At 41.5% G+C, this 144,179-nt stretch overlaps 1 protein-coding gene across 2 annotated transcripts; it reads right to left on the reverse strand.

The window, feature by feature from the left end:
- Positions 1–11,658: 11,658 nt before the first annotated feature.
- Positions 11,659–86,365, reverse strand: PUX2 (plant UBX domain-containing protein 2). 2 transcript variants are annotated; one of them, XM_087672655.1, is made up of 3 exons: positions 85,080–86,360; positions 42,131–42,409; positions 11,659–12,052 (listed from the first exon to the last, which is right to left on the reverse strand). In XM_087672655.1, exons 1-3 carry the CDS (start codon positions 86,274–86,276, stop codon positions 11,822–11,824), a joined length of 1,707 nt encoding a protein of 568 aa, XP_087528781.1. In that variant the 5' UTR covers positions 86,277–86,360; the 3' UTR covers positions 11,659–11,821. The 2 variants fall into 2 exon arrangements, with proteins under 2 accessions (XP_087528781.1, XP_087528782.1); XM_087672656.1 differs by having other exon boundaries at positions 12,014–12,149; positions 85,080–86,365.
- Between the last annotated feature and the right edge of the window lie 57,814 nt (positions 86,366–144,179).

A 144,179-nucleotide genomic window follows, 5' to 3' on the forward strand; every position in this document is an offset into this window, starting at 1 on the left:
TTTCTTTTCGAAAATGGATCAGTTTTGCTATGTCGTATATGTGTGTGTGTGTAGTAGCACAAAGATGGAGAAGAAGAAGACACAAGATGTGGACTCCTTGTCACAATGAGTGACTAGGTTTTTTAGAGAGTCCTTATTTTATTAGTTAGACTACAAAGAATGGTGTCTAGCCACCCACTTACTTAGGGCTGGCACAATGGAATTTGCCACCCCATCAACCTCCCACTTAAAGGCCAATCTACCTTTTAGTAATGGGGTGCCTCTGTGTGTGTGTGTGTGTGTGTGTGTGTGTGTGTGTGTGTGTGCATATACGTACAAAAATGGTAGAATGATTGTCTACCAAATGCCCATCAAAGTCTAACAATGTGTGAATCACTCTGAAGGAAGCCCTTTTGTAAGAAAATCTACAAAGTTTTCACTCGTGTCAACCTTAGCAATCTACATTCGCTTATCCTCTAGTACCTCACAATGAACGAAGTGATACTTCATAGCCACATGCTTTGTCTTCACATGAAGCACTAGATTCTTTGCCAGATGTATAGCACTGGCATCTCAATGCTTACAGCCAATCTCCCACTAGATGAGCAAGCCATGATGGTCAAAGTGAAATTGTTAATTCAACGATACTTGATCTACTAAAAGCCTATGTTATGGATGTAGATCAAAAAGATCAATGGGAAAGGTATCTACCTTTGGTAGAATATGCTTATAATAGCACTATCCATACCTCTACAGGTAAGACACATTTTGAGGTGATAGAAGGAAGACTGAAATGCCCATTGATATTAAAGACACATGATAAGATTTTTGCAACAGATGAATATAGTCATGATTTGAAGGACTTCTTCCAAAAGATCAAACACTCTATATTCATTCCACAACAAAGGCAAAAGGATGCTGCAAATAAGCATAGAAAAGCTTTGACCTTCAAAGAAAATGATTGGGTTTTACTTAAATTCCCAAAGGCTCGTCTAAGGTTTACGTCAGGTAAAAATAGTCAAGGGCAACCTACGGGCCAACAAAAGTATTATAAAAAGTTGGCTAAAAGATATTCTAGCCCTTTCTAAGTTCTTAAGCCCATTAATGAGATGGCTTATCAACCTAAGTTACCCAAAAGTTGGCTTATACACAATGCTTTTCATGTAAGCCTAAAAAAGTGCACTAAGTGCAGCAAAATGGGGCATGCACCTCAATTTTGCAACACTAACACTAAGGAACCCAACATCAACAATACCTCCAACGTCAACCAAAGAGGTAGAAGCATTCCCAACAATCTTCACTATACACATAGTGATGATGCTGATGATGATGACCATGTTGATGAAATCGAGAGCATCCACTTCGTTTCTTCCGCATCCTCCACTCCATCCATCAGCTATGTCAGCACACTGCATTACGTCTAATGATTCTATGAAAGCTATGTTCTTGTTGGTCACATTACCGGAGAGTTGGGACACTTTTTGGATAGCCCTTAATAATTCTACAGCTATTGATGGTCTTACTAGTGCAAATGTTGAAGGCTATTTGCTAATAGAGGAAGTAAATAGAAAGAACATGGAATCAGCCAAGGGTTCCAATGCCCTCATGGTGGTGAGGGGGAGATCCCATGCAAGGGGGAAGTCTACGAAGAGAAATCTGTCTCATAGCAAATCGCTTGGTCGTGGAAAAAATATTGAATCCTATTATTGTCACAAGAAAGGCCACATGAAGAAGGATATTTGAAGGTAGAGGTAGAGCAACAAGTTTTACCTTTTTAGCCATAGTTTTGTATCTGTTCTCCACATGCACCTCATGTCCTTTTTTGATTTTGGTACACATGTTTTCTTTGAAGTCTTCAATCACTTTGTACATATCCATAGAGCATACTTTGACAACTTCATTACCGTCTTCAACATGAGACTCTACTATGGATTCAAGCTCTCCAATGATATCAAAAAAAGAAAGCTCACCAAAACTCCTCAAATACATTCATCATCTTCAATTAAACCACTTTCTTTTAAGCTCTCTTAAACACTAAAAACATGTTGTCATTCCTTTTGATGCATTGTTAATGGCATGATATGCTTGGTCTTTGTGTTGCTACTAATAATGGTGGGACTAGGTCTTCATTGGCTATGTTCATCACCACCAAGGACAACATACACAATATCGAGAGAGGCACGAGAGGCCATAGTGGTTGCAGCAAGAATATGTAAGTGACTATCTTTCATATGAAGCCAATTCTAGACATGCTTGCACAGTTAGACACTATGTGGGATGGTAGCCGCAATATTCCGAATGATAATCGTATGAAACGTGAGGAGGCCTCACTTAGAGAACTAAACATAACACCAATCGTGTTTCGTACGTCACAACAAAATAATGGCAAGCCTTAGTCGTATGGAACACAAAGAGGCATATTCTTGCTATATCATCCAAAGAACAATATGTGGTATCCAATTACTTAGTAGCTTCACCTAGTACCTTCTAAAAACATTTTCCATCTCACTATCAAGTACCAAAACTTATATTTCAAGGAATTTATATTTGAAGTTTTATTGTTTGACTTAGCTTTTAGACTATTTTATGGGCAACATTATTTACCCTAAACATTTCGACTTTGTAATATATGTTATTCCAACAGACACATGCATTTGAAAGATATTGAAAGGTCATAGAGGATATTGAAAGTTCTATAACCTGCATGTGCATATGCATGACGTATGAAATGCGAGGATGGCTTAAATGGACAAGAAAAAGCTTACACCCACGTCACAACAAAAACAGTGCAAATCTTAGTCGTATGAAATGTGAGGAGGCCTCACATGAACAAGAGAAACCTAGCACCCTATCCGTTTCATACGTTCAGCATTTTTGGGGATGATTTGGTAGAAATTGTCAAGGGATTCACAGCTTACTAATATTTTAGCAAAAAACTTACATTCTTGAGGGTTCGATGCGTATGTTGGGCGATGAAGCCTTCTTTAGTAGCCTTGCGCTGAAGAATAATTTTGCACTGCGATCAAATTAGCGTTGTGTTGGTCTGGTTGAACATATAGAGAGAGCTTTGTCGTTGAAAAAACTATTTTTCATTTCAAGCGCACCTCCTCCGAATTATTACAACATACTTTTTTATCAAACGTGCGGTGATCGTTGGCATATATATATATATATATATGAACACTCAGGTTCAGGTCTTGGTTACTATTTCTTTCGCATATCTTGTCTTGTCTTCGACCAGCTATTTATCTTGTAAGCATCACAAGCCAAACCAAGCATATTCTTACAAGATACCATTTATTCTCAGTGGTGGCAAGGCCTGCAAATACCAGGTATCACACTTTTCTTATTATTTTTCTCTGCAATCCCGAATTTCGACACATTGAAGATGTTAGTTTATTTAATAGGAGAAAGATCCATCTTGTTAGTTGGTTTAAGAGGAGAAAGATACACCAAGGACCTAGAAATTATGTAATGGTTTTAGTTTTTTTTTCTATCAACATTCGTATGGTACAGATGTTAAACAATGTTGTTTTGATGTTCTTAACAGATTTTTTTGTTCAAATTTTTTCGATGTAAAAAACATGAATTCGTCAAGTTTTTTAATAAGTGACATGTGAAACGCGATTTTATGAACTGTGAGGCGGTCTGAACCATTGTTTTCGTGTTTCATGAGTTATAAATGGACTTGAAATTTCATGCTTTCTCTCCTACATAAAGTTTTAATTCATTTCATTCATCTTGTATTTCCTATATTTTTTCAACAATCTTTCTTTAGTCTACTGGATATGAGTAAATTTGGATTTATATTATACCCCTTATTTTTATTTTTATTTTCTGGTTTTTCTTTTGTGAGTAATCAGGATGACTAAAAGGAAATTGTCTTTTGAGGGAATGGAGGAGAAGGATCTGGAGGATACCTGTGATGAGAAGGTGTTTGATTTTCTTCATGCAATTGGAAATTCTTCTAGATTTATTTACATCAGAGATATGCTCAATGTTCCCTTTGATTTGCAAGAGCTTTTAAAGGATCTTGAAGATAAACTGAAGAATTTCAAGGAGTTTTATGATAGACATGTGGAAGGCCTAGAGATTGAGGGATTTGTCCATTATAGCGATGTAATGGAAGCTTCCAATGCTGCTAGAACAACTTTGCAAACAAGGTTTAGCCTTATCGATGAAGAATTCAAAAAGTGGAAAGCAGATTGCCCTTTTCATCAAAATAAGCAACAATGTATTCTTGTACAAAAGGATGTTGGATTTCTTGTATATCTTCAATATATTGATAGTTTTTCTTCAAATACAATACAAGAGAAAAAGATGGAGGATATTGCATGCAAAGACAAAGAAGTTGAAGAGAAGGGTGAAATGTTTCAAGAGGATCTTGAGAACCAGTTAGTGCATGGATTTGATGTTGCTTTGTTTAAAAGTGAGAACATTACTAAAGTGGAAGAAAAGGAGATAGAGTTGAGTGCAAAGATTGAAACAGGTCCTCTTGAATGTATACCAAAATTTTCCAGTTATCTCATCAACAAAAAGAGATATGTATTGCTAAATGATATTCAACACCTTTTTTTATCTTAGAGAAGATTAATGCTTAGCAATCCTTGCTGCATGGGGTCAAAATGATAAGAATTTTATAGATTATGAAGAGGAATTGCTAGCAACTCTTGATGTTAAGGGAGAGAATTTTCAAGACAATTCTGTAGCCTTGCATTCTTGTATTAATCAGATCATAGAATATGAAAAGGGGGGAATACCTACAGAGGAAGAGTACTTACAAATTCAACAGTTGGTATTGATAACATGGGGTATGAAGAGAAACTGAAGTCTCCATTAGAGAAGAAATCAAAAAAATCAATAAATCTATATGATAATAGTCTTCTTGAAGAGGATGAAAACCCTAAGGTATGAAAGTTAATTCTAAGATATCCATTGTGATTTATATTAGAGTATGTTATGCATTATAGACAAATATTTTTGGATATTTATCTACTGACATCTTATACTATTGTGGTTTATTGTGCAGATAGAAATTGAATATGCAGACAAGTTTCTTGGAAGAGCCAAGGGCTCAAGGTCTTTAAATCTTGGCAAAAGTCAAGGCCTTTGTCATTATATTGGAAGCTTAAATAATCAAACAGTTGCAATTTATCATAGCAGGTTGTCAAGCTCTCCAAGCTTACCAATAGTGGCTTTGAAAGTTATCTCCAAGGTGATTGGATCCCAAGCTTTCAATAGAGGTTCAAACAAGATAATTTTGGTGGAGAAGGAAGAAGCTGTAAGAGTTTTTGGCTTCATGCCTGGATACAGTGGATCTAGGGCAAGATACTTTGGAGTTCTTGCCTCTTATTTGCTCTCCCATGTAGGAGATGCCAAGAATTTGAAGCTCCTTCTAGGCTATAGAAAACAAGAGTTCCTGAAATGTCAAGGTCTCATAGAGTGGGATGAAACAAAAGATTCCCTTAGAGGACTTAGTGAATTCCCTGGAACTAAAGACTCTTCTGCAACATAGTCAGAATAAAAGATGTTAAGGGTTTCTTGAAACCCATCTTTTTCCATCTCTTTGTCTAGTTTGTAACCATTCAAAATATCTTTGCTTTGCACAAGAGTTTAAATATCCCTCTTTTCTTCTTTGGGTAACAGTGGATATAGTCCTTGCCAAAGATGATGTATTACATGATGCAATTGTTGTCTTTGAGGTTGAATTTATACCAAATTTGCCTATAGAACCATTGAAAGACCTCTAATAAACTGTTTGCTTTGTATCTTCCACCTCCATGTCTTGTGTGTCTAAAGTATTTTGTTATTGCTTGATAAGTTTTCCATACCTTGGGTTGATCAAATAGATAGAGATCCATATTTCTTGATAAAATATGGAGTATGGTTGTATAAAATATGCTGCATAGTTAACAAATAAAGAAATTCAATTACAAAACCCTATATGAGTCAGACAATAAAGAGACATATATATGCAAACTTCTTATCATATAGTGAGTGGTGTTGATTGCCCCAAGCTTCTGTCATTGCCTTTTTAAAAAGGTTCAATTGATTTTTGAAGTATTTGAGATCATCATCATTCCACTCTATTTTATCACAATAAAAAAATACTTTGTCTAGTGTTTCCCAAACATTGGCTTTTCTATTACGAGCTTGTCCATTATCAGCATGATCCTTAACTGCATTGTGTAGGTACTTCCATTGATTGTATCTAATAGTTGAGCCACCATTCCTAGAGTTTATCTTACCAAGTCTCCCATGAAAGTCTAGGAACCTTCTAGCCTTCACTCCACCAATAGATGGCTTTTTGGGGACACAATTGCCATGCTTAGACTTTTGAAGATCTGGTTCAATAACAACATTACCACCATGCAAACCAATTGGAGATAAGACTTTTTCAATCTTTGTTATAGCATTTGTTCTAGCTGATAATGGCTTCAACTTCCGTGTAAATTCTATATAAAGATGAACAAGCTTTTCAATTATTCTACAAAGTGCATAAAGTGTACATATATGGGCATTCACTAAAGGAATATCTAGGATTGGCTTAAACTGTGGATCCTTGTTGTGCCTAGAGGGATCCGATTAAACACTAAATGACATTGAGTGATTGTAATGATCTGATGAAAGTTCTCTATTCATCAAGGTAATAGAGACCCTCTCTAATTTTGTACATTTTAGAATCTTACTTTCATCAAGTTTAACCACAAATCTAGCCACTCCTTGTGCCTCTTCTAGTGACAAGTCATAGAATCTAATCATTAAGCATTGTAGGATGGGCAAGTCAAGGAAAATATTGTTAAATTCATTGAATACAACTTTCTTTTTATTGCCCTTGAAGCTAGCCTTGATATGGAAAGGCTCACCCAGAATCTCCATTACCTTGTTATTCACTCTCTGTCTAATAGTTCTAATCACAGATGGCCTTGGAAGTATGCAATTATGTACTTGTCCTTGCTTCATATTTGACTGTAAAAGCTGGAAAAGTTGTATATAAGCATCTTGACTGATACTAATATTATCTAGTGTCCTCTATACTTACTCAATATCCAAAGAGAGATCCTTTATAAATGACTCCAAGCATTGTTTCTTTGCCTTTTTAAATTTCTTTTTCTCCAAAATATCTTTCGAAACTACTGAAGGAAGAAGATGATAATAAAACTGAGATGCTTTCAAAGAATCTCTTTCACTTGCATTCGGTTGAAGAAGAGACCTAGACAAAATCAACATCACAAATCAATACAATTAATTATAAACAAAGTCATATTTCATATTTTTAAAGTGGAAAAAAATATACCTTGCTGCTTGGATTCTTTTATTACAATCACCTCCTCCTCGTCTAAGACTCTCAATATTTCTAAGACCCTTTTGTCGATTTCAAAGTCCTAAAATAGTTTACTTTCGTTGATAAGATTTGATGGGTTTCTCCAAAAAATGAATCCTCTATTGATAGCCTTCTAGCTTCTGCAATAACTCGTTGTTATGTTTTGATAAAAGATGGTTCTCCAATTTGAGGGCATTCTTTTCTACAACCAAGTTAACTATATAGCCCAGAAACCCATTATAACCATCACCAATGAACCTCAACAATGAAGAGTTATTATAGAAAGGTGGAGTGCTATTTTTGCTAGGATCTTTGGGATATAGCCTACCATCTAACCAAATATCAAGATTCTTCTTTCCTTCAAACCTGAGTATATGTTTCATAGATTTTGTAATAGTAATGGGTTTTGTTCTCTTCCTTATTAGTTCATACTCACTATCCAACTCAATATGAAGATGATAGAGATGCCTTTTACCAGAGCTACAGAGATCATTGGATGACTGATCCATAGCTAAGGATGTGATTAGAAGATTGGATTGAAAAAGTCTGCGAATTAGAAACAGGAAGGAAAATGAAAAAGAAACTAGTAAGGATGGGAAAGAAAGAAGAGAGTGAGAATATAGGGAAGTAATCAAATGTCGAAAAATTTTCAAATTGAATATTAGTTTTCACTTTAATGGGGATGAGTAAGATCTTCATTATGACAATCTTTGTCACCTTTATGGCGGCCTAGATTTCTAGGTTTTATGTGACCACGAGAATATCACAAGTTTATTTCCTAAAATATTTTCTCTCTCTAAGATCGCTTACAGGGCATTTTCGAGACCTCAAAACTCCCCTAATGACCCTCACCACATCTGAGAGTGAAGGATGGAGCTAAATCATCTGTTCCTCTATCCTCTACACCAGTTGTTACCCAGGGCCTATATTCCTTCATATCCATATGTTTGAGGAGCCTTCCTCAGTGAATGCTTCTTCATATTTCAAGAGGCATTGGCTTATTGACAATAGTGCTTCAAGCAACATGACTCCATGAGGAGATTTCTTATAGGATATTTGTCCATCTGAGGGTCTTATCACTCTTGGTGACATTGTGGTGTTGGCACTTTGTCATTATTTCTAGCCCATTTATCAAGCTCCATTTAGGAAGTCCTACATGTTCCAAACTTGATCTTTCCAGCCCTCTCTACTCATGGCCTCACGAGACTTAGTACCGAGGTTGTCTTCACCAAGCAGACCGTTTTTATTGAGGATTATACCTCTATAGCTCTTTTAGCAACCAGTTGATAGGAGAGAGGGCTATATAATCTCCTCTTATGCAAGATCCTCCACAGTAGTTGTCTCTTGTTGCACTAGTTCCTAGTTGTGCACCATCTATTCCACAAGTTCCATCCCACTGACCCACTCCTCTAGTGGCTCCCTTGTACCTTGCTCCCCTTTTAGAAAGGGACAATATCAATAATGCAGCTCTAGACTTCCTAGACCCTAGTGTTTATGAGAGAGATTCCCAGGATTGTGAGGAGCTTCTTCATCAACGATCTACATTGACGGACTTCATTGGCATTGGCACTCTTCCTATTATCCTCAGATCCACAGCTTCCTTGCTTGGACTTCAACCACATCCAAGATCTAAGAGGGGGTGTTAGTAGCCATGTTTGTCACGCACTATTATCTCCTGCCTATGAGCCTCAGTCTGAGTCAATTTGGGAACATTAGGAGCTCTAATATGTATATCATATGCTTTCATAAAGAAGGCATCTCTATTTAGAGAGTGCATTTCTTTTCTCAATCAATTTAGTGTGTATTTAAATCTTGGTTTTGCAAGTGCAACCCCTACACGCTATGATTTTCCCTACCATCTCCTATCGGCATTTATTGTATTTGATGGTAGCATTTATGATTTATATAGGTATTGGTCAATCAAATTGCGAAATTTAGGGGCTTAACATGCTAGTTGTCTAGTTTAAGGGGACTTTCATTATTTATAGCTAGCCTTTGTCTTAGGCAAATCATTCTTTTCTATTTTCTCAGGTGCACACTTAGACTTTAGTATTCTTCTCCATCATTTATAGGGGTGAAGCTACACACTCCGTCTCCATCTCCACATTTTCCAACCTGATCCAATGCCCTAAGAACTAATCATTCCATCAATATATCCAACATTCTTTCTGAATTCAAGTGTAGATTTCTCTTTCATTCCTTCTATCTTCTCTCTTCTCCTTTTCTCTCTATATTCATGTTCCTCTTATGTTATGCTCTCACAAAGGATTTCTCCACTAGTGTAGCTAGGGGCGAGTAGCTCACACATACATTAATCATCCTCCTTAATAAAAGAAAACCCTCTCTCTATTGAGACCAATCATCCATAGTAGAATGTCTCCTCGAAAAGACATATATCCAAGTTTGAGGCACATATGTCCATTCCCCACTCAAAATAAAAGCCACCTATCATTATCTTTATTGTAGCTCTAAATCTTGAAAAGGAAACCACTCCTACTGAGAAGGCAATCTACTTGGAGAATCTGCCCCAACAAAGAAGGATCTTCTATCCAATGGTGTGTTGAAGACAAGAGGTTGTTTCTCATCTCTTCAACTATGATTAGTGTTAGATGATGAAGGTCAATCCTAAATCTAACTTGGACATGGCCAATTAAAATGCTTGACCACACTTGGATGATTTTCCTTTCTTTCATAAGGTAGCAAAGATAAGGAGGTTAGGCAAATTTTACACCAAGAGATGAAACTTATAAAAAACTTGCAAAGGTGAGCATCCTTAGATTTTCCCTTGTGACGTTAGACAATATGCACCTCACTCAAACAAGATTTGTTAAACAAAGTAATGTCTAAACAATATCTCCTTCATCTTCTAAAACTCCATCAAAGTCCAAATCTGTTTGTTATGTTATTATGTATGCTCTTAAAAAGTCATCTAAAGTTTGATTAACTCTCTCAATTTAACCATTGCTCTTTTGGGTGATCTATTGTATTCACACTTAAGGTAAAATTCAAATTCACAAACAAAATATAATAAGCCGAAATCCATTAAAAACATACAATTGCTTTTCCTAATCCATTGGTTGTGTTTTCCTCAAAGAGTCATCCGAAGTTTGCTAATGCTCTCAATCTAACCATTATTATTTTGGGTGATTTGTTATATGCATGTTGAAGGTCATTCAATCTAGCAAACAAAAATGCCTTGAGCAAAAATCCATCTAGTCTATACAATTGCTTATCAAACCCTTGCTAGTTTAGTTAGATGTTTCAATATACACACTAGTCACAATAAAATCTATCTTCATTAATCTACTAGTACCCATGTTCCCCTAACGATTCACAAGGAAACACATTAAAGAGTGATACTCCACAAGCAATCAAGGTTTGCACAATCCACAATTCACTTGAGCTCTAGTTTTGCTAACCATCCATTCACAAAGGGATCTTATGTTTGACAACTCAAATTATTTTGGCCACATGATGTTCTCATTTACTACTACCCTCTCCAACACCTTCGATACATGCAATTATAGCACTCTCTCAAGCTAACACCTTCAATCTACAAGATTCTTGAAAACACGTACAATATCAATTAAATCATTAGTTTTGAGCATACTCAAGCAAGGCCAATAGCTTTTTGTCCTCCATCCTTTTACATTTTAAGCCTTAAATACTCTTTTAGGGCCTTTATGAAAGGAGTATCACATGGGTTTCTATGAACTCAACCCAATGCTCTTTTATATAATGTGGAGTCATCCATTATGAGGCCAAGTTGATGGTCTTTCTTTTTGTTAAGTAACTATATAATCCCAAGTCTACAAGGGTGGAAGACGAGAGGAATCTACTATAGCATGTTTTATAACCCTTGGTGTTAAAGTAACTATATAATCTTGAGTCTACAAGGGTGGAAGACGAGGAATCTACTATAGGCATGATAACGTTTGGCCGGTACTCATTCTATTAAAGAATGCTAATGAGAATGTATGCAATATTCAGTGGTAAATGTATCATTAAACATGAAGATAATGCAAACCTTTGGCAATCTAGAAGAGTCTAGACATAGAAAGTGAGCATAGTTCCATAGAATTGAACTTAGATGCCACTTGCTCCTTGAACTTAAGGTGTGTGCCTTATATAACAAAAGTACAAGTTAGCAAATGCTATATTCCATGCCCTATTGTCACTATGAAGGTAAAGAATAAAGGTTCCTTATTACAACTTTTTTATCCTCTTTAACTATGAAACTTTGCAAGGGTAGCTGATGAGCAGAAACTTTACTAAGTCATGCACCTCTTAGAACTAGTATCACAACTTACACGTATACATAAGATTTTCTGCAACTAGACACCTGCATCGAGGGATTGCTGGCGAACAATAATGCAGAACCTTTTCCTGTATAGTAACATATTTGAAAAAAAATTAGCAATTGTTAAGAATGTGTTGTTGGAGGTAAAAATATATTAACATGAGACTATTTCCTTGTAGTCATTAATTGCAGAAACACCACCATCTTGTTGCTGTTGGTCACAGAGGCTCTATTATTGCCAATAAATCAGGATGTAGTCCAGTGAATGTTGTAGCATCTGCCTCCACACATTGAAACTTGACTAAAGTTGCTGGTACCAAGTTTGCTTCTTCAAGTGTTGGGACCTGTTTTGCCCCATCTACAAAAGCTGGAATTATCTGATTCTTTAGCAGAATAGGGGCAAGCAAGTCAAATCTTATGCTTGGATCTCTCAATGATGTCGATACAAACTGCCAATACAATGGGCATCATAATTAGTCCCGCAAGTTATGAGAGACAATGTTCAAACTTCAGCTGCTCCAAGATATCACTCATCCAAACAGAACCCTAGTAAGGATCAGAAATTAAATCACGACATGTCTTAAATCGCTGGTGCTCAAAAATAATAAGCAACATCAACAAAGCATAAATAAAGGTGCCATACTATACAAATAGAATAAGCATAAATATTGAGCCAGCTCACAAAAACTGCAACTCTGTGTACAAAATTTCACAGGTCCCAAAAGCATGAACACAGACGAAAGCTGTCTTTTTATAGTAGAAATGCAGGCAGTGCAGAAAGCATGTCTTTAAAGTAGTGTAAGCAATGAAGGAGCTGTCAGAGTGCATCGAATGCGGAAGCATATGGACAAGACTGAAAGACAATGAACACGAGAGAAAGGGAGAGAGAAAAGAGAAAAAAGAGCACAGAAATCTTCAGTCAATGAATGCTGAAATGAAGAAAGCAGACACACAAGGGCTGTTGATGTATCTCCTCGAGCCAAATCTCTCCCACCAACACCTGAAAAACAAGTGAGGAGGGCAGGCTGCCACTAGAGGCTAAATAGGAGGAAATTATGCCATAAAATAATGCAGGTGGCCAGCAAAACTGGCCGATCTGATCAAAAACCTGCTGACCGCTCCACAAATGAATAAATAATCAGTGAACAGTCCTCCAGCTGCCATTTGGCATTGTCACCTACCTGATAAACTGCCCATACACTGTGCCTACTGAAAATACCCACTAACTAACAGGAATAATGAATAATGCCCTCCGAGAGTACCTCCAAGAGAATTGATTGCACCAATAGTAACCTATGAAATGCTAGTCCATGGGATGACTAATCTCTAACACCCCCTCTCAAATCCTGGACGTGGCATAAGGCTCAAGGATCTGGAGTGTTGTCGGAGAAAAAGCTAAGGAAGCACCTTCGTAAACAAATCTGTGAGATTATTCTCCGTCTTGCAATAAACCACATCAATGGTCTCATCCAAGATCTTCTCCCAAATGAAATGGTACTAAATCTCAATGTGCTTCGACCTAGCGTGAAACATTGGGTTCCATGCCAAAGCAATGCAACTCTCATTGTCACAATGAAGTGTCGTAGCACATGTCTGAGGATAGCCAAGCTCTCCTAGTAACCTCTGAAGCCATAGCATCTCACATGTGGTAGAAGACACCGCTCGATACTCTGCCTCTGTGGAAGAAAGGGTAATAGTGGATTGCCTCTTGCTACTTCACGAGATAACACCTACACCCAAAGTAAAACAATAACCTATCATTGACCTCCATTGATCACCATCTCTGGCCCAATCTAAATCCATCCAGCCTATAAGAACCAAAGGTGAATCTCCAATACATGTTGGATAATGAATACCAAGATTAGGGTTCCCCCTCAGGAACCTCAAAATCCTCATAGTAGCCTTCCAATGTACTATTTTGGGTTCACTCATGAATCAACACGTGTTAAGAAGCCAAATCAAGGACCCAATCAACTTCCTATAGCAGGTAGCTTCCGTTGTCGAAAAATTTGCATGGGTTGTAGCCTTCCAGTTTGGATCCATAGGAGTAGATGTAACCAGCCTTCCTCCTCGCATAGGGTGATAAATCCTTGATTACAACTTAATTATAGCAGCAAACAATTAATGTAAATCTAAAATTACAAATTTACCTACTGATCTTGGACAATGCACACCCGATTGGCCCCAAAATTGGCGCCCCTTTTGGTATTTCTTTAGCTTTATTGAAGAAGAAGTTGATTTACAATGGGATTCTCCTGATCCCCTTCGCAATCCAAACTCCCCTTGCTATCCAAAGTGACCAACAAGTCTTCAATCTATTTTGCCCCTTAATTCGAAAACTCAATTGGCCTTCTCCCACTTCATAGACAATGAAAATTTCCCAAATTCAATGGCTGCCTAATCCTCTACCTGAATTCATCTGAAATTCAGCTTCAGCCTTGTTGAATCCAAGTCTTGGAGCTTCCAATTTCTGGCATGCTTCTCGAGGCTGCTGCCAAACCCTAATTTCTGCTGTAAATTAGGGTTTACAGCAGATAAATTTGCAATTTCTCAACCTCCAAGGGTACAAATGCTGAGATCTTCGGAGCAAGGCTGTGAAATGGCTGGGAGATGAGAGAGAAAGCTGTAGAGAGAGAAAATTCAGGGTTTTGTCGCGAAGAATGATTGAAAATCAATCAAATGCAGCTGCTGCCCTGCCACAACAACTTGTAAATGCAAAGAACTGAAGAAAATCAGTCATTTACTGCTATTGCATTGTCTCAACAACCAGTAGATGCTGTCACCTGCTGTTGATTGGTCTTCTCTTGCCCTTGGTTGTCTCAGAAGGTCCTCCAATGGCTGCAAATGAGACCAACAACATCTGCTCCCTCTCTCTTATACAAGCTGAATCACTAAAAATACCTCTCTTCAGCCTCTAAAGTTTTTCAGCCTTGCATGGACATTTTTTTTGACAAGTGACAGTCTTTCCAAATGGTTTTCCCAACATTATCCATAATTAAATATTAATTTTCAGTCTTAAAATATTGAAAATCAATCTAATAATTATTTCAGTGCCTTGAAAAATAATCTGACTGACCAATAATTAAATTGGCTAGGCAACTTCCATTCCCCGAGTGTGTTTGCATCATCTTTGACCATCAGATTGGCGTTAGGTACCATTAAACGCCACTTCTCTAGTATCACCAACTGACACTTGTGGCCAAATAAATGACCTAGGCTAACAAATGACACCACATACCACAAAGTAGCTGTGCGGCATAACTTATAGCAACTTTTGTCTTTGATATCCCGTGATTTCTTCGGGTCTCAGGCTCGTGAATTTACTCTAACCCCAGTTACACCTCACATGTGCAACATTTACTTAACTATGTGATTAAAAATTAATCCACATGTTAAGTGAGGTTTCAAAAATACATGTCCTCATGACAACCATTTCCCTTGAAATCCTTACAATCATTCTCGATTGCACTGCCAAATGCATCAAAAGAAAAATACTACACTGGAATTTCCATAGGGCATCATAGTCAATACAACATTACGCATTGTTGTTCAACTATTCCATATGCCCAACTTATGCTGAAAATTACCAGCCAACATAACATAAAACTCACAAAGAATCTCAAAAACATTGCCTGATTATCATGTGACATGTCCATTTCTCATTAGCTCAACTCATCTGGCAAAACCAAACCATAGCATAGCATAACCAAGCATAAACCATGGCTAAAACATCAATGGCATCATAACAGATGCTGTTGTCCATGCAACTAGATGTAAACCATTAAAAACTGTGCATAATCTGATCATAAATTGATCACTTGCTGATCTGAGAATTGATCACAAACTGTTGCAAATGTGACCCCAAACTGATCACAAACTCATTGCAAAAACTAACCAGCAATCAATGCAAAAATTGATGCAAAATTGATCCAAAAATAGACCATAAACGGTTCTCAAGCTGATCAAAAACTGAGCTGAATACCATTGAATATTAATGATCATATGCTGAAAACCAACATTCGATAATCAACCCTTAATGATCATTAACTTTGTCTTTGTTGATATTGATGGTGTATTCGAGAAGACCTCATTCTTCAAAGGATCCATTCTATGTTACTTCCTTGTTTATTGATGAATCCCAATCTACCTCCACTATCATCCTTAGTTTTGTCACCCACATTGGAGGTGCCAATAGTAAACTTTTTAGAGCCACAGTAGTTGATTGCAACCATTTGAGAGCCAAAGCAAGGCGAGTTTGAGTTTCAAGATATAGGTGATGGAAAAGAGTTGGAGGCTAGTGGGCCCACTCAACATTTGTCCTTTTGGGTTCCATGGTGGCTTTGTACTCTTATGTAGGAGTTAGGTATTCATTCATTTTAGAGATTATAGAAGCTACAAGATATAGGATTTAGGATTGTTAAGAGTTGGAGACCATATGTGTGTGATAATATGTTAGGGTTTGCAAAGAAAACACTTAAAATAGGGATTTGTGCCATTCATTCCCGTATGCGGTGCCTATTCAATCATAGCATGAAAAATGGTACCGCCACCAAAGTATCCTTGCTGTCCCATGCTCGCATGTGCATAATTGCCTTCTTGCCCATATTCCCATGGATTAGCCCTACCAAGTTGGCTATGCATTTGCACTTGCTGTTCCACGGATACCATTTGTTTATGCTCATCACGCATTTTGGGCTCTTCTAAAGAAGACTTAGGCATTTCCTTCGGTTCTTGGCTGTCCCGAAGCTGTAGAAGGTGTCTTCTTCTCTTTGCCTTTGTTGTCTTTCTTTGGGCATTCAAGAATCGAGTAAATTCGGGATCCTTTGCCATTCAGCAAAAAGATTTACTATTGTATGCATTCGATCCTTGAAGCTATCATCAAATTCTTCAGCCCCTTGCTGGTCATCAACCTCTTTATGCATTGAAGTGCCAACATTTGGGTCATTTCCCACATTTTCAACATGATGTCCATGCTAAGAACCATGCCCAACATCAATCGTTGCATTTCCCCCTTCACCACGTGATTGACCAAGGAGTGATGCATCCTCTCTACTTGATCCTGTATCACCATGTGAAGACATGCTTGTTGTAATTCTTTGCTGAGAACAATTTCAGCAATAATGCAATAGTCCCAAGTTGCAATTAAGTACCACAAGCCCACCAATTCAAAGGATTTAATGGTATCCCGGCAATGGAACCATGTAACTAGGCTTCCTCCTCGGATAGGGTGGTAAATCCCTGATTACAACTTAATTACAGCAGCAAACAATTAATGCAAATCTGAAAATACAAATTTACCTACAGATCTTGGACAATGCACACACGATTGGCCCCAAAATTGGCACCCCTTTCGGTATTTCTTTAGCTTTATTGAAGAAGAAGTTGATTTACAATGGGATTCTCCCGATCCCCTTCGCAATCCAAACTCCCCTTGCTGTCCAAAGTGACCAATAAGTTTTCAATCTATTTTGCCCCTTGATTCGGGCACTTAATTGGCCTTCATCCACTTCATAGACAATGGAAATGCCTCAAATTCAATGGCTGCCTTCAATCCTGTTGAATCTAAGTCTTGGAGCTTCCAATTTCTAGCATGCTTCTCGAGGCTGCTGCTAAACCCTAATTTCTGCTGTAAATTAAGGTTTACAGCAAAGAAATTTGCAATTTCTTAACCTCCAAGGATCCAAATGCTGAGATCTTCGAAGCAAGGCTGTGAAATGGCTGGGAGAGATGAGAGAGAAGGCTGTAGAGAGAGAAAATTCAGAGTTTTGTCGCGAAGAATGACTGAAAATCAGTCAAATGCAGCTACTGGCCTGCCACAATAGCTTGTAGATGCAAAGAATTGAAGAAAATTAGTCGTTTACTACTGTTGCCTTGTCTCAACAGCCTATAGATGCTGTCATCTGCTGTTGATTGGTCTTCTCCTACCCATGGCTACCTCAAGAGGTCCTCCAATGTCTACAAATCAGACCAGCAGCATCTCCTCCCTCCCTCTTGCAAGCTGAATCACTAAAAATGTCTCTCTTCAACCTCTAAAGAAGTTTTTCAGTCTTGCATGGGCATTTTTGACAAGTGGTAGCCTTCCCAAATGGTTTTTGCAACATTATCCATAATTAAATATAATTTTCAGTCTTAAAATATTGAAAATCAATCTAATAATTATTTCGGTACCTTGAAAAATAATCTAACTGGCCAATAATTAAATTGGCTAGGCAACTTTCATTCCCAAGTGTGTCTGCATCATCTTTGACCATAAGATTGGCATTAGGTACCATTAAACACCACTTCTCTAGTGTCACCAACTGACACTTGTGGCCAAATAAATGACCTAGGCCAACAAATGACACCAGATACCACGAAGTAGCTGTGCGGCATAACTTATAGCAACTTTTGCCTTTCACATCCCGTGATTTCTTCACGTCTCAGGCTCGTGAATTTACTCTAACCCCAGTTACACCTCATATGTGCAACATTTACTTAACCATGTGATTAAAAATTAATCCACCTATTAAGTGAGGTTTCAAAAATACATGTCCTCATGACAATAGAAATGGCCTTATATTTCTCCATCTCAAACATGGCCAAAAGCTCATGTACATACCACTACTAGGAGATGAAAATCCCCCTCAAAGTCTAGTAAATCTCATGGCCTAAAAAGAAATAAAGAATGTCCATATCCGTCACCTCGAGCACCTCATGTAGTACCACCTTAGTCTCCTTGACCTTCGGGGCATGGCCACATGTCAAAATAAGATCATCCACATAAAGCATGAACAATACGTGCCTTCCAGTTGAGGTGTGGACATACAACTAGGGATCGGAAGGGGAACGTCCATACCCCAACTTCTCTTGGAGGAACGAGTTTATCTTCTCATTCCAAGCATGTGGAACCTATTTGAGACCGTAAAGAGTCTTCTTTAACCTATACACCTATCCATCTAATGAGGAAAAGCCAGGAGGCTACTCAACGTAGATCTCCTTCTTCAAATCAACATTTAGAAAGGCAGACTTCACATCAAGTTGATAAACCGGCCATCTCCTATGGCTAGCTAAGGCAAAAATGGCTCTAATGGTAGCCATCCGAGCTGTAGGCGCAAAAGGTGTCATGAAAATCCACCCTTGGCCATTGTGCAAAGCCCTTTGCAACTAGTCGCGCCTTAAGCTTATCCAGAGTACCATCACTGTGATATTTGGACTTGAAGACCCATTTTACACCAATCACCTTTTTATGTATGGCGAGGCACAAGATACCAAGTGCCATTCCACTCAATAGCATCCAACTCTTGCTCCATAGCCTTCTTCCAACGTTGTGATTGCAAAGCCTTCTTCATGAAGGTGGGCTCCCTATCTTGTATATCACGGGTCATCAAACAGTAGTTAGTATAAATAAGCTTGGTAGCATGTGCCCGGTTCCTTCAAGACCGCCACGAACCATCCTGTGGCTGCCACTTCTCAAGAACTCCATCAATCCCTAAATCACGGAGTATGTCTCGCATCCAACGAGAAGGAAGCCAGATCTCTCTCGTCGCACTCCATCTATTGAAGTCTTCGAAACATCCATCAGAGATAGCTGAATCACGGAAGCCGGAAGCAGTATCCTTATCTGAAGATGAAGCACCTCCACAAGGCGTGAGCTCCAAAGGTACAATCGCTGGCGACCAACTATCTCTTGGATCTCCAAGCACGAGGTGCTCTTTACCCCCCTCTGAGGCTCAAACCTCCACGAGCCAAACATCTCGACTCGTTAGACATTCTGCTTAGTGCGATCATACAATCGCTAACCTTGGGACTGCAAGCTATAGCCCACAAACACCCATCTTTGAGAAGCCGCTTCAAATTTATCACGCTATGTCTTCGGGATGTGGACATAGGCATTATACCCAAAAAGCCTGAAATAAGAAACATCAAGCTTAGACCCAAAATATGCCTCACAAGGTGTCATACCAACAACGGCTAAGCATGGTGTGAGCCATCTCAATCATACTTTAGTTCTTCCGCTCTAAAGTGCCATTTTCTTAAGGTTGCAGACTCATCGCGGATACCATGATCTGCACAAAACCTAGCAATCTCATTAGAAACAATTTCTCCTTCCTTATCCAATCGTAATGTCTTTAGTTTCCAACCTCATCGGTTCTCCTCAAAGAGTAACCAATCCTTAAAGTGAGAGAAAGTCTCCGACTTCAGCTGCAAAAAATAAGCCCATGTCATCCTACTAAAATCATCCACAATCAGCATGAAATACAAGCTCCCCTTAAGAGACTCCATCCTCGTAGATCCACAAAGATCTCTAGGAACAAGCTCCAAGGGTGCTAAAGACCGCCTTGAAGCCTTGCTGGAGATGGCATCATGATGTTGTTTACTACGAGTACAACATAGACAACGGCTGCTAGCTCACCACAATGACTGGCATACTTCAAACAAGTTGTCCCCTAGATGCCTTCCAAAGGTAATCGTAATTTAGATGGCCAAACCGAGCACGCCAAAGCTCGGACTATGTCTGAGAAGTAAATACTAAGAAAAAGAGAGGTCAAGGCAAAAAGAGACCTTAGCTTGTAGACTCCATTGTCCTTGTAACCGAAAGTAAGTACCAATCTCAATCCACAATCAAGAATCCGAAAGAAATCCTCATCAAACTCAACTAAGAGGCAGAGGGCACAAATCTTGTGTACCAAAAGTAGATGGTAACCCAAGCCTAGCACATAAAGTACCTCTAAATATGGGCACCACCTTGCCCATTTGGAATAAGTTGCATGTTACCCCTCCCCTGAATGGAAACAGAAGAGCTATCGCCGATGAGAATCTGCCCATGCAAAGGCCGCAAATGAGCAACACCTGTGGCATAAAAAGTCATGCGCCAAGAACATCACTATCAACAATCCACTCACGAGGGTGTAGGGCCACCAACACAACATCAAAAGCCCTAGGAGTCGATGCCTCAATCACCTCCAAGTGGAGAAAGGCAATTGACAACAGAGCAACCACCGCTTCTAAATCCTTTGAAGACTTCTTTGTCAAAAGATAACGTACCAGTGAGACAGTAGGGTTGGCGAGAAGGAATACGAAGTGAACTCGGCAAACATGGAGAAGAGAAGAGAAGGGAAGACAGAAGAAACTCTAATGAATGGAATGATGAAGTTCTGAATCATGGAGTGAATGTGATACAAGGGAACAAGGGTGCCGTAGCACAAGGAAGATGATGAAGACAACCACAAACCATGAACCGCAATGTCCTCCTGAAGGGGTGTGAGGGTAGTGGAGAGGCTGAAGAGAAGAGGTGACGGACTGAATGAATCAGCTATGGTGAATGAATGAGAGAGCGGCCTATAAATAGACACAATCAATCTAAGACGGTGCCCCTTTTTGGGGCTGCAAACCCTAAACGCAAAACGCAAAAACGCAAACTGCAGGCAAAGGGTGAAGGGTTTCTCAACACCCCCTCTCAGGCCCAAAAAGGGAAACAAGAGAAGAGTGAGGTGGAGATGCAATGCTTATGCAGCAAGTGCCACTTGGACAGTGTCCCTCGTGGGGAAATTGTTCACTTGCCTAAGCACCCTAGTACAAAGATTATGAAAACATGCAATGCCTAGGAGGAATGTCAGACTTTGTGTGGTACCAAGAACCATAAGGATATGCCCGTACTCGATCTCGGGAGGTGGCTCCATGCTGACCAAGTGACCAAGGCAAAAAGAGAAGAGGAGGAAGAAGATATAAAGGATCCCTAAGATCCAAGATTTCCACCGGGAAGGGAGCCTGCAGTAAAGAGCAGTAGACAGAGTGAACTAGGGAACTTGAAACACAACCTCGGGAGAGAAGCCACTAGCTCCGTGCATCCATGCTGAAAGGAATACGAAGCCTCGTCACCAAGTCGCGGCTGAACCTCCAAGGTTCTGATCTAGGTGGTACATGAAGATCCTGGGTATCAGTAGAAGAGATGACTGGTTGAAGACAACCACCCCAAGAAAGTAAAGGATGGGTGAAGAACTTTATGTGAGGTAGGTTCCCCCTTTGAGGTGGGAGGTGGAGGAGCCCCCGCTGAAGTCGAAGAAAAAGTAGATGCCCCCTCTAAGGGCAAAGAAATAACATCCCCCTCTGAATCCCCCTCTGAAGTAGATAGGAAATCCAAAAACTCATGAATCACGGACTCCGAATGTCTGATGACGAAAGAAGTGCCGCCAATCGTGCCGAAGAAGGTATCTGGGGTGCCGAAGAGCTCCCAGAGGTAGCCTCTCGAACCTGAGTAGTCAAGGGTAGGGAAGGGTGGTGCTCAGAATGAGCAAGACGTGGGCAACAATCGCTGTCTCTCAGTGGAGCAGAGCGGGTGGCCAAAAAAAGAGGAAAGAGTCAAGCAGCCACTGTCTCTCGAAGGAGCAGACTGACAAGGAGACGGTATCAAACAATCATTGTCTCTCGATGGAGCGGATTGCAGAGCCGTATGTCGTGGAAGCCACTGTACCTGAAAATAAGTGGGAGAAGACTGCCGCTAGCATTGTGACGATCTCCAGGAGGTCGTAGTGCCAATCAATCCTCCATATGCTCGACAGGACTTAGTGCGCATCAATCGCGTCTTATTGCCTTGAGCATAGTACTCTGATAGCCGATGCAAAACAATCTTTGTGGCCCAAAAAGGAGAGGTGGCACAAGGAGTGTCTGGTGGAAGATGCATGTACTCCGGAGGGGTGGGGAGCAAAGGTCGAAGTCGGCAAGCATCGGTGATGTGTCCGATGATGCCACAGTAGGAGCACCCAGTAGTCTGGACATCTGTTGGTAAAGAAGCCATGGATACCAGTGTGCCTTGCTAAAGAAGAGGTCAGCCACCATGAATCACGAACCGCAATGTCCGCCTCAAGGGGTGTGAGGGCAGTGTGAAGCACGAACCGCAATGTCCGCCTCAAGAGGTAGAAGAGTAGTGAAAGAGCTAGAAGTGAGCTGCCAGTGGGAGGAGGATACAACCAGCAGTGAGAGGTTGTAACCAATAGAAAAACGCAGGTAAGGAGAGAGAAAGACTAAAAACGCAGGTAATACAAGTAATAGGAGAGAAAGACTAAAAACGCAAGTAGGACAGCTTGCAGGAGAGAGAAAGACTAAAAACGCAGGCAGGACAGCCTGCAGAAGAGAGAAAGACTGAAAACGCAAGAAAAAACAGCAGTAGCAGTCAATATGCTGAAATCAGCTCCGAACAGTGTGATAGGCTGGAAACAAGCGCCAAACTGTTGTAGACAACAATGGCCAGCTTGTGCTACGATGTCCTCCGCGTTTGGGGTGTGGGCAGCAAGCTGAAATACCTGAAATCTGCAAAAACGAGATTGTTTTCTGAATGGAGAGTGATCAGCAACAGTCGTTCTGCTGTAAACAGCTGCAAACTGCGGGTGGAAGGCTGGAAATAGGCGCCAAACTGTAGATGACAGCAAGGGACAGCTGAGACTGCGATGTCCTCCGCGAAAGAGGTGTGGGCAATAAGCTGAAAACACCTGAAACCTGCAAAAATGAGAATTTGATGCAACAGAAGAAGAAGAGAAGTGGATGCCGAGCCCGCCACCGGTCTTTGCCTTCACTGGAGTGGAGGATCTTTGCCACTGTTTGAGCAGAACCGGCTCTGATACCATGTCAAAAGATGATGTACCAACGAGACAGTAGGGTTGGCGGGGAGGAACACGGAGTGAACTCAGCAAACATGGAGAAGAGAAGAAAAGAGAGAAGAAACTCTAATGAATGGAATGATGAAGTTCTGAATCATGGAGTCCTCTAAGGTAATCGCCTTCCTTGTGTTCTGGACCTACATTTGCAATTGTTGAAGCTTATTAACATGCTTCCGTGTAGAAGAAGACTTGTTATGACTCAAAGTCCTCATCTTAACCTCCAAAAACACCCAATTCATCACAGTCATCCGATTGTACATCTAACCAAGCTCCAGCCATATGTCTCGAGCCACGGCCAAGTGCTCAATGTGAGGAATAATGACTAGAGTGCAAGAGAGAAAGAGGAAAGAACAGATGTGGGCATTCAATTTGTCCCAATGTGCCTGTACCTTCATTAACTCAACTTTCTCATCTAAAGAAAGCTTGGAGGCATCATGAGTTGTAGCTTAGTCTATAGCCTCAATCACAAGCCTCCCTATCAAGCTTTTGTTCTAAAGGATGAGCCAGCAACATGGGGATCTTATGGTCCATAATAGCCTGGACCTTCGCATCAATTTCGGTCGACATTGTAAATGAAATGACCTGCACAAAAATAGGGGCAGCCCCCTCTGACTCCTCGCACAGTGTCAGTGCATGCTAGGGCTTCCTTTGCTCGTCCTCAAAGAGTTTCACCCACCGAAGATGATGAAAACTCAAAATCTACAAAAAAAAGCTAAAAATGCAACCTTTCCTCCTTCATTAACCGTGAGGACCTGCAAAAAACAGCAACTTCATTCCTTCTCTGCTTACAACCTATTCACCGTAGCCTCCAAAGACTAAAAACTCTAAACTTTTGTCGTGGAGAACCAAGTCAATCAGCCCTTCTACGCTGCTCTAATACTATGTCAAAGTGCAACAAATGCGAAAGTATATGGACAAGACTGAAAGACAATGAACACGAGAGAGGAAAGAGAAAAGAGAGAAGAACACAAAAATCTTCAGTCAATGAATGAGATGAAGGCAGCTTGACACAAGTCAAGACTTCCTTTTTAACTTCCAATAAGAATAATAAGCATGGATTTAAAAACAACTACTCCATTATCAAGACATACAAGATTTAATGCTGAAATTTCAACCACATGCTTTGTATCTCCTATCTATCTCTCATTCAAGAAGCACCCTCTACTTAGCTTGATCTAGTCCAAGCAATAAAGAAGAAAATCAGCTTGCTGCCCAAAGAATACAAAAATTAGGGTTTCAAAATCCTAATTTTCAAAATTGCAGCAAATCAACCATTCATATATGGTTCAAGCACTTGGTGCCTATGGTTTATTTCAATAAATTCTTATAAAGGGAAAGGGGCCGGTTCCCTTCTCAATGTGGTGTCAACTCTCTTCTTTCTTTCTCTCGCTCTCTCTCTATCTTCTGATTTTCATGGTAATAATTGCTCGTGTTGGTTAAGTTCAAAGTATTGTCCTTACGCTCTTCCCACACTTCCAACCATAGCTTAGTTCAAATTTCCTGGAATTGTACATGTGCACCCTAGCGTCTTAATGCACCAAGGCTGCAAATCCATATGCTAGTCTAGCATCTATCCTTACTTTCATTGAAAACAGTGGACCTCTAAATGTAACGCCAAGATATACATAAGATCTAACAATCTCAATGGTTTCTCCACCAAAGGTAAACCGATGCTCTAACTAGTCACCCAAGCCTGCATTGTATTAAACACCATCACTACATTTTTCCCAGGTCCACTGAGAAATCCCTATCATGACAAAAAGTCTGCAATTCATCAAGGTGTTGTTGTAGACCCTTCACTGACTGGATGAGTCTAAGATATGAGGACTATATCATCTACATGCAATAAGGTGGAAATCAAGTGTTAGATTTATCTATCCTCGTGTGTGAACACACATTTTTGTGTGTAAAAGTGTGTGTTTGGGTGTGAACAACTTTTACACCACTTAGCATTAAAAAAGGATCAAAGGGTTAGCTACAGAACTTAGCCTATACATTCAAGCCCTATCACTTGTATTATCATCTCACTTATCTTACCAATCATTATCAATCTATTTCTTTCAGTTTGTATACGTGCAAGAGTTCTCTCTCTCTCTCTCTCTCTCTCTCTCTCTCTCTCACACCCCCCCCTCTATGGAGTTCTCTCCACCTCTATGGAGTTCCAGCCACTATAGCCGCTAGTCACACACAAGCCATACCCAACAATGGTATCAACGCGGGTTTTACTTCAGCTTCACCTATGGCTGCTAAATCTTTTGTTGGTTTTCTTCGCATGTCCATCTTGTGTGTTTGCCATGTTCACCCACCGCTGCTGAAAAAGAAGAGTAGCAACAGAAGAAGAAGAAGGAAGTGAAGTGTTGTGCTTCCTGTCTGCCCGCATGCCCTGCACCCTGTCCTACAACCTGTCAGACCTGCACACTGCCCCACAATCTCACCAGAAACACCGCCTTGTACTGCTTGTGCTCAGCGTGCCCAATTCGTCCTCATCTTCTACCACTCCTCCACACACCACTGCATCTCCCTGTTGACATCTGCTATGAGAGACGCCTCCAGTCCACCATGTTTCTTGGCTGGCGCAGTCTACCTGCGACTGGTTGCTTGTGGCACCACATCACAAACGCATTCTTGCTTCCTTCAGCCATGTTGCTAACGCCAAACATCCACATGGACTGTCCCGTCATTATTCACTCAGACATGTCCACACATGAATCTGACCTTTACTCACATCAAACAATCACATCTCAACCATACAAAGGATAAGGTTTAAATTTGAACCTTCATTAAGGTGAATTTTATTCTTTCTAAGTGCCTACTCACATGCAATTGGGGCTTTTCGATTCCCATTGAAATTTCTCAAAACTTCATGACCAATTGAAGTGGGGCCTCCAACAACATGTTGAAGACTGCTCACGTGCTTGCTTTTGACATCAGTCAAAAAAATGACCCGCCAAGCATCCAATGCTTGGCAACACTGTTGCAAATTACAAGTGATCAACATTAACCCCGATATCCCTAAGACCAACATCAAGAGGGGATTTTTATCCCAACAAAAATTTTCAAAAATTTAAAGGATTTAAAAAGCATAAAATGTATAAATTAAAATATAAAAATATGGTTGGAATTAGACACTGGCAATGCTCACGCATGTGCTAAGACCTTTCAATTAGTTATAAAATCATTGTGTGGAGTCCTCTATCCAAATTTTAATCCAAAATGAGTTGTATTTCTTTTTATTTTCTTTCCTTCCAATTCACAAAGGAGCTATATTTCAAGAGGCATTGAAAGCACTTCCCGCATGACCTCTGAGTTTATCCCGAAAATTGTACCCACGTATATAGCCTTTGATTATGTGCCTCGTGCCTCTAAGCCACGATGGCTTTTGATCAACCTCTAAGCCATGCACACACACCTTTAAACCATGTCTTACTTCGAGTCCTTGAGCCTCTCAGTAGACCATGTCATGACCATCTTCACATTGCATCTCTCTCACTTATGTATCCCCTTTTCTAGAATCATTGTATAGGATTAGACACTACCTCTTCAAGGTAAGACCTTCCCTTTTCCTTTTTCGTATGTTTTGTGTCACGGGTTCACTCACCCATGACCCAAAGGGGGGTTTGTTAGATTTATTGATCCTCGCATGTGAACACACATTATTGTGTAAAAGTGCATGTTTAGCGTGAACATCCTTTACACCACTTAGAATCAAATAAGGATCAAAGGTTTAGCTACACAACTTAGCCTATATATTCAAGCCCTATCACTTATATTATCATCCCACTTATCTCACCTATCATTATCAATCTAGCTCTTTCAGTTTGTATACGTGCAAGAGTTCTCTCTCTCTCTCTCTCTCTCTCTCTCTCTCTCTCTCTCTCTCTCATGGAGTTCTATCTGCCATAGCCTCTTGGTCACACACAAGCCATACCCAACATCAAGACCCCAACCAGCCCTACAAAAGGTCCCCAATCCTGCCTACATAATCTGCCATCTTATCTACAATAGAGTCCAAATAGTGTAGGTAAAAATGGGCAACCCTGTTTAACCTGAATGGTATTGGTTACTCTCTTTGAATATGGTTACTCTCTTTGGTAGGCCTTTCAATGCTCACACCCTACCTATCATGATCTCATATAAAGCATATATCCCCACTATAGCTCATCAAGGACTCCAACATCTTGTAACCTTCTCATCAGTGTGACCCATAGTACTGCATCAAAAGCTCTTTTGAAGTCAAAAAAGCAACTCCTCAATTTAGGTCCAAGGATTGGCCCATTGATTTTTGTTAGGCAATGACCAAACATAATAGTTCTGTAATTACTAAGGATTGTAGGGTCTCTACACTTAACATGTGGTACAATAGTGTTGTTAGTGCAACTACTTGGAAAATCTTCACAAACAACTCATTATACATGTGAACCAAGAGTAGAGAATGTATCAAGGGCATGTGAGTAAAGTAGACCATCTTGATCTTGAACCTTCCCTATTTGCAATCTGTCAATGACATCCAAAATCATTGTACATGTAAAAAAAGTATATGTGGCTGTGGTATGGCGGCTATGTGATGTGGTACGAGGGGTGCCCTAAGCATCAAAGAGGTTTTTCACATATTCATGCCAACCCTTGGGAGTTATAATAGGGGTGGGTGGCCCTCTTTCTTGGAGAAGCTTCCATGCCTTTTTGCTATTTTGTTCCAAAAATAGTTGAGATAACTGTGTCTCAAATCTAAGCAATGTTATGACACTTCTTCCTCCATATCTGGCATTGAAAGACCCTTTTTGCCTGTTTGTGGTCTATGTGACCAAGCGCAATCTCTTGTTGTAATCTATTTCGCAAGTTGCAACTATCATCATCATGCCAATTGTATTGGGAAGTGCATCCGAAACCAGCCAACAAGCCAACCCATTAAAAATCGCTAGGATGTCTGCACTAACCAAGGCAAGAAAGTGTTTCCCATACTAAGCCAAATCTCTCTTATCTTGCTGTGCAATACAAACCCACTTAATTTGTTGTAAGTTCTCTATATACAAGATCATTTGTCATGTAGAGAAAGAGAGAGAGAGAGAGTCTCTCACACAGCCATCAGAGGCTTAAAGAAACCAAAACACAAGGTTTTGGTATTGCTTGAGACAACATGCCTCGCCTGATAGCGGCCAAGCTGTTCTATAGACTCCAACAGCAACATTGTGCTCAAGGATGCTAGGTCAGAACTTTGCAGCCCCAAATGCAAGCATATTGGATGATTCTTAGAGACAAGACACAAGTGTCTGGAATGTGAGGCAGTCAATACTCATATAGGACGAGAATGCATTAGTAGGCAAGGAAATAGGATGACCAACATGTGGATAGATGCACTTCAGTGACCGGTCTTCATTCCAATCTTGCCCAAGTAGCATCCAAAATCTAGACTCTAGAGTCTGTCAAAAGATGACGTACCAACGAGACAGTTCGAGTGAACTCGGCAAACATGGAGAAGAGAAGAGAAGAGAGAAGAAACTTTGATGAATGGAATGATGAAGTTCTGAATCATGGAGTGAATGTGATATAAGGGAACAAGGGTGCCGTAGCACAAGGAACTATAATAAAGACAGAGAGTGGTCTATAAATAGGCACAGTCAATCTAGGATGGCGCCCCTTTTTGGAGCTACAAACCCTAAACGCAAAATGCAAAAACGCAAACTGCGGGTGAAGGGTAAAGGGTTTCTCAGCACCCCCTCTCAGGTCCAAAAAGAGGAAGAAGAGAAGAGTGAGGTGTAGATGGAATGCTAGATGCTGAAGAATGCTCAAATAGCAGGTGCCACTTGGACAGTGTCCCTCGTGGGGAAATTGTTCACTTGCCCAAGCACCCTAGTACAGAGATGATGAAAACATGCAATGCATAGGAGAAATGTTGAACTTTGTGTGGTTATAGCAGCCAGAAACGTTTAGAAACGAAATGTCAGAAACATTTAAAAACAAAACGTCAGAAACATGATTCGTAAGTTTCTTTCAAGAGGGGATAAAATAAGAAATGCAAGTTTTTTTATATAGGGATTTTTAATAGTTTTGACATGGAAAAGAGATTCTGGACCTCTACGAAACTCTCTCTTAAACAAAGAATGGCTAATTGAGCTTGAGTGATAAATAGAGTCAATTGAGAAAAATACATTATACATTACATATCCATGATCCATTATTGACTTGTCACTTATGTCAAAGTTAGTCTTTGGACAAGGTATTGTCAGAGTGCAGCGGTGCGGAAGCGTAGGATTGAGAGAGAGAGAACGCAGAGAGAGAAGAGAGAGAAAGAGACAGTGGAAGATGAAGATCTGCTGTATAAAGTGTGCTGTATACAAAGATATGCAGATATATACACGGGCGCAGTGCGCTGGACTGCGTGTCTCCACCTCAACGATGCAACCTGCTGTTCACCTCGAAGTCCGTTGCAGTCTACACTGTCTCCTATCTGAAATTTGCGAACAGAGACGGAATCTGCGCGAGCCACCAGTCTGTAATCTGCGAACAGAAACGTGTGGGAGACTGCTGAAGAACTCGGCTATAAATAGCCAGAATCTGGGCGAAAAAACACGCAGGTCGGCTGCATTAAATGCAGCCGACTGGACTGCAGTCAGTCGGACTGCCACGTGGCAGTCCGACTGCACAGTCCGCAGTCCTGGACAAGCTATGATCTCTAACACCCCCTCTCAGAGCCTGTGTTGGGATGTAGAGGTCCTTTATTCACCCCCGTGTATTTTACACGTGTATTGTTATGTTGTACATGTGAATGCACCCTTACAGGCCCTAAGTATAAATACATTTTATTCTTTGTGTACCAACACATTGTTGGTACACCCAAATCTGTTCGTCACTCTTACTCTCACTCTCACTCACCTGTTCACTTCCTCTGCTGCAAATCTCCACGCTTCCGCTACCCTCGTGCTCCAACAACTGGTATCAGAGTTGAGGTTAAGGTGCTCGCACTCCTCGAAGTCCGCGTGAGACATCACCAGCTCTTCGCTCGCGAGAAATCAGTAAGTCGTCACTCATACAGGTCAGGTCGTCACTCATACAGGTCAGGTCGTCACTCTTTCCAGGCACGTGTATGTGCTGGACAGTAAGGCGACAGTGTTGCAGGTCACGTTTTGTGCAAGCGACAGCCTGATAGACAGGCGACAGGTCAATTTTTGACCAGGCAGGCAGTCACGAACAAGTCACGAGAAGCCAGGCGCAGGTTGCACAGGTCAACGCAGGTCACGAAACTGCAGCGACAGGCTGCGTGGCATCAGGCGCAGGCTGCACAGGTCACATGATGCAGTTTCGTCATGTTTTTGAGCAGGCGACAACTCACGCAAGGCTGCGTGGCATCTGATGGGCAGTGCAGGTCAACGGCTGCAGATTCGACACATTTTTCTTCCATAAATTTTTCAAAATTTTCTAAGGTTTACTGCAAGCAATCCCTTTGCCACTGACGGGAGTTCGCGCGCGCAAGCACAGTTCTTAGATTTGATCAAATTTGAACCTGGAAATTTGGGGCTTTTCCCAGATTTGATGTTGTTTATGCTTGACAGTGACATCTGTGTCAGAAATTGCAGACATTGTGCGCATTGACCTCAATTAATTTGAGGATTTTTCAAATTTGTTGGAATTTTGCTCATCCGAGTAAAATTTCTTGGCATTGGACCAAGAAAAATTGGGGCTTTTCATGTATTGATGTAATTTTGCTCAGCTGAGTCAGGTTGGCTGACATTTGCGCACATTTGGACCTGGAAATTTGGGATTTTGTGCAGAATTTGATAAATTTCTGCATTATTTGCCTGTGCAGTGGCTGGTCTATGTCAAAACAGCAGAGGATTATTGCTGGTTATGCAAGAACAGCAGTGTATTTGCTGATTTAGCTTGTGCTCTTGCAGTTCAGTGCTTTTACACTTGTACTTGTGATAAAATGGCTGCAACTTCTTCCAGTTCTAACATTAAAAGTTTGATGGAAATCAAGCGATTTGATGGTCAGACAGGTAGAAAGTTGAAATGCTTGAGAACTGATAATGGGGGTGAGTTCACGTCTAATGAATTTAAGTCCTTTTGTGACTTGCATGGGATCAAGAGGGAGCTTACAGCCCCTTACAGCCCTTCTTCAAATGGTGTGGCTGAAAGATACAATAGGACTCTATGTGAGAGAGTGCGGTGCATGCTGTCCACTGCTAATCTCCCTCATGAATTTTGGGGAGAGGCACTTAAAACCGCGGTTCACATTTGCAACCGCTCTCCAAACAAGTGCCTAAATAATGGCATTCCTGAGGAGGTTTGGTCTGGCAAACCGGCCTCATATGACCATTTACGAATATTTGGCTGTGATGCTTTTGTGCATGTTAGAAATGAGCTGAAGAATAAACTTGACCCGAAATCCACCAAAGGCATTTTCATGGGCTATGGTGATGAGGGTGAGTTTGGCTATAGAGTGTGGCTACCTCAGTCCAAGAAAATTGTTCGCAGCCGTAATGTTGTGTTTAATGAGGCAAAGTTGCTGAAAAGTACTTTAGCCTCTGACGAAGACATGAAAAAGGTCAAATTTCAGAATTCGCAGCCACCTATTACTTCAGATGATGAGCCTCATGGTGCTGTACCACAGGCTGAAACTGATGATCAGCCGGTTATCTTGAGCCAGATGATGATGGACAGCAAATAGAAGCACAGGGAGGTCATGGACAGCAAGATAGACTTGCTGATTATGAAAATGCAGGTGCTGGAAATGAAAATGAAGGTGCTGTACAGCATGAACAGCATGCTGAAAATGGCTTACAACAGCCAATAAATGCTGAAAATAGCATGCCTCCAGATGTAGACCCGATTCCTGAGAATGTAGATCATTGGGTACGCAGGTCTACACGCCCAAGAAGGCAGCCACATAGGTATGACCCCTCTTTGCATTATGTGATGCTTACTGATGAGGGTGAGCCTCTGACATATAAAGAGGCTAAGTCATGCAAATTCAGCAATAAGTGGGAGCTAGCTATGCAGGAAGAGATTAAATCTCTGTATGCTAATGATACTTGGGATCTTGTGTCGTTGCCCAAAGGAAGAAAGCCTCTTCCAAACAAATGGGTTTACAAAGTAAAGACAGTTGATGGGAAACCCAAGTACAAGGCAAGATTGGTTGCCAAAGGGTATGCACAGAAGGAAGGGATTGACTTCCAGAAGGTCTTCTCACCTGTCGTGAAGATGACCACACTACGTGTGCTTTTTGCTCTCACTGCTGTATTGAATTTAGAGCTGTACCAAATGGATGTGAAAACAGCTTTTCTGCATGGTGACATTGATGAGGAGATCTACATGAAACAGCCCGAGGGTTTTGTAGTTCCTGGAAAAGAGGAGTTGGTGTGTAAACTAAAACGCAGCTTATATGGGCTGAAACAAGCACCACGGCAGTGGTACAAAAAGTTTGACCCTTTTATGCTCTCTCATGGGTTTACGCGCAGCCATGCAGATCATTGTTTGTATATGAAAAAGGATACAGATGGCAGCCCTATCATACTTGTTTTGTATGTGGATGATATGTTGCTAGCTGGGAAGAGAAAGACTAGCTTGGATGCTCTCAAAGATCAGCTGAAATCAGCTTTTTTCATAAAAGATTTGGGGAATACAGAGCATATATTGGGCATGAGGATTCGTAGGGATAGAACGCAGAAATTGCTGTTCTTATCTCAAGAAAAGTACATTGAAAAGGTACTGGACAGATTTAACATGGCTGAAGCTAAGCCTCTCGGAGTACCCTTACCTCCATACCTTAAGCTTAGTAAAGCCAACAGCCCAAAAGATGACATGGAAGCCAATGCTATGAAGGGAGTCCCTTATGCATCAGCTTGTGGCTCTCTTATGTATGCTATGGTGGCTACTCGTCCAGACATTGCTCATGCAGTGGGAGTTGTCAGCAGGTTTATGTCAAATCCTGGCAAACCACATTGGGAGGTTGTCAAGAGTATTCTTAGATATCTGAAGGGTACACAAAGAAAGTGTATTTGCTATGGGCAGGGTGCACTTAATTTGCAGGGTTATTGTGATGCAGACATGGCAGGTGACTTAGACACTCGCAGGTCCACTAGCGGGTATGTCTTTACAGTTGCTGGAGGGGCCGTCTCTTGGTGCTCCAGGTTGCAGAACATTGTCGCACTGAGTACTACTGAAGCTGGATACATATCAACTACTGAAGCTTCTAAGGAAGCTATATGGTTGAGCAGACTCGCAGAGGATCTCGGCATGTCTATGAGTACTCCAGTGTTGGGATGTGATAGCCAGAGTGCTGTGTATCTGGCTAAAAATGCCATGTATCATTCACGCACAAAGCATATTGATGTGCGATATCACTTTATCAGACAGATTCTGGAGGATGGTCTAATCACATTGACCAAGATCAAAACACAGGACAACCCTACAGATGTTCTCACTAAAAGTCTAGGCAAGGCTCAACATGAGCATTGCATACGACTAGTGGGAGTTGGTTAAAGGTTCACTCCGGACCTTTAAGTGGGTGGTTGTTGGGATGTAAAGGTCCTTTATTCACCCCCGTGTATTTTACACGTGTATTGTTATGTTGTACATGTGAATGCACCCTTACGGGCCCTAAGTATAAATACATTTTATTCTTTGTGTACCAACACATTGTTGGTACACCCAAATCTGTTCGTCACTCTTACTCTCACTCTCACTCACCTGTTCACTTCCTCTGCTGCAAATCTTCACGCTTCCACTACCCTCGCGCTCCAACAGCCTGGGCGGGGCAGAAGCCTGAGGGATCTGGAATGTCTCCGAAGTAGAGCCTGGGGAAGTGCCTTCGTAAACAAATCGGCAAGATTGTCCTCCGTCTTGCAGTACTCCACAGTGATGGTCTCATCCAGAAGCTTCTCTCTGATGAAGTGGTACTGGATCTCTATGTGCTTCGTCCGGGCATGAAAAACAGGATTCCGTGCCAAGGCAATGCAACTCTCATTGTCACATTGCAGCAAAGTAGGACGAGTCTGGGGGCAGCCAAGCTCCACCAATAATCTCCGAAGCCACATAGCCTCACATGTGGTGGAAGACGCGGCCCGATACTCCGCCTCAGTAGACGAAAGGGCTACCGTGGGCTGCTTCTTGCTACTCCATGAGATAACACCTGCACCCAAGGTAAAACAGTAACCTGTAGTAGACCGCCTCTGGTCCACATCACCGGCCCAATCCGAGTCGCTCCAACCTGCAAGTACAAGATCTGAACCATCTGTGCCTGCTGGATAATGAATCCCTAAATCAAACGTCCCCCTCAAATACCGAAGTATCCTCTGAGCAGCCTGCCAATGCACCGTCTGAGGTTCACTCGTAAACCCTACCAAGAGACCAACAGCAAAACAAAGATCAACAAGAGTATTGAGGAGCCAAATCAATGATCCAATCAACTGACGATAGCGGGAAGCATCCGCCATAGGAGAATCTGAATGGGAAGTGGCCTTCCAGTTCGGATCCATAGGAGTAGAAAGGGTCCGACAATCCTCCATCGCAAAAGAAACCAAGAGCTCCTGTACATATCTCTGCTGAGAGATGAAGATCCCCCTCTGAGACTGATAAATCTCATGGCCCAAAAAGAAATGGAGTAGACCCACATCCGTCATCTCGAACGTCCGATGTAAAGCTGACTTCGTCTCTTGGACCTGCTGTGCATGATCACCTGTGACAATCAAATCATCAACATACAACACAAAAAGCACACAACCATCCTCGAAAGTGTGAACATAAAGCTGCGGATCGGCCTTAGAACGCCGATATCCCAACTGTGACTGAAGGAACGAATCAATCTTCTCGTTCCGTGCACGCGGAGCCTGCTTGAGGCCATACAGGGTCTTCTTCAACCTGTAGACTTTCCCATCTGAAGATCCAAAGCCAGGAGGCTGCTCGACATAGATCTCCTCCTTCAAATCACCATTGAGAAAGGCCGACTTCACATCCAACTGATAGACAGGCCATCTCCTATGGCCAGCCAAGGCAAGAACAGCTCGAATGGTCGCCATACGAGCAGTAGGGGCAAAAGTATCATGACAATCAATCCCTTGGCGTTGTGCAAAACCTTTAGCAACAAGGCGAGCCTTGTGCTTGTCCAAAGAACCATCGCTAAGGTACCTGGTCTTGAAAACCCATTTGACGCCAATCACCTTCTTATTCGGGGGGCGTGGCACGAGTGACCAAGTGTCATTCCTCTCAATAGCCTCCAACTCGGCTTCCATAGCTTTCTTCCATGGTGCGGACTGTAAAGCCTCCTTCATGGAGGTGGGCTCGTGATCCTGCATAACACGAGTCATCAAACAATAGTTAGAGCAAACAAGCTCCGTAGAATGTGCCTGGTGCCTTTGTGACCGCCGCGGACCATCCTACAGTCCCCACTCCTCAGGAACCCCCTCGATCCCTGAATCACGGAGTGTGTCACGGGCCCATCGAGGAGGAGGCCGGACCTCCCCTCGTCTCTCTCCATCAACTGAAGACTCTGGAATATCCACCAGTGGTAACTCCTAGGGGGTGATCGGTGGAACAGTAGACTCTGTGTCAGAAACAGAATCAGAATCAAAAGGCACGGGCTTCAAAGGAACTGTAGCGAGAGCCCAACTCTCCCCTGGATCTCCAAGAACGGGATGCTTCTCACCCGCTGATATGGCCGGAACCTCCACAAACCGCACATCTTGACTAGTGTACACATCCCGCTTGACGGGATCATACAATCGATAGCCTTGGGACTGGGAGCTGTAGCCAACAAATACCTGTCTTCGAGAAGCTGCTTCAAATTTATCACGGTGAGCCTTGGGAATGTGAACATAGGCATCACACCCAAAGACCCTAAAGTAAGAAACATCGGGCTTAGTCCCAAAGTAAGCCTCAAAAGGTGTCATCCCATCAACGGCCGAAGTGGGGGATCGATTAAGGACGTGGACTACAGTAGCCACAGCCTCGGCCCACAGAAACTGAGGTGTCTGTCAGAGCTCCATCATGGTGCGCGCCATCTCGATCACACTGCGGTTCTTCCGTTCAAGAATGCCATTTTCTTGAGGAGTGTTGGTATTAGCAAACTCCTGGTGAATACCTTTATCTGCACAAAAACGAGCAAACTCATTAGAAACAAATTCACCACCCTTGTCGGATCGCAAGGTCTTCAATCTCCGGCCTGATCAGTTCTCCTCAAAGAGAAGCCAATCCTTGAAGTGGGAGAAAGCTTCTGACTTCAATGCCAAAAAATAGGCCCATGTCATCCTGCTGTAGTCATCTACGATCAGCATGAAGTACGAGCTCCCTCGCAAGGACTCGTTGCTCATAGGGCCACAAAGATCCGTAGATACAAGCTCCATCGTGAAGTAGACCGCCGCGAAGCTTTGTGGGGAAAGGCATCCCTATGCTGCTTCCCACGAATGCAGGAGACACATGGCTGCTGGCTCACCACTATATCGGGCAACCCTCGAACAAGCTGTCCACGTGACACCCTCCGAAGATAATCATAGTTGAGGTGACCAAACCGAGCATGCCATAACTCTGACTGTGTCTGTGAGGTAAGAAGAATAATAGAGAGGGCGGTGGAAGACTTCAATTTATAGATGCCGTTCTCCTCATATCCGGATGAGAGAACCTTCCTTGACCCACGATCAAGGACTCGCACCGAATCACTGTCAAACTCCACCAAAAGTCCAAGGGAGCAAATCTTATGAACTGACAGTAGATGATACCCTAAACCTAGTACATGCAAGACCTCGGAGGTATGGGTACCACCACGTCCATCTGGAATAAGCTGCATCTTACCCCATCCTGCAATAGACACTGAAGAGCTATCTCCAATGAGAATCTGCCCACGCGAGGGTCGCAACTGGGCAACACCATCTGATGAAGGAGTCATGTGCCAGGAGGCACCACTGTCAATGATCCACTCTCAAGCCTGGGGAGCCGTCATCACAACATCAGAAGCATTCGGTGTAGAGTCCTCAATGACAGCTAGATGAAGAAATGCAACTGATGAGGGTGCAGCCACCGCTCCAGAATCCTTCGTGTCCTTCTTGTTGGTGTCCTTCTTGTCTTTATCAAGGCAATCCTTCTTCCAATGGCCAGTCTTTCCACAAATATGGCATGTGGATTCTTTGTCCTTGTCCTTGTCCTTCTTTGACTTGTTATCCCTCTTCTTTTTCTTTTGGTCCTTCCCCTTTTTCTGAGAGGCTTGACATGTCAGTGCCTCCGATTTGGAAGCATTCCGTCCCTTTAGTTGTTCCTCTTGGTCCAAGACCATAGGAACCAACTCTTCCCACACACCCCGAAGCAATAAGGGCGGAGTAGAAAGCACCGAATCATGGCGGCAACTGGGACAAGAGTGTGATCACCATGTCTTCGGAGGAAATCGGCTTCCCCGCATTCTGAACCTGCATCTAAAGCTGTCTTAGCTTGTTGATGTGCTCCCGCAGCGAAGACTTGTTCACGAACAAGGTCCGCATCTGAACCTCCAAAGAAACACGCTTCATTAGGATCATCCGATTATACATCTGATCAAGCTCCAGTCATATCTCCCGAGCCACCGTCAAGTGCTCGATGTGAGCTATCACGGCTGTAGTACAAGACAGAAAAATAAAGGAACGAATCCTGGCATTCAGTTTGTCCCAGTGAGACTGAGCCTTGGCCAACTCCGCACGAGCATCAGAAGAGAGTTTGGACTCATCTCTTACCGAGGGCCGGTCGATCTCCTCCTGTACAAGCTCCGCCAAATCATAGGACTCAAGGAGGGCCAACATCATGACGCGCCAAATGCGGTAGTTGTCGCCATCGAGCTTCTGATCTGCGGGAAGAGCCGGTAAGACAGGCACCTTCCGGTCCATAATCGTCTGGAACTCCATGTCAATCTCTGTAGACATCTTCACCTGTAATGCCTTCACAAACGCAAAAGCAGCCCCCTCTGACTGTGAAAACTCAACCTGCTAGGACTATTCCGCGTCCTGAAGCTTCTTCACCTGCCGGAGGCGTTGAAAAAGCAAAACCTACACTTGAAAGCTGAAAACTCAAACTTCCTCCTCGTCAAACAGCAGTAAACAGCAGCAAATCCACCACCTCGACTCCTTTCCTGCGCACCCACGCTTGCTTCAACCTTGTTCCGAGGCGCAGCCCTCCTGCCTGCCCTCAAACGCTGAAAACGCAGCCTTGTGTCGCGATAGAAACTCCTCTTCAGGTTGGTTCTGCACTCAATCAGCCCTTCAACACTGCTCTGATACCATGTCAGAGTGCAGCGGTGCAGAAGTGTAGGACTGAGAGAGAGAGAACGCAGAGAGAGAAGAGAGAGAAAGAGACAGTGGAAGATGAAGATCTGCTGTATAAAGTGTGTTGTATACAAAGATATGCAGATATATACACGGGCGCAGTGCGCTGGACTGCGTGTCTCCACCTCGACGATGCAACCTGCTGTTCACCTCGAAGTCCGTTGCAGTCTGCACTGTCTCCTGTCTGAAATCTGCGAACAGAGACGGAATCTGCACGAGCCACCAGTTTGTAATCTGTGAGCAGAAAAGTGTGGGAGACTGCTGAAGAACTCGGCTATAAATAGCCAGAATCTGGGCGAAAAAACAGGCAAGTCGGCTGCATTAAATGCAGCCGATTAGACTGCAGTCAGTCGGACTGCCACGTGGCAGTCCGACTATACAGTCCAACTGGACTGTGCAGTCCTCGACAGGCTATGATCTCTAACAGGTATCCTATGGTTTAGAACTCAAATATTATGATTCATACATATCATACAAAGAAAATTGAAATTAACATATAAATAGCCTATCTATAATATGGACTGAGTCAAGTTCCAACATCATGATTCTCATTTCAAAACAAACTGACAAAATGTCAAAATCAAGAATGAATCGTAATATATCATAGATAACTCATAAGTGAGACTAAAGTCGTATAATATTTAAATCTCAAGACAAGAATAGATACTAGATTGACAAGGTCCAATAACTAAATAAAATCACAAAAAAATTAATCTCTCATCCAAAATCTTAGCCCTCATGAGTCATTACACATCATCATCATCAAGTTTAACATTGCTTAATAGTTTTTGTCAAAGAAACCATGTTTTGGGTTCCAACTCACCAAAAAAATAAAAAAAGTTAAAAATTTCCACGTTTTTTACTCTCAGAAACGTTTCGTAAGTTTCAAATTCAAAGAAACACGTTTCTTAGCTACTATGTATATGGTGCCGAGAACCATAAGGATATGCCCATCCTCGATCTCAAGAGTTGGCTCCATGCTAACCAAGTGACCAAGGCAAGAAAAAGAGGAGGAAGAAGATGTAGAGGATCCCTAAGATCCAAGATTTCCACCTGAAAGGTAACCTGCAGTAAAGAACAGTAGACAGAGCAAACTGGAAAACTCGAAACTCGACCTCAGGAGAGAAGCCACTAGCTCCGTGCATCCATGCAAGAAGAAATACGAAGGCCTAATCACCAAGTCGCGACTGAACCTCCAAGGCCCTGATCTAGGTAGATCCTTGAGATCTTGGGTATCAATAGGTGAGATGACCGTTGGAAGGAAGCCACCCCATCTAAGTGGTGGGTAAGGACCCCCTTTGAAACTGGAGGAATAGGATTCCCCTCTGAAGTCATAGTAGATGTAGATGCCCCCTCGAAGGGCAAAGAAAGATCAGCCCCCTCTGAATCCCCCTCTAAGGTAGATAGGGAATCCAAAAACTCATGGATCATGGACTCCGAAATGTCTGAGGATGAAGGAACTGCCACCGGTTGTGCCGAAGAATGTATCTGGGTTGGTGAAGAACTCCCAGAGTAGCCTCTTGAACCTGAGTAGGCAAAGGTGAAGGGTGGGGCTCAGACTGAGCAATGAGTGGGTGACAACAGTCCTGCTTCTCAATGGAGCGGACTGGGAAGCCAAAGAAGAGGAAGGAGTCAAGCAGCCACTGTCTCTCGAAGAAGCAGACTGACGAGGAGACACTATCAAACAATCACTATCTCTCAAAGGAGCGGATCCCAAAACCACGAACCGTGGTAGCCACTGTACCCGAAAATAGGTGGGAGAAGACTATTGCTGGCATTGTGACGATCTCCAAGAGGTCGTAGCGCCAATTGATCCTCCATGTGCTCGAAAGGACTTAGTGCATATCGGATGTATCTTATTGCCTTGAGCATAGTACTCTGATAGCCAATGCAGAACAATCTCTGTGGCCCAAAAAGGAGAGGTGGCACAAGGACTACTTGGTGGAAGACGCATATACTCCGAGGGGGTGGAAAGCAAAGGTCAAAGTCGGCAAGCATCGGTGGTGTATCCAGTGATGCCACAGTAGGAGCACCCAGTAGTTTGGTCATCTCTTGTTAAGAAGCCATGGTTACCAGTGTGCCTTGCTAAAGAAGAAAAAGGTTAGCCACGAACCATGAACTGCAATGTCCGCCTCAAGGGCTAGGAGGGCAGTGAAAAGGCTAGAAGTGAGCTACTAGTGGGAGGAGGATACAACCAGTAGTAAGAGGTTGCAATCAATAGAAAAACGCAAGTGAAAAGAGAGAAAAACTAAAAACGCAGGCTACAGGAGAGAGAACACAGGTAGTGGAGAGAGAAAATCTGCTACGATAGGCTGAGGAGAGAGAAAAACAGCAACGACAGCAGGGAGAGAGAAAATCTGCTGTGACAGGCTGAGGAGAGAAAAAATCTAAAAACGCAGGCTATAGGAGAGAAAACAGCAAACACAAGTTGTAGAAGAGAGAAAGACTAAAAACGCATGCTGCAGGAGAGAGAAAGCCTAAAAAACGCAAGAAAAATGAGCAATAGCAATCAACATGCTAAAATCACCTCCGAACAATGTGTGATAGGCTGAAAACAGGTGTCAGACTATTATAGACAGCTTGGACCATGATGTCCTCCACGTCCGCGGTCTGAGCAGCAAGCTGAAATACCTAAAATCTGCAAAAACAAGATTGTTTTCTGAATGAAGAGTGATCAGCAACAATCGCTCTGCTGCAAACTGCGAGTGGAAGGCTAGAAGCATGCGCCAAACTATAGATGACAACAAGGGACAGTTGAGACTGCGATGTCCTCCACAAAAGGGGTGTGGGCAGCATGCTGAAAACACTTGAAACCTGCAAAAACGAGATTTTGATGTACCAGAAGAAGAAGAGAAATGGATGTTGAACCTACCACCGGTCTTTGCCATCCATGGAGTGGAGGATCTTTGCCGCTGTTTGAGCAGATCCAGCTCTGATACCATGTCAAAAGATGACGTACCAGCGAGGTCAAAAGATGACGTACCAGCGAGGCAGTAGGGTTTGCGGGGAGGAACATGAAGTGAACTCGACAAACATGGAGAAGAGAAGAGAAGAGAGAAGAAACTCTGATGAATGGAACGATGAAGTTCTGAATCATGGAGTGAATGTGATACAAGGGAACAAGGGTGCCGTAGCACAAGGAAGATGATGAAGACAGCCATGAACCACGGACCGCAATGTCCTTTTGAAGGGGTATGAGGTTAGTGGAGAGACTGGAGAGAAAAGGTGACGGACTGAATGAATCAGCCGCCGTGAGGAATGAATGAGAGAGTGGCCTATAAATAGGCACAATCAGTCTAGGATGGCGCCCCTTTTTGGGGCTGCAAACCCTAAACGCAAAACGCAAACTACGGGTGAAGGGTGAAGGGTTTCTCAATAGAGTCTAATACCATGTTAGGAGTGTGGTGGGTTGAGAGAGAGGGAGAGGAAGGGATAGGAAGAGTGTCAAAGAGACCCATCTTTGCTGCATTCCTAAATAGGCTCCATACCACAAGTGGCAGTTCAAGCCACCTCCTCCCCACCCAATAAACATAGGTTTTAATTTAGGAAAAAACTTCAATTCAAACCTGCACATAAAGTTGACCCATTTCCCAACGTCTCTTTAGGTAGATAATTAACTGACCTCATACAGTGCAGTGGTTCGCTCTGTTGGCAAGAACATTCCTTGCAGAATTACCCCATCAGGAAACTGTATGCGGATGATTGCAGCTTTGTACTTCTGTTTTTTCTCTGCTGCCATTTTTTCTTTATATGATTTTGGTACTAATTGTTGAGAATCCTCCAATTTTTTTTTCCTTGCTGCTGCTGCTTGTCTCAACTCAGATGCTGAAAGTTGGAAAAATGCATCAGGCACATCCATCTTAGCAGCAACACTTTCAGCAGCAGCATAGAACACTCTCACCTGAAAATTTTCACAAACATTGTTCTCAGTATTAGAAGGGGAGGAGGGGCGCTTTGGAGCGGGAGGCATATGTACACACAGAAGTGCAACAAATTATCCAGTCATAGTCCATATGCAGAATATAAGGACGATGATGGGGCATTGAATAGAACATATTCACCATAAGTATTTTTGACACGTTCAAGCATCTTTGAAACTATACTCAAACAAACATTTAAATCTATTAAAAAGTCACATTGCCAAACAAAACATTTCATCATGTCAAATATATTTTATTTGAATGCACTACAGAGAACATTTTAAGCACGCACTAAACAGTCATATCACCAAATTTTAGTGTACATAACCAAGTACATTGGCACATCGGGTAGAAAAAGAACCCAGAAAAATGCACAAACACCTAGGAACAACCCACATACAACCCATAAGCAACTGCACCAAATAAAAAAGCCCTTGTAGGGAATGGGCAGCAACTGCCGACGGGCAAACAATGTTAATTTCTAATGTTTTTTGGCAAAGGTAGGACCGTTTTTCACCTAGATTGCCGCCTTCTTTGCAGTCTGATGAAAGAACCTAGGTGGGATGAAGTGAATGCTAAGCACCCCGACATAGTGGAGTGTGCACATAGATAGTCATGCAAGTGCAGTTATGAGGACATGGGAGGAGCTGACAAGGTGCGCACACATTTTTTAGAGGAGCCAAAAAAGAGATGAGGTTTTGCACACATTGACACCTAAGGTGAGGGCTTCAAGTGCGGGCTGCATTTCGCAATGCCTTGGCTCAATCAAGGTGATGTACGGTCGTTGATCCTACCATGCATATTCTATGGTCATCATCAGATGCATCCACATCAAGATCTATGACTACGCACTCATCATTCCATGCCCAAAGCATGTTTGAGATAGGTGCACCATCATCTACTCCCACTGCACATTGTATGTGATGATAGAGTCCTTGAAGCATCATGGGTATGAGAGTGCACAATGGACAAGAACCATGAACATGAAGAGGAGAGAGAGACAGCAAGAGAGGAGAATGAAGTGATAATCTACACTGAATCTGAATGGAAGGCTGAATACTATGGCAGAATGATCAGTCCTACATGCAGCCCAAGGTATCAGTGAGGGCACAAGATCAAGCTGATGGTGATGGCTACACTAGAGGTAAAGAGAGAATCTCCAAGTGTGGGGAGGCTGGCTATATATAGCTGCCCCCAGCCAAATCTGGCCGACCTGATCAACGCACAAAATGATGCAGTTGGCTGGCATAAAACTGGCCAACCAGCTGCACACGAACCAAGAAATGCTTGTGAAAATAATCAAGACAGGTCGCCCCCGCTTTGGCAAGGAAAATCATGTCGACCAGCCATAAGAAATGCATGTGGATGATACCAATGTCAACACACTCTACACACATTGAAAAAGAAATGCACACACCTAGACTGGGCTGAAACAACCAAAGCTACTGTGTCTTTGTCAAACCAAGCTCACAACCACAAGATGACAGACTGACAAAATACAAGCTAACACACCCTCTTAGACTCTGGGAGTGTCTAAGAACCCAAAGGCCTCATGTGATGAAGCATAGAAGCCTAAGACAATGGCTTCATAAACAAGTCCGTTGCATTGTCCTTCATGGGACATTAGGCCATTACTAACTTGGAATCCACAATCCACTCTTGTACAAAATGGTACTAAACCTCTATGTGCTTTGTGCGAGCATGAAACACAAGGTTCTTCTTTAGAGCTAAGGCACTCTAGTTATCCGCATGCACTTGAGTGGCTCCCGTCTATGGAAAGCTAATATCCGCCAACAACTAGCAAAGCCAAACTACCTCTTGAGCAATAGAATAAAGTGCTCAATACTCTTACCTCCGTAGAAGATAATGCATGGTAGGATAGTTCCTACTTCTCCATGAGATAGCTCCCGATCCAAAGGAGAAAGCAAAACCTGCAGTGGATCATCTAGACTCCATGTCACTTGCCCAATCTAAGTCACTCCATCCAATGAGAGTGGCCCTCTCTCCATACATGATCCCATGGGATCGAGTCTCTTGTAAATAGCACAACACGCACAAGGTGGCTCTCCAATGAGCTTGAGTAGGAGCCTTCGTGAAAGAAGACAATAATGCCACCATAAAAGAGATGTCTAGCCTCGTATGGATCAGCAAGATCAAAGATTCAACAAGACACTTGTATCGAGTAGAATCTAGAAGGGGATCTCCGATAGTCACCATATTGGTCTCAAGGTGTCAGAAGTGGAGCAGCGGTGAAAGCATAAACATGTGCTGAAATAAACTGCTGAAACACAAGGCAAAAAGAGAAAAGAAAGAACACGATACAGATGAGAACTCAGATGTATGCACGGGAAATGGAATCCATATATCTGAACACGAGACAGTCGCATACAACAGTGAGTCACTGGCTGCGTGGGCACTGGCACTGGCTCCTCTCTCCACAGAGTCTGCAGATGGTGAAGATGAAGTGAGTGACTGAGGAGGAGCCACTGAGTATAAATAGGCTGAAAAAGTGGGGAGCAATAATGCTGGTCGGACAGCATTTAATGCTGGCCGACTGGTGCATAAAATGTCCCACTGGCATAAAATGCCACATCAGAAAAATACCTAAAATACCTAATAAAAATGCCCAGCCCAGATCAAGCTCAGACTCACGCATGAGCTGACAAATACTCTGCTAACACAAGGTCCATGGGACACAAAATGGGCTTGCACTCAACCATACCAAACTCCAAAAGTAGCTCACAAATATACTTGTGCTGAGAAATAAATATGCCCTGTGTCAACTGATGAATCTCAAGACCAAGGAAGAAGTGTAGGATCCCAAGATATGCTAGGGTTTGCACTGAGAAAACACAAAATGTACAAACACAACTAAAACACAATAGCTGAAACAATGATGCAAAAACACAAACACAAACAAAGAAGAAACAGAACTCTGAAGTGAATGAATCGATGCTATAAATAAAGGAAAGAATGTACAAGATGCTTAAGGATAGAGCTGTCTAACGACCGTGGCTCTCATAGGAGTGAGCTGAGGGAGTATTTAGAGTGTGATGTCCACCGGAGACAGCTCCGGAGTGCTGTAACCACCAGTCGAAGCTAAAAGAGTGTTGAATACGTAAGGGCCAACCAAAATGCAATAGTCTAGAGGCTGAAATCCAATAAACGCAGCAATGTACCACCAAGTGGAGGCTAGTAACTTATCACCAAGTCTGTAAGCAATAGGGCAAACACAAGCTAGCTAATACAAACAATAATGTTGATCAACAAGGCGGCCAACCAAGTCAACAAATGCAACAGTTCTAAGGCAGAAAAGTCAATCACCAGTAGCTAGATACTGACATCAAAAATAGTGGATAAACACTTGATGAAGTTGCAAACAGTGATAGAGAGGTTGTGGATTAGTGTAACTTGCAAAACAACATAGGTTGAATGGTGGCCAAACTAACTATTTATAGATATAGAAGGATCCTCCCAAATTAGGGTTTTACTTATGGGACACAAAAACTCTTGTTATGATGCCACTGATGTTTTAACCATGGTTTATGCTTGGTTATGCTATGCTATGGTTTGGTTTTGCCAGATGAGTCGAGCTCATGAGAAATGGATATGTCACATGATAATCTAGCAATGTTTTTGAGTTTCTTTGTGAGTCTTATGTTATGTTATGTTGGCTGGTAATTTTCAGCATATGTTGGACATATGGAATGGTTGAATAGCAGCGTGCAATGTTGTGTTGACTATGATACCCTATGGAAATTCCAGTGTAGTACTTTGCTTTTGATGCATTTCGCAGTGCAATCGAGGATGATTGCAAGGATTTCAAGGGGAAGGGCTGTCATGAGGACATGTATTTTTGAAACCTCACTTAACATGTGGATTAATTTTTAATCGCATGGTGTCACAACTCTATAGAAACAGAATTTGTATCCTTTTTCATTAATTTGTCTATATAATGATTTATTAAATTTATTTCCTTTGCACTAATTAGATATAAAGAAAAGTGCATTGGAGCTGGCCACTGATGAGTGGTCACAGGTTATGGTGGACCCACGCGGTGGGTTAGAGAAAAGATAGTTAACACTTCCACCTATATGGCCGATTGGGCGCCTGTGACCAGAACTCACGCATATCAGGGTTAGACTCGCACACAGAAAAGATTGATGCCTTGAAGTGTGGGCTAGATCCACCAAAACAGACAGTTACAATCAACAAGATGGCATGATCATGAAATGCTTGTATAATCTGCATGTGTGGGCTGAAAGCTTGAAATGCACATTTCTTTGCATAGGAAAGTCACATGAAGATTCTGATACCGTTTTTGTGATGTACACGGAAAAAGCTTTCATATGACACCCATATTGGGGGGGTCCCTAAATTTTAGGAGATCCCTAAATTTTAGGAGATCCCTAAATTTTAGGAGCCTCGAATTAGCCTAAAAATGCTAGTCCTAAAAAATAGGGATGACATTCTAAAAATAGTAAATTCTGTACCCTGACTGTGCTTACTAAATTTGGTTGTTTCTATTCTTGACAGTATTCAGTCCAAAAAGGAAGGCCATAGAGAAGAGACAAGTGTCAAGACACTTGTCACACAAGTTTTCAAGTGTCCCACCACTTGTCACATCTCATGACATGTGGCTAGACACTTGTCTTGTGCTCCTCCACTTTCCCCTTTTGTACTAGCTCTTCCCTCTCCTATAAATAAGAGCTCGTTTTTCTTCATTCAGAATCATTTTTCTTTGTTGTAAACTCATGTATAGCACCCACAGATAGCCAGAAACTGGCCCCATCCATCCCCATCATCATCCCCCACTTCTCTATTATCAAATTCATTACAGTACCTCCTTCTCAAGCTCTTTCTTCAATTTTAGCAACAAGAAGCAAGCCCTATCCATATACTACTGTTCAACGATGGAGAAAGGCTGATTTCCCCTCTTTACAGCACCTCTTCTATCACTGCTGTTTTACAGGACAGCAAGCCTGTAAATTCATTACAGCACCTCCTTCTCAAGCTCTTTCTTCCATTTTAGCAACAAGAAGCAAGCCCTATCCATGTACTACTGTTCAACGATGGAGAAAGGCCGATTTCCCCTCTTTCTTCTCTCGTACTGTAAAGAAATCAGTTCTTATCATTGCATAATAGATAATGCATGTGTGTTTGTACATCTTTGCATGATCTTGTGAGAGTGAGAATTACTTCTCCTCACTCTCAGGTTGATTGTAACTGAGCTCTTCCCTAAGGGACTTGGGTTGAGCAGAAATACATTCCTTCGGGGGGGGTTGCCCATCTTCAACCCTCAATCTTGTCTCCATTACTTTTACATTTTCATGGCTGTAATTTTGTGAGTAATTTTCATTTTCAGCTTTAAGTGTTCATTCTCTTTTATATTAAATCTCGAAAACAAGCGAATATCATAATTGTTAAGCATACTACGTTGTTCGGGGCATTTACACATGGTTACGTAAATGTTGCACATATGAGGTGTAACTAGGGTTAGAGTAAATTTACGAGCCCGAGACCCGAGGAAATCACGGGATGTCAAACGCAAAAGTTGCTATAAGTTATGCCGCACAAGTACTCGGTGGTATCTGGCACTAGTTGTTGGCCTAGGTCATTCATTTGGCCCATAGTTGTCAAGTACGAAAAGTATGGTACAGTACGGTACGATAAAATATGGTACTAAATGGTACCTTAAGATTTTATAAGGTACGGTACGATATTAGTACGAAAAAAAGAATAACTTCATTATTTTGAACTATAGATGATAGAACAGATGTTTAAAGTCTAAATAGCAATGCTATTGGAGTATATAAGATGAATACTTGAGGATAACACGCCAAAACCTCTATGGCATATGCCGCATGCGCAACATGCGCTACAACTTACAAGTACATACATAGGAGTGGATATATCATACATAAATGATCATACAAATAAGAGACATGTATGCTTAAGAGAGAAGGTTGAGAAAGAGGGAGAGTTGAGAGAGGGAGTGTGACATTAATGTGACATTAAAAGTGATATTTAATGTCACGTTAAGGTCATAAATATGGAATGACATTAAAAGTGACATTTAATGTGACATTAAGGTAAATCTAGGGGAACATGCACGAGAATGACCGTCCGGGCTCTTGGGCCCCCGAACGGGGTTAAGGGGAGCCTAGAGAGTAAGAGAGTCCAGGAATAGTAGGACTCCAAGAAGTTGACAGCTGGCAAAGGAATCCGAGTGAAAGGGCCAGCACTGATCTAGGCGTGGTTGGGAGGAGAAGAATCACTCGTGCTCAGAAGTTTCATGGTTTTTCCCTCTGTCTTTCCGAAGCCATCTTTCATTGGTATCAGAGACTATGGTTCAACGACCAGATCAGTTGTTCGTCGGATCGTCAGTTGTTCGTCAGATCGTCAGTAATCCGCCAGGTCGTCAGCCGCCCGCCAGGTCGTCAACTTTTCGCAAGGTCGCGTGAGTATCAGGCGCCGTGAAAACGCGACGGGCCGTGAAGCAAAAGAAAAGTGAGACGTGCCACGTCACATTAATGTGACACGTTACGGGCAGGGAAAAAATCAGACGTGGGGTCGCGAAAACCAGACCAGAAGTGGCGTCGCGAGGACCAGGCGTGGGGTCACGAGGAAACGTGACACGACTGCAGCAGATGGAGGTGAAATGTCAAACGTGACTTTGTCACGACTGCTGTTGATAGGTGACTGCGACTGCTGTGAGATGGACATGACTGCGACTGCTGTGAGGGGGACAGAAGAATGTCATACACGACTGAAATCAGGAAATTGAATTTCCAGCATGACTGTTTTACTGCTCTAGTCTGGGAAGATAAAATTTGTTCATTACTCTTTGGGCTTCTTTCCAAACCAGCAACCACAGCCTGCCATTAAAAATCAGGGAAGTACTTTACTTTGTATGCAAATTTCTTATTTTTGCTTTCCAATTCCAGTGTATTAATGGCAGAAAAAGGGAAAGAAAGGGTAATGGAAAGCTCTAGTTCTGGGGATCAACCTATGGTAGATCCCCATGAACCAGAAATACAAGAAGAACAATGGGAAGAATTTTTTGCTACGCGAGAGCAATTCGATGATCTTACTGCTCGTGTGCAAACTCAGGGGGTTCAAATGGAATTTTTAACTCAAACACTTACTGAAATAAAATCTTAATTAACTTTATTGTTGGAAAGAGATAAACATAAGATAGAAATCTCAGATGTCCCATCTTCATCGAAAGATTTAGATGTGACTATGCGAGATCCTAAGGAATCCCAAACTTACCATAAATTGAGGGATAATCCAGTTCTAAAGGATATGAAACCACCTCAATTTTACGGGGAGAAAAAAGATAGGAATAAAGACACAATCTTTAATTTCCTCCAAAAATGGGAAGATTTACATAAATTAAAAAATACCCCACCACATCTCCAAGCACTGGAGGCTAGTTTAACTTTGGGGCCCAAAGCATATAAGTGGTAGCGAACTTTAAAGGAGGCGAATAAAATACCTGAAACTTGGGCTCAATTTGAATCCGTCTTTTTGAAAGAATTTCTTCCTGAGAATGAAATGGAAAGAAATTGGGAAGATTGGGATTATGTCAGACAAAAGGGAAGACCCCTGCTGACATATCTGGAGGAATATCGTGAGATAATCCTCAAACTGGAAGGAATAGATGAATTCCAAAAAACAAGAGGATTCATTAGGGGACTAGATAAAGCCTGTAAAAAGGAAGTAAAACGGAGTTTACCTAAGACGCTGGAAGAGGCAATTAAATTTGCATTAATTTATGAAGATAGTATGCGTCCAGGTACACTCACTAGTCTCACTAATACGGAGCCCAAGTCTAAGGAATTGGAAACCTCAAAATTTGTGGGCAAATTTAAAAGGAAAATGCCATTTTTCAAGGGTAAAAAACAACCTTTTGAAAAGAAACCGTATATGAGGCCAAAGTTAAGTCCTGATGACTTTGATAAGGCCAAAAAAGAAAAGTTGTGTTTTAATTGCCTATCCCCTAACCATCCTGCTTGGAATTGCCCTCAAAAGAAAAAGGGGAAAGACAAAGGAAAGGATAAGGACAAGGGCAAGGGAAAAGAAAAACAAATCCATGTAGTGCAGACCTTAGAATTAAAGGGCCATGAAAAGTATAAATCTTTAGAGGTCTTGCACATGGATGTACAACATAAGTGTTGTATGTCAACTTCTATGTGGCAGCCTACTTTTGGGCCACATGATTTACTTAGAGTACATGGATTGATAGCTGGAAAAAGGATTAGAGTCATGATTGATGACTCTGCCACACATAATTTTATAAATTATGCACTTGTCAAAAAATTGAAACTTCCCCAACAAAACAGTGAGCATCAATATGTTGTTCGTATGATGCAAGGCCAAGACAATAAAATATGGGATACAATGGTATCCAATTTGGAAATTGAGATTCAAGGATATAAAGATAAGCTTGATTTCCAAATAATGAACATGGAAAGAGCTGATATTGCTCTAGGGAGGGAGTGGCTATGGGGATTAGAACCATCCTTAAAACGTAGCTATCACCATAATACACTGGAATTTGAAAGGGATGGTAAGACTTTTGTCATTCAAGGTGAACATGAAGTATCTGATAATCCTTTGCTGTGTTCTACTGAAGTTCAGAAGCTGATAAAGAAGGAAGTTTGTGAGGTATATATGCTATGGTCTCTTCCTGTACAGAATACTTTTACTTTCTGTAATATAAAGCAACAATTTTTTTATGTTTGTGAGTTGAATGTTGATAATGAATTGAATAGTTTGTTAGATGATTTTAAAGATGTGTTTCCTTCTGATTTACCAAGTGGCCTTCCACCAGATAGGGGTGATATAAATCACCCAATTGATATAAATAAGGATACACACCCAATTTCAAAACCACCGTATAGGTTAAGTGAAACACAGCATCAAGAAGTTGAAAGACAAATTAAGGATTACCTGAATAAAGGGTTTATTCAACCCAGTAATTCACCTTGGGCTTCACCAATTTTATTGGTCAAGAAAAAAGATGGTTCTATGCGACTTTGTGTTGACTATAGAGCACTTAATAAAATAACGGTGAAAAATAAATTTCCTATGCCCAGAATGGAAGATCTTTTTGATCAATTGCAAGGGGCAAAATTCTTCACAAAGATAGATTTAAGATCAGGCTATCACCAAATAAGAATTAAGGCACAAGATGTTTCCAAGACGGCATTTCGTACTAGATACGGGCATTATGATTTTTTGGTGATGCCTTTTGGCCTCACTAATGCACCAACTTCCTTTATGAAGCTGATGAATAGTGTTTTACGGCCCTATCTAGGACATTTTGTAGTAGTCTTCTTGGATGATATCTTGATCTTTAGTAAATCAAGAGAAGAACATTTGGAACACTTACAATTAGTATTCCAACTGTTAAGAACACATTCCCTTTATGCAAAGAAAACTAAATGTGAATTCTTTGCATAAGAGGTCAAATATCTGGGGCATATTATCTCGAAAGAGGGAATCAACATGGATCCAGAAAAAGTAAGGGCAATTATTGAATGGCCACCTCCAAGGAACCTGGAAGAGCTGCAGATCTTCCTAGGTTTATCTGGATTTTATCGTAGATTCATTCGAGATTATGCCAAAATAGTTGTTCCAATGACAGACCAACTTAAAGGGAAAGGGAAAAGTTTTAATTGGGGAACAGACCAAAATGAAAGTTTTCAAAAACTTAAGGTAGCTATTGCTACAGCTCCAGTACTATTAATAGTGGATCTCAACAAACCATTTGTGGTTGAAGCTGATGCCAGTGATAAGGCAATAGGCGCGGTCTTATTACAAGAAGGTCGACCAGTTGCTTTTGAAAGCAAGAAATTAGATCGTGCAAAACAGAACTATTCTGTTTATGAGAGGGAGCTGTATGCAATAGTACATGCAATGAAGAAATGGAGGCACTATTTGTATGGTGCCAAACTTTTGATTTTATCGGATCATGAAAGCATTAAGTGGCTTAATGATCAACCAGATTTACACGGGCGTAAAGCCAGATGGGCCGAAATTCTCCAAGAGTTCGACTATGAGATAAGATATAGAAAAGGAAAGTATAATATAGTAGCCGATGCACTCAGCAGAATGCCCATCATTAATGAATTGAGTTTTACTCAGTTCACTTCCAACTTGCTTGAATCTTTAAAAGGGAAATGCCAGGTTGATCCGGCATATTCCAACATATGGGAAGCAATAAAAAATGGGGATCCAAATAAAAGTGCTTCTACTGAGGAAGGAATATCTGAGGATGTTCAACAAGGAAATGGAGCATCAGGGGTTGCTCAAACTGGATTCAAGTGGAAGAATTTTACCATTGATAATGGTTATTTACTCTACAAGGGTAGGGTATGTGTCCCGAAAGATACAGAAATAAGGCGCCAGATACTCTGAGTGTCATGATACCCCAGTGCGGGACATCCAGGAGTTAATAAGACTTGTAGTCTTATTAAAAGGCAGTTCTATTGGCCTGGAATGAATAAGGACGTCCTTGACTATGTGGTCAAATGTAATAAATGCCAGGTTAATAAAGCTGAAAGATTAAAAATGGGAGGACTTCTCCATCCATTAGAAATTCCTTCGGGAAAATGGGAGAGTATCTCCATGGACTTTATTGTTGCTTTACCTAGAACACAGAAGGGGCACGACTCTGTGTGGGTGATTGTGGATAGGTTAACCAAAATGGCTAGGTTTATTCCAACTTCAACTGATGTTAAAACACCAGAATTGGCTAGATTGTTCGTAGAAAACATATACCGATTGTATGGCCTTCCGGCAAATATAGTTTCTGATTGGGATAGAAAATTTGATAGCCATTTTTGGCGTGCAGTATTTAGGAAATTGGATACTAAACTTAGCATGAGTACGGCGGATCATCCGCAAACAGATGGGCAAACTGAACGGGTTAACCAAATTCTTGAAGATATGCTTAGGGCATATGTAAGTAAAAGGCAAACTAATTGGGAAGAGTATTTACCGATAGCAGAGTTTGCATATAACAGTGCCAAGCACTCTTCCACTCGATATAGTCCATTTATGTTAATGTATGGGTTTCAGCCCAGAGCTCCTTTTGCAGTAGGACTGCATAAGGAAAAGGTTCAGGCAGCTAAAGACTTTTTGGAGGATATGAATAGTATGTTAAAATTTGCTCAAGAAAATATTAAAAAAGCTCAAAATCGAGCTAGAGCATATGCAGATCCTCACCGAAGAGACATCTCCTTTGAAGAAGGAGAATTGGTCTATCTTAAGGTGCCTGAGCAAACTAAAACTATGAAAAAGGGACAAGGTCCAAAGCTTTCACCAAGGTATTGTGGTCCTTTCATAATACTTAAAAGGGTGGGAGAATTGGCTTACAAGCTCCAACTACCTGTTGGTAGTAAAATACATCCAGTTTTTCATGTAAGTAAATTAAGGAAGAAGCTGGGTGATTTGGATAATTTAATCGAGGACGAAACCGATTCTTAAGGGGAAGGAAATGTGACATTAATGTGACATTAAAAGTGATATTTAATGTCACGTTAAGGTCATAAATATGGAATGACATTAAAAGTGACATTTAATGTGACATTAAGGTAAATCTAGGGGAACATGCACCAGAATGACCGTCCGGGCTCTTGGGCGCCCGAACGGGGTTAAGGGGAGCCTAGAGAGTAAGAGAGTCCAGGAATAGTAGGACTCCAGGAAGTTGACGGCTGGCAAAGGAATCCGAGTGAAAGGGCCAGCACTGATCTAGGCGTGGTTGGGAGGAGAAGAATCACTCGTGCTCAGAAGTTTCATGGTTTTTCCCTCTGTCTTTCCGAAGCCATCTTTCAGGGAGAGGTGAGAGAGAGAGAGAGAGATGAAATGACATGAGATGCTTTATTAACATCTACAAGAGACCAAAATGACCTATGAGACCAACAGTTACCAAACAAACCACCAAAGGTTTTTGTAAAAGATTTATGAATTTTGTTATGGTTTTGTTTGGCATTACTAAGGCTAAAGTAGCTACCGATGGTACATTCACTAATTCGTGTACTCTCAGAAGGTACATTAGGCCAAGCTATCCTCTAGCATAGTTTTATTAGCAATGTATACTAATGCTTTGGGTTGGGTTGTGCAAAGTAAGCTGTGAACAAAGGTAAAATCAATAGGATTAAGCTACTTGATGATTCTCAAATGGTGCTGAATTTATTTATTGATGACACTAACATATTGTGAAAAATGATGGGACATCAATTAGAAACGTTTGAAACTGCTTGAATACCTTATGTATGGCCTTTGGCTCTAGGATAAATCATAACAAAACATGTATGAGGAGTCTAATCAAGCTTCCACCCTCTTTCTTGGTTGATCGATCAAGGCTACAAAATCACCATCACCACCACCACAACAACAATCAACAACCCAAACCACCACCAACAATAACCACACCCAAAAAAAAAACCCAAAAAAAAACAAAAAATACTTTTTTTTTGTACGAATTCGTACGGTACGGTACGAATTGTATAGTACGAACCAGTTCATACTACGTACGAGTGCAACTATGATTTGGCCATAAGTGTCAGTTTTGGTGACACTAGAGAAGCGGTGTTTAATGGTACCTAACACCAATCTGATAGTCAAAGATGGCGTAGAGACACTCGAGAATGGAAGTTGCCTAACCAATTTAATTATTGGCCAGTCATTAATTCTTCAAGGCACCGAAATAATTATTAGATTAATTTTCAGTAATTAAAGATTGAAAATTAATATTTAATTATGGATAATGCTGAAAAAACCATTTGGGAAGGCTGTCACTTGTCAAAAATGCCCATGCAAGACTGAAAAACGTCTTTAGAGGCGGGAGAGAGACATTTTTAGTGTATTCAACCTACAAGAGAAAGGGAGGAGATTTCTGATTTGCAGCCATTGGAGGACCTTTTGAGGCAACCATGGACAGGAGAAGACAAATCAACAACAGGTGACAGCATCTACAGGCTGTTGAGACAGGGTAGCAGCAGTAAATGACTGATCTTCTTCAGTTCTTTGCATCTACAAGCTGTTGTGCCAAGGCAGCAGCTGCATTTGACTAATTTTCAATCATTCTTCGCGACAAAACTCTGAATTTTCTCTCTCTACAGCTTTCTCTCTCATCTCGCAACCATTTCACAGCCTTGTTCCGAAGATCTCAGCATTTGGACACTTGGAGACTGAGAAATTGCAAATTTCTTTGTTGTAAACCCTAATTTACAGCAGAAATTAGGGTTTGGAAGCAGCTTCGAGAAGCGTGCCAAAATTTGGAAGCTCCAAGACTTGGATTCAACAAGGCTGAAGGTGAATTTCAACTGAATTCAAGTGGAGGACTAGCCAACCATTGAATTTGGGACATTTCCATCGTCTATGAAGTGGATGAAGGCCAATTAAGTGCCCAAATCAAGGGGCAAATCACATTGAAGACTTACTGGTCACTTTGGACAGCAAGGGGAGTTTGGATTGCATAAAGCTAAAGAAATACCAAAAGGGGCGCCAATTTTGAAACCAATCAGGTGTGCATTGTCCAAGATCAGTAGGTAAATTTCTATTCTCATATTTGCATTTATTGTTTTGAAACCAGTCTTCCTTCTTGGAATGGGTGGTGATAGCCTGATTTAAGAGTTAATTACATCAATAAATAGATGCACATAAAATGAAATACACACTTTACCATAACATTCTTGGACAGTAGACACCCTATTGGCCCCAAAATTGGAGCCCCTTGCGGTATTTCTTTAGCTTTCATTCAATTGGAAGGAGTACAAGGAAGAAGTACAACTCGAGATTCTTCAATTGAAAGGAGTACAACGACAGATTCTTCAATCTCCTCCTGCTAACCAATTGCTCTTGCTATCATAAATGACCATCAAGCCTTTTGGGTCATTTGCCCCTTGATTCACCCAGGACTTCTTCTCCAATTTGACCCTTGGCTAACAAAATGCTGCCCCAAATCAATTCGGGATGGGCTGGCTCCTAAAACCCCTTGATAATCTCCAATTATCAGCTGCTGATTTCAGTCCCTTGAGCCTTCAATCTCTGGCACAGATCCCAAGGTGGCTGCTAAACCCTAATTTCTGCTGTAAATTAGGATTTACTGCAGAAATTACAGATCAGCCCACCAAAAATGGCTGAAATCTCCTCCAAATGGCTGAGAATTGCTGAGAACGGCTGAGCATAGACTGAAAGAGATGAGTGAATGCTGTAAAGAGAGAAAATTTTGAGATTTGTCACAAAGAACTGATCAAAATCAGCTGCTGCCCTGCTGTACCAGCCCCAAACAGATGCATCAACAACAATAGGAGCATCACAGACTGTGATCTTTAAGAGAAAGTGCATCAGCAGCAATTGTCAACTTCCCAAGGTCAAGAATATGCAATCTCCATCACCAAAATGGTCTCCAATGACTGGGAATTGGCCCCAAAAACTGGCAGCAACAGTCCAACACCTCTTTCCAACAGCTCCAAAATGAAAAAACGAGATTCCCCTCTCCCTTTAGCCCTATTTAGCCTTTCCCCCACTTGCATGGGAAAGTTTTGCCAAGTGGCAGCTTTCTTAATCCATTTTCAGCAATTTCCAGCCATTTAATTAATTTTCAAAATTAATTAATTCTGAAAATTAATTCAACCCTTAATCCATGCCCAAAAAATTAACCTTGCCCATCCAAAATTTAATTGGCTAGGCCATTTGCAACCCAAAGTGGTCCCATGCATTAATTGAACCTTGGACAAGCATTAATCCATTAATTAATGCCTAGTCCCTAGTGTCACCCACTGACACTTAATGGCCAATTAATGGTCATAGAAGCAAACTGACACCAAAATTCATCTAGAATCTAACAAGTGTAACTTGTTACAACTTTTGCCTTTGACACCCATTTTTTTCACAGGGTCCTTCGGCCTTCAGCTGTGAAAAAGTAGCTTGCACCTCACATGTGCAACACATGTGCATCTTTTAATTGCACATTTGATTAATCCTTTAATCAAATGTCAATTAAACATAAGCAAAGCATCAAATTTTCACATCCTCGTGACAGACCACCCCCTTGAAATCCTTGCAATCGTCCTTGATTGCACTGTAATGTGTCAAAGCAAACAACATTGCACTGGAATTTTCACAAGGCATCATAGTCAACACAACATTGGCCACTGCTGGCTAACTATCTCTTCTGTCCACCATTTGCTGAAAATTTCCAGCCAGTATAAACATAGCATAAAGCTCAACAATAGTCCAGAATTGTTGCCAAAAACTCATCGGATGCATCCCAAACTCTTGTTTCTCAACTGGGCTGACTACACAACCATAGTAAAGCATAAACCGAGCCGAAACCATGGCTGAATTGTCAATGGCATTCAATACACATGCTGCTGTCCATAGAACCAGCTGAATACCACTGAAACTAATGATCATACACTGAAAACCAGCACTCGGTAATCAGTCTCTCATGATCATAACTTGATGCAAATGTACAGTTTCAGAGCTGCAGTGAAAACCATACCCATCTGCATACATACTACAGTGACTAGTACACTGAATAGTGACCTCATGGCAGACATACTGTCAACACAGTACCTTGGATGCATGCTGAATACATCCGAGATTCACTATACACGAGAGCAGTCCATTCTTGGAGGAGTGGAAGTGCTACTTCCCCCTTGAGTATCAAATGGTACTCTGGACCCTTGCCCTGCTGAACCTGAAAGAGCCCGATCCAAAGTCGGCTCTAACTGAAAGGCATCAAGGTAAAGCTGCAACAACTGAGGATGGTCTGCCAAGTTATCCTCTTCCATCCATTTAGCATCCATTGGTGAACAGCTGTGAAACTTCACCCAATAGCTTATGGAAGCTTTACCTTTGACATTTTCTCTTTATGTGCCAAAATCTGCTCGGATACCAATATCTCATTCAACTCCTCTACATTGGACTGAATTTCAGCAGATACATCCTTAGGCACATCACCATAAAAAGGCCTCAACAAGCTCACATGAAAGGCATAGTGTATCCGCTAGTGTAGAGGCAATTTCATGATAGCCAGCATTAAACAGAGCATTTGCATGACCACCACTTATTCCTTGAGCCCCAAAAGCACGACGGGGTACCGATGCTTGTCCATATGCGTGATTTTGCACACCAAGCATCATACCGATGCCGCCATACATCGGATTATGCATTCCATGAGCCATACCCAAGTACATTGGGTTATGCAAGCCATGCATTGGTTGCTGAAAATTATGGGAAGGTGTGCCATACATTCCCACATTTGGTCGCTCACCCACCATAGCATGAAAATTTGTGCTACCACCAAAGTAAGCTAGCTGCCCTAAATTCTCATGCAAACCTTACTGTCCAAAAACCATAGGATTAGCATTTACATCATGAACTCGCATTTGCATTTCTTACCCAACTGGCACCAATTGCTTTTTACCATGAGCATCTTTAGGAGCATCTTGAGAAGGCTTTGGCTTGTTCTTCGGTGCATCTTGCTATCCTGAAGTTCTAGAAGAGGATTTTCTCTTCTTGCCCGTGTTGTCCTTCGTAGGAGTGTTCAATAACCGAGTAAACTATGGATCTTTTGTCAATTCAGCAAAGATATTGGCTGCTGCCCTCATTCGATTCTTGAATGCATCATTGAATTCCCATCTCCCCTTGTTGATTATCATCCTCTTTCTGCATTGAGGGTCCAACATCTTGGCCTTCAGCCACATTTTCAGCATGTTGTCCATGATTCGTGCCTTGTCCGAGATCAAGCATTGCATTTCCTTCTTCCCCATGTGAATGTGCATCATGAGAGACATCATTACTGCTTGATTGCATCCCACTGTATGAAGACATCTTGCTGTAATTTCTCAGCTGAGCACAAAAAATCAGCACTAGCACAAAGCTTTGGCTTGCAATCAGGTGCCTCGGGCCCACCAAATCAAGAGATTTTATGTATCCCGGTGATGGAACCATAAAACCAGCTTTCCTTCTTGGAATGCGTGGTGATAACCTAATTTGAGAGTTAATTACATCAATAAATAAATAAATGCACATAAAATGAAATGCACACTTTACCATAACATTCTTGGACAGTAGACACCCTGTTGGCCCCAAAATTGGCGCCCCTTGCGGTATTTCTTTAGCTTTCATTCAATTGGAAGGAGTACAACTTGAGATTCTTCAATCTCCTCCTACTAACCAATTGCTCTTGCTGTCATAAATGACCAGCAAGCCTTTTGGGTCATTTGCCCCTTGATTCACCCGGGACGTCTTCTCCAATTTGACCCTTGGCTGGCCAAATGCTGCCCCAAATCAATTCGAGATGGGCTGGCTCCTAAAATCCCTTGATAATCTTCAATTATCAGCTGCTGATTTCGGTCCCTTGAGCCTTCAATCTCTGGCATGCATCCCAAGGTGGCTGCTGTTTACTGCAGAAATTACAATGAGCCCACCAAAAATGGCTGAAATATCCTCCAAATGGCTGAGAATTGCTGAGAATGGTTGAGCATAGGCTAAAGGAGATGAGAGAATGCTGTAAAGAGAGAAAATTTTGAGATTTGTCGCGAAGAACTGATCAAAATCAGCTGCTGCCCTGCTGTACCAGCCCCAAACAGATGCACCAACAACAATAGGAGCATCAGAGACTGTGATCTTCAAGAGAAAGTGCATCAGCAGCAATTGTCAGCTTCCCAAGGTCAATCTCTGGCACGGATCCCAAAGTGCCTGCTGTTTACTGCAGAAATTACAGATCAGCCCACCAAAAATGGCTGAAATCTCCTCCAAATGGCTGAGAATTGCTAAGAATGGCTGAGCATAGGCTAAAGGAGATGAGAGCATGCTGTAAAGAGAGAAAATTTTGAGATTTGTCGCAAAGAACTGATCAAAATCAGCTGCTGCCCTGCTGTACCAGCCCCAAACGGATGCACCAACAACAATAGGAGCATCACAAACTGTGATCTTCAGGAGAAAGTGCATCAGCAGCAATTGTCAACTTCCCAAGGTCAAGAATATGCAATCTCCATTACCAAAATGGTCTCCAATGGCTGGGAATTGGCCCCAAAAGCTGGTAGCAACAGTCCAACACCTCTTTCCAACAACTCCAAAATGAAAAAACGAGATTTCCCTCTTCCTTTAGCCCTATTTAGCCTTTCCCCCACTTGCATGGGAAAGTTTTGCCAAGTGGCAGCTTTCTTAATCCATTTTCATCAATTTCCAGCCATTTAATTAATTTTCAGAATTATTCAGCCCTTAATCCATGCCAAGAAAATTGACCTTGCCCATCCAAAATTTAATTGGCTAGGCCATTTGCAACCCAAAGTGGTCCCATTCATTAATTGACCCTTGGACAAGCATTAATCCATTAATTAATGCCTAGTCCCTAGTGTCACCCACTGACACTTAATGGCCAATTAATGGTCCTAGGGGCAAACTGACACCAAAATTCACCTAGAATCTAACAAGTGTAACTTGTTACAACTTTTGCCTTTGACACCCATCTTTTTCATAGGGTCCTTCGGCCTTCAACTGTGAAAAAGTAGCTTGTACCTCACATGTGCAACACATGTGCATCTTTTAATTGCACATTTGATTAATCATTTAATCAAATGTCAATTAAACATAAGCGAAGCATCAAATTTTCACGTCCTCGTGACAGTTTGCTGTTGTAATTAAGTTATAATCAGGGATTTACCACCGTATCCGAGGAGGAAGGCTAGTTACATTCGCCTTTTACTTTCTCCTCCTGAACTTGCTATAAAATTCTTAGTGGAGCCGAATCCACTAGCACTAACCTCTTTGAGCCACTCATAATTGTTCCAAGACTAGCAGGGCCAACTCCTCCCAAAGAAGAGTCTCTCAAGTCCTCAATGTTAAGAAGGCTGATGTAGAGCATATAAAACTTTGGAGATGGCAATTGAGTCAAGAGAATAATTGTCATATCCTCTGAAGAGATAGTTCTCCCGAGGGATGCAAGCTCATCCCTCATGTCCTCCAATTTATTGATGTGATCTTTCATGAAAGGGGAGTCAAGACAACACCACAGGATAAAAGCTAAGAATCTCTCTTTAACAAAAGTATTTGAATTGACACCATAGAAAGCAAAATAAGGTTTCCTATATCACTTTCTTTCCATTGGCGCTCAATCCAACCTTTTAATGGTGCAAAATTTCAGTTTACGTATTTCCTTATTTTTAGGAGCTACAAATCCATTGCGGGAACTATCGCCGCAAAGTTGCTGGCACTATTGCAGAGATTGCAGAGTTGCGAGTAGTAAACTATCTCTTTTAATTCTAGACCTATATTTCCACATGAAAAAGTATACATTTCAACATACTCTTCTATGATAAAACACTACAAGGCTTCAAGAATCACTACGGAAACTGTCCCCTATGGAATGGCAAGTACTATAAAGTCGAAGGAAAAGATGACTTCAGATCCTGTGCTTATGTTGCCCGATCTAAGAAAGTCATTCGTAGTTTAGTGTAATGCATGTGGTAACAGCATTGGGCTGTTCTTATGCAAGATAGCCGAGTTATGGCTTATGAGAGCCAAATTCTCCACGATGCGGAAAAGAATTTGCAAGTCTATGAGAAAGAGTTATTAGCTATGATTCATGCACTGATTACGTGGAAACACTATTTGTTGGGGGCTGATTTTACAATGCAAACAGACCATCGCATCGGACTTTGAGGTACTTTCTAACGCTGACAAAGTTGTCAAAGAAACATATGAGATAGCCAAATTTTCTCTCTATGTTTCATTTTCAGATTGTACATATTGATTGTAAAAAGAGTGTTGTGGCTGATGCACTGTCACGTAAGCCACAAATTTCAATTGTCAACATGGTTTATCACACTAAGTTGGATGCCATGAAAGAGAAATATGCTACTGATTCGGACTTTGCTAATGTTTATGATCAGCTTTGCAATGGCCAAAGGCATGAGCACTTTGTGCTAAGAGATGGATTTCTAATGATACATGGACGATTGAGTATCACAAAGCAATTAAGGCCCAGAGTTATCACTGAAAGTCATGCTCCAACGTCCTCCATATGCAGGATACAAAGGTATTGATCCCATGGTCAAAGCAATGGAGCATTTCTTTTATTGGCCAGCTTTGAGACATGATGTAGAATAGTATGTTACGACATGTATCGTATGTTAGAAGGTAAAGCATGATAGGCAAAAGATGTCGGGTTTGTGGTAGCCCTTGCCTATTCCAAATAGGCCTTAGCAGAGCATTGCAATGGATTTTATGACACCTACAGGGAATGATGGATATAAACTATCATTTGCAGGTTTAGCAAATAAGTGCATTTCATTCCGATGAACGAGAAAATAAAGGTTGATCATATGGCACGATTGTTTTTGCAACGCATCTTTAAGTATCATGGTATGCCAGAGTCGATTGTGAGTGATCAAGACCCCTGGATGACCAGTTTATTTTGAAAGGGGTTGTTTGAGAATATGGGTACCACGTTGAAATTCTCATCATCCTTTCATTCGCAAACAGATGGTCAACCTAAGGAAGCAAATTCCACAGTATTAGATCTTTTGAGGTGCTATCTATTTTGCAAACTAAGGATAAGATCTTTTAGGCTGATCATTATGTGGAAAACTTGGATACAGTCTATGCAAAGATAAAATATGCATTTCAAAGATCACGAGAAAAGCAAGAGGGCAACTAATCGCCACAGACATGCTTTGTAGTTTGCAAAGAGTGATTATATATTGCTGCATTTTGAAAAGGCAAGGTTGAAAAAGATGAAAAAAAGAGAAAGATCGTATCCAAAGTTGAGTATGAGATATTATGGGCCCTTCCATGTGTTGGAGAAGATTGGCGATGTGGCATATCGGTTGAAACTACCTCCACATTGGTGGATACACAATGCCTCTCATGTCAGCTCGTTGAGGCCTTTTCATGGTGATGTGCCAAAGAATATATCTGCTGAAATTTAACCTGAGGTTAAGGTGATGCGAATTTGGTACCCGAGCAAATTTTAGCACATAAGAAGAGAAAGGTCAAAGGTAAAGTTTCCAGGAGATACATGGTGAAATTTCAAAATTATTCACCAATGGATGCCAAATGGATGGAAGAGAATGACTTGGTAGACCAACCTTAGTTGTTGCAACTTTATATAGATTCCTTTCAATTAGAGCCAACTTTAGTTCGAGCTCCGTCAAATTCAGCAGAGCAAGATTCAGAGTATTTCCTGATGCTCAAGGGAAAGGTAGCACTTCCACTCCTCCAGTTATGGACAGCTCTCATACGTAGTGGATCTCGGATGTATTCAGCCTGCATCCAAGGTACTATGCTGATAGTATGTTTGCCATGAGGTCACTACTTAGTGTACCAATCACTGTGAGATGTATGCAGATAAGTATAAGTTTCACTCGGACATTGGAACTATACTTATGCATTGTTGGGTGTAAAGGCCCTTTACGCACTCTCCCGTGTATATATTACTTTACATGTGAACTCACCCTAGTGGGTGTAAGTGTACCGTACCCTAAGTATAAATACATTCTTTTATTCTTTGTATGTACCACACTGGTACACACCTATCCTTCAACTCACTCTCACTCTATCTCACTATTCAACACTATTCAGTTCTAGATCATTGAGCACCTCGATTAATACGCCTACTCTCTACACTTTCTCTCAATCTGCTTCCGCTTCAACTCTACAAACAGGTATTAGAGCCAATGGCTCACGCCAACTGACAGTGCAGTCGTCACCATTGTGACCAAGCATAACAGTTTGGTGGACTGTAGAAGAGCGAGCAGCCAGTCGACAGCACACGAGGGAGCAAACAGTCGATGAGGACCAGCGTGACGGGGCCAAGCGACTAACTGCTGCGCGACGGGATTGGAGGCGTGTGTCACACACACATGAGGAACGGGCAACAGGGGGCTGCATGAGTCGACAAGCCGTCATGCGACACGGCTGCACGGACAAATCAACGGTCCCAATACTTTTTTCTTAAAATCAGAAATTTTTCAGTCTAATTTATTCCCCCTCTTCCAGGTGTTCACACGAGCAAGCACAGAACACGAATCTATGCAAATTTGCTATGGAAATTTGGGGCTTTTTCCAGATTTGGTGTCGGACACATATTTCAATGACTTCTGAACCATAAATTGCAGACATTGAGTGCACAGGCCACGGAAATTTTAAGGATTCTCAAATACAAGTGAAATTTTTGCTTCGTTGAGCCAATTTCTTGGAAATTGTGCACTCTTGGACCCCGAAATTTGGGGCTTTTGCAAAATTCGTGAAATTTCTGCAACATTAGCCCGTACTTGATACTCGGGAAGATGTATTGATGCAATTGGAGCAGATTCACCACAGAAATTTTGGGGCTTTTCACATTGGTGATGGATTTTGAGTCGATTTGAGACTAAACAGTGAAATTTGCAGTAGATTCATTGCTGAGTGGGTGTCTTTTGGGTTTTGGATGCTTCAAATGCTGAAAAAGGGCAGCTTCTCTTGGTACATATATTGCTGAATACTCACTATGCAGTGAAACAGTGGTAAATACAGCATTTGGGTCATTGCATTTGGGAATTTTGGTGATGTATTACTGAAGTGAGAGCTGTCTTTAATGAAAATGTATCAATTTTGATCCATGTATATGCTGTAATCAATACTTGAGACTGAAATTGCAGCTAAATATCTGCTTCTTGGACACCTTGGAAGTACAAGAGTGTGTACTTGTTGTTACAATTCAGCAACCTTGCTATTGGCTGAAAGCATTCAGCCCTTTATTGCAGTTGTGTATTGCTGAAGATGGCTGAAAATGCATCTACATTTGACACAAAGAATCTCTTTGAGATTCGTAAATTCGATGGCAATGGTTTTGATCTTTGGAAAGATCGTATGCAGGGTATACTCTTTCTAAAGGACTGTGATGATGCTTTAGCAGAACATAAGCATGTTGCTTTGTCAGATGAGGATTGGGCTAAAATGAATAAAAAGGCCATTACTTACATTAAAATGGCCGTCACAGATGATATCTTGGTTGATATAAAGGGGCTTGATACTGTTGGGGATAAAGGGTCACTGTGCCTTTTATTGTGTTCGGGTGTGAACGCACCCTTACACTTTGTACTTTAAATATATTCAAAATCTAAAATGTGGTACATTCGTCATTGTACCGAACACCCATTGTATCGTGCTCACTCTCTCACTCTCTACTACTCTCAACTCTTCGCATCTGCACTCTCAGTTCAGCTCACGACAGACTCGTTGTCCACAAACTCGTATCAGAGCACACACGTACACGTTTCCCAAAGCTCGTGATAGGCGAGAAAGAACTTCAGCCATCAACTGTCAGTGTTTGATACGTGTAGAAGAGGCAAGCAGACTGGACGGGCATTGCCCGTTCGGCATGTGCAGAAGAGGCGACCAGACAAGACAAGGGCGGCAGTCACAAACGCTGCAGGCGACCAGACTGCAAGCAATCAGGTTATAGGCGACACGCTACACGCTACAGACGACCAGGCCCAGCAACACAGGCGACAAGGCTGCGGACGTGACGGGCAGACTCGCGCGACGACCAGGCGGTGGCTCACGTGGCAGGCAGCGACCTATTGGTGGACACGTCACGCTGGTCACGAACCTGACCTTCATTTTACCGAGCGTTCACATGCCAAGGGACAAAGTCAAATTTTGCCCAAGAAAATTGGGGCTTTTCTCGAATCTGGTGATTTTAATGCAAAAGTGGACCATCTGACTCAAAAATTGTGAAATCAATGCACAATTGCCCGTGAAATTTTGGGGTTCTTTCACATTTCAGTGAAATTTCTTCATTTTCAGTGAAATTTGTGCACATCAGATCCGAAAAAATTGGGGCTTTTGCAGAATTTCATCAATTTGTGCAGAATTGCCTACTATATGCATTTGGATACTTGAATTGATGCAATTTGAACAGATTATCTTCTTAAAATTTGGGGCTTTTGACCCAAATTGTCAAATTTGCACTCGGGAATGCCTTGGGAGCAGAAATTGCAGTGAAATTTTGGGGATTTCACATGTAACTGGTGGCTTGGTCTCTAATTGTGTTAGAAATTGCTTGAAGAGTGCAGGAAACTATTTTTTTTTTTTATTCTGAAAATTCATTTGCTGATCTGAAAATTTCTGCAATCTTGGGATTTTCATTGCTGGTTGGTACTCTTGTGCATTGTGGTCACTTGTGTCATATTTGGACTTGCCTTTGGTGACTGGTTAGTCAATTTGGGGCTGCAAATTATGGCTGGAAACAATGACAGCAGTAATCTTTTGCATATTAAGAAGCTTGAGAGTGCAAAAAAACAATGCTGTAATGTCTTGGTGCAAAAGAAACATGTAAAGCCCATCAAAACAAAGGGAATCAAACCAGCTGACATGGAACAAGACGAGTGGGATGACTTGGACGAACAATGTAGCAAAGGCTTCAAGAATTGTATGCTCAGAAAAGTGCAGCTAGCAAGGTTTATTGGCTGAAAAAACTAATGGACTTTCGCATGAAAGAGGGTACAGGCATGTCTGTACATTTGAATGAGTTTAACTCAATTTTCAGTTGGCTGATTGCTTTGGATTTTCATATCGATTAAGAGTTCAAAGCTACCTTCTTGCTATGCACCCTATCTGAAAGTTGGGATACTTTCAGGACAGCTTTGAGTAATTCGAATGCTCAACTATTATACTCTAATGTGGAGAGTTCTTTGCTGATAGAAAAACTCAATAGGCAAAATAACTCAACAAACAAGTCTTCAAATGCATTACACAATAGATTTCACCATAAGAGCAGTTCTGAAAACAGAGCACGCAACAAATCTCATGGAAAGAATGTAGAGTGCTATCATTGTGGCAAAAAGGGGCACTACAAAAGGGATTGCTTTCAGTTGAAGAAAGAGAAGGGTAAAAACAAAAACAATGAAGCCAACAAGGCTGAAAACAAGGACAGCCAGCATGCCAAAAAGAGCAATGTGAAAATAGAAGAGGTTAATGTAGTCACTCATGATAATGACAATGACGGAGATGTGCTTCCAGCTTCTTCTCTGAATGCACATGCATTCATTGCTGATTCTGAGGATAATATTCACACTTGGATACTTCATTCACGTGTGTCCTTTCATGTCACACCACATCATGAGTAGTTCTATGACTACAATGGTGTTGTACGTGGTGTTGTCCACTTGGGGGATAACTATGCATGTAAATTTGCAGGTATTGGCAGTGTGAAACTGGAATTTCAGCATGGGTTCATGTTTGTTTTGCATAATGTGAGACATGTACCTCAACTCAAGAAGAGCTTGATCAACACAGGGCAACTAGATGATGAAGGCTATCACACCACCTTTGGGGATAGCAAATGGAAAATATGCAAGGGCTCTCACATTGTTGCCAAGGGGTCCAAAAGTGATACTCTGTATCCTTTGCATGTATCTAGTGTGCGTGACCATGTTGTCGCCATAACTGAGCAGCCAAGTGTATCTTTGTGGCATAGCCAGTTGGGACACATTAGTGAATTTGGAATGAAAGTGCTCTCTCGTTTGGGTTATTTACCGTGTTTGAGGTATGCTGATTTTGAACAGTGTGATCATTGCATATATGGTAAACATGCTCAAACGTCACAAATAATCTCTTTCTCTAAAGTCTTCACCCTTAGAGTTAGTACATTCAGATGTATGTCAAATGCCAGGGTTATCTTTAGGGGGAAGAAGTATTTTATTACCTTTGTTGATGATGCCACACGCAAAGTTTGGGTTTATCCAATCCGTCGCAAAGACGAGGCCTTGGATAAATTTAAAAAATTCATGGCACTTGCTGAAAATCAAGCCAACAAGACATTAAAATGCCTTCACTCTGACAATGGTGGGGAATATCTATCCAAAGCCTTTCAAGACTTTTGGACAACAAAGGGATCAAGGGGAAGCTTACTGCTCCTCAATTCATGGCACTTGCTGAAAATCAAACCAACAAGACATTAAAATGCCTTCGCTCTGACAATAGTAGGGAATATGTGTCCAAAGCCTTTCAAGACTTTTGTGACAACAAAGGGATCAAGAGGAAGCTTACTGCTCCTCATAATCCACCCCAAATGGTGTTGTAGAGCGTATGGATCGGACCATTCAAGACAAGGTCCGTACAATGCTGTCACATGTTGCTTTACCTCATGATTATTGGGCAGAGACTGTTATGACAGCCGTACACTTGATTAATCGGTTACCAAACAGGTCTTTGGGGGAGGGGGGGAACGTAGCAAACTTGAGCCAAAGTCCTGTAAATGTATTTTCCTAGGATATGGTGATGAAGGTAAAATGGGTTATAGATTATGGGATCCTGAGAAAAGAAAAGTAGTACACAACAATGGTGCCATCTTCCGGGAAGATCACATGCACAAACAGCCCGAAAGAACAGAGGAGGTCCAAAGGGTTGTATTCCGGGAGGATGTACCAATAGGACAGCAAAGAATGCCAGTTAGATAGCAGCGAATACCTGCTGAAAATATCCCTGAAAATGCAGAGAATGATGCTGTAAATGATCAGCAAGATCTTGCCCATGATGTCCACAAATTCAGCAAGAACATGTGCACTTGGAACAACCTGCACCACTTATACAGCAAGCTGTTAATGCAGATTTACAAGCTGAACTGTTAGAGAGTAAACTAGGGAGAGAGAAAGAGAGGAGAGAAGACTGCAGAAGAGAGAGAAAGACTACAGGAAGAGAGAGAAGAAGAGTGATGAGGAGAGAGAAATACTAGATTTGGAAAGAGAAAGACAGAAAAGAGAGAGAAGCCATAGAAGCTGTGAGCAAGATGGGAGAAAAGGACTATAATTGTATTAATGTGTCAAAAAGATATGAAAAATTACATGTTCTCTCCTTTTATACCAATGTCAGTGTGACATGGCATAATATCAATATTATTTACACTAAATCCTTATTCCCAGCTTCTTACAATCCATCCCTTCCCAAAAGTTTTTGTCCTCAAAAACAAACCTGGAAGACTAGAAAAAGATGGATATAACAGAGTACTACTCTGTTTTTACAGCTTTATAAATGGGAAATGAATGAAGTATGACCAACTATATGAACTGAGATTGAAGAACGAGAGTAGGCCTCAACTATATACATGATTTGGAGTACATCAAAAGTATATGGAGCCATAAAGTCTTCAACAAATAATCTCAAAACAAAGTTGACAGCTTGCTGTGTAAACAGACCCTGCTAGACCAAATCAGTAGAAGTGTCCATATGAGACGTACCATATATCAAAACGAAGCTCTTGAAGAGTACTTTAAGCCCATGTAGATAGCTTAATTCTGAAAATTAGGCACAATAAAAACTGTTGTAAAACAGCATCCTGTCCTGATCCTGTCTGCATCATTACTAGCTCCATAATCAATAGGCTTCAGCCACCAATGTATCCCTTAAGAAAGGAAACTCAGCCAATATAGAATCAGGCCTCCAAGAAGCTTCCTCAGGTGGTAAACCTCTCCATTTGATCAAATATTCCACAATAGAACGAGATCGAAGCTTCTTCTCACGCTGACTTATAACAGCCTCTGGGATGTGCTGAATAAGACCTTCATCAATAGGTGGCAGCTCATCAACTATATCAACTGGATCACCATAAAAGGGCTTGAGCTGACTAACATGGAAGACATTATGAATCTTTGTGGAAGAGGGAAGCTCTAATCTGTATGCCAATCTCCAATTTGCTTAAGGATCCGGTAAGGGCCATAAAACCTGTAGGCAAGCTTATTACTAGATCCATCTTTTAATGTAGAGTACTTGGACTTGGGCACCTTCAGTAAGACCAACTCTTCTTCTTGGAACTCTAAAGGCCGCCTCTTCTCATCAACATACATCTTCATTTGGTCTTAAGCCTTCCTAAGATTCATCTTACATTGCTGAAGAAGGGTCTGCATTCTTTCTAACTCTTCCTTCCCATGAGGATTGATCATTTCATTAAAGATGACTGTGGGTAAGGGCACCTTGTAACCATACAAAGCCTCAAAGGGTGAAACTTCGATACTAGCATGGATAGAATTGTTATAAGCAAACTCAGCCAAGTGTAACCAAGAATCCCATGAAGTTTGGACATCATAGCAAAAATGGCGAAGATAAGTCTCCAACCATTTATTGACTCTTTCTGTCTGTCTATCAGTTTGGGGATGATAGGCCGTAGATAGAGCCAATTTAGTGCCCATAGATGTAAATACCGCCTGCCAAAAGTTACTCATAAACTTTGAGTCTCTATCATGAACAACCACCTGCGGTAATCCATGTAGTCTAAAAATCTGCTCCATAAACTGACTGGCCACTAGAGAAGCAGTAAATTGAATCTTGGTTGGAATAAAATGGGCTGCCTTAGTGAGTCTGTCTACCACCACATATATACTATTCCATCCCTTCTTGGTAGTAGGTAAGCTAGTAATGAAATCCATCGTAATATAAGTCCATTTACCTGTAGGAATAGGTAATGGCTGTAACAAACCTCCTGGCTTATGGGTGTTGTCATTATTCTGCTGACAAGGCAATACACTTCATAACAAAGCCCTTCACATCTTTCCATAGTCCTTTCCAATAGAAACTTTTGCTGATCCTGTCATAGGTCTTGAAAACTCCTAAATGTTCAACTAGAGGCGAAGAATGTAGTTCCTCCATAATTTTCCGCGTAAAAGAAGAGATAGAAGGAATAACAATCTTGCCTTTCAACCAAATAAAGCCATTTTTAAACTGGTAATGCGAGTTTTCTTCCATAAGACCTTGCTGTAATTTCTGAAAAATATGGCTGAATTCTTCATCCAGAAGATAAGCCTCCTGTAATTCTTCAATCCAATCATTATGCAATTCTGTCATCGCTGAAACTTTGCAAGCTCACATACGAGAAAGAGAAGCAGCCACTATATTATCTTTGCCCCTTGTATGATTGATGTCAAAATCATAATTCTGTAATATAGCTACCCAACGACGTTGCTTTAGAGTAAGATTGGACTGAGTAAGGAAATACTTAAGTACCCTGTGATCACTGTGTACTCTGAATCGGCTGCCATACAAGTAATGGTGTCACTTCTTAATTGCATGCAAGATAGCCAGCATCTCCTGGTCATAAACATTCATGGCCATTTCTTTATCTGTAAGCTTACGGCTCTCAAAGGCAATCACTCCATGCTCCTGTAGCAAAACAGCCCCAATGCCACGGCCACTAGCATCACACTGTATAGTAAATTATTTGAAAAAGTCCGGGCATACTAAGATAGGAGCAGAGGTAAGGAGTTCCTTTAACTGGTTGAAGCTGCTATCTACAAGAGCATCCCAAAAGAAAGCCTCCTTCTTCAACCTATCAGTCAAAGGAGATGCAATGGCCACATAATGGTTAATAAATTGGCGATAGAATGAAGATAAACCAAGAAATCATCTAAGAGAGGTAGTAGTAGTAGGTGTTGGCCAATCTTTTATGCATTGCACCTTCTTAGAATCAGCCTGTATTCCTTTTTCACTGACAATATGTCCCAAGTATTCCACTTCAGTCTGCATGAAAGAACACTTCTTCTCCTTAGCAAAAAGCCTGTGATATCTCAATACATCAAAAACCCTCCTCATATGTGCCAAGTGATCCTGTAAAGTCTTACTGTAGATCAAAATGCCATCAAAGAACACCAAGACAAACTGAAATAGGAAAGGCTGTAAAATCTTATTCATCAGGCTTTGGAAGATAGCTGGAGCATTTGTAAGCCCAAATGGCATCACTAAGAAATGATAGAGCCCACGATCAGTCCTGAAAGCAGTCTTGACTTCATCACCCTCTCGCATGCAAATCTGATAATACCTTGACCTCAAATCAATCTTCGTAAAAAATCGAGCCCCCTTAAGCTCATCAAGCAAATCATCAATCCTGGGTATCAGATACTTGTTCTTCACTGTGATCTTATTAAGATCCCTGTAGTCAATGCACATTCTGAAAGATCCATCTTTCTTTTTTACTAACAAGACTGGAGATGCATAAGGTGAAGAACTTGGTTCAATGAATCCCATCTCAAGAAGTTCCTTGATTTGCTTAGTTACTTCCTCTCGTTTACACTTTGATAATCTGTAAGGTGGCTTATTGATTGTCTTTGAGTTGGGCTCCAAATCAATGGGGTGATCTACTGCTCTCTTGGGAGGCAATAAAGTAGGTACCTCAAACAAATCTCTATATTCCTCAAGAAAAGCTGTCAAGGCTGGATGGTTTGCTGAATTATTGGGTTGATCTTGCATTTTTTTATTCAAATGCAAAACAAATATTTGTGAGCGCCTCTTGTACTCCCTTTTGAGTTGTTGAATGGTAATAAGCTGAAAATCTAATCTACTAGGAATTCCCTGTAAATGGATAAGCTGTCCATTGAAGATAAACTCCATATACAATTGTGAGAAATCCATAGTGATCCTGCCTAATGCCATCAACCAATCACAACCGAGTACAGTGTCTATAGGCCCCATTTCCAAAGTGATCAGGTTTACTTTTGCTTCAAAATTTTCAGCCAACTGTAAAGAAACCTATGGGCATATTTGTGTGCTGATTTCCTCTTCACCATTGGCCACTTGAACTCTAATGGGCTGCTGTAAATCTGTGGGAATACAATTCAACTTGTCCATGATGGACTTATTTACAAAACTATGAGTACTGCCACTGTCTATCAGAATGAACACTAGCTTTCCACATATGCTTCCCTTCATACAGAGTGTATTAGGGCTCTTAGATCCTGTCCAAGCATCCATAGAAATAGAACAATTAGTGGCAGAAAGTGGCTCATAACAAGTCCCACCTCGATCAAACGGAACACTTCCACCTGGATCAAAAGGAAAAGAGTCGGCTGGATCATAGAAATACTCTTGTCCAACTTCTTCCTCAAGATCTTCATTTTCAGCATTAAGTACAATTGCATTAGCTTCATCCATGTCATCTTCAAAATCCTCAAAAACTAACATACTCTAAAGCTTGGGTTTGACATTTTTATATACACACTTTGAGGCATGATCAGGTGTATACTTTTCCCTACACTTGAAACATAAGCCTTTCTCCACTCTTTCTTTATAAAGATCCATAGGAATTGATTTAGGATTCGTATTGGCTGAAATAGATTTAGGCTTGCTGTCCCCTTGTTTGAAGTCAACTCTTGGATTGTTTGCTGTCCTGAAATTACTTTGAGGTCTAAAAGCATTGAATGGAGGATAAGTCGGTACCCGTAAGCTCCCATTTGGCACATGATTGCTGCCATAAGTGTTACCAACTTGCCCCTGCTTAAAAACAGTCCTTGGCTGTCCAAAACCAGGCTGAAATGAAGTTTCTCTTCTATACTTTCTTCCATAGCGCTCCGCAAACTCAATAGCCTTAAAGAGGAAAGTAGGATTTTGTGCCATGACATCAGCTGATAAAGATGGCTCTAAACCATACATATACTTGTGGAGCTTAGCCTCATCACTGATGCTTTCCACATACATGGTTAGGTTGAGAAATTGGTTAGTGTACTCTCTTACACTTAGGCCTCTTTGTTCCAAACCATACCATCTCCGTGCCAATTTCTCTTTTTCAAGAGGGGAGACAAATACTTCAGCCATAAGTGCCTTGAAAGCTTTCCAATTCTCTACAAGTATGTTTTCTTTTTTTATATACCTCCACCAAGTATGGGCAAATCCCTCCAAATGCAAGGAAGCAAAATGAATCTTCATATCATCAGTTTTAGGAAATATGTCAAAGTAGGATTCCATCTTAGAGGTCCACTCCTCTAAATTAGATGGTGAAGATGATTGACCATTAAATTTAGCTAGAATAATCTTGTCCTTTAGCTCTCTTTTATGAAATGATTGCTGTCCCAAAATAGGCTGATCATGAATACCATGTATGAAACCCCCAAATTGAGACGGAAATCTCCCAACAGGTGGCTGAGAACCACTATGTAATTTTCCTGTTAGTAGAGAACCCCTAGAAATTTGAGTATTCAGCCCAAAAGCTTGAGAATTAGCTCCATTCAAATTGCCCAAATAGTCATCATGCCATTTGAAGCCTCTCCTACTTCATACTGGCTATTTGGGATGCCTCTTCTTCCAATAATCCCATGTCCATGACCATTTTAGTTAGATGCCTGAAGTGGGACTGAAGGCTCACTGTTTGAATAAGCTTTCTCCTTAGCTTCTTTTGATCCCATTTGCATTTGCATCCATTGGGAGAATTGTGCCATAAGTTGAGCGTTAGATTCCACCAACTTATCAATAGAAGCCTTTGTTTGAGTCGTTGAATCCACCAACTTCTCAATGAAAGACTTCGTTTGATCAGTAGACAAAACCATTTGCTCCATTCTTGATAATATGGCCTCATGTCGTTCCCTATGTCTTTGTTCATGGATGCACAAGGTATTATTTAGTATACTAACTTCCCCTTGTTGTTGAGGCTCTTCGGGGCTCTCTTAAGGTGTATTATCCAACATGGAATCCCTGATTTGCTGAGCATAATCTTCCTGGACCTTATTTTTACCCTTATGTCCTGCCATAAGAGTGTAGTCCTGCAGTACCCCCTGTCAGAAAAAGGGCTATAACTTTTGCTAGGGAACTCCGATTTCAAAACTTTTTAGTTCAAATCGAAGCCAAGAGCGCCCTCTTCGAGATGAGCTATAGCACGCTATAACAGATTTAGGACAGAAAATTCTGTAGCTCAATTTCTGAGTCTGAACTGTCCAGACCTACACCTTGTCTAAACCTGTAAGTGCCCTGTTTTGACCCTGTAACGCAAGATAGTAATCCCAAATGGTTACCAAACCCTGTAGAAGGCTGAATAGGACCTGTGGGTACCCTGTAATACCTGCACCTGTACTTCAGTAATGAAGGGTGTACTTGTAACCACTTGTAAACGCCCTGTAAATTCCCTGTTTTACCTTGTTTTGAACTTGTAGGTACTTGAGCCTTTGGAAAGTCTTCAGTCTTCAATTCTCCACTCGTTGTACCTATGTGAGGGATAAAATGGCATGACAGGCTCCCTACACGGGCTCCGAATCACCGGTAGGTGGGCAAAGTTCCTCCCGGGTCGGTTGGCTGCACCCCTTCTGGATCTTTGACAATAAGGGAGAGCCACCTCTATTTTGTCCCACTATCTTCCCCGGCATCCACCTTTTTCCTCGATGGGTATATCAACATGGCAATAGCTTACTAATCTAATCAATCAGCATGAGATGCATTTCTAAAATATTCATTCAGCCTTTTATGAGATGCAATTGAATGGAATCTTAAAAGTTTGGATAAGGGAAAGGTCTTACCAATGCAATTCAGTGACTCACTGATTGCTAGTACTTACCCTTTTACAATATTTCAGCTTGGGTAAAAGAATTCAGCCAATCAATGGATTAGAGAGAACAAATTCATCAATCAATAGATTCAATCAATTGGATTAAAGTGTTATGCTGGAAATTTCAGATTGAAGCCTCTAATTCATTGATTAGAACTAGTATGCATAGAGCAAGCATTGCATTACATGAAAGCAAAGATTGGCTGAAATTTGATGGATATTATTCAATTCTTTAATCTCTCAATCAAATGGATTAAGCTCAGCAATTGGATTAATGAGAGAGATTAAGAATTGAAGAAGAGTACCTTTGACATGGTTGATGATGACTTGATCAATCTTCATATGCTTGATAAAGTCTCCGGTGGTCCAATGTTGCCAAAATAATCCCCAAGGCTTGTGTATTCAGTGCTTAAGAACAACCTTGAAGCTTCAAATGCTTGAAATTGAAGTATTAAACCCGTTTCCCCCAAATTTTTGGCTCCATGGAAGCTCTTGAGCTTCATTCAATCTTTGACCATTCGTGCTTAATCCTTGCAATTTGTTGAAGAATCCTTACTGAAATGATCCCACAGGTTGAAAAGATGAAGAATCTTCAAGAAATTGTTGAAGAATAAGAGCTTGGACTGAAACTTTCATGGCTGCCATGGACTGTTCATCTAGGGTTTAGGGGAGGGCTGAAGAATCTTGAATAGAGTTCAATCCTTTAATTTCACTGATGGTTTTCACTTGCCAAAGATCAAGGAGAGTGCCAAGGGCTGGAGATGAAGTATCAAATGCAAGAAACAGGCTGGAATCAGCCCGAAAATTGCGCCGCAATTTTCGGAGCTGTTCCTGGCTCCATTGCTGAGCCAATCTAAAGCAAGTAAGTAGTCATCCTATAGGTATTGAAGCAAGGAAGCTATTCCAGTCGGTGCTTGGCCAAGAAAATCAAAGGTCTGAGAGATATGAGCACATCTTGCTGATGAACTTCCATGAAACCTGCAAGAAACTCCAAGAAAGAGGAAAGAGAACTCCCTCTTTTCAAAGTAACCACAGTTTGTTCCCAAACTAAGCCTGGTTAACTCTCCTTTACCCTAATTACCTCTAATTTTGCATGAAATTTTATGACGACTTGTCACTTTAACCATCCTCCGCCATATCTGATCTTGAATATCTCCAGATGTAGTCTCTTACTAACTGTAGATTTGCAGCACTCTACTAGTCACTGTCTTGTACCATTTTTGTCTGAAATTGATTTTGATAGAGGAAAATAGGACTAAAAATAGAAGAAAAAGAATGGATCCAAGACCAATGCTCTGATACCACTTGTCAGAGAGTGAACTAGGGAGAGAGAAAGAGAAGAGAGAAGACTGCAGAAGAGAGAAAGACTGCAAGAAGAGAGAGAAGAGTGACGAGGAGAGAGAAAGACTAGATTTGGAGAGAGAAAGACAAGAAAGAGAAAGAAGCCATAGAAGCTGTGAGCAAGATGGGAGAGAAGGACTGTAATTGTATTAATGTGTCAAAAAGATATGAAAAATTACATGTCCTCTCCTTTTATACTAATGTCAGTGTGACATGGTATAATATCAATATTATTTACATTAAATCCTTATTCCCAGCTTCTTACATAAACAGCCAGCAAATATTGACCACTGGGTCCGTAGGTCGATCAGAGTGCAAAAACAGCCAAGTAGATTTGTTCATGGAGTAAACTATGTGGCTAATTATGTCATGTTAACAGATTGTGATGAACCGTCATGCTTCCAGGAAGCAATGGATAAATAAGATAGTAAGAAATGGCAAAAAACAATGCTATCAGAGATGGAATCTCTCATGAAGAATGGCACTTGGGATTTGGAACTTTTGCCAAAAGAACAAAAAGTGCTACCCTGCAAATGGGTTTACAAAATGAAAGTCACTTCTGGTTCTTTGTCCAAGTACAAGGCACGCTTGGTTGCTAAAGGGTACAAGCAAGAACATGGAATTGATTTTGATGAAATCTTTTCTCCTGTAGTCAAAATGACTACTTTACGAACCATCTTGGGAAGCGGTTGCATCTGAGGACATGGAACTCATACAGATGGATGTAAAAAGCCTTTTTACATGGTGATCTGCATGAGAAAATCTATATGCAGCAGCCTGATGGTTTTGTTGCAAAGGGAAAATAGCACATGGTATGTAAACTCAACAAAAGTTTGTATGGGCTAAAGTAGGCACCACGCGAATAGTATCACAAATTTGATACATTCATGCAATCTCAGGGATTTCATAGTTCTCAAATTGATCACTGCTTATATACCAAAAAGGCAACAAATGGCAGCCTTATTCTCTTGGAATTGTATGTGTATGATATGCTAATTGCAGGCAAATATTCATGCCTTGGACTCCTTGAAGCAGAGTCTACACAATAGCTTTGATATGAAAGATCTTGGTGAGGCAAATCACATTCTTGACATGCGTATACTCCGAGACAGATCAAAGGGTCTTCTTTGTCTGTCACAGCAGGAGTATATTACCAAAGTTCTGCAACGTTTCAATATGGAGGGGGGAAAAGTTATCAGTGTACCATTGCCTCCATATGTGAAACTTAGTGCAGATGACAGCCCTACATCAGATGATGGGAAGACTGAAATGGCCAAGATACCCTATGCTTCAGTTGTTGGTAGCTAGATGTGTGCTATGGTTACTACACGTCCTGACATTGCATTTGCGGTGGGAGTGGTTAACAGATACATGGCATATCCTGGCAAAAAGCATTGGAAAGCAGTGAAGGATATCATAAGATACCTTAAGGGCACAAAGGATTTATGTATCTGCTTTGGTAAGCAGAAGTCATCTGTTGTTGGTTTCATGGATACAGACTATGCTGGCCATCCTGACTGCAGGAAATCTACTTCAGGATATGTGTTTATGTTTACAGGAGAAGCAATCTCTCGGATATCTAGGCTGCAAAAGTGTATTGCACTGTCTACTATAAAGGCAGAATATGTGGCTGCCACAGAGGCATGCAAAGAGACTTTATGGCTTTCACGTCTGGTGAGAGAGTTTGAGATTACAGAGATTTCTATCCTCCACTGTGACAGTCAGAGTGCTATCATGCTAGCACGGAATCCTGTCTTTCATGCAAAGACAAAGCATATACAAGTGAAGTATCACTTCATCAGGGATGTACTTGACAACAAAGGCATTGAGCTTGTCAAGGTACATATAGATGATAATCATGTAGACCTCACGAAGGGTCTCCCAGCCAAGCGGTTTGCTCATTGCCACCAGATGATGGGGGTTGGATAGTATATGTGTCTTTCAACTTTGTACATACATAGACTTAGCTGATTCTTTCCTCTACCTTCAGGCACGTTGTCTTTAGGTGGGTCGTTGGGAATAAAGGGTGACTATGCCTTTTATTGTGTCCGGATGTGAACGCACCCTTACACTTTGTACTTCATATATATTCAAAACCTAAAATGTGGTACATTCGTCATTATACCGAACACCCATTTTGTTGTGCTTACTCTCTCACTCTCTACTGCTCTCAACTCTTCGCATATGCACTCTCAGCTCAGCTCACGACAGACTCGTCCACAGATACTGCCTATGTAGTTTGGAGAAACTCAAGGCTCCTTATGAGAATACAACTCCTGTCAATCAAGTACATCTCATGCGGAAGTTGGTCGACTTGAAGCTTGATGAGTCCAAGCCTGCCTCACAGCATTTGAATACTTTCACTGGTATTTTGAGTTAGTTACAGGACGCAGGTTTGCCAGCTTTTGATCCTAAATTGAGGGCTATCTTCTTGCTTATGACCTTGTCCGATTCATAGGAACCATTGGTTGTGTCATTGGGCAATAACCCGAACTTGACATTTGATGGTATGCGTGGTTCTATTCTCAATGAAGAGATTAGACGCGAGGCAAGTGGGAAAAACATGGATCAGCCTACAATGTAAGAGGAAGAACTGAAAAAATATATAATGTTATAAATAAAAACAAAATTCGCAACAAAAGCAAGGAAAAACAGCAAGATGTAACTTGTTATCAATGTGGTCACAAAGGGCATACAAAGCCCGATTGCAAATACTTTAAAAAGGAACCAGAACGTAAGAAGCAGGCTAATGCAAAAGGCAAAAAGAATGACAAGGATGGCAGCTCTGTCCCTAAAGAGATAGAAAAAGCAAATGTAGTATCTAATGTTGTTATTGAGAAAATAGAAGATGATAAAGATGCCGATTTGCTGGTTGCATTTTTAGATCCACTTGCCATGACAGTGGAGGACATGTATATCACTAAAACAGATGTGATAGATGCTTTATTATCAGCTCATGATGGTTTGTCACAATCGTGGATTGTTGACAGCGGTGCTTCTTTTCATGTAACTCCATCTTTGGAGTATTTTTCTACTTATGCAAATGTAGAAGGTAATCTTGAAAAAGTCCACCTTGGCAACAATCATGCATGTGATATTGAAGGAATGGGCACCATACACGTGGCTCTAGAAAATGGTCAGGAATTGATTCTTCATGATGTTAAGTATGTACATGGCATCAAGAAGAGCTTGTTTTCTGTTAGGCAGCTAGACAACAAAGGGTACTTCACTACTTTTGGTGGTAGTATGAGGAAAATACAGAAAGGATCTATACTAGTCACTAGAGGTGGTAAAAAGGGGACTCTGTATTATCTCTATTGCAAGGCACTTCCCGGAAAGTTTATTGCAGTTGCTAAAGTACAGTCACACAAGGAGTTATGGCACAAGCATCTTGGACACATGAGCCAAAAGGGTTTGCAAGCACTCTTCACTTGAAAGAGTTGATGTGAAAAACTCAAAGCTTGACTTTTGTGATGATTGTGCTCTTGGTAAACATGTAAAGAGTCCATACTCTCATGGAGCCTCTAAGAAGGCATGTATCTTGGATTTAGTCCATTCTAATGTTTGCACCATGCCAATAAAAACTCATAGTGGTTTCCATTATTTTGTGCCTTTTATTGATGACCATTCTAGAAAGCTATGGGTCTACTTGCTTAAGCGAAAAAGTGAGGCATTGGATGCTTTTAAAAGATTTTATGCATTGGTTAATACTCAAAAGAGCCTAAAGTTAAAATGCATAAGAACAGATAATGGGGAAGAGTATGTATCTAAAGAATTCAATAAGTTTTGTGATGAAAATGGGATTAAACGAGAGCTTACAGCTCCTTACAATCCATCATCTAATGGTGTGGCTGAGCGAATGAATCGCACGTTATGTGAAAAGATTCGGTGCATGATATCCATAGCTAATCTCTCGCAATCATTTTGGAAAGAGACACTTAAAACCGGTTCTTTTCATGCTTAAATTTGATGTATTGTGTATGCTATGAGAAACTTATGCTATGAATATTAAGCATAGAAGAAGTTCACTCGATCATCATTTAGATTGCAGATATGTTGAATTGTAGATATGCCTTGCTTGGACACGCCAAAAGTTTCTATTTGGAAAAGTTTTTGTCATGAGCTAGGACTCACAAGCTTTCTTCCTATCAAATCTAAGCTTTCTTCCTATCAAATCTATGCTCAATTTGGAGTTCTATGTCAAAATTTATGTAAGTTTAGGTAAATTGGACTTGAAACAGGAAAACAAACAAGACAATAGCTTTTCGTGCAGACTTCTATGTCACATGTTTCGTCACGATTACTCACTCTTTCATTTTTGTGTTTCTGCCAAAATAAGCCGGATCATCATCAATTCTTGGCCAAAAAGTAAGCGACAACGTTTTGAGTGTTGTTCATATTTCTCGTTTATGTTAGACCGATTTATTCTCTCACACGTTTTGTCTATCTTGGGTTGCTTTATTCTTGTCTATGTTTCATCTATCTTGGGTCTCTTTCTTTTGGAGTATGTTTTTTGAACTAAACCTCTTTCCTTACAGTGTACCTTCTACATACGATTTGTTATGTTGTACTTTCGTCTTGTCGTTTCATACATGATGTGCATATTCTATGATTTTATATTGTATGTGTTTTCTCAACTAACTATATCGAATTCGATAATCATCAACAAATTTCCTTCTAGACAACGTTTAGTTTCTCACTTTCAAGGACAAGGTTTTGACATGCAAGAGATCTATTTGCCCTGTAAGTACCATCTCTCGTATCAAGTGATAGTGTACCTCTATGTGTTTTATTTTGGCATGATACATAGGATTCGTAGCCAGAACTACACTACTCATATTGTCACAATACAATGTGATTGAAACGTCTATCAACATACCCAAATATGTCAACAACTTTAACAACCAAGCAATCTCACAAGCTACTAATGCAACACCTTCCATTGAGAAGCTTGATTAAAACTTCTATTCCCCTCCCCCTCCAACACGACCGTCGGCTGGGGGGATAAGGGAAATAATAAAAAAAGGTGTAGTTAGATTGGAGAATATTACATTCTCTCCTCCTTGGATGAATTGAGATGTCCTCATCTTGAGACAAACTGGGGATATTGATGGTTGAGAGTGCTTTCATCTATCCAAGTGGCATCCTCTTCGGGATAATCTTTCCACTGGACAAGGCATTCTCTCAAGGTTCTGGATCTCAGTTGTCTCTCCCTAACATCTAAGATCCTTTTAAGCCTTAGTTCAAGGACTCCTTGACTAGGCATTACAACTTGTTGGTCATCAAGTACATGGTTAGGATCAGGTACATACTTCTTTAATAGGTTGATGCTTCATATGACCACTTAAGAGTCTTTGGCTGCGAATGCTATGTACATGTACCTGTTAATAGCAAAACCAAACTTGACATAAATCTCATAGAGGCATATTCATGGGTTGTGGAGATGAAGGTGAAATGGGCTATAGAGTTTGGGTTCCAAGCATGAAAAAGGTGCTACGTAGCCAGGATATGGTATTCAATGAGTCAAAGCTGCTGAAAAATGTCACATCTCATGACTTAGACAAAAAGAAAGTTAAATTTCAACATAATCAGTTACTTAAGCAGCCATCAGCCACTGAAAATTCAGCTCCTTTTGATGCTAATTATGACAATCAATGTATCATTATTGAGCCAAATGAAAATGGGCAACAGGGGAATGCTGAACATCAACTTGAGCACCAAAATCAGCATACTGAAAATGAATTACAGCGGCCTAAAATTGTATTACAGCAACCTGAACATGCAGTTCAGCAGCCAAACAATGAGGTCATTGACATTCCCTTGGATGTGGATCCATTACCTGATAACACTGATCATTGGGTAAGAAGGTCTACACGTGTCAGACGACCTATACAAAGATTTAATCCTTCTTTGGACTGCATTTTTGCTCACAGATGAAGGTGAGCCTCTTACGTTATCATGTGAATTAAAGAAAAAGTGGGAGCTAGCTATGTAAGAAGAAATGAAGTCATTGTATTAGAATGATACTTGGGATTTGGTTACATTGCCTAAGAATAGGAAAGCCATTCCTAACTAATGGGTCTATAAAATCAAATGTGTAGATGGCAAGCCCAAATACAAAGTCAAACTTGTGGCTAAGGGCTATACACAAAAGGAATGCATTGATTTTCAAGAAGTGTTTTCTCCTGTTGTCGAAATGACCACTCTTCAAGTGGTATTTGCCATTGTGGCATCTATGGATCTTGAACTTGATCAAATGGATGTTTGAACTGCATTTCTACATGGTGATCTGAAAGAAGAGCTATACATGAAACAGCCCAAAGGCTTTGTTATACAAGGAAAGGAGCATTTGGTGTGTAAGCTTAAGAGAATCTTGTATGGTTTGAAATAGATTCCTAGACAATGATATAAAAAGTTTGATGCCTTCATGCTCTCACATAGATTTAAAAGGAGCAATGCAGATCACTACTTATATATTAAGAAGGCTGATTATGGAAGCCTTATTATATTTGTGCTTTATGTGGATGATATGCTTATTGCTGATAAGCATAAAAGCCAGATTAATGCATTGAAAAAATAATTGAATTCAGTCTTTTCCATGAAGGATTTGGGTGCAGTTGAACATATTTTGAGCATGTGTGTCGCATGAGATAGAGAGCAACAGCTCTTATTTCTCTCACAAGAAAAGTACATCAACAAAGTACTTGATCGTTTTTCTATGGTTGATACTAAGCCTCTTGGTGTACCTTTTCCACCTTATCTTAAGCTTAGCAAAGCAGATTGTCAAAAAGATGATAAGGCAACCAATACTATGAAGGGTGTTCCTTACGCTTCAGCTTGTGGTTCACTCATGTATGCTATGGTTGCCATTAGACCTGACATTGCTTATGCAATGGGAGTTGTAAGTAGGTTAATGTCAAATCCTGGCAAAGCACATTGGGAAGCAGTGAAATGTATCTTACGGTACCTTAAGGGCACACAAAGAAAATGTATTTGCTATGGCAAGGGTACATTAGATCTGCAGGGGTATTGTGATGCAAACATGGCAGGTGACTTGGATACTTGCAAGTCTACTAGCGGGTACATCTTTACCATGACTGGTGGGGTGGTTTCTTGGTGCTCTAGATTGCAAAAAATAGTAGCACTCTCTACCACTGAGGCTGAATATATTTCAACCACTGAAGCTTCAAAAGAAGCAGTTTGGCTTAGTCGTTTGGTCAAGGATTTTGGGCTGCCCACCAAAACACCTGTACTTAGATGTGATAGCCAGAGCACTGTATGTCTAGCTAAGAATGCCATGTTTCATGCATGTACCAAACATCTTGATGTTCAATATCATTTTATCAGGCAAGTTCTGGATGATGGTCTAGTCACCTTGACTAAGATCAAATCACAGGATAACCCTGCATATGTTCTCACTAAAAGTCTAGCAAAGACTCCACATGAGCATTGCATCAGACTTATGGGAATTGGTTAAAGGTTCGCTTCGGACCTTTAAGTGGGAGGTTGTTGGGTGTAAAGGCCCTTTACGCGCTCTCCCGTGTATATATTACTTCACACATGTGAACTCACCCTAGTGGGTGCAAGTGTACTGTACCCTAAGTATAAATACATTCTTTTATTCTTTGTGTGTACCACACTGGTACACACCTATCCGTCGACTCACTCTCACTCTATCTCACTGTTCAACACGGTTCAGTATGCATCAATTTATGATCAGTTTGACATAAGCACTAGCCTCGGTTTTGAGATAAAAATTCTGATCAGTTTCGGCTCAGTTTTTGATCAGTTTGAGAACCATTTATGGTTACTTTTGGGATTAGTTTTTGCATTGATTGCTGGTCAAAAGGAGAGACGAAGACATTTCCTTATGGTTTGTTGGTTCATCTCAGCTCAGTTTTCATTTCCATGCCAAGACTTGTAAAAGCTCCAGCCAACTAGTCAAGATTAAGATACAAGCACAATAAGGAGCAAAAACAAGACAGTACAGACATTAAAAATACCTTTCTGTCCACCTTTCTCTGTATACTCTTTGTCTCCTTACTGTTCTCACCATTCTCCCCATTCTCTGAATTCTTAGCTGACCCAGGCACCTGCATGTGGATCTCTAGCTCAGCAATCACACAGTTCATGGCTTTGATTTGATGTGCAGATGGCAACTCCATGATAGCCCAAACCTCGTCTCCTTCAGTCTGTAGGCTGAATCCTACAGCCTCTAGCAATTCCACTCCACCAAGGGCCATTCCGATTGATTCGTGTATTTTAGGATTACTCAACCTAATTTTTCTAAACTTCTCTGTTTCTGGACTATTCGTGATGTTTCGCAGTATCCGAGACATGACACCCAGAGCATCGCTGGAAGGACCTCCAGACAGAAGGACTTCAAGTGCAGTCCTGACTTGTTCTTGCCCACTATCACCATCAGGTGGAATGTGGTCCATATTTTGTGATTCCTGATTCAGACACTCATCCACATGGGCATTGATTTCATTTTCAGATTTCCACCACTTGCCACACACAGGGCATTGGAACATCTGCAATTCTCCATGGTTCCTTCCAGAAGCTGTCGATGCAATGTGTGAACTAAATGGATCAAATGTGCTCGTCCTTTCGGGCCGCTCATCTCGAGCAGTGGTTACAACCTCAGGAAAAGCACCGCTAATACTTTGGTCTTGCAGGGCTTTAGAGATGCCTGGTTCATAAGACGCATCGACCATCTGCAAGTTCGGAGGCTCCACTGATGGAGGGGCTAGGTCCCCAGCGCCTGCAGGCCTGTTACTGTTCTCTTGGGGGGGACGTAGTTCCTCCTGGCGGAGAAAAGTCGTGCTCGCTGCAGCATCGCTGGGGGGGGCATAGCCGGGGTTCAGCAAGCTTGAAGCTTTATTGGTGCTCTCTTGCAAGGGTTTGCTGCTCTCCTCCAGAGGCAGGGGTCTGTCACTGCTAGAAGCCTGTGGCATTGGACCGCTAGCAGGCTTCTTGTCCTTATTGGGACCACCATAACCAGATCTCTCTCTGGCTCTCTCCCATCTTTCTTGCTGTGATCTTCTCCAATCCTCAGGCCCATTTGATCCTGAGCTGTTGATTTGGGCATTCCCCAATCGATGGCCTTCTCCTTTGAATCTGGCAGAGGGAGCGAATGGGTTATTGAGCTTCTTAACGAAGCCTTTGACCTTGTCCTTCACCTCGTCCATTTTCTCCATGACTGTCCCTTGAAATAAGACTGCTTAAGGAAGGAAAGGCCTACGTATACCTACGCCTAAGAACTCCCTATTTATCTTTTGCTACAGCCACGTCCTTGTTGTAAGGGGACCGACCTTGTGCTCAATTTTCCCACCTGATGCCTAAGTTTCTTTTCTTTCGAAAGCCACATGAGAAATTCCTAACAAACTTCATTGGTTGAATGCATAAAGTATTAATATAAGTTCTTCACAATCTTCCATGAACGTGAAACAAGAAATTCCCCACAAACCTTATTGGTTGAATACCTAAAGCATAGAAGTAAGTGTGGTCTTTTCTGAATGTGAAATTAGAAATTCCTCACAAACATTATTGGTCGAATACCTAAAGCATTAATAATAGTTCCTTCATAAGTGAGTGTGGTCTGTTCTGAATGTGAAATGAGATATTTCTCACAAATCTTATTGGTTGAATACAAATATAAGCTCTTCGCAATTGAGAAATTCCTTACAAACCTTAGTGGTTGAATACTTAAAGCATACAAGTCCTTCAAGAGTGACTCTCTCTCTCTCTCTCTCTCTCTCTCTCTCTCTCTCTCTACTAGTTAGCTTGGCTTGGCCCCCTAATCACACTTCGTGCCATTGGCATCAATGCTTTGCTCACTTTGCATTTGTTCAAGAAAAGGGCCCTTTGTTGAACCAGTGAAGAGGAACCCTCTAACATGCATTGTGCATCAAAAACCAATATATATATCAATAAAATATCGCATTATTTTAATTACACGAAGCACAACTTTGAGAACCAAACATATTTTCCCAAAAAAATTCAAATGTTTTTTAAAAACACATTTCTAACAATAAATTGTAGAAGAATTAAGGAATTATTTCATGTGTAACATATATAGATGGATTACAATTACAAAAAAGAAAAGGTTCACTCCAAAGTTACACACAAGTAAGATGTGGACTATTAAGCAAGTTTAATAACAACTACATGAAGCAAGAATAGGCATCTAAAAAAATCCTCTTTAGTAAATAATCATTGTTAGATAGAAGCATTCGTGACGTTGTGTAGTGGTAAAGCATGCATGCTTTCCTTGAATGGATGGTTGGCAACATTGGTCTTCCTTTTACCTGAAAGAACAACAAATCAATTATGAATTTACATAATTGAAAAATAAGCAAAAACGGAAATCAAATTGAAAATTTACCTACAATCACCTGAATTAGAGGTAGGTGCACGAATATCTCTTCCCTTGGTCACATTAACATCAAGGTGTAATTGATGCATCCTAATTAAGAATGAAAGATCTATGAACCTATTGTTAGAAGATACCATTAACCTTTTCTAGAGAGGGGGAATGTTAGAATGATGGGATGTACTCATATGAACATATACTTAGAGAATATCTAAGAAGACAATATCTTGATATTTAGGAGAACTGGATCGATAGATCTAGAACATGTGAAGGATACTTTAGTAAGAGAACATATCTTATCCACAACTTTATTGTGTGTGTGTGTGTGTGTGTGTGTGTGTGTGTGTGTGTGTGTGTGTGTGTGTGTGTGTGTGCTCTTAGCTAGTGCAATATAAGTGAGCAATACAAGCGTGTGATTCATTCTCCATCTTATTGTCTCATTGTACAGCAAGCTCATGATGGCCTAGCATCCTCCATCATCTACAACCTTAGAGCTGGCCCTAGGTTAATAGATTCTTGCATGCATCTTAGAAATCACCTCATCTAATTGTTGCATTGCTTAGTTTAGTGCACTCATGATAGGCTTCTTGTTGGACAAGCATTATCTGTATCTTGATTTTCTCACTCATTGAGTTTGCATCAAATTATTGAAAGATTTCTTCATCACAAAGTTGATTCTATATTAATAGCTTCAAGGAGGAGTTTCTATTAAGCGACAACAAGGTTTTTGCATCAACAAGAAAGTGCTTTTCATTGTGGAGATTCACAACAAAGATTTCATCCCAAGAAGGTTTACTTCAAAGAGTATTTCTACATCAAGTTTGAATATTTCATATCTATATTGGAGTAAAAAGTGGTAATATTCATTAGTTGTCGTGTAAGAAGAGCTTCACTAATATAATATTTGCACAAACATTGAAGTATATTATTGTGTTGGTAATATCATCGTATGTGATTGCTATCTCTTCGGTCTTGGTCAAATATACTATATTTGAGCAAGCATATATTTATCGTCTATTTATCGCGTGGAAGTAGGATCTAAACCCACCTTAAGGCCCACAAATCTTATCCTCATCCTTATCTTCTCTCCTCTCCACCTACTCTTATCCTCCTCATCTATCTTCTCACCTACCATATCATCATTTTAGCTCTCTCCTTTTATGCTCACCTACCTTGTCTTATTACTTTATTGAGAGAGAGAGAGATTCCTTATTGTAGAAGTCAATCTATTAAATATATTCTCACCTACTTCTTTATCTATCTATTTTCTAAATTTGGCTTAATCTCACTCCATCTTACCTACCTTCTTAAAGAAGAGGAGTTTCAACCATCATTATCTTTATCTTCTCCTCTCCTACATTCCTTCCCATTTCAGCATAATGCAACAAACAGTCAACTCAGCAAACTCACAAATCCTGCCACAAACAACAGTTAAATTGGCGCCATTTCTAACCTCCTATGCTTGTATGGATCAACTTGATCTAATGTAGCATCTGCATCAATAATAGAGCAAGCTCCTTTGACATCATCAACATGCCAACTCAATAACAATCATAATCTTCTACTTCAAGCTTCAGCTCCAGTCCATGGCATCAGTCCATGTCATCAACATAAGTGACTACCTAGAAGCATCCACAGCATCTCAATGCTCATTGCAAATTCATTAGCCATCTTAGCAATCAAAACAACATCTAACACAATTTCAGGGAATTATTAGAAGTTCTCCATCATCAATCTATACTTAGGCTGGGTTCATACGGAGGTGGCAACACTACAAACCATGATCAGCCTTCCACCTCGTTTGTGTGAACAATGAAGCCGGAGGTACAATGTGCTACGAGAAGGTAAAGAAACGTTTTTTCTTAGAGCCAAGGCTCTTTTAAGGGGGAGGGATCGATAGAAAGAGTGTGGGTCCAAGTGGAAAGAGGAGGGGAGTCTCAATCATTTGGGGGATGCCATGTCAAAAGCATGCCCCTTTGATATATCTCTACCATTGCTACTCGTCTAAACTCAGCCTTAACAGCATCATTAGTACTATTCTCGATAGTCAAAACAATAACAACAAACGACGTCTATACACAGCAAATCAGCATGTCACAATCGTCTAGTTTTTGCAGACCATCAATCCACATGCAATACCTTGCACACTCATCAACAACAATATATGGCACTAATTAGAAAGAGTAGCATGGGCAACCATCAATCAACTACTATTGACATGTCAGCATAGCCAAAATCTCCTAGTTCCTACTCTAGACTCGCAAAGGTGGCTCCACAAGCAATACTACAATGCTCGGCTTGGCAACATGAAAGACGGCTCCACTGCATGGGGAATCGTTGGTAGATCAGATTCCAATTCACATAGTATAATCAATGTCATCTATTGGTAGTCCTAGTCAATGCCTGATTCAATGTGAAAAGTGGCCCAATCATCAGCAACATTTGCAGTAGATTCAATGCTCCAAACCATCAAATCTAGTCGAGCGGCCTCATAGGCCCACTTGAGCTTCATGTCAATAGGCTTTCCTACTCCAAGCTTCACGGTGTGAAAAATACATAAGTGCATTGAAGCATAAAATCCAAGTCAACAACTTTTGTAGTGACTTCCAGTGAGCTCAGCATCATTAATGCGCACGGTCATCTCCACTCATCCAATTGGTCCACGTGCAATAGTTCAAATCGCAACAAATCAAATAGTGAGCACCAACAAGCTTGACTATAAGCCTCATGGATCAACCGCTACCTTCATGCCACATCATCAACATAGCTATCAATTAGTGGCATTTGTCACCATCATCAACACTCCATGCCAATTAACACTTCAACTGTGCTAGTCCATGGCATTTCATCATGGCCATAGTAGTCCAAATGGAGGTAGTTTCAGCTACAAATATACATTAACATGCTCCAATGCAATCATTGGTGTAGTTATTTAGTGTTTCCATGTGCAATAGGTGCAATCCATGTCAACTTATCAGTTGATCATCAACGTGATCCTCGTAATCAATGGGCCCACATTCACACCAAGGCCCTCCATCATTTAGCTAATCTGGAATCAAATCTTGTACTAACCATTGCTAATCATTCATCTTCTATTGGGTATATAGAATAAGAGCAACAAGAAGTACGATAAATATCTCTTTTTGGTAGCATCCGTTAAAGCACCATCTTCAACCTATGCACGGTAAGCACCCTCTTGACCTCACCTACCCCTTTTCACTTTTCACAATATTGAGGTCTTGAACCTTAATACCACCTACCCTTTTCATGATGATATTGAGAAAAATTTGGAATAGAGAGAGTACTTGTGATTGTTGATGAGGTTGTTGCCATGTGACATAGAATGATCAAATTTGGAAGGTTGTTAATGAGTACAGAAGTGTACTAAAGTATACTAATCAAAACAAAACATAATCTATTTTTTCCTATTGTCATTGTTAGAGTAAGCCTAGTACCAAGCTAGTGTTTTCAACTATTGTCAAAAATTGACATAGTATTAAGCACTCTTGAATTCTATAAGGAAATTTGTAATATAGTTTTTTAGTAGCAAGATGTGCTTTGCCTTTCAAAACTAAGTGCACCAAACTAAGTAAATTACGTCTATTCTTGCTTTCTGGCATTTATCTTGATATTTTAATGAGTGGTAGGCTTGACTGCATCCTACACTTTGGGGATGATGATTGTATGCGCCTCATTCTCCATGGGTGCATTGATCTTATCAAGCTCAATGTTCCTAGATATGCTGAAACTGCTAAATAATGAAGCTCCGTTGGGCTCTCTCCAATGTTCCATGCCCTCAACCTCCTCTTTCATGTGCTTGCCACTTATTTGGAGCACATGGTCATCCACTATCCATACCTTAAATACATCATTCCGAATGTCTAGAGCAAGCTAGAGTTCATCCATAGTCCTTGAAGGCCGACTAAAAGGACCTATCTCTCTCTCTCTCTCTCTCTCTCTCTCTCTCTCTCTCTCTCTCTCTCTCATATTCTCATTTTGTAATATCATAATGAGAGTGGCAGCAACCTCAACATGAGGGAGGATGAAGAAGCCATGGATTCTACCCCATAGTTGTACGCATAAAGCTGCTATTCATTTCCTATCTAGCACCATTGTTGTTGCTAGCATCCCCATCATCTTACTTTGCTAACCCACATGTATGCGTATAACTTGACATAGATGAATTAAAGAGACTTCCACGGTGTGACAAATACATGATTCCATTTGTATTTGTAATGTTCTATCTTTATAGCTACTTTTGATCTTGCTCATGATTTCTATATTCACTTCCAAGCTTCATTTGGCTTGTTCTTTTTTCATGTTAGTCTCCATACAATAGGTGCAATGATTGGCGTACACATCCCATTTTGTAGTTTCCTTGAGATTGCACCTTTGATCCGTTTCAAATCATTTGTAGGAGACCATGCAAGCCAACTAAATAGTAGTTGAATTGAGAAAAACCTTACTTTGGCCAATAGTATGGAGTCAACTGCTAGACGTAGGGCTTTGTCATAGTGGGCTACAAATGCTACACATAGCATATGGAATCCACAATGGACTCAAAAATCCAAACCAGAGCAAAAGACATCAAGCACTTTCTTGCCAATGCATCACAAACAAAGAAACATGCAAGATGTCATCCTTTACATCAAAACTAACCTAGGATGTGGGTCATATGTACAATTTAGTTTGAAAGGATGCCTCATGGGAGTGGTATTTTAATTCACCTTCACATGCATTCACAACCTCATGTGATGTATTTTAGACAGCCATATGCAAACATGCTAAATTGAGAATACATGGTTCAAGAAGAGCCAAATGGACAACTAGGAGAACAGTCTTTGGTAACCAAATGGGCGGACATTACCATATAAAAGAATAGTTGTGTAACAAATAGATGGGCACCAAATAGACAGCTAGTGTAGATGCATCGGGTTTCTATAATCATGGTAGTGATTGCTTGATAGGTGTTGCCAGCATAGGGCAAGACAATTCAGCTTAGCTATCCAAATAGCTTGGGCATACATGCCATGTGGCAATTGCAAGTCAATCCTAGACATCATGCTAATCAACACCAATATTCATTAAAAAAGAAGCTCATCTCCTAAGTTTTAACTAGAGATCACACATCTAGCAAATCCTTCTCTCCTTGGGGGGACAAAAATAGAAGTAATTTACAATAGCAAATCATGTATCATAGTCATCCACACATATAGTAGATAGTAGACCTACACTATCTACTCTAAGATGTAGGTAAAGCAGTAGGTTCTATGTTTCTTTGATGAGATGTAGTGGTAGCAACACACTTGGTAGAAGCTCACAGTCACCTATTGTCACTATCAATCATGCATGTAAAAGCATATGGCACAACTTGGCTCCTACATGTTTGGATGATAGATGGTTTGTTGTGAAGAAGCTATTGCTCTCAACCATGGCCCCCAAAAATTGAATCCCCTAGTTCAAAACATAGTCTGTTATCTTCACATGTACAACTAGGGTCTTGACATGGGAGTGCCCTCAATTCGTGAGACTCTAGCTGTTGGGGGTAAAGGTGCCTCTACCTAGCTGAATGTGTATTACTACACTGATAGTACCCGCCACCACTGCACACCTATAGGTGGCGGGCGCCCATCACCGTCACTTCTTTATTCTTTTAGTGACAATTTGAATAAAGGAAGGCCCAATCACACATTGCGACTGTTGGAGTTTCCATTTTGTGTCTTTCTCTTTCTTGCTCTTGCTCTCTCGCCATAGCTCTTCCAAGCAAGCTTCAATCCTTCTCACCTTTCAACTGGTATGAGAGCATGGTTACTCCAGTATTCTGACTTGATTTGTGATTCCTTCAGCTTCCTATTGATTACCTACACTCTATTAGATATGCTCAATCCCCACCCTCACAAGGTGCCACCAATGATCCATGGTGCTCAAAGTTGTAAGGCCCTCATTATGAGGAGAAGCCATATGTGAGCCCGGATATTGGTTGAGTCGTGACTTGTATGTCAGATGAGGTCTATGTGATCGGATGGCAAAAAGGTGACCGTTGTGGGTATAATAGCAACTCGAGGCACATTGCATCGAGTTGCGGGGTAAGGAAGTTATCAGGGGGGCCCCTATTTTGGGGTCCGGGGGCAGCGCACCCAGCCCCACGGTAAAGAGAATATTCCCTGTCCAACTAGTGGAGGCTCATATGGTAGGTCAGTCAGGCTGACCTAATCGCGTTCACGGAGGCTATAAAAGCTAAACCCCTTCACAGCCATCGACTATCTATCTTTCACCCAGTCAGAGCTCTTCCAGCTAACCTTAAGCTCTTCACATATCTTTTACTTAGATTGCCATCTAAGCTTCACAGTGGAAGGGCACGGGTGGACAAAGCCATCTTTGTATAAGTTGTTTGGAGCTAAAGAATTTTTAATTCTCCTCTTATATGTTGTATACATTCTATCTCCTTCTCAGATTCTGTTCGCTGCGCCGTGTAATTTTTACATGGTATCAGAGCCCAGGGGGCTCTAGGGATCGAAGAGTGTGCAAGAGGCAAAGGCTTCAATAGCAAAGAGGAATAATGTCATCTTTTGGAAGGTTCTGGTGCATCAAGAAAGCAGTGCAAGAGGTGGTGTTGCTGTACCGACTATTCAAACACTGAGGATTCGTCCACCAACCTTCAACGAAGGCAAGTTAGATGGTACAAACTATACCTTGGGAAAGTTTAAAATTACAACTATCGTTGATTCTTATGAGCTTTTGGAGACTATGCTGGGGACTGACGCAGAACCACAGCCTACCCCCGACCCATCAAATTCTAGTGTGATGATTTCTCCAAATGTAGTTCTTCTACGAGCTTAGAAACGAAGGAATGCAGATGCATTGTATGCCTTCATTAGAAGTTGTTCTAACAGTGTTCTGACTTTGATTCACCATCATACAACCAAAGCATTAGAGGCTTGGAATGTACTAAGGAGTCAGTATGAAACATGAAACCAAACAAGGATTCAAAACTTGGAGAATTAACTAGTAGCGGAGAAGTTTGTTGAAGGAGAGACTGTTGAAGCATTCATCACTCGGATTAAGAATCTGCGTGACCAGATGGCTGGCGCTGGGATACAAAAGACTTGTGAAGAGCTAGCTTGTAGGTGTCTTCAGATTTGTTCACAAAAGTTTGATGGACTAGTAACTGCCCTTAATACTCAGGTGAGACCTCAAGCTTTGACTTTTGAGGAGTTTTGTGCATTATTGATGGAGGAGGAGTTGAGGTTGAAAGCCCGAGAAGGAAGTAACAATGGAGATGTTGCTTTCACTGCCAATGACCAATGCTGCGGCACTTTGCTTTGCTACGATGTTGTCTAGCAGTCGCTTCATGAGAAGCTCACTCAGTGTTAAGTCTCCTTCCAGGGCTCTCTTGTAATCCATTCGGTTTCTATCGGCTAAGTTCAGCACCCGCTACACCTCATGCAACTCTGTGCTTTGCCTTTGGCTACTAGCCTACCGGTCTCTATTGTATTCGACTATGCTTTGCAATGCCTTGTGGACTAGCTTTCTCTCTTCTTCTAAGTCTACGATGATAGCATCTGTTGTCCTGTCGTGGTGCTCGTACTAGGCGTCCGCATCATAGCTACTAACTAGCTGTTGAATAGCCTCTGGGAAGACACCTAAGTTGAGTTCCTCGTTAGACCTGTGGTCTGAGCTTTCCTTCGCCATAGTCGAGTTCTCGTGCTCCACCAAGCTATCGATCAGGTTGAGTAGGATTGTCAAATCCACTTTGTTGGCGCCACTTGCTTGGTCCTACTTCGCATGTTGATGGTTTGTCTACGTCTTTGGGTCCTCTCCTATTCTTGGATTCCTTGACTGGTTTATCTGAGTGAGCACCTTGACTTATTAAATACAATCCTCGATTTATCTCCACTCAGTGTGTGTGTTCTTTCCAATGCACTTGTGATCAATCAGGCTTTCAGTTTTCCTTAAGTGTACTTCAAGTGCGAAAATTCAAGGTGAGTACAACAAACAATCTCTAAGTGTCTTATGCACTCTCGCTTCATTTTGGGCCTAATAGGCTTTGTCGATCAATTCTATGGCCGTCTTGATGGGGTTTAGGGTTTTTCTATTATGTTGCCTTGCTCGTTTTTTGGTCCAATTAGGGTTTTATGGCTCAATGGGTTGCCTCTAGGTCTCTAGGTCTCACGATAGCCTACTCAAGCTGCTAAGCGACTGCGCCTTACGATTTTGTCTATTCCGTGCGCTAGAATCAAGTTCTGAGCGTCAGGAGGACTTGCGACAGCTTGTGCGCTGAGCTCTAGCCGCGAGTCAAGTCAATTTTCTAAAAATTTGAGACAAATTCACACTCGGCCCAACTGGTCCGAATTGCAGGGACTAAGTGGGTGATTCGGACGGGCCGAGACACATGGGCCGAGGGTCGAATCACACTAGTCCGAGGGCCGAACTTTTCGCGAGCCGAGAGCCAAGTCTTGTCGTTCAAACGGGGTCGCTCGGACGGGTCGAGGGCCAAATCGGGTCTTGGGCCAAGGGCCGAGTTGGTCAATGGGGCCGAGTGCCATCACTCGGATGGGCGGAGTAGACTTTGGACCGAGGACCAATTAGGGTTTTCGGGCCAAGTCGACCGAATGGCAAGGGCCGAAGGCCAATTCTGGGACTCAGCCCAGAAACGGCCACTCGGATGGGCCGAATGCGGCGTGATGAATGTAGTGCGACAATGATTTCAATCAAATCTCACGATTTAGACAATCACTCCAAGCACAAACTTCCAGATCCTAACTAGGGTGGCAAGGGAAGTGATTGGTATACTTGAGGTGAGCAATAGGCTCTCCGATGACGAGATCAAATCGAATCTTTGCGGTCTCTCTCTCTCTCTCTCTCTCTCTCTCTCTCTCTCTCTCTCTCTCTCTCTCTCTCTTTGCAATGGTTGCAAATGAGCTCTCCCTTGGCCTCTTGGCTCTTAAACCCCTTCCGGGGTAAGATTTCGACGCTCCTAATCACTCACTTGCTGACATTAAGCATCTCAAGCAAGCTTTTTGCCATTTTTTGCATGATTTATGCCCTATTTTACCTTGTTTTGTAACAGTAAACCCTACCCTTTCCCAATTCGATTTCCTAATCCTATCCTACGCTAAATGCAACAAGAAGCGAAAGCAACAAACTGAAATGATTTCTCCATGTTTTCCAATCATCAAACAAACTAACTAACCCAAAATACTTACTTGTTTCGAATATCAAAATACCCAAACTTCCTACCTATCTCAAGCTCCGTTTCGGGGATGAATCCCTTACTTCGATGCTCGATATGAGGCGCTCAAGCTTGAATTCGTTGGTCCCGGCAACGGAGCCAAAAATGTAGAGGGAGCTCATGCTCAACCGCCAAGATCCACGGACTGCTTATTGTTTCAAGCGTTTCAAGCGAGCTCTAATGGCTATCTCTCACCTAGCTGACGCGCCGTCAATCCTACGAGTGTAGTGAGCTTACCTTGATGCCGATATGAGTTGCCTCCTCTCTTGCACACACCGGTAGCTCCACGATCCTAGATGCTAGCTCAAGCATCCTCAAGCCTTCTCCATCTCCAAGCTCCATCCACCATAGCCGCACGCGTGAGAAAAGAGAAGAGAAGAGAAGAGAAGAAGAGAAGAGGAGATCGTGAAGAGCTTCACCCTCTTGATCCTTGACTCCCACACACTCACTCTCTCACACTCCCTCTCTCAAGAGCACACACAATCAAGGAGAAGAGAAGAAGAGAAGAAGAAGAGAACTCTTGTTAGCCACACACCAAAGAATGAGCTTCCATTCACTTTTTGAACTTTATATACAATCCCTAAAATCCCATGGGCACCCATCCCTTTTTTACATGACCGGCCGTTGTGGCAAGGTCCTTTCTCTATTTTCTCTTCTAGCCTTATGCCTCTAGTCTACACCCATCTAATATTTTACAATTGGCACAAGAGGAAGCCTGGTGCTCTTTTACACAAGTTTTTGGAGTTTTTTGAGGCGCCTTTCATTTAAAATTACGCTTTTGGCCCTAGCTTAGCTTTAGAGGCCACCTGCATGTCTTTGCTATTTTTCCATCCTTTTTTCACTTTTTCATTCATTTTTCCGCCTTCTTGACTTGGGGTTAACAGTTACATAAGGATTCATGTATTTCTCTTTTATGTATAGTTCCTCTTGAAGATGTACAGGAGGGTCACTAGATGGACAAGTTATTATAGAGCCAAGGCACTCTAGTATTCATCACGATGGATTGATTTCAGCCCTAGGTGTTGCTTGTCTTTGATCAAGTGGGCCAAGTAAGGCTATTTGAAGCTAGTTTGGTTAGGGAAGACTAGTTGAGGTTGCTTATAAGGAAGGCCTTGATTGAATTGTTGATAGTTAAAGTCTGCATTAGTGGTAGGGAGCCTTCTAGGGGCTTTGTAATAGGCTACATCATGTCCAAAGCATCCTTTATTAGTGCAATTTTGGCTTTGTCTAAAGCATCTCAAAGAAAGCTAATCTCACCATTGTAATGTGTGCATTGCACATTCTACCTATATGGCGATAGTGAATGCCATAGGAGAGACTCTCAATAATCTCGTTCTCAGTCACGTGGACAATCTCGCATTAAGTCCCATGGTCATAAGTCTTCATTAGCTTGTCATTACTATGGGAAATAAGGAGATAGTTGGCCATAATGCCATAAAATGCATGATGACAAGCACAAGGGAAAGGGAAATGGTAAAATATAGGACAAAAATGATAATCGTAGCATTGTCCCTAGCAATTTCAACATTAAGATTGAAGAGATTAATATCGTGCTGCAGACTAATTTTGATAATGATTTCATACTTGCAACTTCTTCTCTTGATACTTCATAGTTAATTGATTCTTTGTCAGGGTTTCAATAGTGATGCTTAATACGATGGAGTAGAAACTTATAGAATTGAAAATCCAAGGTACTAGTACCCGTAATAGACTTATCAATTTCAAAAAGGATACACGTGGTAGTAGCTCCCCAAGATGCAAAATAAGATGGATAGCATTAGGAGAATGCAACTAAATATAGGACTTATAGGGTCATCACAAGACATGATATCAAAACTTATACAATAATAACTCTTCAATAATTTAAGCATGCTCCAAATTAGAGCACAAATAGCCCAAACCTTGTTGATGGGAATGGGAAATACATCAAGAACTACAAATCAAGCAAAGGTCCTCCTCATTGCAAGCAGATAAATAAATATAGAGATGAGGATGATCCCTATAGTTTCATAAAATAACTTAAAGAAGTTTTTAAAGTTAACAACCTCACAAGTGATGCAAAGCAAGTGCAAGAATTGATTGCACTTGGCCAAAAAGTAAAGATCATGGTTCATAGGCCTTGATTCCAAAATATTATCCTCTTTCCTTATGCTCAAGGATATCTTCATCAAGCAAAGCTAGATATGCAAACAACCTTATTGTCCAACTCATAAATATAGAGCAATAGGAAGAGAAGAGCATGAGAGACTATGCCTCCAAGGTTTTGATTCTTTTTTTAAGAGGATTCCAACGAGATAGAAAGACCAACTGCCATAAAGGGTGAAGGGAGTGAGCCCTGAAGTGGAAGCAAGAGCTATGGTGGTGGAAGGAGCAAGAGCAAGAGAGAAAGAGATGAAAGATGTGGGAACTCCAAAATCACAATGTGTGATTAGCCTTCCCTTTATTCAAATATTATTGAACTAATAAAGAATAAAGTGACAATGATGGGTGCCCATCACCTGCAATGTACAGATATGTGGGTAAGTGATGCATGGTGTAGCTAATGTCAGTGTAATTAATACACGGGCAACTAGGCACAAGTGCCTTTACCCCCAAAAACCTTCCACTTAAAGGTGAATGTATCTCTAGTGAGGAGAGAATAAGAAAAAAGTGACAAAGTACAAATGTACATAAGTACAATAGATGAGAAAAGATGTCATCTCATCCAACACCCATCAACTTCTTAAGGAAGGCATCTACTAAGAGACTTTTAGTGAGGAAATCTATAAGATTTTGGTCAATTGAGATCTTGACAAGCTCAATGGACTTGTCCTCAATGACCTCTCAAATAAAGATGTAAGCACCTCAATGTGCTTCATCTTTGCATGGAAGATCGGAATTAAATACCACTCATAGAATCTGAATGTAGTGTATGGAGCTCATAAGTAATGCTAAGGTTTGCCACACCAGATAGCCTAACTAGAGAGCCTCCTTAAAGCCTCAGTGTGGCTACAACATACTTTGCCTCTATACTAGATAGGGTTGTGTATTTCTACACCCTAGACATCCAAGAAATAACACCTCTAGCAAAGATGAAAACATAGCCAAAGGTAGATTTTCTATTATCTGCATATCTTGCATAATTAGAGTTAGTGTACCCCATGACTTCTATATCGTGGCCACCATAACAAGTGCACATAACTGTTATGCCCTTTAGGTACCTCATGATACCCTTGATAGCATCCCAATGCCGTTAGCCAAGTGTAGCCATGTAGTGTGCCATACTATGTTAGGGCGAGTGGCTATCATGGCATACATCAAATTGCCCATTGAGGATGCATAAGGGATCTCAGCCATCTCGGTCTTCTGCTCATTAGAATTGCAGACAATTGGCCTAACTAACCTTTACATGAGAAGATAAAGGATAGCCAATAGGCTTATCATATTGTAGATGAAAAAACTCAAGGACCTTCTAGATATACTCCTTCTATGTAACAAGTAAAGGAGTCCCTTAGAGCATTTACGCGTACTGCACATCCCAAGAATTTGTAAGGTCTAATCCATGTCCTTTATCTCAAAGCTCTACTTGAGCTGACCTTTCAAGGCACAATCTCATCATGAGCACTCCCAATAATAAACATATTATCCACATAGAGCATCAAAATCACAAGGCTACCATCGCAAGCCTTATTTGTGTATAAACACGGATCCAAATCACTATGGGAATATCCTTGTGAATGAATAAAAGTATCAAACTTGTGATACCATTCCCTAGGTGCCTGCTTAAGGCCATAAAGGCTCTTTCTCAAGTGCACACTAGGTGGTCCCTGCCAAGTTCTATAAAGCCCTTAGGCTACTCCATGTAAATCTCATCATGCAAGTGCCCATGAAGAAAAACCATCTTGATATCCATCTGATAAAGATCCAAGTCAAGCTGAGCAACCAAAGCCAGTACCAAGTGTAGGGTAGTCATCTTTCCAACAAAAGAAAAGGCTTCATCAAAGTCCATGCCATGCTCCTGCTTGAAAACCTTAGCAACTAGTCTGGCCTTGTATGCCGGCTTGGGGATTCCAGGGATACTTTTCAACTTGTACACCCACTTGCATGGCAAAGCATGCTTTTCACTAGGCAAAGGAATCGAATCCCATGTATGATTTTTCTATAGTGAGTCATACTTTGACTACATGGCTTCTCTCCCAAAGTGACTATTATCTCTATGTATGGCCTCATCATATGTAAGAGGCTCACCATCATCTGTCACCATAACATAATCCATATAGATCTCAAATCTTGCAGGCTATCATCTATCTCTAGTAGACTACCTCAAAATAGGTTGTAGGGCCTGTACATCCTGTGGACCATTAGAGACCTGGGCCACTAGAGCATTAGTCACCACTACTACAAGTTGTCTAGCTGGCTATATAGTAGCATGAGGCTTCTCCTAAAATATAACCTTAAGTACCTCAATGACATACTTAAAATATAACCTTAAGTACCTCAATGACATACTCAAGTTGCTTATGCATTTTCTCTTCATGGAAAACAACATCATGGCTACGGATAACCTTCTAAGCCTGTGGATCCCATAGGCGGTAGCCCATCTCACCTAAATCCCCATAACCAAGAAAGATACATTTTCTAAACTTAGGATCCAGCTTATTGCACTTGTCCTTGGGAATATGGTAGAAAATCTAACAATCAAAGATACATAAATGAGCATATGAGGGAGGTTTTCTAGATACCTGCTCTTCAATCTGATAGTCAAGAGTAGTACATGGGGACCAATTAATCAAGTATATGGTAGTAGTAACTACCTCAACCCAAAAATGTTGTGGTAAGTCTACTTGGCTAAGCATATGGACTCGCTCCTACATTGTCCTATTCATGCACTCAGGCCATACCATTATGGGGTGGGGTGTATGGGGCATATAGCTAACACTCAATATCCCTTTCATCAAAAAATTGCTCAAAGGCTTTAGAGACATACTCACCCCCATTATCTGACCTGAGGCATTTTAGCCTATACCCAGACTGGTTCTCAAGCAAACCAAGCCAATACTGAAATGTAGCCAAGGCTTTCAATTTTTGCTTAATAGGGTATGCCCAGACAACCTGATGCTGCGTATAGTCATCAATGAAGGTAGCGAAATACTTCACACCACCTAATGACTTATAAGGCATGGGACTACATACATTCGAATGAAGAAGGGCCAAAAGCTCACCCACATGTGTCATACCAGACTTTTTATGTGTATTAGGTATCTTTCTACCATATAAACAATGATCATAAGACTCAAAGCACTTATAGTCAAGGGGCAAAAGATATTGCAAATAGGTAAGCATTTTCATTCCTTTCAAGGATATGTGCTAAAGAGATACATGTAAAATTGCATCCACTACCAAAACATGGTCAATTGATCCAGATACAAGCAAGGGGTAGAGAGTATTGGACTTAGCACCATGTGCAATGACAAGATTCCCAGGTAAGCTTCCATGAGGAATCACCAAAAGAAACTACACCACCTACATCATCCAAAGTGCTAGCAGAGATAAGACTCTTCGTGAGAGTCAGTACATGACGTACATCATAAAGAGTAAATGTGCTACCTGAACCAATACCAATACCATATCTCTAGTGCTAGATCACGATCCAAATGGATAGATCTAGTCAAACTACGATAGGAGTGGAATCTCTCTTTAGGGGGGGTCAGATAAAAGGAATCCCTAAAATCTATCAGTGCCATATGGCTATGTGGGACATCCATTGCTTCTAAATTAACTAGTTCAATGACCCTATCAATCGAACCTAGAATTGGGGTATTCTCAATGTTAGGAGTCCCTATTGGTTGGCTAGGGCTATGAATTATTCTTCTTGTAGGGCTTGGGATCTCCAGGCCACTTCACAAATGCATGCACTTGCATTATGCCCAGGTTCTCATCTAGTCAAATGTATCATGAGAGATCCAAGTTCTTAGGGGTTTTGTCACTAGCTGAGGTTTGTTTCTTGTCTTGTTGGTTGTGTTTATTTATGATTTGTTGTTCCTTCTCATTATTAGCCCTTAGTGTGAGGTGGATTTTTAATCAATTTCTTCTTAGCAATAGTACTTGTGCAATGGTGATCCTTATTCTCAATCAAGTTTCCTTTTTATCTTTTCCTAAAGCGAAAATATGCTTAATTGTGCTTAAAGGTGAGTTCCATGCATTACCATGCTTTCTCTTTCCAAAGCAATGTGTGATGTTTTTAAAAAATCAACTAATGCAAGGTGATATTTTCTTAAGGTTTCAATCACATTGCTCCTTTTTTATTAGTATTGGCTTCTCTCAAACAAACGGGCCCAACATGCAATCCTAATCTACTACTCCTTGTGCCTTGAGGCAAATTGTCTAATCCTAGGTGCTTATTCAAGTCAATGCACTCAAGATTGTGGTCCCAAATGGCATTGGATCATAGTGTGTGGATAATGTGTGGATAATTTATGCAAAAAGTGACTAGTTGATTTCAACATAGTCTTAGGGGAAGTCCTAAGGACTGGACTTGGGATATGGGATTTCTAAGGTGCCCTAATTGGATGGAGTACTACTATCCCTAATGTGTAGTGTGCCTTTTTGAGTTGATTTAAGTGCGGTGCCCTACTTAGGGTGATGTCACGATGGTAACCTAGAGTTTTGTGTCTCCTAAATAAGGGCCTCACTATGTGCACCTAATAAAGTGGAATTCTATACCTAAGTTTATTTGACATAGTGTGTGCCTGAATTCATTGTGAGTGAATTTAACCTAGGCTTGGATGTGCAACTCTTAAGGTTGATGTGGATAGAAGAGGATCTAATGTCATTTCACTTCAATTTTAGGGATGATAGCAATGTAGTCACCTCAAAAGCTTACACTAGAAAAATGTTGATAAGAGATTGTAATATTAATTTAAGCCTCATTTTAGGTTTGATCCTTGTGGGATTGAGGTAGAGTTTCCCCTATGAGGTAGACTCAAGCATTTCAAGGTTACAAATGTTTGGTTGTTCTATGGAGTTTCAAATGGTAGTTCCCTTGATTACTTCTCGATGGGCTACTAAAAACTATGTGCCATCGAGATTCATTAGATAGGCACATTACACCTAGTATCAAAGTGAAGGAAATTTAGGTATAAACCTAGATATTGTTTGCAAATGGTTAAATCTAGACATTCATTTTTCCACTAATGCTTAATGAATTTGTATCAAAATGATCAAGCTTGGAAGCATTTCCTTGTATTTCAAGCCATGTTTACATCACTCATGCATTCTCTAGACCATCTAAAGTGTCTAAAACATATAAAATGATAGACAAATACAATGTCACAACTCCTAATGTCCTTGTCGACTTAAACTCAGCCTCACATGCAAGAGATGACCACACAAGACACACGACTGCTAGCACCCCCTCTTAAATCCTAGATGTGGTAGAAGGCCAAAGCAGATATAGATCTAAGGGTGGCAAGAAGAATGCCAATGTCAATGAAGTCCATCAATGAAGAATGCTAGACAAGGAGCGAGATCCCCTCTCCAAATAAAACTCTGATCAAACAAAAGGCCACCAAAGGGCAAGGAAAATTAGGAGGCCTCAAATGGATCACTCCTGAAAACTCTAGTCGAACCTAACTAGGAGCCGATAGTGAGAAACTATCAAAGGTGCCATAAGCTACATAAAAACAACATGGACCAATGACCAAGTGGCAAGGGATGGTGGCTCGATAATGAAGAAAAGGGATAACCACATAAAGAAAAGGCCCAAAGTAGAGTGGAAACCTTGAAGAAACTCCTCCTGATCTTGGGAAGCCCCCTCTGAAACACAAAGGGCTAGGAAATCCATAGTCATGTCATCGATATCATCCCTCTCTAAAGGGTATGGGTGGTACAAGGGAACCACCATAGAAGATATTGCGGGATGGGATGGAACCCATGGGATAAATGGTGCACAATTGGGAATGGGTGCAGTAATAAAAAGCTACCTTAGAGAGCCCTACACAAAGGAAGGGAAATGGAGCATAGATAGTCCCCCTCGCCTACCAACCTATCACAAAAGTGGCTCGTGGAGAAGAATCCTCAACAAAGATGGCCAGTTTGGTGAAGACAATGCATGTCCTGAGACTAGGAAGGCCATAAACTAAGAGGAGAGGGAAGCGCAAGTCTCTCGGAACATGTAGGGCCTCAAATACGAAGCTCCATGGATGGCCAGACAATAGAGACAAGGCGCCAACGCTACTAACAGGAAGAAATGTCACTAGTAGTGACGATACTCTTTGATGGATAGAGATCATGTAACAAATCACCTCATGGATTCATATGACTCGATGCACCACTATCAATGAACCAAGGCTGCTCAGAAGACAAGATGATCAAAGAAGGCTCCTCCACCTACTAAATGTGTAAAAACACAAACCCAATGGTAATGGCGAGTGATGAAGTAGAGGTAGATGAAGGCTCCAATGTATATGCACCCTTCTTTCTCGGACAAAGATGAGGATATTTCCTCCAATAGTTCTCCTCAAGATGCGAGGTCTTCCCACAATGAAGACATGTAGGATATCCTCTATGCTTCCCCACAGAATCTAAATCAGAGTCAAAAGATGACTCAAACTTCTTCCTCTTTCCTTTTTTCTACTTAGCTTGTCTTGTACGTGGAGATAAAGCTACATAAGCATGCCCACTTGCACATGCTCCACAAGAATCTATCTCAATGTGATGCACATCTTGCTCAAGCACCAATGGGACTAGCTCCTACCAAGTGAGAGTTTCCCCACTATGAGAAGTAAGAAGAGTGGTGTAGATCATATCATAGGTCGATGATGGAAGATGTGAGAGAAGTGTCACAACTAGGTTCTTCAAAGAGATGTCCATACTACGATATACAAGCTCATTCCAAAGCTCCTCCATCCTATGGATGTGATCCCTCATCATAGGGGAGTCTACAACAAAAATCTATCGTGGCTTCAACTCAAGAGATAATCAATGCCCAAAGGTTTGGGTCCGAAAGAGAGATGCCAATCTCCTCCAAATCTTTGAAGTAGTGTGGATACATCTAATATGCATGAGCATAGGATTTGTACAACTCAAAAGGAGAAAAGAATAGGCTCGATCCCATAAAGCTACCGAATCCATGGTCGCACCATCGTGAGGCCACACTAGGTTGTGAAATAGGGATAGTAACAAAATTCCAAAGATCACAATCGTCGAGGAGACACTCCATACGGCACAACCAGAGAGGTTAGTTCACCAATACAGCTTATCAAATGCAAAGGGAGAGGGTAGGACTAGTACCTGCTCAAAAGATTCCAATAATGCCAATCAAGTACTTGAAACCCCAAAATAATATAGAGGGAAAGAGAGATAGGATGATGGTCGGTCTAAATTAGCCCAAAGCACAAGATCCCCTAAAGCATACATGTCAACCATAGATATCCTTCAATACTTGCAAGAAAACAAAGTAGATATTGCAACTGGGGTGTCCTCCACTTGTGCGAGGATCATCGATCTGCAAGTCAACAGAAGATGTATCCTTAGCAATGTAGATAGGGAGTATCCAAGGGAAGAGACATGACTTACTTTAGGAATCAAAACAATCCCTTTTTCAACGAATATTTCAAGCAATCTCCTATCAAATTATATGCCTCATATGCACATCAACAATCTTTTTGATACAATATATTCATATGTAGTAAAAGGAACCTGGAAGGCTTGAAACATGAGTGGAATAGTTGGCATAGTTGTAGATATGTGCTCTCAATTTGAGATACTCCTCTTAGGTGTCATTCCATGCTCTTCACTTTAACACATCCATCCCTCAATTGTTCCTTATGTGAGATGTTCCAACAGTCATGATAGCTCTAAGAACTTACATGGATAATACATTAAAGCAAGTCAAAAGAGGATTGTCATAATGGACTTCCCTACCCCTTTTGAAGAAATTGATGAGAGCTAGCATTGCTTCCTTCCTTATATTAATAAAGATCCCTCTTAGCTTCTCTTTCTAACTCTCTCTTCCTTCTTCATATATTTTCCTCTATTCACCTCTCTCTCTCTCTCTCTCTCTCTCTCTCTCTCTCTCTCTCTCTCTCTCTCTCTCTCTCTCTCTCTCTCTCTCTCTCTCTCTCTCTCTCTCTCTCTCTCTCAATATCAATCAATCAATCAGTGGGATAGCACAATGACAAGCATTACCTTAAAATCATTTGCCTCTAAGGCTATTGAAAATTTTCTTATATAATCTTAGTAATGCTTGCTACTCTTTCCCTTTCTCTTTCTCATGTCATACCAATCAAGGCCTATCTACCTCACATCATCCCCATTCGTTGTCTCTGTTTATTTTCTAGTGTATGATGATGGGCTTAATACTTTCAATTATGGCTTATTTTGTCTTTCTTCCTCCCATTGGTGAAGGTGAAAATGACAGTGATGATGGTGAGGAGATGATGAGTCTAAATTATCTTTTTCTTTTGCTTTACCAAGCTTTTAGATAGCAGATGGTCATTGAGATGGCTAATTGGCACCTTTGAGCTTATCACCCTTGATTACTCCTACATTGTTCTAATAGCAAGGGTGATGCACACAAGGATGTGAATAGTTTGACATTAAGTGCATAAGATGGATGGAAAATGATGACTGGAAGAGAAAAGAGTAAGGTAAATTAATTTTTTTAACCTTTGCTTTTATTTCTTTCCTGTGACAAGCCTCTCCCCCCCCCTTTTACAAGGTTCTTTTGGGTATATTTCATCCTTTCCCCCTTAAAGGAACCAAGTTGTCCTCATCTCTAGAGAAGCTAGGGGTATTGTTCTCTAAGGTAAGTTGTAGCATGGGGCATGTGATTTAGGACCTATCATGCTTCCGCTGCACTACTCTAATTACACACAAGCATTCAAACTTCAAGGCAATGTAGTGAAGTCAAAAGCAATTTGATTGAAAAGTGGCATCCAGTACAAATGTAAGGCTTATTACTTCTCATGAAGATATTTCTAAGGTTTCTAATCATCTTCAAAGGTTGCAATGGGCTCTAAACCTTCATCACTATGCACCTAGCTCATTACAATAAAAGCATCTGTGAGATTAGGGCATCTCTTTTGGATGTGTCCTATCTCATCCCACTTGAGGCACCTTTTTCCTTGGACCTTTGAGTCATCATAGTCTTCTTCAGTATCCATTGTGTGATAGTTATATTTAAGAACTTGATCTCCATTTAGCCCAATCAAGGCTTTTGGCTTGTATGAGACCATCCTATAAGTCGATTGGCCTTAGGGACTCTAAATAAATCTCCAAGGGTTGACTCAATCCATGGTAAAATTTTACCACCTTCTGGGTAGTATCCATAGGTGGTGCAAATTTTTGAAGTGTCATGAACTCAAAGTAATAGGCCTCTAGGCTTAATCCTAGCTGGTGTAAGGAAAAGAATTTGCTCATCTTGATAGAATAATAGGAAGGCAGCAAGTATCTTTGTCTTAAGGCCTTCTTGATATCTTCCCAGCTTACAAGGGCTTCGATGGTAGCATTGTCCTGACACCACTGCTTCCACCACAAGCATGCCTCACCTACCAACCATAGCTTTGCAGTCATAGCCTTGTTAGCTACATCTTGTTCTTGCTACATCAAAATAATCTTAAAGGATTTCAGTCCAAACTTCATCGGTCTCGACATTGGTTTATTTTCCCATGAATTCAGATGGCCTGATCTACTTCAAGAGAAATTTCTTTTCTTGGAGCTCAACATTCATGGTTGCAAAATGTGCCTGGCAATCCAATAGCATATCATTAAGTTGTTTCTATTGTATCTTCAACTCTTTTGCTCTTGAGTTTATGATTCAAATTAAGTAATTATACATATAAAATATTACTAGCTTATTCATATTATTTCACTGTGATACCACATGTAATATGCCTATCACATGCCTTGACAGCACAATTTGGGTAGCCCATCAAGAGATAGTCCTATGCAAAGCCATCTAGAACTCCCTTGGAATATTGCAGATATTGTTGCCTAGGCTCGCTTGAGTCCACATTGCAAGGAAAGATTCACTCTACACCGATTAATATCAACCTTCATTTAAGGCTCATAAATAGTACTATGGTCACCTAACGGTTTATTTAACATAAATCGTTGAGTTCTGCTTATGCAAAGTAGCTCGAACTAAAGTGGACTTGTGTCACACTTGGTTCAAAGAGGGTGAGAAATGAGGGGGTGTAATGTGTATACCCTTCTGCTCATGAGGTAAAGTCTCACCATGGTCCCCTAAAATAATACAACGTTAAGTTCTAGGATATTTTCTAGGATAGTCATCATCAAGCTTTTTTCTAAAACATCCTAAGTCTAGCTCTATTGGAGAAAAACTCTCAGTTTACCAAGACTACCCAACCATGGGACGAATATGTTGCAAGAATCTACCCACCCACTTTCCTTTTCAAACGAAGGTTCTTAATTACCTAATTACATAGCACAATTGATATAACATACAAAATAATTTTCTTAATTAGCCTATTAGTATGAGGTTCGTTCACATAATTTACACACAAATACAAAGACAAGGTCAAACCGTATTTAGAAGATACTAACAATAATGTATTTATCTACACCTTCTCCAAGGTACAATGTCAATCTAGCATTTCGTCCCTTATATCAGGACACCGAGCTCATATCTAAATACCTAGATACCCATGTCCAAGTCCCATGGACACAATCCATAATCCACCCTTTATCTAGAATAGGGTCTTCCAACATTTGTAGATGTTAAAGGTTTTCCAACTCGATCCTAGGCCCAAGGTGGGATCTCCAAAGCCTCCCTAACGACTTGCAAGCTATTGTAGGAGCGAACCAATGTTCTGTGGTGGCCTTCACACCACTTAATCTTCATTTTGTGTATCAAGTAGTGCCCTTTTAGGTTCCTTGCCTTTGTTGGTATCGTTTCAATAATGTGATCATGAAGGTGATCCACCAATGCATTGATGAACCCTCAAAACAACTACAACTCTCTCCCTTAAGGGATTTTCAAGGTCCAAACACAAACAAGGCAAACAGCCTATCATTAAACTAAGAAATTTAATATTTTCTCATAACAAGTATAACATCTTTTCAAGATAAAATTAGAACTCAACATCACCCTTAGGTATCCCACAAGTGTCAATAAACTTGTCAACATAATTCTATGACTTGAGAAAAAATATATAAATAGCAATCTCGATTATACTTAGGTTACAATTCAAGATAATGCATTTCAGGCCTCTTCATATCAAATAAATCTTTCCTATTAAATAGGCACAAACACTTCCTTATGGCATCATAGAGTATCTATAGACCTTTGCATCCAATTTGATGTAGGAATCACTAAGTCCCTTGTAGACTCATCCTTAGGAACTTGCAATCTATGAATACAATACAATGACACTTGTAATTGATAAATACTCATTGATTATCAACTCTCTTTACTTATCAAAAGGGTCATAAGAGCAAATCCAACTACAAGCAATTTTATGTTTGGGCATAGTAAATTTGTCAAGGTGCACTTTACCTCGCATGGGAGTTACAGCTCTTATTTATAACCCAATAAGTGCATACTAATAGGTCAAATTCACAATCTTATAAGCCTTCATACGAGTGATGCTTTGGATCACTACCATTAATCATAATAGCCTAGTTGATTTTCCTTGTAAGAAGATTTCTCTACTTTAGGAATCAAAACAATCATTTTTCTATGAATGTTTCAAGCAATCTCCTATCAAAGTACATGCCTTGTGTGTACATCAACAACCCTTTTAATACAAGTGATTCATACATAGTAGAAGGAACCTGGAAGGATAAAAAGATGAGTGCAATAGTTGGCATAGTTGTAGATGTGTGCTCCCAATGTGAGATGCTCCTCTTAGGTGTCTCTCCATGATCTTTACTTTAGCAATCCCTCAATTCCTCCTTACGTGAGATGTTCCAACAGTCATGATAGCTCCAAGAATTTGCATGGATAATACATTAAAGCATGTCAAAAGAGGATTGTCATAGTCGAGCTACTCTCCCCCTTCTCAAAGAATTGATGGAAGCTAGCCTTTCTCCCTTTGTTATATTAATAAAGATCCCTCTTAGCTTCTCTTTCTAACTCTCTCTTCCTTCGTCCTATTTCTCCCTCTATTCACATTTCCTTCACCTCTCTCTCGCTCTCTCAATTGGAGATCACAATGACAAGCATTACCTTAAAATCATTAGCCTCTAAAGCTATTGAAACTTTTCCTATATAGCCTTAGTAAGGCTAGTCTTTCCCTTTCTCTTCCTACATTGTACCAAACAAGGCCGCTCTACCTCACTCGTCGTCTCTCTCTTGTTATTGAGGTGCATGGCGATGAGCGTGACACTTGCAATGATGACTTATTTTGTCTTGCTTCCTCCCATCGATGAAGACAAAAATGAGAGGGATGATAGCGAAGAGACGATGAGTTTGAGATTTCTTTTTCCTTTGCTTTGCCAAGCTTGTAGCTTGCGCGGCGATCATTTAGACAGTTGATTGGCGCCTTTCAGCTTATCAACTTGATTACTTCTACTTCATTCTGACGTCAAAGTGCATGTTGATGATGGAAAACGAGTGGAATAGAAAAGTCCAAGGTAAATTAATTTTTTTCAACCTTTGCTTTTCATACAATTTAACTCCCATAACTGCCTCAAAAGATGTTGTACCAACTCAAATAGTTTTTCAAGGCAAATTTTCTTCTACGTCTTAACTTCTTAGTGTTAATGGTTCCTAACACAATTTATGGTGGTCTTCTGTAACATCCATAACTTTCTAATTGTAATGGCAAGGACCTAGTTTATTCTTGATTGAATATACATTGTTGAACATGTCCTTGCAAAGCCACAAACCAATATTATTCTTTAGCCACAAACCAATATTATTCTTTAGCCACCAACACATTCAAACTACTATTTCTACCATGGTATTGTGTTTGACATGTCTTAACATGAACTAATCCACATCATCTAACTTGTAAAAGGCCCGATACTACACATAAAATATATAGCATGAATTCATAGACACAAATTTCAAGATAGCATGGAACCAACAAAGCTTTACATGCCCATACAATGCGATGCTATGGATAAAGGCAATGAATCAAGGTATAAACATTAGGACCCTAGATGAGAAAGATGTCCATGATAATATAGATGTTCACTTTGACTATGGTGTTCAAGATGAGCATGATGACCATAATGATATAGATGTTCACATTGACTAATATGATGAGTTTTATGGTGTTGATTGTGAAGATAATTGTGATATTATTAAATATTATATTGGATATAATATTGTTGGTGATTGTGGTGTGATATAGTTGGGCATGAACATGAAGTGGAGATTTGCAATGATGCTGAGAATGCACATGCTAAACATGTTTTCCACCATCATGATTAAGATATTGACGATATTCTAGCTTCATATTGGGAGTCATAAATAATCAACATCTTCATTCAAATGTTAGGCATCATATGCACGAAGTTTACTATGCCAATCATGATGATTGAGGTAATGTCCGAGGCACAACATCATTGTCCAAGTTTTAAATTCTTCCCTTCAAAATGACAATCAATATGGATTTAATGATCATCTACATGATAAAAGTCATCCTATTTGCATGCCACTGTGATCATGGCCAACTTGATCATCCTTATTATGAAAGATTTCATTTTGCGAGGGTTATCTTATAGAGGGGGGAAAATGCTTTGAGTTGCATGTGTGGGGGTCATTATGCATTGGGGTTGTGTGCAGGAGGGGTGTGGAAAATGGTTGTGCAAAAAGCTAGTGCACATGTGCACATGTGCACCATACACGTGCATGTGCACTATGCATTGGGGTGAGCAATGTGTACTAGGGTGAATTAGGATGGCCACATGCAACATCTACAAGTGAGTATGTGCAAATAAATACCCTAGGATAGTCTAAGATGGGGTGTGCTAGCACATGTGTGCACTAGGTGCAGTGCATTGTGCAATGTGCAATATATATTGTGTGCCAGTACATGTGCATGTGTGCATGTGCATTGAGTTGATGGGTTAGTACACTATGTAGTCCATTAGGGTGTAGTGAAGTGAGGATGGATGGGTCACAGTGTAGGGGTATGCAAGATGGGTGCACTGAGTAGGTTAGGGATGTGGTGCATGTGTATACTATGCATATGCACTATGCATATTCACATTGCACCATGCATCGTACATCGTGCATTGTACAAGATGTCCTAGGGGCGGTGTGTATCAAGCTAAGTGCAATGTGAATTAATTACTTCGGCTAATGCAAGTGTTGATGCTAGTGTATATCTGCACTGTGCATGTGTGTGCTATACTAACAAGCTGTAGCATGGGGTATAGTGCACGATGAATGTACTAGGTGGGGATAGATAGATGCAAGTGTGAGTACTTGTGGGCATATGTACTAGGGCACTTGTGCATGTGTGTATTGTGGGTGTGCATTGTGCACTATGCATTGTGTACTATGCACTAGGGTGAGGCTCGTTAGGATTGGTATGCAAGGTAGGCTAATGTACTAGTGTGCTAAATTAGAGGTGTACTGTAAAGATGAATATATTGAGGTGGTGCTAGATGGGTGTACTAGAGGTGGTGGACCATGAGTAGGTGCACATGTCCACTAAAGCATGTGCAATAATGTGTGTGCACATGCTCTAGTATACACATAGACTACACCACGCTAACTTGCACATAGGCTAGTGCATAAGGCCATTATTGCATAATACCCGACTGTTTATCATAGTGCACTACATTATGCACTAGTGCACCCACTAGTGCATAATGCACAATCCACATGCTCTAGTATACTAGAGTAGAGGTGGACCACGAGTAGGTGTATAAGTGCACATGTACACTAGAGCATGTGCATTGTGCATTGTGCATTATGCGCTAATGGATACACTAGTGCACAATATAGTACACTATGGTAAATGGTTGGGTATTATGTAACAATGGCATTGTGCACTAGGCTATGTGCAACTTAGTGTGGTGTGAGGAGTCCTAAGGTTAATGGAAAAGGATTATAACATGGCCATCAATAGGGAAGTCTTTGAAAACATAGAAAGTTGTATTTGTGTTCAGGACAAATTTACACAAGACAAACGGGGAGTGGTGTTGTGATATGTCCTTCATTTATTTACTAAACTAAGTGGTAATTATGAGAAGATAAGAGCAATGGCTTAAACAATAGCTAGAGGTATGTAGATAAGAGAGAGAGAGAGAGAGAGTGTGTGTGTGTGTGTGTGTTTGTTTGTGTGTGTTGTTGAGATGGCAAGCTCAACACGTGTAGATATTGATAATGGACTGCCTAGTTAGATGGGTTCGTATGTCTCACTTAGTATATCAGTGGTCATTATGATCCTTACATGGCCGCTGACTTACCACTTATTATATTTGGTTACCGACGCCAATACTGACGCTGATAGCGATGGTTTGTGACGTAAATAACATCGCAAGCAGTAAAATTTGCGATGCTAATAGCGATGGTAACAGGGGAAAAAATTTGTGATAGGGCAGCAGGCTGCCCTGCCACATTAGCACTGTGTGCTTTATTAGAGCCATACAAAATAGTTTCTGCACTGTGTACAATGCGCTTGCAAACAAAAACAATGTATACTGAAATCATAACAGTGATACATGAAATAAATACATGATCGCATAATAAGCGATTGGTACAATCATGACAAGATATCACTAATACATAGAAAATGTCTACATAGATCAGGCGACCCAAAAATAAAGGTGTGTGAGCTCCAGGGATCCAAGGGCGAGCTACATATCCTCGCCCTCCGAAAGCTCATCCTGCAGCAAAGGAGCATCGAACGGACTCTGCAAAAAAAGAAACAACACATCAGTCCACCATACAATAATGCATTCTAATTAAACATGGTAACTACGGACAAGAAAGATGAGTGACTTACAGGGCCGCCGCATCTATACAATCGGTCGATCAATGAAGTGAGACCGTGCCTCTCTGCATATCGAGTCTCAAGGCCAGTCGGATCGCAATTTGTAATGGAGTGCTGCAAAGAAAACAAAATGCTAACTATTAAAAACATGATTGTCAGTACAAAGGATATTGCAAAAAAATAAACAAGCAAAATAAAAGAAAAACTTACAAAGTCCTCCAAATATGTCTTGTGGCCGCCACTCCCAAGATGATGAATCACTCCGGCCTCGAGTCGTGCCCTCGCTGCCTCGCGCTGCTGACTCCAACCAACTGGAGAATCTGTAGCCTCCTCCCTTAGTCGGTGCCAATCGTCTGCATCTAACCACTCGGGCTTTGCAGCCCCACTTTTGATTGCCTTGCGTGCGTCGGATCGTCTGTGTGACATATATGCACACATGCAATCCATCATCCAACCCATAGAGAATCTATCTCTACTGAGACTGGAACCGGAAACTCCTCATGCAAGGATGCTACTATGTAGTCCTTGCTCCCCTCCAGTATATTCTTCCAATGATCTAAGACGTTGTGCCGAAAAACTTGTTGGCACAACTTTCTCATGCGAGCCATCACCCTCCTCCCCTCATCATTCATGATAATGGCTCCTGACCTACCATCGACTAGATATTCATATTCCCCTAGAGTCTGCCTAAGATGGGTCCTCTCCCATCTGCGTCCACGCTCCTGGGCATATCCAGGAGACCCTTATGCATCCGGTGTACCGACCGGGGTAATATCTCTCGAAGTGGCACCCATAGGAGTGCCACCTCTGCTGTGCTGACAGCTGAGCAAAAGCTGAAGTAACTGGAGTAGACATCCCCACAGGTGTGACAAATCCCTGAGGTGACGCAACTCCAGCTGAACGATGAGACAGAGACACCACGTTCATGCCTCCATAACATCCACCTAAGCCTGAGCCACGCTCCCTGAAAGGGCCATGAGAGCAAGAAGTCGCACCTATATCGCGTGTCGATCGCAGGCTCACTGCATCCGTATCTCTGCAGCATCCCCCTGACCCCGAAGTACTCCCTCCCTCTAGCCCAAGTCTAGAGCGTCGACCTCATCTGCTCGAAGCTGAAGCATCCGATCGCGTTGAAGTAGATCTAGTAGAGCGCCCTGACGAAGATCGAGACAGCTCTTGGTCTGCCATATCTCTGAATCTTGCAATCAATCTAGAGACATGCATGTGAAGATATCCTATAACTCCTCATCGCTCATCCCTCGACTCATCCTGAAAATGTCACCTTCACAGATAAAAAATGATGTTAGAATAATCAATTTAAATCATACAAAGCACAGTAATATAAATCATTTAAAAAAAATCTCACTTAAAATGCATATCTTATGTACCCTTATAAGCGATTGGTCAACGAATTGAGTAAGTGGATGCTCCAAGTATGAAGTATCCTGTGGTCCCATGTCAATCTCTTGACACAACTCCGCATACACTGGAAGGTCAATAGACATGTCACCACAAAAGGATGAGTCCACCTCGTTCTCAAAGAATTCTTGGACTCATGTATTTCCATCATTATTAGCCGATGCTGGCTCCAAGCTTTTGACGGCCTCCACCCCTTGTAATATCGACCCCTCTATTTGCATATTATCTTCATCTATGCTCGGAACATCACTTTGATCATATACTCTCGCACTTCGGGGAGTTGAAGGTATAACATACCACCATCGAGGTTGTCGAGGGTTTGGATAGAAGATTACCTATTCACAAACACGTACAAGAGAGTTCAAACCATTGTGACATAAACCATGTCGTAATACAATTAGCAAACAAATGAATCCATGCACATGTTCACAATGGGCCGGTAACACAAAGGTGTCGCGCAAATCCGTCCATTTTTTTTCGAAATCTATTTCGAGAAATCCAGATGGACCTCATCGAACTGTTGCTCTAGCTCCTCCAAGTACCACTTTGAACCACTGCACATCGAATAGTATCATGGAGAAGCTACGGTAATCCACCGTAACAATACTTTCAAAGTTTCCAAAATACTCCATCTCATCCATGACTATGTTTGGATCCGTTGCTCGTCACCGGCTCTCTTGCTCGAACCTTGCCATGATACCACAGTCCATTGTGGAGTGCATTTTGTCAATACCCTCCACGCAAAAATGTCGTCCGCGCGACCACGTTGCACTATATATTTTGTACTGTACATTGAAACACTCAAATTAGATGTCGCATATAAAATTTAGATACGACAAATTCTAAACCCCTCATCACCTTTGGACTACATCCCCTCGAGAATTCCCACTCCTCCATTCAGACCTCTGTCCCTTCGCCAGACGTTGTGGTCAAAGCTCCATGCAACCATCGCGTTGACATGAACCGCGGCATCTCCTCCATGCCTTCAGGATATTGAATCGGCCGATGATGCACACTACGTTGGAATTCAGCTCGCGCTTCCTCTCGATCTTGGCTAGCGATCTGGTACTTGGCGAGCCACGTCTCCATAGAGGCATGGTGCAACATACAAAAGCGATTCACCTTCTCCTCCATTGAGGCATCCATTCTTTTTTCTACCCCATTTCCAACCACCACATCTCCAATCAGTCTATCATCGTCCTTCAACGACCATAGCATTTCATTGTCTAGATCCACCGTTGGTAGCCATTGTGAAATATGCACTAGCGCCTCAGACACCAACCAACCTTCAGCCATGCTACCTTTTGGCCGAGCTCATTGTCGCACAAAGCCTTTCATGGTTTTCATGAAGCGCTTCAAGAAGAACATCCATCGTGTATGGACAGGTCTAGCAATCTCTACTTCATCTATAAGATGCACAAGAAGGTGGATTTGTATCGTGAGCATGCTAGTGGGCAGGTATTTCTCAAGAAGACAGACCGTCTCCACTGCTCCCTACCTCGCAAATTCAATAGAGAACGTCTTAATCTCCTTCTGTGAGATCCATTGCACCAAAGTCGACAACCTGTAAATGGCCCTGCATATTTCTAGAGTAAGACATCCTGCAATCGCGATCGATAGTACAAACTGCCACAAATGAGAAAGCATTATGAATAATGTCTACACTCCAAATAGCAAAATGCGCATGCCAATTACAATCCATTCGTAGTACAAACCTGACTTATCTTATGCCAGTCATGGGATTTTAGCCCTGATAATTGGTCGTCTTTAGAAAATGCAGACCTGAGAGAACGCATCATACCCATCGGAGTACGGATAGACTTGACTACTTGCTTCACAATGCGCTCTTCTTTAGTGGACAAAACCCAAGGAGCGTGAGGAAGTTGCATGCGACTATCAACACTCGACTGTAGCCAAAGCGCCTCCATCTTACCTACCTCCTTCAAATCCATTCGTGCCCCTATAGTGTCTCTCTTTCCTGTGATGTGGTCCCATAGCAAGCTTCCCACATTCTTGAAAATATGCATGGGATCCAACAAGTGGTTGACCTGTAAGTGGGTCCAATATGGCAACTCGTAGAAAACTGAGAACCGCTGCATTCTGTTTGGATGTGATTTCCATGGACCATTTTCAGCTCGTACCAGCTTGCGGAGTTCATACATGTTGAAGGTCGTCCAAGGAAACCTTCCCTGAGTTCATGATCCTCTGGCAAGAAAGCAGTGTGTCCTTGATATACCATCTTCTTCATGGTTCATGACCTTCGGGAGTCTAACTGTGGCCCGCACAATGGACATGCATGATAACCTGAGATAACCAGACATGTTTCAACACCACGACCCAGTGAATACTTACTTGAACGAGATAAAATATAGATATTACCAATGAGAATGGAGGCCTGTTCACCTGAGCACTCTCCAAATCTCGAAAAGTCATGCATCATCCACATGAGAATGGCACGAATATTGGCTAACCGGCGACCATCGCACCTGCTCATATCTTGCATGGTGACCCCCTCCTCCCATAAAACCTTAAGCTCATCAACTAATGGATGAAGATACACGTCCATATTTTTGACTTTGTAGCGGCCGGGGACGAGTAAGCTAAGGATGAGATGTCCTTTCTTCGTAGAAAGCCATGGAGGGATATTGTAGTTGACAAGGACTATAGGCCACACACTGTAAGAAGTTGAGCGCAGACCGAATGGGTTCACGCCATCCATTGCAAGACCGAGCTGAAGATTCCTTGGCTCTCGGGCAAATCCTGGGAAGGTAAAGTCAATGTGGCTCCATGTGTGTGAATCCGCTGATATTCATTGAACTCCATCCATGGACCTATTCTGCGCATGCCACGTTGTCAAGCTCGCCATGCCAGACGTACGAAACATGTGGTTTATGCGGGGGATAAGCAGAAAGTGTCTGAGAACTTTTTGAGGGATGGTTTGCCCTTGCAAGTCCTGTCACTACCTGTGAGCACCACACTTTGGACATGTCTCCATAGCCTCGTATTCTCCTTGAAACAGTATGCAATCATTGATACATGCATGGATGTTATTGTAGTCCATGCCAAGCTTTCGTAAAACATGTCGTGCATTATCACGAGACTCAGGCATGGTATTTACAGGTGGTAGTATATGATATTTCAATAACCTGAAAAAAAATCATAAACACCTTGAAAAAGCACAAATGTTTGTAATAATAGTGCCGAAAAAAAAATCAACAAAGCATATGTACAAGGTACCTGAACAACTCGGTCACACTCATATCGCTCCACCCGTATTTTGCTTGCACACTTAAGAGTGCAAGCAGTGTCTTCAGGCGAGATACTCGGCACCCATCATATAATGGTATGGATGCTTCCTCTCTAAGCGGATCAGAAGTCTCGCCATCCATGGAAATCAATGCATCGCTCATTGCCTCCATCTCAGGCTCCAAGATTGTGGGTAGGTCTGGAAGGTTGTATGTCTCCTCTGGCATTGACGATATAGGTTGGCCTTGCAAGTGATGGATTGGCTCCTGCACTCCATCCATCGCATGCCCACGAACTCTTCTAATTGGCTGCAAAGGGTGCACTCCTCCTTGGGACGAGACATCACCTCCCTGGATAGAAATTTTGCCAGTGAGACCCAATCTTATTGTATACGATATTCAATTAACTTGCGAGTACAATGCATAATCGATATTAACTTTTCTTACAGTTTGCTGAAAATCCACAATGGCCTGATCAATGATCTCAGATTGAAACTCACCAAATCGTCGTACGTGTTCTATAGACAATCGACGTTTTCGTCTAATTGCTAGCTTGCATTGAGAGAAAGGACATGGGACATGCTGATTAAGATATGCCTCGCGATCTTGAACAACGGGACCTTCTTCGTTTTCCTTTTTTCTACGTTACAACAAACAATTTGTTTTTGTTATCATTCTTTTTTCTTTTTTTTTGTTATTCTCTCCTTCCATCTCTCTCTTTTTCTATGACCACGACTACAACTACGACCACGACCACGACTACGACCATGACCATAGCTACATAGTACCTAGTACCTAGCATATAGTATCATAGAACACTAGTATTTAGTACTTAGTACTCAGTACCTAGCACATAATATCATAGCATCTTAGTATCTAGCACCTAGTACTCTAGTATCATAGTGCCAAGTACCCAGTACTATGATACTATGTAACAGGTGCTAGGGTACCTTACGCATTATGCAGTAGATGTGAGGTTCTAGGGTACTATGATAGTATGTAATAGGTACAAGGTAGTACATACTAGGGCACTATGATACTATCTATCTATCAATGTATCTATCTACCTTCATAATACTTGGGTACAATAGCAAATATGGGTAGTAAAGATGCATACATAAATATAGAGAGGGGGAGGGTGAAATATGATGGTACCCTTGTGCCAACACAAGTTGAAGCTTCTATAATGTAGTTTCTAGGATAATGTATTTATACCCTTTGTACCTAGATGGACTCATTCTTAGTGAGGTGAATTGCCAATCCTATTCTTAGTGAGGTGGACTCATTCTTAGTACACACTATCATAGTACCCTAAGCTTATTGTAAGGTCCTATTTACTTTTCTCTCTTTCTCTCCCTCTCTCATTTCCTCTCCCTCCCTCACCCTAACCCTCTCTTTCTCTCTTTCCCTATTAGGTTTAATGATTTTTATCTATTTTTCTCTCTCCTCTCTCTCTCTCTCTCATATTTCTTTTTCTCTCTCCTCTCCATCTCTCATTTCCCTTTATCTCTTTCTCCCTCTCATTTCCTCTCCCTCTCTCACCCTCACCCTCTCTTTCTCTCTTTCTCTATTAGGTTTAATGATTTTTTCTCTTCTTCTCTCTCCTCTCCCTCTCTCGTTCCCCTTTCTCTCTTTCTCTCCCTCTCTCATTTCATGTCCCTCCCTCACCCTGACCCTCTCTTTCTCTATTAGATTTAATGATTTTTTCTCTTTTTCTCTCTCCTCTCCCTCTCTCATTTTTTCTCTCTCCTCTCCCTCTCTCATTTTCCTTTCTTTCTTTCTTTCCCTCTCTCATTTCCTCTCCCTCCCTCACCCTGACCCTCTCTTTCTCTCTTTTCCCATTAGGTTTAATGATCTTTCTCTCTTTTTCTCTCTCCTCTCTCTCTCATTTCTTTTTATCTCTCCTCTCCCTCTCTCATTTCTTTTTCTCTCTTCCTCTTCATCCCTCGCCCTCACCCTCTCTTTCTCTCTTTCCCTATTAGGTTTAATGATTTTTCTCTTTTTCTCTCTCCTCTCTCTCTCTCATTTTTTTCTCTCTCCTCTCCCTCTCTCATTTACCTTTCTCTCTTTCTCTCCCTCTCTCATTTCCTGTCCCTTCCTCACCCTAACCCTCTCTTTTTGTCTTTCTCTATTAGATTTAATGATTTTTTTCTCTTTTTCCCTCTCCTCTCCCTCTCTCATTTCCTCTCCCTCTCTCACCCTGAACCCTCTCTTTCTCTCTTTTCCCATTAGGTTTAATGATCTTTTTCTCTCTCCTCATTTCTTTTTCTCTCTCCTCTCCCTCTCTCATTTCCTTTTCTCTCTTCCTCTCCCTCTCTCATTTCCTCTCCCTCCCTCGCCCTCACCCTCACCCACACCCTCTCTTTCTCTCTTTTCCTATTATGTTTAATATCTTCTCTTTTTCTCTCTCCTCTCATTCTCTCTTTTTTTCTCTCTCCTCTCCCTCTCTCATTTTCTTTTGCTATGTTCCTCTCCTTCTCTCATTTCTTCTTCCTCCCTCTCCCTCTCTCATTTCCCTATTATGTTTTCGTCTCCTCCCATCTCTCTCTCCCTCTCCCTCTCCCTCTCTCATTTCCTTTTGCTCTGTTCCTCTCCTTCTCTCATTTCTTCTTCCTCTCTCTCCCTCTCTCATTTCCCTATTATGTTTTCGTCTCCTCCCCTCTCTCTCTCTCCCTCTCCCTCTCCCTCTCCCTCTCTCATTTCCTCTCCCTCTCCCTCTCCCTATTATGTTTTCGTCTCCTCCCCTCTCTCTCTCCCTCTCTCATTTCCTCTCCCTCTCTCATTTTCCTATTATGTTTAATGTCTCCCTCTCCCTCTCTCATTTCCTCCCCCTCTCTTTCTCTCTCTCTCCCTCCCTCTTCCTTTCCCATTTCCTCCCCCTCTCCCTCTCCCTCTCTTTCTCTCTCTCTTCTCCCTCTCCCTCTCTCATTTCCTCCCCCTCCCTCTCCCATTTTCTCCCTCTCCCTCTCTTGCTATCTCTCCCTCTCCCTCTCCCTCTCTCTCATTTTCTCTCCCTCTCTCATTATACACAAATTATACAAAAAATAAATAAAAAAGAGAGAGAATACACTCTCCCTCCTTCTCGTTCTCTCATTTCATCCCCCTCCCTCTCCCTCTCCGTCTCTTTCTCTCTCTCTCTCTCCCTCCTCTCCCTCTCCCATTTCCTCCCTCTCCCTCTCCCTCTCTTTCTCTCTCTCATTTCCTCTCCCTTTCTCAATATATATACACAAATCATATAAAAAAAGTAAAAGAGAGAGAGAATGCACTCTCCCTCCCTCTCCCTCTCTCATTTCCTCCCCCTCCCTCTCCCTCTTCCTCTCTTTCTCTTTCTCTCCCTCCCTCTCCCTCTCTTTCTCTCTCATTTCCTCTCCCTCTCTCAATATACACAAATTAAACCCTAAACAAGTAAAAGAGAAAGAGAATGGACTCACCGTAAAGATTTGGTGAGGGTTTGGTGGCTCCTCTTCGCGACGGCGGCTCCTCCTCTCCTTCGCGAATGGCGGCGGCGGGGGCAAGCCTTCTTCCTCTCCCTCTCTCACCCTCTATACAAAACGGTCGCTCTCTCTCTCGCTCTCCCTCTCGAAATGTCTCACGAATGCGTGAAATGAAATGCACTCGGGTTTTGGTCCTCTTTTATTCCTTGTGGGGCATCGCAAATAGCGGCGTCGCTATTCCTGCATCGCTACCCGCCGTCGCTATACCTGCGTTTCCTTGTAGTGTAAAAACGATTACTTTTTAAGGCTAAAGTGAAAGAGAATGAGTAAGGATTTAAGCAACTAGTAAGAAGCTCTCCCATTCTCTCTTTTTTTCCTTGGATAGTCCATGTGGAGGCACCAAGGGTAGGTCATAGCAAAAATCTCAAATTGCTATGAGATTTGGTGTGCAAGTAGAATGGTGTATATTCTACACATAAAGCCCTTTAGTGTTGGCCCACTGTGTTTCTGGCCATGTAAGGCCATTTCACATGCCATTTCAAATCTATAAGGTTACGAATAGCACTTTTCAAATTGCAATTTTTAAATCTATAAGTTCTGAGATATTTGTCAAGAAGCAAACACAAGGTTTATCTTCAAAGAGATTGCAAATTATATGTATTATTGAGTAGACAATGAAAAAGGTTGTTTAGTTTATTGCTATGTACATATTGTGGACGATTGCAAAAGAATTGCTTGTTGTTTGGTACTTAGTTTTGTCATAATGGCTAAGAACAATGAAAATCCTATTATTGAGAAGCTAGACAAGGACAACTAACCATCATGGCAGTTATGTATAGCAAACTTATTAGAAAAGGCCTCTACAATTTTGTTTCAGGCAAAGAAAAGGTAGCAAAGCTCAGTGATCTCGTGTACTATAGAAGAATTGAAGGCATGGAAAGAATAAAATGTAAAAGACAAAAAAGTAATATATTGATTATTTACAGTCATTGATAACACTATGGTGGGGCATGTAGGAAATGCAAAAAATTCACATGAAGCTTGGACAGACTTTAAAAATATATTTTCAATCAATACGAAGGCAAAGAAGATTCAACTCAAGCAAGAGTTGAATAGTTTGAAGAAAGAAAATATATCTAAATGCCCTAAGAGCTACTACTGCAATGCCTGATGATGATAATTTAGTTTCATCTACTTTGGGTGGTCTTATTAATGAGAAGGCTTGAAAACCTTTTCTTACTTTCGTGTATGTACGGAAGCCATTTCCAAAATTGATGAGTTGGTCTCTCTCGTGATCACACCAAAGAGATCAATATGCAAGATGAATCGTTTGAAAGAAGTGGTGAACAATTCCAAACATTTTACTCAAGTTTAGAAAGAGGACATAGCGGATCCTCTTCAAGAGGCCGTGGTATGGGTTGTGCTAGTGGTAATGAGAAAAATAGGTTAAATCCATAATCTAGTGATATATAGACCAGAAGGTTATGATAATTCTAGAGGCATGGGGAGCTCTAGAGGAAGAGGTGTACATTATGAATAGAACTTCCATAGATGTAGTTCATGGTATAATCCCTTCAAGAATCTTTTAGAAAAAAAAACTTGATGTATCACACTTAAAAAAGTTTTGTTATATTGCATATATTCATGTGCCTAATGAGTTGAGGAAGAAATTGGACCCAAAGACTGAAAAATGTCTCTTTACTGGACACTCTATTGAGCAAAAGGAGTATCATTAACCTTGTCAATGGTGAGTTTTCACTGAGCAAAAATGTTAGTTTTATGAGATGGGCAACTATACACATCTAGTGGAGATACATTGGATGATATTGATGATCGTAAATCCTATAAAAGTAGGATTCACAGACCTTTAGTGGGCCAAAGATATCAACTAGTGGTAGACCTAAAATTAGCCCTTGTTCTAGGAGACTAAGGAGTAGCCCAACATCTTTAGGTGCATCTACTAGTATTGCAGGTAATAACAAAAGGAAGAAAAAAGTGTTAGATGATAATGATGCATTTACTAGTCTTTTAGATCTTCATGGAGACTCTAGTGGCTCAAAGAGTCTGGATGACAAGCTTGGTAGTCCTTCAGTCAGGAGACCAGGTGTACAAAGAGCACATGGTAATGTAAAGGATCCATTATGTGATCTACTGGTATGTAGGTCTAGCAGGGTGAGATACCCTATTAGAAGATTTGGTTTCGAAGGTTATGCAACTCACCATTATGCTTATATGGTAAAATGTAGTTTGGGATATTGAGCCTACTTGTTTTGAGAAGGCTATTAGTCATGCTCATTGGGATATAGCAATGGATGAGGAGATGGCTACATTAGAGGCCAACAAGACTTTAGATCTAGTATCGTTGCCCAAGGTCAAGAAAGCTATTGGCTATAAGTGGGTCTATAAAACAAATCATAATGCAGATGGTTCTATAGAAGGTATAAGGCCAAGCTAAATATGAAAGGCTATTCAGAAACATATGGCATAGACTATGAAGAGAATTCAATATAATTGCTAGGATGGCAACTATTAGATGTGTGATTGCTTTGGGGGCAGAAATAGCCAAAGGTTGGAGTTTACGGAAAATGGATGTGAAAAATGCCTTCTTGCATGGTGATTTAGAATAAGAGGTGTATATGGAGCAACCAACATGTAGGTTCTAAGGATTTAGAGCATCCCATTTATGTGTGCAAGTTAAAAAAGGCATTCTATGGGTTGAAGCAAGCCCTTAGGGTGTGGTTTGATAAGATTGAAGAGTATCTTATTAACATCATCTTTTATATTTTTGATTCATATCACTCACTTTAAGTGAGAAAGGGTGATGCAAGTTTGATCATTATAGTCATCTATGTGGATGACTCGATTATTACATATGATAATGATAGTGGGAGTGCAAATGTTAAAGACTTTTTGAAGCAAAAGTTTGAGATGAAGGATTTAGGTGAGTTGAGATACTTTCTTAGCATTGAGGTGATCGGATATGTTGAAGGTCTATGGCTATCCCAAAGGCAATATGGCTTGGATATGTTATCCAAGTATGGTGTAATAGCATGTAAGCCTCCTTCAATGCCATTGGAGATAAATGTAAAGTTGAGTGTTAAGGTTGGGGATGAGATAGAAGACCCTACCATATTTAGGAGGATAATAGGGAGTTTGATCTACGTGACTATCAAAAGGCCATACTTGAGCCATGCTATTAGACTTGTGAGTCAATTTATGTATGTACCTAGAAAGCTGCATTTCAATGTAGTGAGATGCATATAGAGGTATGTGAAGTCCACCTTACATTATGGATTTTTTAATGAGACAGATAAGGATGTACATATGTTTGGATATATAGATGCAAATTGGGTTGGTAATATATGTCCAATAGAGAATCTACTAGTAGATTCATATTCTGTATTTGTAGTGCATTGGATACTAAGATTAGCAAAAAGAAATCAATGGTTTCTTTATAAGTATAGAGACTGAGTATAGAGGTGTTGCTATGGCAGCATGTGAGGTGTATGGCTACAAAATTATTAGATGATTTGGATGAACCATTCAATGTGACAACATGAGCAGTAGACAATTGGCTAGAAATCCAATGTTCCATGCTAAGTCAAAACACATTGAGGGGCATTACTATTTTGTGAGAGAGAAGGTACTTACAGGTGAGATTGACTTGGTATATGTCAACATACATGATCAAGTAGCTGACATTTTCAAAAAGGATGCAAAGAAGCTTCAAGGATTTTGAAGCTTACTTGGAGTTGCAATGATGCGGTTGAGCTTAAGGGGAAGTGTTGAGATGGCAAGCTCAACATATGTGTCTTCATAATGGACTACCTAGTTTGAGGGGTCCACACATCTATACTTAGTGCATCAATCGTCATTATAATCCTCACATGGTTGCTGACTTATTAATACTTATCATATTTGGTTTAGCTATAGTGCCAGTCAATTAGTATAGTTAGTTATACATTGTTTAACTTAGAAGACTAGTTTTCTTTATGTTACATGTTATCTACACTTTGTGTACATTGTATTATGTGAGAAAGAAGAAAGAAAAACCAACAAGAATATGTTTTAGCCTCCATCTCTCTTCTTGTGTTCTTGAGTGAACTTCTTCTTGCATGTATTGTGTGTGTTTGATGTAGTAGCTCAAGCAAGTCCCTCCATCATGAGGCTCATGACACACATGCACACATATGCACACGACATTTTTGTAGGTGTGAAGGGACTCAACAAAGAAAGAATAACTAAAAGCCTAGTTTGAGGTAGTTTTGTATGTAAATTCACCCATCACATCCTCCATACAACCAACAACCTAACTACTTGGATATATTGGGGTCAATTAGCATTTGGATGGTTATCTTCATGGCTTTTGTCTTCATCTAGCCATTCTATATAAGTTCATGGACTTATCCACAACCTTCACATATATTAACACCTTAAGGCCTTTTAGTAATCATACCACCACTTCATCCATGCTTTTAAGTACTCATGCCACCACTTAATCCATCATCCACAATATCACATTGGCTACAAGGAAGTTACACAGAAACTATTCAAAAGTTGTACTCCTCAATAGGGATACATTCCTAGCAAGGCAAGCTAATTATAGAAATACTTTATGGGCTCTAATGTATTACAAAAAATTTGGATTAGAGATGACATTTATGATAGTTTCAATAGACAAAGATTTCAAATGGGTCTCCTTGTCTCATAGTTGGTAACAAATTTAAACATTAGCTTTGCTTAGCCTTTTAATGAAATGTACAACCTAGCTTTACCTTAGTGAAACATGGAATCTAGCATACTTTGCTTGCAAGAAACATGCAAATACCAAGGCTAGCAAGCTTCAACCAAGCACCTTGTCACCACACTAATGGTTTGACCATCTGCTACTACACAGTTAGTGTAAGACTACAATGCCATGCCAATGTCTCATCTTTTACCATGTGTATTCTTATAGTAGTGAAGTTCATCGACATTAATTGTAGACCCCTAAATAGACTAAACATATATGATCGATGGAAAAACACACTCATGTTCATACTACATGCCCTTGAACTAGCGTCATTTAACTTTGAGAAGACTAAGGAGTTCATTGTGCTAGGTGACATTAACAAGGAGTTTGGTCGTAGTTTCATTGCATTGTTCAAGGATCTTCACACAAAAAAGATCTCCATGGGCCCAAAATACACATGAGAAGCATAGACCACACACACATACACAATGCTTCAAATATCACCACTCAAACATGGGACAAGCCACTATTATTGGTGTGATTGTTTAATTCTCTACATGCATATTGAGATTTCAACTTGTTGAAGATAGGATCCAACTCTAGGGTTCATTAAACAAAGGTGCAACATGAGCATGCACAACATAATTTCCCTTTTGTTCCCTTTACTCAAGTTCATTGGAAAGTCAAAATCAACCTCTTGACTTGAGTTCAACAAGGTTCACCATGCCACTATACCATTGTGGTAGCATATGCCGTAACATGCAATGCAAAATCAATGAATGTACTTAATAATAGTGACATTTGTCTGCATAAATTAGAATTATTTTATTTAATAATTTTAAAATGCTAATAATAATATATATCTTATTATCACTCACTAACAAAACAAAAGTATCCTCATACAAATGCTTAAGCTTAGATGTATTGAGTGTTTATATGAAGGATATGTTGGGGAGTTTGGAAATTTTTTAGAGGCGTTTTGGGAGTTTCAACAAAACAAAGGGATATGAGATTAAATATGAGAGGCATTTTGGTAAGTTTTGAAACTTGAGAGGTGTTTTGGAAGTTTCACAAAAGTAGGGGTATTTTGGTAGTTTTTGTTACAAATCTATACTGTCTCTTATTTTTGGATTTACCTAGGCTGTCACCAAACTTGACATGTTAGATGCCAAGCCTACATGGCTAGCAAAGATGATTCCCAAGCCTAAGTTTCAAGAAAGAATGTTTGGAGAAAGACTTTATAAAAACTTTCAATCGCACACAATTCTTATTCACTGCCTCTCTCTTCCCCTCCCTCTCTCTTTGGTGCCACATGGATGAATAGTACACTTTTTCATGTGGCACTTCTTCTCTTCCCCCCTCCCACCACCTAGCACCCATGTGAGGGGTTTAATGGCACCTCTCTCTCTCTCTCTCTCTCTCTCTCTCTCTCTCTCTCTCTCTCTCTCTCTCTCTCTCTCTCTCTCTCTCTCTCTCTCTCTCTCTCTCTCTCTATGCCATGCGTGGTTTTTTTCTCTCCCCCATTCTCTCTTGCTTGCAGGTGCCAGCTATTAAATCACACCTTTTCCTAACCAAGTCATCAATTGTACCCTCTACTCAAGCCATGCTCTCTCTCTCTCTCTCTCTCTCTCTCTCTCTCTCTCTCTCTCTCTCTCTCTCTCTCTCTCTCTCTCTCTCTTTGTGATCATTAATTCTCTCTCGCTGGCTCTCCTTTACGGAGTTCCCTCCCCCACTCCCTCCCTCTCTCAACACAACCACAACTCACCATGGCTATCACAGCACTAGACATGGTAGTAGTAAGCTTGCAAGCATGACTTAGCTCTAACTCTAAGGCCAACAAACTTCTCGATTTATTCTGAATCAGAAGATGAGCATGGAAGAAGCACAAAGAAGAAGAGATGTTGGTGATGGGATTTGGTGCCATTGTCTTCTTAGGTGGTCGGTTATGCTAGATGAAAGGTGAGAATGATCAAAGCTTGCTTGGAAGAGCTATGGCAGGAGAGCAAGAGCAAGAAAGAGAGAGACACAAAATGGGAACTCCAATAGTCACAATGTGTGACCGGGCCTTCCTTTATTCAAACAGTCACTAAAAGAATAAAGAATAAAGTGATGGTGATGAGCATCCGGCACATGCAGTGTGTAGTGGCAGGTACTGTCAGTATAGTAATACATGGGTGGCTAGGTAGAGGCACCTTTACCCCCAACAATCTCCCACTTAAAGGCAAATATGCCCCAGTGAGGAGTGAAAAGAAAAAAGAAAAGACAATACAATATACATATGTACAACAGGATGAGGAAAAACATCATCTCATCCAACGCCCATCAATCTCCTGAGGAAGGCAAAGCGCTCAGTAGTGAGGCTTTTCGTGAGCAAATCTGCAGGATTTTCATCAGTGGGGAGATCTTAACAAGGTCAACAGACTTGTCCTCCACGACCCCACATATGAAGTGATACCTCACCTCAATGTGTTTTGTCTTCTCATGGAAGACGACCAGATTCTTGGCTAGTTGAATAGCACTCATAGAATCCGAATGCAGCATAAATATAGCATCAATCCCAAGGTCATGAACCAAACAGCCCACCAACCATATGGCCTCCTTGCAAGCCTTAGTGGTGGCTGCAACATACTTGACCTCAGTGGTAGAGAGAGCCATACACTTCTGAACCATGGACATCCAAGAGACAGCACCTCCAGCATAGATGAATACATAGCCAGAAGTGGACTTTCTACTATCTGCATGTCCTACATAATCGAAGTCTGTGCACCCCACAACTCATGTATCTTGGCTACCATAGCAAATACGCATATCTATTGTGCCCTTTAGGTACCTCATGATACCCTTCATGGTATCCCAATGCTTCTTGCCAGGTGTAGCTATATAGCATGCCACAACATCAATTGCAATGGCAATATGTGGACGAGTGGCTATCATGGCATACATCAAATTGCCCATGGCGGATACATAAGGGATCTTGGCCATTTTGGCCCTCTGCTCATCTGTCTGTGGACAATCAGCTTGTGGGACCTTCACATAAGAAGGTAATGGATAGCCAATAGGCTTCACGTCCTGCATATAGAAACGCTCAAGGACTTTATGAATATACTCCCTCTATGAGAGGTAAAGTAGTCCCTAATGCCTGTCGCGCTTAATGCCCATGCCAAGAATGTGAGAGGCATGTGCCAAATCCTTCATCTCAAAGCTCTTCTTCAGTTGAGATTTAAGAGCATCCAGCTCATCATGAGCTTTCCCTGCTATCAGCATATCATCCACATAAAGTATCAAAATAAGAAATGTGCCATCACGGGCTTTCTTTGTGTAAAGACATGGATCCATAGCGCTCCTACTGTAGCCCTGTGACTGGATAAAGGCATCAAACTTATGATACCACTCCCTAGGTGCCTGCTTGAAGCCATAAAGACTTTTCTTCAACTTGCACACTAGCTGCTCTTGGCCAGGTTCTGCAAAGCCCTTAGATTGCTCCATGTATATCTCATCATGAAAATCGCCATGCAAGAATGCAGTCTTGACATCCATCTAATACATGTCCAAGCCAAGCTACGCAACTAAGGCCAAAACCAAGTGTAGGGTGGTCATCTTGTCCACAGGAGAAAAGACTTCATCAAAGTCAACTCCATGCTCAAACCCTTAGCAACAGGTCTTGCCTTATAAACTAGCTTGGGGTTTCCAAGGTACTTTTCAACTTGTACACCCATTTGCACGGCAAAGCCTTTTTGCCCTTAGGCAATGTAACCAAATCCCAAGTCATATTTTTATATAGGGAGTCCATCTCAAATTACATAGCCCTCTCAGATTAGTTCTTGTTTTCTTTAAACTTGAAAGGAGGGGATATTTTAATCCATTTTCTATAAAAAGTTAAGAGGAGTGATTGTCACCCCTGCGCATAGCCTCATCATAGGTGAGAGACTCTCTTGCATCTGTAACCAAGACATAATGCATCGAGGACTCAAATCTATCAAAAGCGGACATCTATCTCTAATAGACTGTCTCACTGTAGGCTCTGTTGCCTGTCCAACACCCTGGCCATCTGTACCAACTACTTGTGCAGGCTAACCATTTGATTGTGCAGGTTGTACTGGAGCATGTGGCTCCCCTTGGAATATAACCCTACGTACTCTACCACCGTCACAAGCTGCCTATGTATCTTGTCTTCATGGAAGACTACATCATGGCTGTGGATGACTTTCCATGCCTGCGGATCCTAGAGGCAGTAACCCATCTCGCCTGCATCTCCATAGCCACTAAGGAAAATGCATTTGACACTCTTAGGATCCAGCTTACTACGCCTATCCTTGGGCACATGGCAGAATGCCTCACATCCAAAGACACATAGATGTGCATAAGACGGAGGTTTTCCAATCCATATCTCCTCTACAACTTGGAAATCCAAAGCACTAGAAAATGATTTATTTATGATATACACAGTTGTACTGATTGCCTCAGCTCAAAAGCTCTGTGGTAGGCCTGCATGGCTAAGCATATTGTGTACACGCTCCTAGATGGTTCTATTCATCCTCTTAGCCAAAAACCATTATGGGTTGGGGTATAGAGGGCAGTCAACTAATGCTTAATACCCCTCTCATTACATAGCTGCTCAAAGGCACATGATATATATTCTTTCCCATTGTCAATCCTAAGGCATTTCACCCTATGCAAGCCATCTTTGAAACACAACCAAGACATCTATCTTAAGCTTAATGGGATTGTTAACCCTCAAACGAACGAAGGTGGAAAATCCGAAAAAGCTAAAGCAGAAGACAAAGACAAAGGCCAAGGCAAAGAGAAACGGAAGACAAAGACGCACAAGGAGAAGAGTCCTAAATAAGGGAGAAAGGTGCACAAGGAAAAGCGCAAGTCAAAACTTTTGTAAAAGAGCGCAAGCGCATCATGGTTTAATTCAAGGAGCGCCGGGCTCTCACCCGTGCAATTTGTAAATGTAGATGGGTGGTGGAAAGGAAGCTAGGAAGATAGAAGGACAATGGGAAAAAGGGCCTAGGCTACGGTCGGCCATATAAAAAAGGGAAAAGGGGATGACCGCCCAAAAGGGATTTAGGGTTTTGTATATAAAGTTGAAAAGTGAATGAGAAGCTCATTCTTGTGTGTGGCCAAAAGTAGCTCTCCTCTTCTTCTTCTTCTTCTTCTTTTTCTTGCTTGCTTGAGCTTGTGCTTGAGAGAGGGAGTGTGAGAGTGTGAGGGAGTGAGTGTGTGAGGGTGAGGGACCGAGGAGGAGAAGCTCTCCATCTTCTCCTCTCTTCTTTTCTTCTCTTCTCTTCTCTTGTCTTGCTCGCAGCAATGGAGCTTGGAGCTTGGAGCTTGAGGATGGAGCTTGCTTGAAGCTTGCACTTGGATCGTGGAGCTACCGGAGTGCACGGGAGAGGAGGTAACTTGAACGGCATGGAGGTAAGCTCGCTACACCCGTAGATATGAATGGCACGTCGGTTATGTGAGAGGTCGCCATTAGTGCTCGGCTTGGAATGCTTGAAACAATAAGCGGTCCGTGGATCTTGGCGGTTGAGCAAAAGCTCCCACATTTTGGTTCCGTTGCCGAGACCAATGGATTCAAGCCTTGAGCGCTTGCGCGCTTCGAATCGAGCATTGGAGTAGGGTTTTCCCCGAACCGGTGCTTGAGATAGGTAGGAAGTGAGGGGGTTGAAGATGGTATTCGATCTCCTTGGCAAGTAGGTGTTTTGCTTTCTTGAGATTTATGTTGTGGAATGAAGTAGTGTAGGTATTTACTTTGTGATTTGTATGCATTTAGGATAGGAAAAAACAAAGAAAAAGAAGCAAACAGTAGGGGTTTCTGTTGCTGTATAACAGGCTAAAATAGAGAAATAGGGGCACAGATCCTTGGAGTGCTGTTCGATTCGAGCACCACAGTGGTTCCAGGCATGTCTGGCATTCCCTTGTAGTGTCTTGCACCTATCTGGAAGGCGCTGGACGATTCGGTGTAGTAGACGTCAGTCTAGAGGCATCGCATGCAACTCGCGGGCCGTCAGCCGCGTAGTCAGACCAGGTCGTCCGAGTCCCAGAATCGGACCAGTCCATACTCAGACACTCGGACTCGGACCACTTGGACCAGTCCATAATCGAACACTCGGACAACCGTCCGATCGAACCATCCTGTCCGATCGGACCACTCGGACCAACCCGTCCGATTTTGGAAATCGGACCAGCCAGAATCGCACCAGTCCAGAATCGAACCACCCTGTCCGATCCGATTCCCAGAATCGAACCACTTTGAAAATCGGACCACTTTTTCGATCCGATTCCCAGAATCGGACGTGACCAAAATCGGATCACTAGGCCGATCGGACCAACCCCGAAATCGGACATCCGATTCTTATAATCGGACTCCTGAAAATCGGACATCTGAGAATCGAACCAAAAAACTGTCAAAATTGGACAGGTATCTAGAACACAAATTTTGACGTATCTAAACCCCGAAATTGACCCCAAAGGCTACGTAGAGCTAAGGGCACATCACAGGTCCATCACTAGGCTAAAATTTAGAGCACGTAGTTCAAAATTTAGCTATAAACGGTCCTCCAAATTGTGCATGGCTTTTACCGTAACGGCCCTGCGGACCGGGGGGGACTACCCCCCCGGACCCCCACAGAGGTGGCTCTGCCCTCTCCGCACCTCCCCCAAGTAGGTTGGAGAGAAAACGCGCGTCGTGACAGGTCCTCCAAATTGAACCCTAGTGTAGTAATGGCTCTACACAAGCGTATATCCTCACTTGCAAAAGAGCAATCAAAAGCCCATACCTGAACAGAGAGAAACAGAGACCCTAGAATATCAATGGGCCAAACTAGCCATCAAGGGTAAAAAGGCCAGGCCATGAGAACACAAAGACATTGTGTTCATACCATGTCTAGTCAGAGCAAAATGCAACATCAGCAAGCTACAAATGCGAAGATGACTAGACATGACACGCTTGACGAGAGATGTGCCTTGAATAGCACTGCACTGACGATCCAAGACATCAGTGGAGAATCCACATCTGGTCGTGCAGTTGAGAACTCAAGGGCATCTGTCAAAAGGCTTAAATTTACAAGCCAGGACCTGGAAGATGAAGACATAGTATCACTTGCTTATCTTAGGGTCAAGCTCACCGCAAAAAGAGAGCATACTATCGATGCTCTAATTGATGAAGGAGCAGATTTTAATATCTTGACCTATGAATCATGGACCCTACTAGGCCAATCAGAGCTCACACCGACTAGTGCAACTCTTAGCCCTTATGGGGGACATCCATAAGCACTCATAGGGAAGTGCAAAATCCATGCAACAATTGAAATGGAAAGCTTGCCTATCCTATTTCATGTTCCTCCAAAAAGTGCTAGCTGCAGGAAAGAAACCCTCCTAGGAAGACCCTTCAAAAGGGCGACCAAGTGTGAGGCTGACTATGTAGCACAAAGGATACACCTGACACTACCGAGTGTGAGGATAGTCACCGCCTTTAGCAAGGGTGACCTCATCAAACCTCAAGGAAAAGGCAAGGAAGGTGATGACATAACAGTCAAGCCTATAAACGAGGGCAAGGACTTGTTGGATGAGTTAATACAAGCACAAGTCGAACAAAGAGAACAAGTGAGTGAGGCCATGCTTGAAACAAAAAGGTCAGGAGACAAGGCCAAGGATGGAGTTGGGACTTAAAGATATCATAGAAGACCACGAAAGAATTCCAAGCCTTATAGACGGAGGCGTCGATGGAGAGCCAGCACAACGCCACGATGGATATCCAAGGCGTTGCTTCAGGCTCAAGGGTATTATGCAGGGATGGATTTGGGTACCAAAACCCCTTGCTAAACCACCTCTGACAGAAGCCCAAATTATGTCAAAAGCAAAGAGGCATAGGAGGAAACCTAAACGAAAATCCAAGTCTTGAACCAAAAATATTGGAGTGATTGAGCCCCTAACGATTGGAATCAAGAAACCAAATGTGACCTATCAAAAATTAGATCCTTAGCCTAGCATGCTTAGCAAGCAAATATCAGAGGTAACTATCAAGCGTGCACAAGGACCACTAGTGCTCAAGGAGTCTTTGACTGTCCAAAAGGATAATGAGCACCACAGGCACAACATTGCTCATGATAAGCCTAAATGCTCAACAAAGCAAATAGCAAAATCATCTAACAGCCCCACGAGCAAATCTCCCAGCCAGAGTCAAAACCACTTAGGAGTCCCAAGTCTCCTACACCCTCTTCCCCTAAACGGACACACGAAGCACAACAGTCGTTAAGTGCGGCTACTCGATCCCAACCTCTACCTACATCAGAGCTTCCAAATGTCCAAGAGACAGGACACGACACCACCCTTAGCTCTCAACCTAAGGATATGCCTATGCAATCCACCATGGCTAGCTCAACTGATACTCAAGTGATGCTCTAAGGGGAACAAAAGGCATGACCACTTCCAATCGACCTAAGGACTTAACACCACAATCCACCAAGAGTAGCCAGCCCACTAAACTAGCTGCTACTACTTCCAAACAAGGATCACAGCAGTCACAGCCCTTGGCCGTGACAATGCACCTTGTGGAATGTGTCCTTAGTGATTTACCCATGGAGGAGGTGTCACAACCAACTTCATTGACAACTCCAGCACTTCCAAAGTGCCTAAAGCTTAGGCCGGAGGAGTTAAACATAAGGGAGTTGGCTGAAGTGCTAGACTCTCCAAAAAGGGAGGCAGTTGTATCCTCACAACCGGACGAGGCTATTAAGCAGGCCACAGCCATGTCCCGTAAGGACACACTAGAGAAAGAGAATGCTGAGGCCCAACCAAGCACATCAACGGTTGACCTAGTATAGGGTCCTGAGTCGTTGAGAGATGCACCTTCACGGACCAGGAAACAAAGGAGAAAACAGCAAAAACAACAGCAATTGCAGGTGGTTCTGGACCCCAAGAACATTGAGACGAAGAGCGCCGGAGAGCCGATGAATAAAGCATCGAGTCCATCCACCAATGAACCCATTAATGCCTCTCCTAATAGCGGTGAACCCTCAGACACATCCGTGTGCTCTGAAAAACCAAAGCAACCGTTGCCATCAACAGTTGCTTGCAACACTCTATCCACTAACAATAGAACTCACATTGATCAATCAAGAGTGGATACAACGCTGTCACAATAGGGTGACAAGGTCATACCAGCCACACCCAAGGAGAACCATGACGCAATAACGAAGCCTCAAGAGAAACAAGGAAACCCCAAGAGCATGAGCAATCCTAGCATTGACCAATCTTGCTCATACAGGCCTGAACTCCCAGTTATGCTAAAGCCTAGGCAAACGCCTAGAACCTTGCATGGAATAGCAATCGAGCAAGCCCTCGTTGAACATAGAAGTGTCACAGAATGCTTAACTGAGTTGGATGCTAAGCTCAAGGTGTTTGCACGCGTTTACGTCCTTGCAGACATGGGCATAATCCCCAAGGAGTAGCTTGGAGATTACTTGCCCTTCCCTTTATCTTGGGAAGAGCAGGAACATCTTAACAAGCACTATGACAGGCTCCTGCATGAACACATGCGACTCATCTCTGACGAGGAAGCCGACGAACTGCGCTTAACCGTCACGTTCAATGAAGTGCTCTGCCAACCGAATCTCGTAGACCTAGAGCAACTAAAGCGGCTGTCAGCAGGCCAGAGTCAATTTGAACAATGTTGGTGTGAAAATTGCATTGCAATGGCCAAACTAGGAGCTCAGATCATGACAGTCTCAGAGGAGCGATTGGCCAAATGGCGGTCTCAAAGAGACCCAACCTATGCAGCACCAACTTCCCTTCGAGTGCTGACTGCCATTCGGGGTATGGACTTAGCTGAAACTAGCCAAGAGAATGCTCTGTTTGATAAGGTTCTCAATGAGGAGGAGTTACATATTGCCAGTAGACTCAGACAAGGTTCCATGCTACTCGATGTGGCAAAATATCTATCGGTATTGAGTAAGCTGCCACGAATACTAGATACATGTGCCAAGCTCCAGTACAATTTCGAGTTCTACAATTGGTTTCTATCCTCGTGAGGTGACATGGATTCATATATGTATATATATAGATGTATATATAAACAATGATTTTTGTGTCACCCTGTATAGATACTATCAACACACACAAGCAATGATAGTCAAGCGCAGGGAGAAGAGTTGGGTTTGACAGGCTAAGCTCCTCAGGTCCTCCTCTCATCACACTTTTAAAAGTCGTGTGACCATTCCCACCTCCAAGTGAAGGGCATGCAACCCTCATTACCGCCATAGGAAGCCTTGACCAACGACTCTGATGGTGTAGATAGGGTACCGTCCTTTTCTATACACCTTCTTCCCTTGCCGATCTATCCTTCCAAGGTTGAGCCCTACCTAAATTCATGACCACAGCTGACGTAACTCGGCACGAGCCAAGATCTGCTAATGGCAGGAGGCTAAATATACATCATGGGGGCCATCCCTCTACAACAAGCACTCCATGCCCCACCCCTCCCCTTCTCGTCCTATGCGCTTGATAACCTGCACTATAATCCCTTACATATGAATGGTCTTATCATGTGACAAATCCTAAACCTTGATTCGCATCGTACAGGCCCCCCGCAAGGAAAACATGGAGAACCAAGGGCAGCTGGCTTGCAAGGACGCTCTCCGCACGACGGGAACAGGCAGCACACGCCCCTCCGCCGGTGCGCTACGTGCCTACTCTTAAAAGGTACGCCAAAGAAACGCGGCCCTAAGCGACACTGCCCGACGAAGGCCGAAGAAGCCGCGGCCCAGGGGAGCGGACGCTCAAGGAGGCGCACACAATGTGGCAACACCAGTGGCACAAACCCCCAATGTATGCTCAGGCACCAAATGCTCAAGGGCAAAAAAGGCGGCCTGGGATAGGGAAGACTTTAATGAATTGTTTAAAGACATTTTGGAAATGGTCGAGGCCCGGGACTACACCATTCATGTCCCAGCTGACATGTTTCCTGCCCAACCTCACGGGAGCCCCGCACTAGCATCGCCCCGGTCGCCTAGCCAACCGGACTCATCCCGCCTAGTACCTATCGACTAAGCCCCTATGCTGTACAAGTAGCTTGGCAAGTCATCATGCCATAACTTTTTGTTTTTTATGAGTAAAGGGGCAAGATCCCCACTTCTACACACTCCTTCACCTACCGTTAATGTATGCGACCTTAACAAGTAATGGGATAGGCATCATAGCATTCTGAAAAATTATGTCTTAACATGATTGCATTAGTCCGATGTACTTAACGCAAGCGAGCATGTACTCTCACGAAGTGCCAAGTTGATGCAAAATGACACAGGTCAATGTCTAGAAGCGTTTAATATCCAAGTCACCACAAGACCACCAACCCCACAAAGAACCATTATGGAGGAAGTGAAAGGAATACCAAGAAACAAAAGCCATGACGGAAGCACCACTAGATGAGAACCCAAGGACACCTCTACAGAAAAAGCACATATTGCAACTGAGCATGGCCAAAGCATAATCATCGATTATCTCCTCCTTCTTGGCCAAACTCTATGTTCGGGCAGGAGCCACGCTCTCAACCCGTGCTACCTCAATTGTTCGATGTCTCACATGTTACAAAGAGGTTTGCAAAATCTCAAGTGTTTCTCTTCATCTCAACAATAGTTCCTCTAGCATCAAGGTTGGTGACACAATCATCTCTGTACTATCAATTCTTCATAGCCTTTGAATTCCAACATTTCTCAATCCAAAGGAAAGGCTAACAGTCTCAATGTATGGCATTGATTGTATTCACTTTTCCCACCAAAAAAAAAAAGAAAATAAAATAAAAAGAAAGAAAGACAGAAAGAAAGAACGAAAGACAGAACGAAAGAAAAAGAAAAAGAAAAATGCACACGATCATAGTACCACACCTAGGGGTCCTCAAATTAGGTACGCCCAGTGACCTTGGTTGGCTGGCTCCGTCCCTAATTCCCTAGCCCTTTGTACATCCCCCACAATTGTTCAGGGCACATCAAGGGCAGGACATACCTAGGGAGCTCGCCTCGCCCATGGTTAGACATGTCACCCTGAACCACTTGCCATTTCTTTTGCACTCCATCTCAATGCCATTACAATCAAAAGTGGTAAGCAAGGCATGAAAGACAATGGAAAAGTACACCATACTTTTCAAGCACTACAAGTAGTCACTAGCCACTAAGAGCTAGACATCAAGGAGCTCAATTATGCTACATGGCCTTGACAACACCATAATGATATCTCAAGCAATCTTCAAGTGTACTCCCTGTTTTCATCGACAAAATTTTCCATCAACTTAGCCCCTTGCTTCACTGACCCATTGCTATACAAGGAACCAGGCCGACAGTCTTCTAACTAAGTAATATCTAAGTATGCACAAGCACTCACATAATACCTGTACCGAATATATACACAGTTTGGGTCCTCAAGTGCAGGACAATACTCTTAGCTTGCTTAGAGTTTGACCTATCTCCCAAACTAATTGCACTATGTCTTGTGCACAATAGAGAAGACTAGCACTACCCTTAGGGAGAGACCACATGAGAGGTTTTCACATTGCAGGTATTGAAGCCTCCAACACAATTTCAATCTCTCTTTAGCGACACCCAACTCTGAATGCTTATCCCTTACCATCCGACAAGCCCGCAAAGAATCGTCATGTGCAGAATCCCCAACAAACCTACACTTGTGCTGGCCATCAATGCAATCCCCAACACAGAACAACCCTACCACCACCTCCAACAACCCTTCCACCAGCCACCTTGGCCACCAACATGCCCCCAAGACCTTCTGCCACACCACCACCAACAGTCCTCCACGGAAACCACAGGCGTCCTTGTCACCCACGTCTTCGATGCATGCTACAGCCTGCTACCTACGACAATGAGTGCCATGGGACTGGCACTCGTCTAGGAGGGGGGTAATGTCAACCCTCAAATGAACGAAAGTGGAAAATCCAAAAAAGCTAAAGCAGAAAACAAAGACAAAGGCCAAGGCAAAGAGAAACGGAAGACAAAGACGCACAAGGAGAAGAGTCCTAAATAAGGGAGAAAGGTGCACAAGGAAAAGCGCAAGTCAAAACTTTTGTAAAAGAGCGCAAGCGCATCATGGTTTAATTCAAGGAGCGCCGGACTCTCACCCGTGCAATTTGTAAATGTAGATGGGCGGTGGAAAGGAAGCTAGGAAGATAGAAGGACAATGGGAATAAGGGCCTAGGCTACGGTCGGCCATGTAAAAAAGGGAAAAGGGGATGACCGCCTAAAAGGGATTTAGGGTTTTGTATATAAAGTTGAAAAGTGAATGAGAAGCTCATTCTTGTGTGTGGCCAAAAGTAGCTCTCCTCTTCTTCTTCTTCTTCTTCTTCTTCTTCTTCTTCTTCTTCTTCTTGCTTGAGCTTGTGCTTGAGAGAGGGAGTGTGAGAGTGTGAGGGAGTGAGTGTGTGAGGGTGAGGGACCGAGGAGGAGAAGCTCTCCATCTTCTCCTCTCTTCTTCACTTCTCTTCTCTTCTCTTGTCTTGCTCGCGGCAATGGAGCTTGGAGCTTGGAGCTTGAGGATGGAGCTTGCTTGAAGCTTGCACTTGGATCGTGGAGCTACCAGAGTGCACGGGAGAGGAGGTAATTTGAACAGCACGGAGGTAAGCTCACTACACCCGTAGATATGAATGGCGCATCGGTTATGTGAGAGGTAGCCATTAGTGCTCGACTTGGAACGCTTGAAACAATAAGCGGTCCGTGGGTCTTGGCAGTTGAGCGAAAGCTCCCACAGGGATAAGCCCAAACTTTACGCGAAAAAACATCAATAAATATCACAAAATACTTTGCACCACCCATAGGTTGACAGGGCATGGGCCCACAGACATCCAAATGTACCAATGCTAAGGGCTCACTCATGTGTGTCCTACTAGACTTCTTGTGTGTATTCTTAGTATGTTTGCCATAAAGACAATGCTCACATGAATCAAAACATGCATAGTCAAGGGCCGGTAAGTACTGCAAACCAAAAAGCATTTTCATTCCCTTTGAGGACATATTGCCCAAACGGGTATGCCAAAGAGATACATGTGGGATGGAACCCACTAACAAAACATGATCAACAGAGGATCCATCAACTACAAGAGGATAGAGGCTACTGGCCTTGATACCTCTAGCAAGCACAAGTCTACCACACGTGTGATCTTCTAGGCAGAATCCCCAAAAGAGACATGAAACCCAACATCATCAAGTTGCCCTGCAAACATAAGACTACGTGTAAGCACAGGTACATGACATGCAACCTGTAATAGAAAGGTACTGCTAGTAGAGAACTGCAACCATACATCCCCAATGCCAACAATAGCAAGTGACCTGTCATCACCTAAGTGAATTGAACCAGAGACAGTGCGGTAGGAGTGAAACCACTCATGGCATGGTGTAACATGAAATGAAGCACCAGAATCCAAAAGCCAACACTACGCAACATAGAGTGAACCTCAGTCAACAGTGCAGTATCACAAGAACTAGTTGTAAGTACGTACCCCCCATCAAAGTCATAGATTTGCATGACATTTATCTCTTTGATTTTCACACTGGATTTCGTAGGCACAATGATGCAATTAGAGGACTTTCCATGTACTTTGTCTTTCCCCTTCTCTTTATGCTTCTCATTGTGCAACTCATGACATTATGGATGTATATGACCCTTCTTGCCGCAATGGTGACATGTCACATTAGCATTTCTCCCACGAGATTTGCTTCGCGACTTACCACGCGACTTAGACCTAGACTTTTGTGAGTCTCTGCCACAGTCATTCCCACGGTCATTCTTTCCATTACCATCTCTGCCTCTAACAGTCAAAGCATGTACCACACGAGAGGCATCCAAGTTCTTACGGTTAATCTCTTCCTGCAAAAGAGCACTCTCTAAATCAGGCAAGTTCAAAGTAGTAGTAGGAGCACATAAGGCAGTGTGGTATACATCCCATGTGACTCACTTAGAGTCCTAAGCAAAAACAATGGAGTAACCTCATCATTGAAAGTAATGCCCTGCAAAGTCAAGTTCTTGAGAATAGCATGGAACTGGCTTAAATGAGTAGATATCATCATATTCTCCTTCATGCGCAGGTCCATAAGTTGCTTCAGCCACAATACATCTGACTTGCTGGACTTTTCTTGTCATAGAGGTTCTTGATATTATTCCAAAGCTGCCACAAGCACTCTGTGTGTCCTCAACCACATTGTAATGCACATCTTCAGTGAGAGACAAGATGAGGGTGGACTTGCATAACTCATCAAGCTCTATCCACTCATCATCAGTCATAGTTTCAAGTTGCTCGCCACTCATCTTAAGTGGCTTTATCTGCAATTTTTGCACCAATACATGCCAAACTTGGCTCTTCCAATAGGCATAATTCATACCATCAAGCTTACTGATGTTGAAGATAGCACTATCAGTGGAAGAAGATGCCATACTGCAGTTCAAAATGGTGCAGACAATTCAAAACTGCTTGTTGTTTTCTGTTGTAAACAACCAAAATACCACCAAAACCAAGGCAAAATGACCACAAGCTGATAGCTAATAATGCTGCCCACCAAGTACCATCAAAAGTACATAAAATCATGTACACAACACTAGCAAGACCTAACACAAATAGGTGTATGCTCAGAGAGTGCAAAGCCCAAATTAGCCCAAGTACATCTATGAGGACCACGGCAAATCAACCATGCAACATCCAAGTGAAGATCCCAATCTCAAGTATTCAAATCCTCAAGTGGCATAAGCCCACGTGCTCTATGTCTGTCAAGCATATCAAGATGCTCCCACTGGCATTAAAGCCGTGAATGTCAAGCAAGAAAGCTCAAACAAAGCATGTAAGAGCACCAATGATATGTGTCCAAGATCAAGCATCAACGAGACATATCGAACATATAAGCTTCGTAGCATCCATAGACATCAAGTACATCTAATTTGTAACTCTGGCAAGGCAAGAAATAGCCAAAGTAAGCTCCGGGAAATCAAATGTCAAGCCAAAGCAAGGCTCAATAGCATCCAACTCCAAACAATGTAACACGCATGTAGTAGTGGCATAGGCCAAGCATGTCAAGATAGGTCAGGCATAAGTGAGGTACATGCCAAAGTACATCTAAAGATGGAGATTCAAGTGCTACAAAGCAGAGCTCAAGATCAACCAATGATTCAAAGCAATATCCAAGCTTTATGTCGATCCCCGAGTGTCACTACATCAATGTATACATCTAAGACATAACCTAAATCCAATAGACATATCCAAACATAAGTAAATGAGTTTCAACCCTCCTATGTACAGCAATGATTTACTACTTAGAATTGAGTATTTGCAATGCTTAGATTAGGCCAAAGTCATGGAAAAGCACTAGCATTACATCCATCAACCAATAGGCATCAATGGCATAGCATACGGGCATCAAAAAGTGAAGTGTAGATGAGCTTCAATCTTCATGTAACGGTTTGTGATAGATATAAACAATAGGTCTGCTGTATACACAATCAAACTAGAGCTGAATATCAGTGTCTCAAAGCCTCTACAAGGCTCAAATCGTGCCAAGGATCAATCCAAGTAGTGCCACAATGTCCAAGAGTCCAAGCATGATCATCAATAAGAGTAGAGGAGTTGTCCAAGGGTTGCATGAAACATGCGCAAATTCACGTTGATCTATTGATGGCTTCTGCTGCTCTTGTCAGGGCTATACAAGGTGAAAGGGGGCTCAATCATGAGCTAATGAAAGCCTAGTGCAAGCCCAAGATAGCCTACAAAGGCTTCA

This window comes from Lygodium microphyllum, chromosome 30, assembly GCF_053477565.2.
Source record: "Lygodium microphyllum isolate KBCC chromosome 30, Lygodium_microphyllum_v1.1.10, whole genome shotgun sequence".
In the NCBI taxonomy this organism is placed as follows: domain Eukaryota; kingdom Viridiplantae; phylum Streptophyta; class Polypodiopsida; order Schizaeales; family Lygodiaceae; genus Lygodium; species Lygodium microphyllum.

Excerpts from the sequence above, each read along its gene's own strand:
- PUX2 (XM_087672655.1), bottom strand. The coding sequence starts at position 86,276 with ATGGAGAAAATGGACGAGGTGAAGGACAAGGTCAAAGGCTTCGTTAAG. Across the intron at positions 42,410-85,079 it reads AGAGAAAGGTGGACAGAAAG|GTGAGAGTGTTCTATGCTGC; the intron begins GTATTTTTAATG and ends GAAAATTTTCAG. Across the intron at positions 12,053-42,130 it reads GAACCACTGCACTGTATGAG|TTTGTATCGACATCATTGAG; the intron begins GTCAGTTAATTA and ends TTGTATTGGCAG.